At 40.0% G+C, this 144,179-nt stretch overlaps 2 protein-coding genes across 2 annotated transcripts; both read left to right on the top strand.

The window, feature by feature from the left end:
- The first annotated feature begins 15,685 nt into the window (after positions 1-15,685).
- Nhlh2 (nescient helix-loop-helix 2) lies at positions 15,686-20,259 on the top strand. The gene is made up of 3 exons (XM_003479262.5): positions 15,686-15,883; positions 16,276-16,594; positions 18,242-20,259. The coding sequence occupies exon 3, from the start codon at positions 18,250-18,252 to the stop codon at positions 18,655-18,657; it is 408 nt and encodes a 135-aa protein (XP_003479310.1). The 5' UTR covers positions 15,686-15,883; positions 16,276-16,594; positions 18,242-18,249; the 3' UTR covers positions 18,658-20,259.
- A 57,747-nt stretch (positions 20,260-78,006) lies between these two features.
- Casq2 (calsequestrin 2) lies at positions 78,007-141,309 on the top strand. Its single transcript, XM_003479261.4, has 11 exons — positions 78,007-78,454; positions 96,294-96,378; positions 99,250-99,350; positions 101,369-101,480; positions 107,044-107,117; positions 113,484-113,614; positions 114,618-114,663; positions 120,788-120,842; positions 137,072-137,172; positions 138,921-138,995; positions 140,036-141,309. The coding sequence occupies exons 1-11, from the start codon at positions 78,212-78,214 to the stop codon at positions 140,237-140,239; spliced, it is 1,227 nt and encodes a 408-aa protein (XP_003479309.2). The 5' UTR covers positions 78,007-78,211; the 3' UTR covers positions 140,240-141,309.
- The last annotated feature ends 2,870 nt before the right edge of the window (positions 141,310-144,179 follow it).

Genomic DNA, 144,179 nt, shown 5'->3' with positions numbered 1-144,179 from the left:
TGCTCTAATTCCAAAACTCTGGGATGGAGAGGCAGGATGATTACAGGGCTGAGCCCAACCTGGGCAACTAAAAACTTACTGATGCTGACTTGAAATTGAAAGGAATGGAGGATATCACTTAATGAGAAGGCCCTTGAACTTTGACCTTGCTAAATCCAAGGAACATTTTTCACTGTTTCTTTTACTGGAAGTCTCCATTGCGCTTGATGCCAGGATCACTCCTTCCTTCTTAAAATGCTTTTCTTCCTTTTGACTTCTATGATCCCACCCTCTTCCATTCTTGTTTGCACTTTTTTGAACCATTCTTTAGTGGCCTCTTTTTAAATTTCTCTCCCCTATGCCTGTTTGAAACGGCTCAGCCCTTAGGGATTTACTGTTGGCTTTTGGGAGGATCTGTGGATTTTTCACTGGAATGTGGTCCCTGGCTCAGTTTTTCAGTTCCCTGATTGTGTCCTTACCATGTGGTAAGTACAGTGATCATTCCTTTTATCTTTCCTTCTTGTATTTATGTTCCCAGTTGTTGATATTCTGAAGAACTCTGTTCCTGCCTCACTGTTCCGTAGTCTTGCACACCATTCTTTTGGTCATCTCATCCACAGTTCAGGGCTCAACAATCGCATGTGTGCTGAGGACTACCACCAGCCCACCTTGCTACCTTGACGTCCTCGCTCTGCAGTTCAACTGCCTGACGGATGCACCACCTGTTTCTCAAACTTGTCACCTACTTCTATTTCATTTTTTCTCCTAAGTGTCTCCCCTATTTCAGTATAGAGATTGTGAATGCATCTGTGGCTATACAGCTAATGAATCAAATCCTGCTGTCACCAATTGCTCTATTCTTTGAATCTATTCCATTCTAACTCAATTAAGTATCATTTCTCAATCAGATCACTGTAATTGTTTCTGAATAGGTCTTTCTTCTACTCTGCTTTAGTATTGACAACATAAATGACATATTATTTCTATCCTGTCACCTACTTAATATGTGTTTTTACGTGTTGTTTAGGATTCTGAATGAACAGTTTCCTGCATAAATCTCTAGACAAATCTCCTTGTACAACCTATCTATACAAGCCAGCTTTTATTACTATAATGAAATAACTAAGACAAAATGTTTATGAAGAAAACAAATGTAGTTAGCTTACCATTTTGGAGACCAAAAATCCAAACAATATCTCTCAGGCTATGACCAGAGCACCATCACTGGTTACCTCACCTTACGGTATACAGATATGGTGGAGCACATGCTCAGGGAGAAATCACCTCTTAATGGAAAACTGTAGGTGTGTGGTGGGGAGAGACTTGCTGCTTCTACAATCACCTCTCCTGAGAGCTACCAAGGAGTCTCAGGAAGACTACTTTAATCCTTTCAAAGTAATTTGGCTTTTGGTGACCTTGCCTACAAAGAAACCTCCCATTGTATCCAACCTCTTAGAACTCTAACATTTCCCACAAGTTTCACCCTGGGGACAAGATATTAACTTGTGAGTTCTTGGAGAACACTCAAACCTTACCCAAGTTATCATATTGCCTTATGCTTTTCAATGTAGGAGCATTTGTTCTTCTGACGCATGAATTAACTTCTTTATTCTCTCATACTTAAGTAACTTCCACTCGTCAAGACTCCATTACGATGTCCCTTTCTCTAAGAAGCTATCTCTGTCACACACCATTCGTCTTCACCCTATTTTAGACAAGAACTGGATGACCTGTGCCTCCTCTAATTTCCAATGCCTTGTACAAAATTCATATTAGTTCTTAGTAAGTGACATTTAAAATACTTGCCTAAATGTCTATCTCTCCCAAAAGTCTATGCTCCTCAAGGTCAGGAGTTATATATTACTCTTCTTTTACTCAGACACTTTGTATGGAACTGGCCTTATTTCAATCACTAAATAGTTGTCTTTGAAATTAGGTGAGTCAAGCAAGAACAAATTCATGTACTATGGAGTAGCACAGAGGGAGAAGAGACCATAATGATGCATATTTACTTTGCTTCTATGCTTCAGGGGCTGCCACTGCACTGATTTCTGTTGAATTAACTGCTTCTAAGACTTTGGAGGCTATAAATGACAATCACACTTAGAAGCAATAGCACAATCTTTAACCTTTTTCTCATTGTGCATGTTACCGCTGTGGTTAGAGTGTAGGGACCATGGTTCATATGCACACCGGGAGTCTACAAATGCTCTACCTTGTCTGTGTTGCTCTTGTTGATGGAAAATGCCTTTTTGTGGTTGTTGTTATTGTACCGGAGATCAAACTCATGACTTCATGCTTACCAGGCAAATGTTCAAACTGCTGTGCTAAATCCCCAGCCCCTGAAAATGGCATTTTTATCTCTGTTTTCTGTAAAAGTTAAGACTCAGCTGGCATGGACTTCCTCCATGAACCTTACTCTAAGACTCCAATTTGTGTTTAATACTTTTTCTCTAAAATTAAATAAAGTTTGTGATCAGTATGATACAAATAGTTATTATCTATCATCTTACATATGTTTCTGTTTTTCTTACCTGGGAGCTATGGCTGACCCAGTCCATTTGGTGAGTGACAGGACTTCTTAATGTCAGATACTACAAGTGTATTAATCCAAAAAATAAATATATGTCACCTACATAAAGTCCTATGCGAGGCTTTGGGGGAAACAATGAATATCAGAGCCACAAAGTCTGCCATCAGGGAATTAGAGTCTAGGGCAAGTGTCAGATAAGGTGAGGTTAGGCAAGCCAAGGACTATGCAAAGTGTCTACTGAATTCTATGCAGGATGTGTTGGAGTTTCTGAATTCTAATGTTTCTAATATTGTAGCAAACATTTGTGGAGTGATACTAATTCCCTAGGCTGCTGTCCACATCACGTAGTCTTATGTTATGTACAATATAAAAAGATTCTCAGAGCACAGAGGGAGTTCACAAATGTATGGGCGTTGACAACAGAAATCCCTATCATTTAGTCACATCCATTGAGCATGCTGTGATGTATCTCAATGAATGTATTCAGTTAAGGACATCTTCAACCTTGTGTGGTGGTGCACATCTGTAATCTCATCTGAGGCTGAGATTGGGACGCTGAGGCAGGAGGATCACCACAAGTTTGACACCAGCCTAGGCTATATAGGGAGTTCAGTGCCAGCCTGCATTACATAGTGAGACCTGTCTCAAAAAAAAGTTTCAGTTTTGTTATGTAGTTTTAAGTCAATTACCCTCACAAACAGACTAATGACCTAAAAATAATTTATCATCACTTAATTCTAATAGTAATAGTGCAAGTACAAGCAAACACAACAAGAAAATGACAGTACAAATTATTTCCATTTCTAATATAAGCCCTTCAAAAGCCATATTTAAATTTCTAAAAGTTGGGCTAAGTAAACCTAATAAGAATTTGTCCAGGGCTTGGGATGTAGCCCAGAGGCATAGTGCCTGTCTGGAAAGCTCAAGGCCCTGAGCTCAATTCCTGGTACCAAAAGAGAAAATAGTAAAAAAAAAATACCCCCCCCCAAAAGAAAACCAGGAAAAAAAGACCAAGAAAGAACCTAAAAAACTTGTTCAAAAATTTAAAATTATCAAAAATAATTGTTTAACAATATAATCTTACTTAAGTGTATCTTTTATCTTGAGATATATCTAGTAATGATTTAATATCATAATATTAAAGCTTTTAACAATTAACCATGAGTTTTCACTTAGGATATAGAAAGCTGCAAAGAATATCACTCCCATTCTAATAATTGGAAAAATCCAGATAAATTCATAACTTCTATTGCAGACAACTGAGGCCAGTGGAATAACCTGAATTCCACAGAGAGACAGCTCTTCTAAAGGGAAATGGAGAATATAAACTCTCACCAATGGTGGCCCACTTGAGAGGAATGCACAGACCACAATATAAGTAGGGAAGAAATCAGCTACATTTTTAATAAAGTGCCATGGGCTGAGTGGGTTAGTGTGTTGGTTCAGAAGAGTGAGGTTCCTAAGCAAGGAAGTTCATCGTCTTACACAAACTCTCATCCATGGCCTGCCACTGAGTGCTCATGGAAAGAACTGGATAGAGAAGGGAGATAGGAGGTAACTGGAAGGCCCTGGAGCTCACACCAAAATATCATGTATTTCCCTAGACCTTTCTTCCACGGGAAGTAAAAGTTCTACGTTTCTCTGGGAGAGGCAGCAACAACTGTTTCCCAAACCACAGAAAAACATCCGTGATGAGAAGGGGGGAAAGCTGTAAGAGAAGCCCCCCTAAGGTGAGTTACAAAGCCATCCTAGGTCTACCATGCTGCAATTTCCTGTAAGAGGAGCAGGGGAAGAAAACTCCTGCACAAGATCAACTATTTACAAGGTAGAATTTGGCTTCCACAAAGAGAAGCATGAATGCAAAGAGAGAGAGAGAGAGATAGATAGATAGATAGATAGATAGACAGAGACAGAGAGAGAGAGACCTGAGTTCATGAGCTCTCATTTATTGAGAGGAAAATAACAAAGAATCCCTTTATGTCCATCACAGAGAAATAGCAATGGCAGGCTGAAGCTGAGAAGTGGATAAGCCCCTGGAGAGAGCACTTCTTTGTGGTACAGGCTTGCAGGAAAGCTGAAAGCTAAAGGCAAGGCAGTAAACCTGAGGAAGGCCTCTGGCATACTAGCTCTGGCATCCCTACTTAGGTATTAGGCAAAAGCAGCCCACCAATAGAATTGGAAAGTTGTGGTGCATTGTTGTTTAACCACAGCAGCAACAAAACTGGAAGCCAAGTCAACTCCTGATTAAAGTGAGTAAATTCTCTACCTTAGCCGCCGTATACAAGAAAGGTTATGCTCATTTCCCAGTGTTAATAATATTTATTTTAGTCTCTAATGGCTATGGTTTGGTGTGGTTGTAGTATCCACCACCAAGAATTTATTGTGATTAAAAGATTTATCCACAGAGTGCTACTGTTGGGGAAGTGGGGTGCAATAAGACATCTTTACGTCATTAAGGGTAAGCTCTTGGAAAGAACCGTGGCACCTAAGTCTTTTTCTATGCTTCTGGTAACAATGCAACCATTTGTTCCTGTACATGACATGCTGCCACCTGCCACCCTTGCCAGAGACCAAATTAAGGGAGGTGCCTAATCTTGGGCATTCAGTCTCTAAGACCATGAGCTACATAAACCTCACCTTTATAAGTTAGTTTCCACAGACATTTTATTATAGTGAGGGAAAGCTGACTAATACATTACTGTTCTACATGTAATGTCTATTATTCATCAGAAAATTACATCACACACACACACATGTACAATCTTCTGTTAAGAGACAAATCAATCAGGAGAAGTAAATTCATCTAATACTTGGATGTTGGAAGAGGCAGCCAGCAACTTTACAATAATGGGGCATAGTTTGTGAAAAAGATCTAGTAGAAAAGGTAGACAACCTGCATGCATGCGTAAATAAACAAGAAATTTTGGGAGAAAGATGCAAGTGGTAGAAATAACCTGATGAAATTGAAGGCTGTCCATAGAAATTATTCAAATAAAAATAAAAGAATAAGGGATTAAAACAAGAGCAGGTCATCCAAGAAATGTGTGACAGTATCAAACATAAGGACATACATGCAAACAGAGGGCCAAAAGGATAAGAGGAGGAGAATGGGACAGAACAGACATTTGAAGAAATAATTTTCAAGAATTTTCAAAACTAATGAATGACATCAACCCCCAGACCTAAACTCAAACAAACCCAAGAAGATGCACTAATTCAACAAAGAAAAACTTTATGCGTAACCTGCTGAAAATCTAAAATTAAAAATTTTAAAGTAGCTAGGAGAGAAGGGAGAGGAACATATTATGCATAGAAGAACACAGATAAGAATTACAGCAGATTTCTCACCAAAAACTATATGTACCAAAAAGAAATGAAGCAATATTTTTTAAGAATTGGAATAAAATATTTTTTAAAAAGTCCATCAACACAGAATTCCATACCCAGAGCAAATCTTTTTAAAAATGAAAGCAAAGATATTTTCAGAACAATAACAGATAATAAAATTCAATGAAAGCTAAGTTATTCTGTAATCGTTATCAAAAGAAGTGTTTCAGGCAGAGGGAAAGCCTGAAGACACTTGAATATGCAAAATAAAATGAGCAACTCTGGAAAGAAAAAATAATTCCCAGAAAGAAAAATTAACAGGCTGCTGTTAAATAACAATATAAATGAGTCTCAAAATTATGACTGATTAAAAGGAGGCAGACCAAGAATAAAAGGAATATGAATCTATCTATAGACAATTCTAAAAGCAAAAATAGTTCCCAGTGTCAGAAAGTAGACCAGGCATTGCTGTGAGGAGAGGAAGAAATGAGAAATGAGAGGGATGGATTGTAGAGTATTGTGATATATTTATCATCTTGTATGTGGCGATGATCAGAAGACTATATGCATATGTCAAAGCTCATAATGTTTTGTACTTTAAATACTGTCATTTTGTACCTGGAAAAGGGAGTTTAAAAAATCCAATGAAATGCCACTAAACACGTATTAATATTGTTTAAAATAATTCTTTAAGGCTGTCAGTAACAACTTCTGGTCATGTAGGAAATTCAGGGTTGTAGGTGGGAATGAAAAATGGTACAGCTACTTTATAAAATAATCTGGCTGTCTCATAAATTTAAACAAACACTATACAACCCAGAAACCTCATTCTGTTATTTACTTAAGAGAAGTGAACACATATGCATTTTTACGTACTTGAATGTACATAGTCACACCAGATTTATTATCTGTATTCTTAATAACTATAAATCATCTGAATACTAACTTGTGAATGGATAAAATGCACTAGATTTATGCAAGGGAATACTACTTGGTAATAAAAATGAGCTAGTGATATATACAACAAAATGGATGAACTTTATGATAAGTACAATAACCTAGACTCAGAAGTCTATATGTTAGATGATTCTATTTTTATGGCATTCTGAAAAAGTCAACATTAAAACAGAAATCAGATCAGTGGTTTTCTGACATGGGTTGTAGATAAAGGATTGGCTACCAAAAGATAAAGGAAACTTGTCCAGACTATATAAATGTTCTAGATTTTGACTTTGCTGATTACATAAATGTGTCCATTTGTCAAATTTTAGAGCTGAATATATCTAAAAGGTGAATTATACTGAATATAAACGTTAATGAACTGATTTTAAAAATTAAGTATCCAAAATATAAAGGAATTTTTCTTTTTTTCAGTGATGTTTAAAATCACACTACACTCAGTCCAATATTTTAAACATTTCTCTAAGTGTAAAGGCAAATGTTTAGGACTTTTGGGAGACATCTTCCTTATAAAAAGCCAGACTCTTGGGGAAATAACTGAAGTACACAGAATTAATAAGATAGCAAGCTAAATTATTGTCCCATATTAGCAAATTTTCATAGATATATACTAGGGAAACATTGCCAAATATTTAAATAAATAAATGTTAAACTCACTTACGTAGCATTGGGTCATGTATATTTGTTATTTGGATGAAACAATAGTAGCTATTTGTCATATGTTTCTGCTCATAACTTTATTGATTTTGTTTCAGTAATGAAATACACAAATCATTTCTTTCATGAGAGCTTTAATGAGAAAATGTACGGGAAGAAGATATAGTTACAATCAAAATTATCTTTAAGGAAAATGAATTATGAAAACTTGAGGTATAACTACTGAGGAAATGGCTGCATTAGTTCAAATAAATATAAAACAGTCTTTGGTCATAGATACCATTAAGAACAAAATTTATTCACTAAATAATTCCTGTCAAGAACTTTTATAAAGAATTTGGGAGACATGTTTGGTTGTTGTTCAGCTTTGGTGCCTGGGAAGACCACATTTTTGGAGCTCATTGCCAAAAGCCATTGAAAAGGTCAAAAGATAGTTGTTCAGAAGAAATGAATGAAGTTAAGTAATTGATGTTCCAGTCTACAGCAATCTTCTAGAAAATATTGACTATTTTATAAGAGAGTTCATTACCCAGGTGGACTTAATGTAAAACAAGTGGTGTGGCCACTTAAAGAAATCACATGAGAAAAGTCAGTTACAAAATAAAATTCCTGGAGTAAATGTAAAAAGAGAAATTCTCAGAATGCAGAGGAAAACGCTAAAGAAATTAAGATGAGTAAAAGAGAGATATACAGGACCTGTCCAGCAGATACAACCCATGTGTAATAGGACGACCTGAAACAGAGGCCAGAGCAAATGAAGCTGAAGCAATACTTACAGAAATAATCGAAGAAAACTTTCTGGAATTGAAGAACTAAGTAGAACGGCAAATGAAGAAGTTTCACAGAGTACCTTTAAAATTTAATGAGAAGAAAGAAACTCCTACACATATCCTTGGGATTTTTTTTAATACCAAGAATAAAGAAAAAAATTTTGCAAGTCTCTAGACAAAGAAAGCAAGTTACCTATAAAGGGTCAAAAATTAGACTGACTTCAGATTTTTCTCTTACAGTTCTAAGTGCCAGAAGACAATAGAATAACACCTGTAGAGTTTTAAGAGAAAATAATTTTGAATCAAGAACTATATACCCAGTCAAGTTAGTGTTTGTGTATGAAGACAACTGGAAGACATTATCAGATACTCCAGAGTTAAAAGGTTTTTCAATCAAAAGCTTTCTCTGGATATTTTGCCAAATGATTCACTGCAGCCAACAGAAAAAAATAGAGTAGAGAGATTGTTGTATGAAAGATTTCATCATTAAAACTGGTTAAGAACAGGTACTGTTAGGGTACTAACTACCCTAACTAAAGCTGTTAGGATAATAAACCTAAATGCAAAATTGATTTGTAAGCTAGATCTAAAATTTTCAGTTTATGTCTTTTTTTTTTTTTTTTTTTTTGAGGCAGGACTTCACTACACAGTTCAAACTGGCCTTGTACTTTGTAGTCACTTTGTAGTCCAGGCTGGTTTTGAACTTGTAATAATCACCCTACTTCTGCCTCCTGAGTGCTGGGATTATATGCGTGTGCCAGCATGCCCGGTTTTAGTTTATGTAATTTTAAACTGTCAAATTGTCAAAGTGCACACCAAATATTTCATGTAAATAAATACTGTTTACTTTTGCCATGTAACATTATAAAAATAGATATTTTAAAGCCAATGTATGCTAGATACAAGCGCTTTGTCACTGTAGGCAACACAAATACAGAAGAGACATTCTAAATTTTTATCTGAAAAAACTGGAAAACAAACTGGACATGGTGGTGCATACCTGTAATTGAGGCAGGAGGATCACCATGAGTTCCATCCCAGCCTGGGCTGCATAGTGAGCTCAAGGCCAACATGAATTACATAGTGAGACCTTGTCTCAGGAAAATGAACAAACAAAAAAACCCCAAAACCAAAACCAAAGCCAAATGAACAAAAACAAAAAAAAAAAAGGGTACAATTTCAAGTTTTAAGTTTTAACTTCTTTAGAAAAAAACTAACACGTTCATTATGTTAATACTAATAATACTGGGGCTGTGGATTTAGCTCAGCGGCATAAGCACCTTCCTGGCAAGTGCAAGGTTGTGATCTTGGGTACCACCAAAAAACAAAACCAAACCAAACCAAACCAAAACAAAAAAAACCCCAAAAACAAAAACAATAACAACAAAAAACTAATAATGTTAGGAGAAAATTTCCAAAGCTTTGGTAGGAGAGAGGTGGATATGTTTGAAATACTGATTGGGAAAACCAGTAATTACTTCATCAGATGATGGTTCATAAAAGTCAATTTGTCACTGAATTGTGTTAACAATTTTTTTTTTTTTGTACTGAGGATTGAACTCATGACCTTGTGCTTGAAGGACAGGTACTTCCGCTGCTGAGCTAAACCCCCAGCCCCAGTCACTGAACTGTAGGCAAAAAATATTAAGGAAGTGTTACAATTTGCATAAAACATACTGATAGACATAGAGGTAGATTATACTCACAATTAAATTTAAATTGTTAAATTTTCAATTAAAAAGATCCAAATGTAGTAATAAAGCTCTGATTTCAGATTTGTATAAGACAAAGTTTCAAGATGTTTAAAGATAATAGAAATTCTTTAGGTCATAGACACGGAGAGTAATTTTTTTTAGGTAAAAAGGATCTTACAAAAAATTTCACATTTGAGAGATTATGTGGCACTCATATGCAAGATTTTTATTCCGTATCTTAATGTGGATGTTAGTTTTATTGTTTTAAATTGCTACAGATACATATATTTTAAGACACTCAAAATTAGTGATTTTATGTACTTCAAATACTTGAGTAGCCCTTCAATTAAAGAGAATACTTATAGAAAATAAAGGAATTTGAAATGGAAATGTCAGGCTGTAGTTGTATAATTGATTTTAGAAAAATAAGTCTTTTAAACTAAAATATACTGTTTGTAATAAACTAAATGAGATATACCATCTCACAAAGAAAAATGTTGGTTACCAATTAGGACACTACTTAAAGAGCTGTTCAACTGTAAGTGTTTCAAATTTTTTGTTATTTGCTGATGATGTCAACACCAGTAGATTTTCTGAAAAATGAGCACACACTGAATGTGTGTACTTAAGCATATTTTTAGATTAAATGAAAACTTTGTAAAAAGAAATTTGTGCTATAGTAAAGGCATTTTGAAAAGAGATATTTAGAAATTATTGTATGGTTACTTGACTTTTACTATCCCAAATAATGGAAATGTGTCATGTATTAACATCTCCTATATCTGAACACTTAAAACACTTGGAAACATAAATTTTTAAATTGTTAAAACAAAACAGAAGTTTGTCAGCTGGCTGTGACGATAACAACCAAGCATGGTGGTGTATAGCACTTTGGGTGGCTGAGGCAGGGGGATGACAAGTGAAGCTTAGCTTGGGCAACTTAGCAATTTAGGGAGAACTCACCTCAACATTTAAAAAATAAAAAAGATCTGGGACTGCAGCACAGTGGGAAGACCTGGATTCAATTTCCAGTATTAAAAAAAAGTTTCCAAATCAGGTTTCAGTATTTTTATAACTGCTTGTGGAAAAATAAATTGTTATAATAGAAGGAAATTTGCTAGCCAAATTCAACAAAAGCTTGGCATATTTGGTAGGTAAGCTAAGAAAAAATGAGAACCATGACGTAGTTAACATAATCAATAATATACTTCTATTGGGACCTTTGAACTTTTGGCTGATATAAAATAAATTGGAATTTTTCTGCGACTTTTTAAAAACTGGGATTGATTATCTACCTGTAGATTAACCCGCCTGCACAAAATGTAGACCACAGAGCAGTATAGAATGAACTAAGAGACTGCAGTGTGCCTTCGCACTCTACACTCGTCAGTTTACATGGACAGATAGTTTTCAGAGTTATCCTAATAGTAATCAACTTGTTTAAAGAAAGCAAACCTAAAGAAGGAAAGAATCAAGCAAATAAGAAACAAAATATAAAGCTCCCCACCATTTAAAATCAAGTACAATAAAAGAAAATAGTTAATAGGCAACAATGTAGAGTAGCATAGAAAAATATGTTGTAATGTAAATATGATATGCTTAATCTTCTGGACTTTTCTAACAGATTTACTGAGACATAATAATACAACATAGTTAAAGTATAAGGTTTTTGTAAGTGTGTTTAAAGAGTTATGACATAACCAAAATCCAATTTCAGGATATATCATTTGTGATAGCATTTAAATTTTTGTAATAGCTCTTTTTCTCCTATCTTAGCCATAAAAATCACATTCTAAATAAACTGGACTTAAAACCAGACCATCAAATCACATTATTACAATGAATTAAACCATAACTAACAAAATGATATGTATGGTCAAAAAATATACATTACCAATAATGTCCCGTGCTGGTAATAAATTGTTATCCTATTAATAAAGAAAATTAATTATTTTATAAATAGTAGTTTTGTGCTTATCATCACTTTAAAATAGCTGTGTTTATAATTATATAATAGGTAAGCATAGTAGTACACGCATAAAGTTTATTAATAGCTAATATACATCTACAGGATATGAATACTCAGACCTTGCACTGATGGGGTGGAAAATTTAAGAAAATAGATTGGAAATAACTGCCTAAGGGAACTATCTATAATTATAAAGACTTAACAGTCCAACAGTCTGGCGCACTATTAGATGCATAGTAACTATTTAAAACTCACTGATTACCCCTGAACACAAGAAAGTTATCTATGTTTTGTGTGTGTATACATTTTTCCCTCCAAATTACTGCTTGGCAAATAATTCTTCTGCATGAATATAATTGCATAAACCACAATGATCATAGAAGCAGAGCATAGTGGTTGAGCGTACAGTTTCAGAATTTAGATCATCTAAGACTAAATCTTAGCTAGGGATTTGGCTCAGCAGCATAAGCACCTGTCTGGCAAGCACTAGGTAGTGAGTTCTATCCCTGGTACCAAAGGAAAAAAAAATAAAAAGAAAGAAAGAAAGAAAGAAAGAAAGAAAGAAAGAAAGAAAGAAAGAAAGATTGATTAAATCTTGGCCTTGTGATTTATTAGCTTTGCCACTTTCAATCAAATACCATCTTTTCCATGCCCCAATTTTCTCATATGCAAAATAGGGTCAACAGCAGAACCTACCTCTGTAGGTTTTTGATAAAGAGTAAATGAATTCATAGGTGAAAAGCCCCCACACTTATTGTCTAGTACATGTACAGTGCTCACTGTAGGATAGTTACCAACACTGTTGGATACCCACACACAAAATCTAGGTGGGTTGATAGGCATATTTGGATATGTTTATACATCTTTGTAAGTACATATCAGCTTCTCAGTATCATTTATATTGAATAATAATATTTGTAGTCAATATTTATAAATTCTAGGCATTTGTTATATGTATTACATCATGCCACCCTTATATATATATATATATATGTATTACATCATATATATATATATATATGTATGTATATATATATTAGTCTTCATTCATTTTTGGTAAATCATTTAGTATACCATACTTTCATTATTCTCATTTTACAGATTAGAAAATTGAGGTCCAAGGGGCTGGGGATTTAGCTCAGTGGCATAAGCTCCTGCCTTGCAAGCGCTTTTTCGATAAAAACGAAAAAGACAAAAAAAAAAAAAAAAGAAAAAAAAAGAAAAAGAAAAGAAAATAAAATTGAGGTCCAAAAAAGCTAAGTAATATAGCAATTCTAAGTTCATAGAGACAGCAAGTGAGAGAGCCAGGAAAACTAGCTTTTTAAATTACTGCTTATCACCACTGCATTGATTTAATAATATTATTTAACATTACTTCTATATTTCATGATACCTTATTTTGTATGATGCTTAGTATTTTAAGCTTGCAATGAGAGGTCAATGTTATTATCATCACTTTTATAGGAGAGAAAACTCATCCAAATATAACTAAGGTTGTCATTTGTTGAAGTATTTCTTTATTACAAATATTCTGGTTACCTCTGATGTAGAGTCACTCATCATAAATGAACCGAGTACCTATACGTCAAACTCAGATGTCAGAACTGTGGCTAAAAGCTATAGACTTATCCTACAAATACCACAGCCTAATGAGAGAGACAGATATGGAAACCAAGAATCACAGATGACAGTATTGTCTTGAAGGCAGATGAGAGAGGGCTGCTTATAGAGGGGCATCTGTGCTAGGGAGGTCTTGGAAAAGGCAAGGGTGGCAGGAGAAAGGGAAGCTCTTCTGGAAGAAAGAACATGTGCGTGAATCCAGGTTTGTGCCTAGGATGGTGTGTCTAGGCATGGCTGTGTATGCTTCTAAACAAGTACCAATACAGACGTACTCACAGAACATGTCAACAGTCGGTATGGATTGTGTAAGTCTGACAGAAAACATAGTTTGCCTGGATTCACAGACACCGTAGCAAAATTGGACTGGCCCCAATATGCCTATTCCCCATCACTGGTTCCTTCCTGTCATAACTGCCCCTCTAGAGTTAAGATGATGACATCTACCCAGGCTTTCAGTCCGTCAGTCTGCATGTGTAGCAGTTTGCTAGAGCCAGCCAGCTTCTGCGAGAACTGAAGGGGAAGGAGGTGCAGGTGTCTGTGGGTGTGCATCCGTGTGCACATTTCCGGTCAAGTGTAAATGCTGCCTGCTGGCTGCTCCTAGGCACACCAGGAAACCTCCCTTCTCCTTTCATCTTCCCCACCTTAGGGAGTTTATCTTCTCCCCCGTTCCAACTGCCACCAGTGTAAGTATGGCTTCTACCTCCACTTAACTGTCCTGGGATATCTAAAATATCTTTTCATGTTGGGCACTATAGGGGTGAGGCTAAGCAATTTTGGTACTCTTATTCCTTGGAGGCACTCTCTCCCCTCTCTCCCCTCTGCCCCAGCTGGTCTACAAATCTCCTGGAGGAGGAAAATTGTGTGCAACGCTAGTGCTTTTAGCAGCCATGAGGATCATAGAGGGCCAGTCTCAGGGTGGACAAAATTCATAAAGCAGGGAAAGTGAAAACTTTTCTATAAAGGTATTTTTAGGAATAGGAAAGGTGGAGAGTAAGGCTACAATATTTATTTCATTTAAGGTTGACCAATGAATAAAGCTAAGATGTTCACAATCTGATAAAGCAATGAAAGGCAAAACTCATCTGTAGGTGTTCTTTGAGGGGTTGGAAAGGTGGGGAATAAGGTTGCCGAAGTCTTATTTTACTTATGCTTGATCAATGAAAAAAGCTAATACGATCACAAATAACAAGTGGTGGTATAATTGATGATATGTAATTGACAGCAGATACTATGTAATTGATGGTAACCAATAGTATTTCTATTAAGTGGCAAAATAAACAAATTCAAGTTTGCTTTATGTTACAAAACATATAAATTCAGGGGGCTGTTCCTAATCTTATGTGCCAGAATACACTGGAGATTTGTGTGTGTTAAGTGTGTAACATCTTAGGCCAGTGCTCTGTCACATAACCTCATGTATTCACATGTTAAGATGGGCAAGAGTGAAGTACAGTAATTAACACATGTAGTCTGTCAGATTTTAAGTTGAATGAATGAATCATGAAGAGAAAAACAAACATAATCAGAAAAGTAAAACTGTTTCATTTAATGGTCCCTGAATACCTGGGTTCTGTTCCTGGTTCCACTAATGACTTTAATTATTCTTTTGAAAGGTGTCTTTTTAAAAATGATCTATTGATGTTAGACTCAGGGCAGAATATTTCTCAAAAATATCAGCATGATCAATCAATCTTGGTGAAGTATATTTTAAAATGTAAATGATCGCTAAGAATGTTGCATATCTAAATACTTTATATTGTAGCATCTGTCCAATATATATTTTCACATGCTGGACACAAATATTTTCCTAAATATTAAGGAAAGATGCTGATTTTGTAATACACTAGAGAATTTTTTCCATAGACAGTATCTTGTTTATTTGCATTTAAATATTGCATCAATAAGCTGAAAACAAGCAATAGCCTGATTATGGCTACAGACTGTTTAAAAGCTATGATTTCTATCAGGGACTGCTTTCAACTATTATATTTTATGGCACAGATTCAGTGGGAATCTGATCTACTAAAATATTTGGGCTGTGAAAACTCCCACACTGTGACAGATGTCAAGTCCAATTAAGTGACTCATGTCCAGGTTTCTGTCCAATAGGATTTCCCATTAAATATCAATTTAGAAGGAAAAAATTCCATCCCCCTTCTTAAGCCTTTATCTCTTCCACCATCTCCAGGCTGAATCAATTGGTACCAGGAGAGCCAAGAAGTCACACACACAGCTCTGCATCTATGCTCTGGCTCCCGACCCTCTTCCAGTCTTTCTCTGCTTCCCTGTCACTGTTACTCCAGGAGACGTGCACTTTTCACCAACCTTTCTCCAAGCATCTCCAAGCCACTGACTGTATATATTTTGCTACAAGGTAAAGAGAGAGGGAAGGGGTGGGAGGTGTGATCAGACCTTTGAAGCTGGAAAACAGGTGCCTGTTTATAAAACATACATAAATGAGGGACCAAGAAGCAGCAACCTTAGCTCCGAGTTACAGTATTGTGTTCCTGGGAGCTGGGGAGACATCAGCGGAACAAAGCCTTATCTCAGAAGAAAAAAAAAAAAATCACTTCTGAGCAAGATCACATCTCTCTGTCCTGCACTTCTCAGTTTCTGTTCAGCCCTAATAAGGGAGGAAAGGAGTCCTCCAGGAGCTGAATCTTATCTTAACCATCTTTCTTATTGATTATTCCGCTATTAGAAAGTGGAGGAATCAGCTCTTTGATGTGATTGTGTTTATCTCTGCATCTCTTTTGTTATTTATAGAGCCATAGGAGGGGGAAAAGCAGGAGACTTTTCAACACATCGTTTTTTTAAAAAAACGAATTTTGCGAAATGTCTGAGAACAATTAAAAGGAAAAGGCGTTTTTGATCTACCAGCTAAGTGAACAATCACTCACAGCATCCTCATCCTGAGATACCGTCCCTCTCTGTGGGCACCGGCGAGATGACAGCTGCTTTTTCATTTTTGAATGTAATAAACAATTGCTGCTTTTAATATTTTTCCGGGATTTCTCCCTCGCTATTCCCTGGAATTTTAACTCTAAAAGATTGGAGAAAAGATTATCGAAAGGGTTTTTGCAAGGTAAGATTCCTTTAAATCATTTGTTCAGCTTGAAACTAAGTTCATTCATGTTACATTTATAGATTCATTTCAGCCTATAGTTAAAGAAATAATACACATATATAACACGCTATTTATGAATATTTTTAAAGACATCTGGAAGAGAATTTAGCATGCTTGGAGGGGAACCCAGGAAGTTTTGTGCGAACTGTAACTGTGTCATGGCTTTTTGTGATTTTCCATTCCTCTTCTGTGTAACTCTTCCCTTTCAAGCCGGTTGCAAGTTGGTTTACTTTTAAGCGTACCAGAGAAAGCCCACAGGGAGTCACATGTAGTTTACCTGAAGCGTTTGTTTTTATTTCGCCTTAGAGGATCTATTTTCCTTGCACGAACGAAGAGCTGTTTTGCAGCCCAATTTGCTCAGAAGCGATGCTTGGGACCTGATCGCACTCGTCCCTGGCTTTTGTTTCTCTAGAAACAAACCCATCTACAAAACAAATCTACATGGGTTTCTCCCTTGCCGGGCGTCGCTAGAGAGAGACCCGCCAGGGCCAAGGGTTCGCACCCCGGTGGTCCCCCCCGGGGATTGCAGCCCGGTCGGTGCCTGTGGTCTCCTCCTGGCTCCTTTCGTGAAGCCCGGCGGTCCCAGAGGCGCCCTCCCAGAAGGCGCGCAATAGCGGACAGGGAAGAGGCTGCGGTGCGGCCTTTCCAGGAGGGAACGGCCAGAAGAAAGCTAGGCATAGAGCTGGCCTTGGCGAGGCCTCCCAGGGACAAGGTGCGCACTGGAGAGCCCGGGACCTGGGAGCGCCCAAACTTTGCTGGGGGGCCCGCAGCTTGCGTCTGGGCCTCCTGCAAGGCTCCCGCTCCTCTGCCTTCTCTTCCCTCTACTCCCGCGGCGACCCAGCCGCCAGCAATATCTTGTGAGCGGTGGGCAGGCTGCGGGGCATTGTGTATTCCACGTTTCCGCGTCCCTAGGTCCCCAAGGCGTGTGGCTCTGTGCGTGACAGATGGTGCTCCGGGAGCGTGCGAGGGCACAGGAGTCAATTTTCTTTTGAAAAGAGTATGCACGTTTGTTCAGTCATTATTTCGGAGAACAGTGAGGGGGACAAGGAAGCCTTCCGCGCCTGGCCGCCTTCGCCCCAGGATGGGCCAGTCTGTCTGCACCCCAGCACAGGGAAGCCCCAGCGCAGCCCCAGGCCCTTGGGCACCCGGATTCCCCAACTGCTCTGCCCCAGGCCCTGGGCCCGGAAACACACACGGAATCTCCCTGAGCCAGTAGAACTCTGCTGCATTCATCCCTTGGATTCATTCATCTGTCTAGGAAAGGGATCAAAGGAGGGAAGCAGAATAGCGTACTTGATGCTTGGTTAGACGAAGCACAAACATCAGCAGGCCTAAGATGGTGTCCCAGACCCAGGGACACCGGCCAGTCTGGTTCCCTTGCAGGCTGAGGCTTAGGCGACCTCCCAGCTCCTGGGCCGTAGGGAGCCCCGGGCTTGGCGCTCTACCTCGAGGCGCGCTGGGCTGGGCCGGGCTGGGCCGGGCTGGGAGAGGGCGCCGGGCGCACTCCTGGGACTGGGAGCCGCGCGGGAGGCCCTCGCCTAGCAGCCTCGCAGGAAAAGAAGACCCTTATGCTTTTTAGTGACTGACTTTCTGATTCCCTCTCAGCCTCCAAAATGATGCTGAGTCCGGACCAAGCCGCGGACTCAGACCACCCCAGCTCGGCGCACTCGGACCCGGAGTCGCTGGGCGGCGCGGACGCCAAGGTTCTGGGCAGCGTGTCGGACCTGGAGCCAGTGGAGGAAGCCGAGGGCGACGGCAAAGGCGGCAGCCGCGCCGCGCTCTACCCGCACCCGCAGCAGCTGAGCCGCGAGGAGAAGCGGCGCCGCCGGCGCGCCACCGCCAAGTACCGCTCGGCCCACGCCACCCGCGAGCGCATCCGAGTGGAGGCCTTCAACCTGGCCTTCGCCGAGCTCCGCAAACTGCTGCCCACGCTGCCCCCCGACAAGAAGCTCTCCAAGATCGAGATCCTGCGCCTGGCCATCTGCTACATCTCCTATCTCAACCACGTCCTGGACGTGTAGGCGGGGCGGGGCGGGGCGCCGGGCCGGTGTCTGGGCAGCGGCCTCGGAGGTGGCCGAGGCGGCGGCGGCCAGCGGGACGGCAGCCGGGGGACCCTGCGATCAGGACAGAGCTCGCAGCCTGTTCTCTCTGGTCAGCGGGGCCACAGGCAAAGGTTTCGGAGGAGGCCCGGAGATGGGGCTGGCTGGGAGCCCGGGGGCTCAAGGAGGGGTGTTGTCCAGGCCAGATGGGGGCATTCATGGAGAGCAGACCTGGGGTGACCCCTGGGTGTAATAGTATCCCGGCAAGGGTTGTTGCTTTAACCCACTGGAGACTGAGTTCTCCAATCTTTATCTCCCACAAATCTTCATTTTTAAAAGGATGAGGGCAGAAGCTTCAGAGTACAGACTCATAACTTCAGACTATCTGGAATTTTCTAATTGACAGATCACTGAACACTGGGAAGGGGGAGAACAACTCTCTTCCAGAGATTAAGGCACAGAATGGCAGAAAGGAAACTTTCTGTTTCTTTGTCAAAAAAAAAAAGAGATTATATATTAAACACCAAACAAAACACACCCTGAATATTTGGTAAGGTTTTAAAGACACGCTGAGACTGGACACACTGGGAAGACTGGAGAGGGGTCAGATTTTAACCCCAAGATAGGACACTGACCTAGACAGAAAGAAATGTATTTAAGTGGAAAATTTAATATCTGATCGCTCTTTCAGGTGAAGTGCCCCTTTATATATCCAAAAACATCTATTTGTGACCTTAAACATGTGGATCCATAGGTGCAGTTAGAAGAAGACGACCTATTTTTATTTACGTTAGAAGGAGTAGAGTATTTTTTTCAAGACATTTATTTTTCAGAGTGGTGATAATTTTACTTTAGATACTCTGTGCCAATTTATTTATAGTCAAGTGTTTACACCTTTTCCTGTGGAATAATCACGTATAAATTTTTATGTGTTTGTTGAGATTATACTGTGGTCTTTCTTTTTGCTCTAATTATATTGCACTTGTATAAGAAATTCCCCACTTCTCCATTTCTAAACATATTTTATATATTAAGATGTTTGTTCTTGAAAGGTTCTTTTGTTGTGAGATCAGCAACACTAGCACTTCACTATTATAGTTTTATAAAAGAAAGTGTTGTTATTCTTATCTGTAGTTATGTCTGAAAAGTACTTTACAAATTGTTTATAAGGAGAGTAGCTTCTTTGTGTGTGTGTGATGTTTGTACGTGAGATGATTTTAGAAAATTAAGTTATTTTCCTAAAAAAAGAATTCAGAACTACTTTCCTCTGTGACAACCAAAAAGAAAAGTCTATAACCTGAAAACGCTTCATGTTCTCAGCTATGAAACTCTTAAAGCAAGGAGTGTATTTTAGAGAGAAGAAAAAAAAAAAAAAGAGAGAGAGAGAGAGAGAAATCACATCTCCTATCCAAAGATTTTAGTCTTTTTCAGGGTTTTTTTGTGTCTCTGTTGCTTTATATAATGCAATATTTTGTAGTGAAAATAGATATAACCTGGTTTCTACCTAACAAGTTTTTCATATCTCATGAATGGTACGCTGTTTTGCATATAAATAAAGGTATCAAATAAAGTCCTCTCTAAGTATCTGTCTAAAAGTTATGAACATTTGGCTGAGCATGAAATATCTTACTGGACTAAATTCCTTAAAAGGTAACAAGTAAAACAAAAACAAACTTTAACACAGACATATTCTTCTATCGAGATGCTTGACATTCTTTTCCACCTGGACATGAATCAGTGTATAAATACATGCCCCAGATATGCCGATGACACATGTCATGCTATCCCTAATGAGGAAAAGCAATATAATGCTTATGTTATGAAACTTACTCAAATCCTTTGCTTTAAAAGAAAACTTTATAACTCCCTAACCATCCTCTTCAAATCAAAGTTAAAAGTCATGCCCAAGGGCTGGGGATTTAGCTCAGCGGCATAAGTGCCTGCCTTGCAAGCAGGCAGTTAGTTGTGAGTTCGATCCCTGGTACCGAAAAAGACAAAAAAAAAAAAAAAAAAAAAAAAAAAAGTCATGCCCAAAAGGAGACTTGTGTTAAGTCACATAGCTACTTTACTAGCAGTGTGAAGACTTGTTATGACAGCTCTCCCTCAGGCACTTATTAAGAACAAGGTATATTTTATGCATGTAACACTCAAGCATCTACTCAGTGCACAGATTCGGGATGTGACACCCACATACAACAATAAACAAAAAGACCCGGACTATCCTGGAGATACAGAGAACTTATCTACAAAAACCTACAGTTGGTGTAAAAATACAAGATACTCTATCTACAAGAATATAACATGAATAACTAAAAAACTATGTGTCTCTATGCACACACATAAGTATAGTATATTATGAACTATTAGTCCACATCATACCAAATGCCTGGTTTCAGTGTAAAAATATAATCATGTGGATGTTTGAGTTTCTAAGCAATCTGTGAAATTATGAACACTTCAGTTTTCTCTCAGGCTTCTTGTCAGATTCCAGATACCTAGAAAGTGGAACTTAATTCCTTTTTTTATATGGAGATGCTTAGGAGGAAAGCATTCCCTTACTGATATGTGAAAAAGAACAGTACATTGTATTTGGACCATGCCTTGGCAACCACAGCCAAAGTTTCTCTCTGACCTGCAAAGACCCATGCTACTTGTAACCCAGAATATCTGTAGGTCAGCTCACCTTTAGATGGTAGAGGGAGATGGCCACTTTCAGGCCTTAGAGCATCTACTGAATGACGAAAACTTACTCCTGCTCCTGTTACAAGGAAGTGAAATAAACATCTAATTCTGGAAACCTTCTGAGGGCCTTTTTTTTCCCTGAGTGAGGAGCCCAATTTCACCTGACCAATGCACTCTTCCTATTCACCTCACTGGATAAAAGTCCCTTGCCCAAGGAGCTAGACAGCTTCCCTTCCCAGCTGCACACTCCATGACCTCTGAGGAGATGACCTTTGTCATGCCATTTCAAACCCAAAGCTGCTGAACTCTTTGCAGAGAGAAATGAAGCCCTGTGATACTCTGCTACACCAGAAAGTGACTGATTTATCCCTTAAAGGTATCATAGACTCTGTCATTGTTCAACCATAGGTGAGAGCGGAACAGCTCTCTGAATAATGGTGGTACCATTGATGCTTATATTTAACTGTTTTGTTTTTCCAAGATCTACCTACTGTGTGCCAAGCAATATCCCAGATGCTAGAAACAAGATAACAAAAGAATGTCACACTTGTAGACCAAAGTCATTGACACAAGTCAGCAGTATTTAATTTTAGAGAATGATTGGTTGTATGAGGAGAAATGAAGGAGAGTAAGGAAATAGAGACTGGCAAAGTGGTCTGGAGGTGAAGAGTATTTTAGGTAGGGCTGGGAGAGAAGGCCTGTCTGGGAGGGAGCCTAGCAAACATCCACAATTGCTCCCCCTGGCATTGCTTTTTCTGCTCATAGTCTTTCATCAGATCCTGAGGCTCCTACCTCAAAGACAATCCCTACAGACCACCCACTTTTCCCAACTGGCTCAGCCTTGTTCTTTACCTGCCTGGCCTTTCCCTGGACAGACCTAGAACTATGGTTCCTTCTGCAGCTCCTTACACCCTCTCCTCCTCTTGGTGTCCTGAAATTTTCCCCAAATACTGCTGCTTTCCAGAAAGCCTAGTGGACAAAGCCACCTGGTCCAATGGACAGAGCCACTTGTGCTGACCAGTTCTCTGCCCAGAAGGTCTTCTCTCAACTTCAAGCACTGCCCAGAGACTTTCAGGGCTCACAGGACAAAAGTGCAGGGACAAGGCAAAGATAGCAGGGGTGCAGGGCAGCATGGTGTTGGACAGAGTAGGAAAGGAAGAGCTGACTGAGAAGAGAGGAAGAAGCTATGGAAAGGATCCAGACTGGATGGGGCTGGGAGATTGAGGGAGAGCCCAGTCTGGAGCAGTGCCTGGCCAATGATGGCGAGAGACCTGTTGAGTGGTAGGAGGGAGCAGTGCAGGGTGCCACTTGGCAGTGAGACACACGCCTCTGTGCAGTGCTGAGCCTTTTGGATCCTGGGTGGAGAGAAAAATCAAGCACCATAAATTTAAAACATGAACAAAGTCAAGTCAATAGTAAAGTGGGTTCCAATCTATCCGAAATGCACCTTCACTAAGTACATTCCATTTATAGTCTTAGTCTCCCTCTTGCTACTCTTTTGGACTTTTAAATTTTATTTGCATGTAAATATTAAAATACAAAGAATGTAGAGATATGAATGTTCAATTAATAAACCTGTTCGACCTTATTTTTTTTTTAGAATTTTTTGTATATTGCTTAAATCACAAACATGTTCAGTTTTAGAAAAAAAGATTTTTGAATGGCTATGAAGATGATAATTAGAAAATAGTTTTCAACTCCTTCATTGTCTGTTTCTTTTAATGTTAATAAAAAACAAAAATCAAAGACCAGTGTCATCAAGTCACTGTTTCACTCTTAATATTTTACTTATTTATTTACTTATTTCTTGCTATACTGGGATGGAACCTAGGGCCTTGCTAATGAGCTACATTTCCACCCAAGCCCAGTTTTTTTGGAGACAGGATCTTTCTAAGTTGTTCAGGCTTGCCTGGAACTTCGAATTTTCCTGCTTCAGCCTCTCAAAGGGCTGGCATTACAACTGTGTCCGACCACATCTAGCTTCAGTCTTAATAGTTTGAAGAGCAATCTATTAGTATATACTAAACCTACTAATAGCACAAAAATATTTTATATGGACAATTTCCCTTCAAAGACTTAAAAGTGTTTTTTTAAAATAAAGGTGTCATAACAAATGGTCATTTCTGACTTAAGACCAAAACAATTCTGAATATAGGAACTAAAAAAGCTAATACTCAACCAAACAAATGTACACTAAACACAAGTGTAATGCAAATTTCTAAAACATACATACATACCCATTTACATTAAATTTAGCTGTCATAATAAATTGATTATAAGAGACAGTAATGTGTCCTAAGTCTTTTCTTCTTGAAAGTCATATTTTTGGGAACTCATTTATTATCTAGTAAGAATGTGTCCACCACCACCAACCACAAGGGTTAAAGGTGTGAGTCTCTATGCCTTTGGAGAGTCTCTATTCAACGTTTTTTGTGTAAGATTATAAGGCATAAATAATGGTATGATAAAACCCTTTTGCTTTTTTAAGCAAATCCAAACACAACATCATTTCACTCATTGAAACAATATGTGTCTCTAAAGATAAGTTTTACCTGTAACATAACAAAACATCATCACAGTGAAACAAATTAACGCCATTTCCTGATTATCTTCTGTGAGCATTTCTGCAGGGAATTTTGCAGCTCCTATAATCTACCTTTGTGACTGGTTTGCAGCCATTTGGACCCTTTCTCTAGCTGGTGTACTTTTCTGGTCAGGTGGTCAGATTGTTCTCTGACTGCTAGCTTTGTCACCTTCTCTCACACTCACGTGGAGCTTGAGCCCCTGGCCCCCACCGCCACCCTCCTGCCTGGCCAGGTCAGGGGTGATGTACCTGAAATCCAGGATCTCAGCACATGGGCCACATGATGGTCCACAGCTACCCTGCAGGGCAGCTGATGGGTCAGTGCCTCACTAAGGACAGCAGGGCGAAGCGGAAAGGGTCATGGATCACTACAGCATGTTGGAGCAAACACACTGCCAGGCCTACTTGAAATAGCTGTTAGTGACTTAAAAGCAACAACCCTCAGGTGGTATTCTTAGGCATTGGTCACTGGGCAGCCACTGGGGTGACCTGGAGTAGAAGGCTCTCTGGAGAGGGAGGCCTGCCTGCCTTCCTGGATAGCACCAGCCTGTAGATGTGGATGCCTGAGTGTCATGAACAGCAGCCTCTCCTGCATGGGTCTTGTGGCTCATGGCTCCTCAGTCACACTTGCTCTCTCTGTGAGTTACCCAGGGGCCTTGCTCAGAGGGGACCACGGACACTAAGGGGCTCTGTGACTCTGCCAGGATCCCACACACTGCAGGGCAGTCCCATCTAGAAGTCCTTTGACACCAATCCTATGCTCAGTCCACATGTAGACCCCAAACTTTATCCTAGGGACTAAAAATCTCTATAAAAACAGACATAACTGCCACCCTGTGCAGGCACCCTCAGTTACGAACTCACTTCCTCCTCTCAACACTCAGTGAGGTAAGATGAATGAATTCCTAAATCATGGGCAAAGACATCGACAAAGAGAGGCTCAATGACACACCCAAGGTCACATTGTTAGTGAGAATTTATTTAAGTGAAAAGATGAAAATAAAGAGCAGTAAAATTCAAAAGCTTATATTTTGAGAAAAATGAAAGGAGAAACTTCTTTTTAAATTTTGTGGGAACAAAACAAGCAAGAACCTGCATTAATTAAAAGACACAACAGTGTCCTCTGAAGCAGCCTAAAACCTGGTCTAGGCTTTAGTCTGGCCCTTGGACTTGTCTTCTCTTGCCACCTGGAGAGACCTCAGGAAGCTAAGAAATGGTGCAGATACCCTCATCGAAGTAACATGGAAGACTTCCTGCCTGCCTTCCTTGATATTTGAATCAAGTTCCAGAAGCTCTAGAATGAGTGACCTTTCCTGGTTGCCCCTGACAACACTTAGACTTTAGGAAACACACAGACAGCTTAGTGGTTAGTGCCATGAGTGCTTTTACTTAAATAGAAACACAAATGAGTGTTGCTAAGGGTAGAGAGGTCATGTGTGGGCATCCAAGGCCTCATGCCCAGCAGTGACAACCCCATCCCTCTTTGTGCATCTATTGTGTGTTGCCAACAAGGAAATATTGCTTTCTGCAAGAATATCTAGTTGATTTGTTTTTAACAGTGAAAACTTAAAAATCAAAGTGCACTGCACAGTGTTCTGCAGATGAACTTGAGGAGTGGCTGGCCTTTCTGAGCTGCAGCGGTGAGGCGCGCTGCAGGCCTGCTCTCCATCCCCATCCTATTTGCCCGTGGGCCCGGATTTGGCTTTGGCTTCTTGTATGGTTTGGGATGAGACCCTGGAGTCCCAGGGGAGGGGGGCAGGTGTTGCTCCAGTCGAGCGAATGGAACCAAATTACAGGCCCGTCTGTCACCTCCTCTGGGAGAAGGAGGAGGGAGGGAGGAAGCCAGGGAGAGAGGGGGACGGGAGCCGGGGGCGGGAGGAAGGGGGAGGTGGAGGCCGGTCGGGGACGGGACCCGGCCCGCTGCCCGCTCTGCCTTGCCCTCCTCGCCAGCCGCCGACCCCAGGCCCGCGGGCACCGCAGGGCGACCTCGAATCGTCCGTGACCCGCAGCGTCTGCGCGGCGCCGGCCGGCGAGTCACGCTGGAATAGGCTTTCACTAAATTGACCGCGATGTCTCCTGACTGCGCGGACTTGGGGCCTGCGTCTCTCTCCTGCGGATAGCAGAGGCATTGATAGATCGTCCCCCTTGTCCTGTGGTCTGCATAGCTGCTGGGCGGCACACACTCGCCGCGGCGCGCCCGGGGGACTCCCTGCACCCTGGCGATGGCCAGGCCAGCATCCCCCCGCGGGCATCGCCCTTAACCCGGTACTCTGGGAAGTCACTTTGAGGGGGCAGCTACAAGGTAAAACAGAGGAACACTTTGCTATCTGGGCGGTCTCCCGGGACTGTCTTTCCCCTCAAGGTCCCAGTGGGGCAGGACAATGTTATTCTAAGCTGCTCAAGAAAAATACAAACAGCTAATGCAGTCCTCTGCGGGAAACGGTGGACAGGAATAATAAATTGGCATCGTTTCGCTTTCTCTGGTAGATGGAGCGGTACAAAGTATAGAGCAGAGGGGTGGGGTGAGGTGTCTCACACCAGACAGAGAGCTTGTCTAATAAGAAGCAAGATCTCTTCTGCCTCTGGGGTGGGAAAGGTTAAAGAAATTGTCAGTTCCTAGTAGCTCTTTCAATAAGAAAAGAGCTGAGGAATAGAGTGATGATGTACTGTAGTCCAAGAAGAGGCACATTTCTTCCCCCTTTCTTTGACAATAGAATGATTGACAGAGATAATTCCCCGTGTGAGAGGAAAGAAAGAATTGCCAGCAGATAATGGGCCCTCTAAGATTGTGGCTGATAGGACTCTGTCCATCTGATGTCAAATGACGACTGAGAAGTGAAAAATTAATTCCATTATCCAGCTGTTATTGCTGTGAGATGCCCAAACACCCAGATGTTTCCAAACATCTGTGTATTTGACAGCATGTTTTTGCTCATGTATCCAGATGTCTGGTATTGTGTAGACAAAGACCAAACCTAGGCATGGCAAAGCAAAATCACGAACTGAAAAGAGGAATGCCAAGAGCTGTTAATAATGACAGCAAAAAGGAGAATTGAGAAGAGGAGGGATGAAAAGGAGAAATTAAATAAAAATATATGAAGAGAGGTAAACAATGGCAATAGCAAATGTTTTCTCTTAATCGTCAATAGCTTGGCTGGATTTTTGCCTGTATCCATGAGAGTAATTTTGCTCAACTAGGTGTGGGTAACAGAAGAAGGGGTATAAGAGTGTACCCAGGAGGAGAAACCCAGGAGGAAAACTGCAGAAACATCCTTGGCCTAGTCAGTAACTTCCATATGTGTCTTTGAAGAGCTGATATCACAAAGTAGAAAAATGATTAATACACTTGAGAAGGAGAGTCTTTACCAGATACCCACACGAAACGTCAAAACTCTCGCAAGGATATCTGCATTAAACAAGGCACTGAAATGTCTTGATTCGTCAATTTTGTTTTCAGTTATTTATCAGGATATGGAGCATGGAATAGACAGAGCCAAGGATGGCATAACTTTCAGAAGGAAAAGGGTAATGGAGTGGGGGGGGGGGAGTCGTGCAGTTCAGGGACAGATTTAGGGGAGGGGACATGACCTGATTGAGGTGATGGTGGGAGTAAGTGTTAGGCTTTCAGAACAGCTCACAAAAGCTCCTGTAATTCCCAATCTGTCTGTTATCTATGAAATGCAAATCAGGAGGGGAGTGACATCATGTCGCATTATGGCCACAGGGAGTAATTATTTAGACATTAAAAGCTACTGAAGGGAGTGGTTGACAATAGTAATGATGTCCAGATGGACAGAGTGTGATGATAAAATTATTTTTTAGTATAAAGAACAAGTGAATTTTTATCAGGTTTATCTCACTATGGGACAGTTTATCTCTTGGTGGTTTGCTCCAGAAAGAGATAGTGACACTGAGAGATGGTGTCTGGAATCAAAGGGCGAGGTTGGCAGGCAGAAGCAGTGACATTCGCCAGCTCCTCTGAGGTAAGGCACAATCAATATGCAAAACATGCACAAAATAATTAGGATGATAAAAACATGAAATCATCACAGGAAGGTGCATGTAACAAGCTCATGATTGGAAACCCTTTTCCAATAATTCCTCAGCCCATTTTGCCTTTCTTACACCAACACGGCAGCACATAGCCTCACACAGCAACTTGTTGCTTTTTCGACCTTTCTCTCCTCTTTGCCCTTGTTCTACAAAGACTAAGGCAGACCTTGGCCCTTAATGATAGCATAGGCTGAGGTCCCTCAGGTAACAGCATTCTCAGCCATGATAAACACAGTCTACACCAAAAGAAATATAGGCTGGCTAAGAACACGGTCTGAACAATGAAAGAAGGGAGCCCCATCCTAAAGGGATCCAGATGGAAAAGATTCTCAGGCAATGGCAGATAATGGAAAAGCAGTTTCAGGATGAGAATCCGGAGGCCAGCTGTGCTAATGTGGAGTGTCCACTTGACAGTGCGGCCGCGGCTCTGCTGTCCTCACAGAGAAGGACCCAGGATTCAGGTGGGAATTCACTGAGCTTTTAGATCTACTGCTGATCGCTCTTACCTGCTTGAGAGTGCGATACAGCAAGAAGAAACTAAAATGTTTCTCTGGCATCTATGTGGACTTCCTGCATAACATGAAAGGGATCAGGGGCACAAGTAATAATTTCCGCTTTTTACACTTGCAAGTCACTAAATTGCAAAGAAAGGATGATCCAGACAGTAAATAAGTAACTCCAAATAGTTATAGTAACTCTGAATAAATAGTTTTGGAAATTCCCCACCTCTGCTTTTCTAAGGTTATGGCTTATAATACCAATATGCAAGACTCAAGGTCAGGATTATTTTAATAGACTGTTATTTCCCTGGACTAGGAAGTTTCTATGTGTTCCCATAACACTATACGAACTTCTATCACAGCACTAATAACACTGCATGATACTTTCCTGTTTATTTTGCTGACTTTTCTCTAAGCCATCAAATTATCAGCACCTTTGTATAATGAATCTGCACTTAGTATTTAAACAATGAGCTGGAAGAACATCGTGCCAAACTTTGCAAACTGTTCAACGTGATTTAACATGGAAATCTGACGGGAAAAGACAAATGTGGATGAAGTCATTAAATCTATTATTATGGAAGACAATAGCTATGGCATATAAAGAACAATCACAGCAGAAAAGGTTTTTTTTTCGTTACGAAGAGAAAAGAGTTGGCAAATGCTAAAGAAATAGAATGTATCATTTTGTCCAAATGTCAGTTCAAGTCATTTATTTGAATTCTATTCAACATCTATTTATCTAGAACCATTGTATATTGTGTATAACATGAGTAACTATAAAAGAAGCATGCAATGTTGTTTAAGTCAATAACTACAGGAACCATTTAAAACTTTGGTGTTTGGAAACATGAGTGGAAATTGTAAATAATTCATATAGAGAGCGGTACAGAATAATTCATATAGAGAGCGGTGGGTTAGGTTAAAGGTTGACAGTACTTATGATAAGAAAACTATACAAACTTCAATGCACATAAAGTTTATTTGAATATAGTCACGTGCACTTATCTTTTGTGTTGTTTTTCATTGTTCTTGAGTTATAGTTGCAGAGTTGTGGTCCACAAAACTTAAAATTGTTACTATCTAACCCCTTACAGGAAGTATCCCAAACCTGACTCAGAGCAAGAGCTCTAAAACCAGAGTGCTGCAACTAGACTAAAATCCTAGGGTTATTACAACTTGCCTGCTGTAAGACTTTAAGTTATTTACCTATTTTGTACCTTGATTTCATCATCTATAAAATGGGTATAGAAACAGTACCTTCTTCAAGGGATCTTTGAAAGAAAAATGTACAGAACATTGTTTAGAAAGTATTTAGAAAAAGCATCCCCAACTCCTGGGCCATGGGCCTGTGACCTGCTAGGAACCAGCTGCACAGCGGGAGATAACCAAGGGCTCCAGAGCTGAACTTCTGTGTTTACACTCCTCTGTACGGCTTGCATTACTGCCTGAGCTCTGCCTTCTGCCGATCAGTGGCAGCACTAGAGGCTCCAGCCCTCCCTACTTGCTCTTGATGAAACCGTGCCACAAGCACAAAAATCAAAGTGCCAGGAGTCTAGGTTGCCAGCTTTACTGAATCACCCTAGATCTCCTACCTTTAACTTCTGCCCCATCAACGCTGTCTTTGAAAACACTGTCTTCTAGGCATTGGTCCCCCGTACCAAAAAGGTTAAGGACTGATGATCTAGAGTATGCCAAGTCACCACAACTCACTGCAATGTGCAATCCAATTAGAAACCAAACAAAAAGGTTAAACAGCCATTTCACTAAAGAGACAAGGACAAGAAGCAGCACATACAGTGCTCCTTACTACTTACTACTGGTTACTAGAAAAATGCAAAGTAAATCTATGATGAAATATTGCTACACAGCTTCAGAATACTTAAAATCTAAAAACATACTTTATGAAGCGCTGCTCTGGGCACTGAACAACTGGAGCTCTCCCACACTGCTGGTAGGCATTGAGATTTGTATGGCTCTCTGGAAAGCAGTTTGGCAGGATCCTTCCTACCTCCTTCAGTGTGTCTGCTTTCTGTCTCCACCTGGTGCTATGACCACTCACCTGCATTCGGCAGGTCTTAGGAAGATGCTCCAGGGCATGGATGGTTGCTTCAATGGATAGTTTTGTGAGGGTGAGTACAGGAAAGTCTTATTCTGTTACCATGCTGATACCACTTACAAGATAAGCAGAACATAATATGGAGATTCAGTCATATGAAGGTTTGTGTCAGGAGACAAAAACTAAAATTCTTAAAAGAGAAAATGAAATAATGGAAGCAATAACATTATAAAAAAGTAATACAATAAAAATTTCCATAAATAAAAAGGTATTTGGGTGAGATAGATAAGATACTGCTATTATCTTCCCTCTGCTTTGATTTCCTCGCCCGTAAAGAAGGAGAAATAATTACTTCACAAGTTTGTTTTGTGTAGTAATACTTATAAAATACTTTGAACAATATATGATCTATAAGCTTAATTTTATTTTATTTTTGTTACTGTGTAACTGTTTCATCAAGAGCAAGATGAATGCAGAAGCAGCATCACGTAACCGCATTACTGGAAAAGTTTAGATGTTCAAGAATAAAAAGAAAATTTTAAAAGTGGAGGAAAAGAACCTGTAAAAGAACATGATTTGTATTGGTTTTTGTGCCAGATTAGAGCAAAAGAAAAGTACCTTCAAAGGCTTGAATGGGAAATGATTTTGATTGGGAATTAATTAATTGATTAATTAATTTATACTGAAGATTGGGGTTCTGCCATTGCATTCTTAGGCCTTTAACATTTTTTTCTTTTTTAAATTTTGATACAGGGTCTCCTTAAGATACCTGAGCTGACCTTGAACTCGAGACCCTCAGCATCCTGAGTAGCTGAGACTGCAGAAGTACAGCACCGCGCCCTGCTGAAACTGGAATTTTGATAGCTATCAAAATCATTGATCAAATGTGAAAGCAAAACCAAAAACTTTTAAAAGCTGCAAGGCCTCAAAAACTGCCTTTCACCCGCCCTTTCTTTGTGAACTATTTGAATGTATACTGCTGAGAAAATAAGGGTTCAAACAAAACACCAAAAGAACAGCAAAGGCAAAAGAAAAAAGAAAAAAAAAATACCACAGAATATATTTAAGAGAAAAAAGAAGCAAGACTCAGTATAACAATGACACAATCAATTAGAAAGTGTATAGTTCAGTTTGGAGGAGAAAGGAATTAGGATTAAAGTTTCTAATTTTAAGAGGGAGTCTATATATTGGAGATCTAGAGGAAAATAAAGTTGCAGATATGTTAAAGCAATTAGAAAAGTCATCAGGAAAAGTACAAAGTCTTCTTTCTTTCTTTCATTTTTTAAAATCAAACTTCAAATGTGTAGCAGCCAGTTTATATGGAGGATAAAATGAGGTTAGTGAGCTTCCAGAAGGTAACTCTAATCTGTTCTGAAAGGTAAAATGTATTTTTTAAAAAATTACGGCTCAGCTATGAAACATTAAACTGTAACAAAAGATTTTAAAATTAGTATAGTGACAAAAGGGGTGTCTGCTTATTTTTGCTGTTAGGAACATTTCTTTTGACAGGTAGGAAGACTTTTGGAAGCATAGTATACTACTCAACTTTGTAGCAATATGTGCGTGGTTTTGAAATATGTGTTGCTTTTATTTTTTATTTTGAAAAATTTGAAATACTTACAAAAGTACTGTACAGTGCAGTGACCTCTGTGTTCCTATCAGCTCTTCTCAACTGCAAAGGATTCCACGGCCAATTTGTTTCACTTCTACTTTCTACTTACTTGCTCTACTTTCTGTGTTATTTGGAAATGTTTTGAAGTCATTATTATTGTTACATTTATAAACAGTTCAGTGTTTAGCCCTGACAGTCCTTCAAATACACTCTGCACATTAGTTGGTGTGTGCTATGTAAGGAGTATTCCCACAGGCCCCTGTGCGAAAACTTTTGTCACTAGCCTCTGGCTATATTGGAAGACTTGGAACCTTTGGTGGGTGCGACCTATTGGAAGGAAGTTAGGTCTTGGGGGCATGTCCTTGAAGGAATTTCAGATCTCCTCCTCTCTCTCTCTCTCTCTCTCTCTCTCTCTCTCTCTCTGTCTCTCTCTCTCTCTCTCTCTGTCTCTGTCTCTCTCTCTCTCTGTCTCTCTCTCTCTCTCCCTCTCCCTCCCCTTGCCTCCTTCTCACTCTCCTCTTTAACACTTTGAGATGAACAGCCTTCCTCCACCATATGCTCCACCATGATATAATTATATAATGCGCTGCCACAGTCACAAAGCAAGGAGCCAAGCAGCTATGGACTGAGACCTCTGAAACTGTGAGCCAAAATAAACTTGGCTTCTTTTTAAGTTATCGCAGGTATTTTGTCATAGCAATTGAAAACTGTCTAACAGAGGATGGCACTTAAGTCTCTTAATCTATAAGAACATCCTCCACAGTTGTACTTTATTTGATTTTTTAAATTTATTTTTGTAGAACTCACATTGTTGGTCCCATTAAATTTCTCATAGTCTGAATTTTTTTAACTAAGTCTTCATTGCTGTTCTTTGTTCTTTGAAATATTTTTAAATTGGTAAACAGATGTAAAAGCTTGACCAGATTCCAAATTTGAATTTTTGGCAAGTCAGCTTCATAGGCCGTTCTACTTACTACTTTCTGGAGGCTTATAAGGCCAAACTGGTTCTCTTTTTTTATTTTGATAATAGTGACTGTAATATAGTCACTATGTAAATGACCATTACATAGGTTCATTAATCCACTGGCAATTAAAACTTTTTTTCTAATTCTATCATTTATTTTTCATGTATTATATGAGACACTTCTATAAACATTTTGTCACCACCAACTTTGTTATCCTTAGGTACAACTCAGATGAAAACAAGATAAATTATTGCTTCTGTCCTTATATTACCAGCTTTAAAGAGTTGATACTCCAGCATCCTCCAAAAGAGACTTTTAATGTTGTTTTTATAGGTTCATAAAATCATACATACAAATTGGTATGTTTCCAGTTAGTGTAGATATTATTTTTATTAATGCTCATATTGTCCCGCCCTTGGCCAGTGAAAGTCTTTAAATTGGCTTCTAGATCTCTTTGACATGATTCTAATAGTATTTCATAATATTTTTGCTTTTGATATGACAAGATGTTCCGAGATCATCTTGTACGCTTCCTTCCCCAGATCTAAAATTAGCCATCTCTCTGAGTTATTCTGGTTCTTTTTAGTGCACAGTGGTGCTTCGTGACTGCAGTCTGGGCAGAGGTCTGCTTTGCTACAGGCTTGACAACTGTTACTGAGGGATTCTCACCATTAACTGTTGACCATTATTACTAAATCTTCTAAATGTAAAGAGTTAGGAAATATTTTTGTTTGCATGTTTTGCTTTAGGATAAATCATTACTTCCAATTTAAATTCAAGACTCAGGACTTTTCCTTGGTTCTTTTTGATAAGTGTCTCTGCCTCCTTTCTTCCACGCTGAATGTGCCAGTTCTCAGCAACACCAATTTAATTATGCATCTGTCTTATCCTAGATAAAAACACAATATAACTTTAAGAGTAATGAAATCAAAATTACTGTGGAAAAATATAATAACTAGTCTAAGATTTTTCTTCCAGTTCTCCTCTGGAGTTACACAGTCATATTTATTGTACTGTGAAGTTACCTGAAATAGCCTCTCTCTGTGCATGGTAATGTCACTGACTGGAGTATAGTTAGGATTATTTCCTTTTGTTTTCAAGTTTTTTGTGTTGCCTTTCTAAATTTAACTTTGCTTTGGAATTGTGTGGGCTGTCAACATACTTCAAAAGCTGTTATCTATAAAGTTACTTAAAGAATTTATTGTGTATTCCTATCATCATTTCCACTCTATTTCCTCCCTCTCCCTACAGAAGCTTAGCTTGTTTTTATAGTTTGCACTTCATATTTTTATATAAGCAAGTATATGTGTACATATAAGTACAGTGCTCTTCACATATAGAATATTTTTTACAAATTAAAGGCTTCTGGTGATCCTCTGTCAATCAATCTACCAGGGCCACTTTCTAACAACCCAGGTCACCATTAGCTTTCTCAGTAATAAAATATTTTTAATTAAGGTATGTGTGTTACTTTTCAGACATAATACTATTGCACACTTTGTACACTGAAGTACTGTATAAGCATAACTTTTTTGGTGGCACTAGGGATTGAATCCAGGGCCTTTACACTGAGCTATACACCCAGGCCTTTTTATTTATTTATTATTTATTTTGAGACAGAGTCTCACTAATTTGTTAAACTGCCCAGGCTGAGGTTGCACGTTCAATCTTACTGACTTAACTTCCCATAAACACAACTTTTACATGTACTACAAAGTCAAAACTTCATGTGAGTCAATTATTGTGATATTTGATTTATTGTAGTAGTCTGGACCCAAACCTACAATATTCCAATGTATGTCCATATATGTACCTACACATATAAATGTATTTGTTGTGTGACATGCAACATATGGGTATTTGTATGTCTCATTTTCTTAGATAAATGGTGGCATATTGTGTGCATTTCTCTTCCTACTATTTTTATTTGTATGTCCTGAAATCATTTCATAACAACATATAAAAATATTCACCATACTCTTCATAATATTTTCCTCATGTCTAATGAAATGTACAACTGAAAAACAAAAATAAAATATTTAAAATATACAATTTGATTCATTTTGTTATGTATTTAAACCACAACTAAGATAAAAATATCTATATTCCTCCCAGAAATTTTTTGTGCTTCTTTTTAATTATCCCTCTAGCTCCTCTGTCCCCAAACAATCTCTGGTCTACAATCTGTCACTAATAATTAAATTTCATTTTCCAAAACTATATGATCACTTAGCACAGTAAAATTATGATTTACTCATGTGCTGGTTGTTTATACTTGTTTATTGCTGAGTAGTAGTCCATTGAATGAATCAATCACAGTTACACATTAATTGATGGATTTGTTTATTTATTTTTGGTGTTGAGAATCAAACTCAGGACCTCACACTTCCCAGGTGGGCGCTATGCCCCTGAGCTATATCCTTGGCCCAGTTTGATGGATATTTAGATTGTCTCTGGTTTTTGACTCATACACATAAAGCCACTATGAATATTCATGTGTTAGTATTTGTGTGGAGGCATCTTGTCTGTTTGTTCAAACATTAAACATACACTTAAAAAAACTTATCATTCCATTCCTAAGTAGTCACTGTTTTGTAGCAGTGAGGTGATGTGTAGATATACTATATTTCAAAGGACAAATATCCTAATAGTTGAGATTGAGGTTTTTAGTAGTCTTCTATTACAATATATGGCACTGTAATATATAATCCAGTGAATACAGATTTTAGTATATTAGTTATAAAGTGAGTTGTTATCTAAAGAGCAAGTAGGCTCTTGAATCTCTCTGGTTTTTAGTCTCCCTTTCTCACATATTCCTACCATGATGCTCTTTTCTGTAATAAATGCCTATCATTATACAATTTGTTGTAGCATCAGAAAACAGACTAAGACACTTTAAACTTAAACTCTCAATACATTAAAAGAATGTATTGAGAGTTTAAGTTTAAACTTAAAAAAATGTAAAAGTAAAAAAATGCAAGCAATAATCATAGGTACAATTATGATAACCTCATAACCTTATGAAGTATGAAGTTGACAAAATATGAAAGAGAGGTTTATGCATTTTTATGGAAGTTAAAGAAAATAAAAATCACTTTTGTTACTCTATTGTGAGAAGCAAGAAGGGTTGGGAAGGCATACAGAGCTAAAGCATAGTCTACTTTAACAGTGGTTAATAGGTGATGTCCAATAGTGATAAGCCCATACTGATATTAGAGATATTGAAGGAAGCACTGTGGGAATCAAATTCAGAAACAAAGGTGGTTGCCCCTTAGTGTAGGGATGACAGTTGGCTGGACATGCCTGTTGTCTTTTACTTTCTTTGTTGCTAGTACAAAATTCCAAATTTAAAGGAAAGGAACTTTATTTTAGTTCATATTTCAGTCTTTGATTGGCTGGCTCCAAGGCAGCATGAAGAGGAGAATGATGGGAGAAAGGAAGTAAAGGGAATGAAAGGAGAGATTGGTAGGGAGATTTGTCCTTGCAGGTCATGACCCCAAGTGACCCACCTCTTCCAGCCAGACCTCACCTTCTAACAAGTCAGTTGCATCACTCCCATAATCCAATCATCTTTCACAAAACTGGTCTCTGAGCCCCACAAAGATATAAACTCTAACACCTACAATCCCAGCACTCTGGGAGCCTGAGGCAGGAGGACTGCAATTTCAAACCCAGCCTGGACAACTTAGTGATTTAGAGAGACCCAGTGTCAGAAAAAAAAAAAAAAAAAAAAAAAAAAAAGGCTCAATGCAAGGCCCTCTGTTCAATCCTCAGAGCAACAAAGAAAAAGCAGATGTGGGTAGAGGAGGGGTAAGGTTTATGGTATTTAATTATAGAGATTTTTTGGCACTATTTTATCTCTAAATGACATGTAAATGTTATCTAGGCAGAAGAAAATTTAATTATTTTAATACATCATAAGTAATAAGGTAGCTTTATGAACTACAAGTATTTTGTTTTATTTTTACTTATGTTGTGGTTTGGCTATGGATTAAATGTGTTGCCCCCAGGGTTCCTATGCTGGAAGTTGAGTCCCCATGGTGGTATGAACCTGTCACAGGAGCAGACTGGAGCTTGTAGGAGTTAGCTGGGTCACCGAGATTGAGGTGGCACTCCCTGGGGTCCTCAGTTCTTATAAGAATTCTTCCCTACTCTGGTTTCCAGTCTCACTCTGTGATCTCTCTGGAACATACCTCTGCTATTACAAAACCATTGACATGAAGTCCTTGAGAGATCTGAGCTGATGCCAGTGCCACACCCTTGAACCTCTACATCTAGGAGCTAAATAAACCTCTTCTTTATTGTGACCCAGTCTCAGGTATTTTATTATAGAAACAGAAAACAGACTAACAGAACTTATTACCTTAAGTAGGAGAAAGCAGTGGAGTCATTAGGAATTAGACATCAGACTAAGATCGTTAGACCTTACTCTACTTTGGAAGAATTTTCTACTGAATAGCAAAGATGGAAAGTTGCTGACCAATTCATGTGCAATGATTGTGGGAGCATGCCTCAAATGGGGCAAATAAAGTGCAGCAAAAACTAGGGAGTGGGTGTCTTTTTGCCTTTTCTATCTTTGTACCTGGAGAAGGACTTTTATTAATTAAGTTTCAGGAGTTAATTTGGTTACTCATGCATACTAAAGAAAAGCAGGGAGGCTATAAATTACTCAAATGAGTTTACTGAATTCAGTCTATAATTGCAGGCAGTAATTTGCGGAAATAGAAAATAGTGTAACAGGATCAAACTGCTTCAGTGAGGCCCAAGACTCAATTACACAGACAGTCCCTAAATCTTTCCCTAACCCTTCAGCAAGCTCTCTCCCCATTTCCCCGCACCCACATCCTTTGCCTTAGCCAGGACTTCTATGCCTTTTATTTATATCTGTTAGGAGTATCCATTGATTCATCTATTTAAGCAAATGTGTAGCAGTACATAGAGGGGACTTGTAGAAGAGAAGAGAGTGCTATCTGTTTTCAGCCTCAATGCCTCTTCCCTTTTTTTCTACCAAGTCACACTTCAAGTTTTAATCTTATCATGAAAAAGATGATTATTAAGTAGCCCAGATTCTCAAGTTGTGGACTACCAGATATTCTCTCTGGAGCAATCTGCAGAATGAATAAATTATAATCTGAAAAATTCTTAGTGATCATGAAATAAAATCAAAGAAAACTGGAAAGTGCGGAATGGTAAACTCCTCCACAAACAGACAAAAGGTGCACTGACAATCACCTTCATTGCTTCCGCCCCTACCCCATCCTCCTGGAGGATCTAAGGTGGGAGCTTTCCAAGAGCTTTATCCACAAAGGCTAATTAAATGAAATGGGGGAGGGGGTGCTTGTTTCTTTTAAAGGGTGTTCAAAATCAAACTAGTAAGGTGGTAAATGTCTACATATCTCCCCTGCCCATGAAGGTTGGATATAGAAGTGGTCAGCACAGGGCACTGAGGCCAGCAGCCCTTATTCCTGAATCCTGTGCACTGGGAAGCACTCTACCCTACTTGATTTTCCTGACATTTGTCACTGAGAAGGACTACATACTGATTCTGGGGAAATAAACTGTGTTTGTAAAAATTATCCTGGAACAAGGAAGCTGTTGGTCTGGACATTCAAACAGTTATAAAGATAAGATGAACCAAGGTGACCCAGATGTGGATGGGAAGGGAAAAGAAGGAAAGGAGAAAAAAAAAAAAAAACAGAAAAAGGAAGAAAAATGCCCAGTTAGAATGAAGGAAAATCTAGGTAGTTTTGTGTCTAAGGAGGAATCGTGGCAGAATGTTAATTGGATGGCGCACTTGCCTTTGGCCTGAACCTATACTTTCTTGTCCTTCCTTGGCCAAAGGGGTAGGAGTATACTAGCAGCCACCTGCCAAGGAATCCGGTCACCTCCACCCCAACTGGGTGCACATGACTAGGAGGCTCCCTTCTAACCTCTTTTACTCAACGCAGAACAATGCAGGAATCTGGAGCCTGTGCTCAGGTCTACTAACTACAGTGAGAGGGCAGAGAGGCACAGGTAGAAACTGCTTCCACTACTCACCTCCTTGAGGCAGCTGCCTCATCAAGTGCTGAAAACAGTTCATGTGAAAATAGTCTGTACTCAAAGTCCACACCCTGTCTGAAGAACATTCACCTTCCCTGAACTATCGACTACTAGAAATCTCTACTTCTTAGCAGCTGGTCACCCTGACTCTGATAAACTTCTCTTCACCAGTGCCCTCACAAACCTATTTCTACTCTCAGGACCTTTCCTTTTCTGCTCTGTCTTGCAGGTTGGTTAGCCCCACCTACATATTTTGCACTGCTGACACCAACATCCCCAGACTCAGCTAACTTTGTTTGCACTGAGGGATTATTTTCTAGTTGGAGGGAAGTAGGAAGTCAGATAAGAGAATTAGCTAATACAAACAAGCTAAAAGAAGTAGAATGGAAATATAAATTAAACCTGATGGGAGCCCAAGAGAAAAGGTGATTAATTATGATTAAGTGAATCAGGAAATGCTTCATGGAAATTGTATTTGTGCTGGGCCTCAGTGGGCAGGTTTTAACAGGCAATGTGGGGAAAAGGTATTTCAAGGAAGAAGAGTGATAGAAGATGAAAGGGTTTTGGCCCAGGCCGGATACAGTAGCCAGAACCAAAGAGCTCCTATCTCCCCCGCCCTTAGGAATCTACCTCTGGCGCCAAACTAAGACCAATGGGCTACCTGTGCATCCCTAATGCCCCCCTTAGGTTCCACCCCAAGCTGAGGCTACTTATGTGCCTCACTCCACATGTTCCGTGGAGAGATCGCTGGCCCCGGGATGGAGATGCCATGCCCCAGGGAGTCGGGGGTGTCTCTCCCCATATTCTCAAAATAAAGGTCATTTATATTTCATACTTCTTATCTTTTCAGCCGCCGCTGGTCCTCCCCCTACAGTTAGTTCTATCAGAAGACAAGAACAGAGTTGGAAAATTTGGAGCAGGTGGATTGTTGATCTTCAAGGGCCTTGAATGCTACACTCAGTAATCTGGACTTTATTCTGTAAACAGAGGTGACCAGTGAAAGCTATGAGGTAGAAGAATAATGTCACCTTGGACAATGATGAACATTTGTTTAGTACTTATTATGATCCGGGCATCAAGTTAAGTATTTCACAGGCATTCACTTAAGGCTTCACACTGACCCCAGGAAAGTCGGGTGAAGTTGGGCAGTAGATTGAGGATGGATAAAGGCAGAAATGTAGAGGGTGGGGCAGGATAAGAGGCAGTGATATCAATGATTTAGGGCCTGTTTCTGTGACCTAGAGTCTATTGCAATGGCAGTAAAAGCCCGAGTTAGAATTCTGAGGAAGGACATGGTAGCCAGGTATCTCCTGGAGCCAAAGGGAACAAATGTTATGGTGATCTAGAAAAAGTCCTTCAAATAAACTATGCCAGTAGGCCCCAGATGTGGGCTCAACTTCGTACCTCCTCCTCCAAAGTCCCAATCTCAAGGGAATGGAGCATTCTAGCATCAGCTGAATGTGACTTGGAGATTCTATTGAGTTATAATAGAGTTTTTCAGTTTGATCCAGGTGAGGGATTCATACAGATCATAGAAACAAATGAATTCTGGGTAAGAAAAGTTCCCCGTGTGAAACACTAAATGTGTGCCAGGCACCGTGCTAGGCACTTCACAGATCTCACCTTGCTCAGTCCTAGCAACAACCCCATCCCTGATTTACTCTGAAAAAGCTGAGATCCAAGGGGATTAGGTATTTTTCAAAAGCAGGGAAGAGGAGACTGGCTCAAGTTGGATTCATTTTCATATCTGGTCATGCATTTGATTTCCTCATTCCTTCATATACGCTAAGCAATGCTGAGCGCCTATCACATGGCAGCAGTTGTGCTAGGTGTCTGTAACAAAACAGGGAAGGACACAGTCTCTGTTCTCTTTGAGAATATTCTAGCGGTGGAGGCAGACAAGTGAGCAGATAATAATGATGCATGGAAGAGAGGAGCTAACCTGGCTGTGGGGTGAGGAGAGGGCGGAAGGCTTTCGGAGGCGGCACGGGGGCTCTGACCAGGCTTGGAGGTGGCCAACTGTGGTGAGGGGTAAGAGGAGAGAAGGTTCCAGGCAGGAGGGTTGAGCAAAGCCACAAGCTCTGCACTGAGCTTTGCAAGAAATCTGGGCCGAGACAAAGGAGGTAGAGGCAGGAATAGGGGCACCGAAGATTCCCATTCAGGGCCATGGATTTCATCCTGCAGGCCACAGGGAGCCCCCTGAGGGCAGGCATGCACTGAGTGAAGCTCACTGTCGCAGCTGGAGCAGGGAAGCAGGAGCCCAGGAGACCAGGGAGGACACTGCTGCAGTGGCTCAGGTAAAAACTGACAAAGACTGCTGCATGGCAGCAGCCAGCCAGAGGAGAAGAATATCTGAGAAGTGTGTAAGGGTCAGTGTACAACTCTTAGTGAGTGATCCTGAAGGAGCAAGGGGGCTGAGATCCCCTGGACGAAGACTCTTGGCCTCAGACACATCTCCTGCAGGTTCCTACACTCAGCAGCTCTGAGTCACAGACCTTTGGACACAGAGAGATCCTTAGGCCCTGTACAGGCTCTGATTGAATGTCTGTGACTACAAAGACACTTCTGGGGTGGGGTGTGGAGCCTTTACTTATTCACACTTCGTCATCTTACTTATAGAACGTGAGATACATGTAACAAGTGGTGTATAACTCCATTCATATTTATCTGGAAAAGGATGTGATTGGTTTGTATTTCTGCCCCCAATGGAGTCTAAGCCCACCTTGTTTTCAACACCAAGCCTAGACACAAGGAATCTTTTATGATCTTTCAGTTCAACTGACAACTTTTAAAAACACATCCTTGCACATATTTGAGAAGCTTTTTGGAAGTCTCCCCCAATTTGAGTTGGACAGCACAACCTGTGCACTGGCTCTGCCCTATCCCGATTTAGTGTCTTTTCATGTTTTTATTGTTTTCACACTCTGTACCCTGTCAGCTCTCACTTCTGTACTTACACTGATGGCAAGTAAGATAGGGCTTTCTTCATTGTTTACAACTCTCTATGAGGTGAGATTCAATACAGCAAACAGAAATTTGCTTATTTTTAACAGAAAATAGTTTAACATGGGAAATGAAGTAGTGGAAACTTATTAAAAGAGTTAGAGAACTGGTTCTCAGCTGAACCTCCAGAAAGCCACCACTGAAAGGGTAGAGCTCAGTTACACACTGCTGTACCTGTGATCTACCAAGAATCTGCACCCTCAGCTGCCTTCACCTCTATGGCTTCTTGACACCAGGAAGCCAGAGGCAGATGCTGCTCCAGGATGTGCCCTTGGTCCTGACTTTACACACCAGCAACAACAGCCAATAAAATAAGAAAACAGCCCTTATCGCACTGCCAGTACTCAAATCTTGCTTGGTTATATGACAGAAAAAATTGCATACAAGGCCATGGTTACCAGTAAAGCATGGGGAATGAAATGTTGACCTCTCAGTGCCCACAGCACTAACAGCACACCAGAAAGTGAGGGTGGAGCTGGAGTCAGGCACGTTGCTGCATCAAGATTGACATTCTGTGTATATCAGGCTTCTTGACTACGAAAGGCATCAATTTCTAGGAAGGATATTGAACAGGGAGATATGCCTTCTGCTGTGCTCTCCTAGAGAAGTCATAGCGAAGCTCAAAGACTTGAATCTGATTTCTGAAAACCGCTTTGCCTTAGTCTGAAGGCCCTCATGGAATGGGTACACAGATTTTAAAATTATAACTGTAAGGAATTTTATGTTTTAGAAGAAGTGGGCACAGAATACACAATATGTAACCTTTAATCTTGGAAATGTGCTAGAATAGACATTTAGATGTGTAAATAAGGCAGAGCCTACAATCAGGAACTGAGAAGCTCAAAACACCTTAACTGGAAAGAGAGAAACATAAGAATGGAAAAAAAGATCCAGGTTTCGAACAGAAACCTGCATCTCTGCCTTCTCTACTTATTTTGGAAAAAATATCTACTTCCCCAAAAGAGATTTAGACTTTGCTCTCACTAGTTTACATAAGATTGGTGGGGGGAGGGAGAAAGAGAGAGTTTTCCTGGTCTATTGGCTGCATCAGAAGCAGGCATTGCTTTCCTGAAGCACAGAAGGAGATACATGTGCGTATATATATTTGAAGATGAGGCCCAGGATAGGAGTCAAATGGAAAGAAGAGAAACTACTGAAATAGAAAAAAGCTAGTCCTATGTCCTTGAGTGGTCAAAGAGAGGGACCTGACGGTCGTCGGCTGCTGACAAACCCAATCTCACTGCCAGATAAGTCACACAAACATAGATTCTGTGCGGTGAGTTTCCTGCCCTTCAGTGTTTTCTACGTCCTTTAAAATTATACAAAGTCTAAATGTTCCACTTTGTCATTAGGGGGTATACACAAAATTATAATACTATCAGTCTAGGATAACTCTGAAGGAAGAGTCTAAGAAGCTTGGGAGTGGGATTTTAGAGATTCAGATGGATCTCAGGACACATCACTGTCTCTAGTAGTTAGATAAATGAAATTATGATATACGTATTAACCAAAGTATATTCCAAAGTAAACATGAACTTGGGAATTGTACAGGAGAATAAATCATTTTCCCTTTTCATTTGCTAATACTACTTGCTCTGCATTTAAACTGTAAAATTTCCTTTAATATTTGCCCTGTGGTTATGCTACTTGGAGTATATAAATTCTCTGAAGCAGAGTAAAAATTCAAAAGTAAATGTTTATTGTCCTTTTGTAATGATTATTGAAAAATATCAAATTGTTCTTGCTAATGGATTTGAGTCTTCAATACAGTAAATAAATATATGCTTAAATATTTAAAAAAATCAGATGGACGAGCCAAGGGTCAGTTTGTACGACTGAGTGACTGTAATGGTGAATGGACAGAAGATTGTCGTGAGGTATGCTTTTACCCTCAGAGGTATTGACATTTGGAACAGATGATTTTATTCGTCGCCGGGGAGGGAGTGTTTGTCCTGCTCACGGCTTGTGTGTAGTAGAGGCCCTGGCCTTGTCCACTCTGTGCATGTCACAACACCCCTCTTTCCTGTCCTGATCACCAGAATCGACACCACATATTGGTAAACATCAGGAGGGGTGGGGCTGGGGGGGGGTGACAAATTGTCCCCAGTTGAGAACCACTCTTGAAGTGTAAGCTCCTTGGCAGAGGAAATAAAGGGAAAAGAATGAGGCTTCTAGCATTTGAAATCTGGAAAGTCAGCAATTCCTTGAGTCAGCAATCTCATGTATTTGTTTTCAGGACCTGAGCAAAGACACCTCCTGAGCGTCTTCATTCTAGCCTGCCACAGGCTTCTTCATTGGTAAGGGCTCCCCCTACTGGACATGCTATCTTTAACCTCTCAGTTCACAAAAACTCTTTCTCCTTGAACTAAGATAAGCTGTTCCTGCAAAGCTCAAGTGACCTTTCTTCTCCATCATTGATGTATTGAGTAAGTTCAAAGGTCGTCTACCAGCCGGTGAGTGAAAGGGTTCTACATGAAGGATGGTCCAGGCTTCTTGAAAAAAAGTACTCAGTGCAAGCATCAGTGAACCATCCTTTTTTTTTTGTACAGGAGATCAAACTGACTCACAACCTTGTGCTTGCCAGGCTGGCACTTATGCCGCTGAGCTAAATCTCTGGCCCTAAGCCATCCATTTTTAAGTGTCTCCTTGAGTCAAATATTGAGAAATGTTCTTCTACAACAGCATCTCTTTTCTCTCCTCTCCACTTCTCTTCTTTAGCACCATACAACTTGGCAGCTGTAGGCATAGGTAAAATACCTTGTCTCTCTGGTCCGTACTAAACCCAATAGGGGCAGAATTTCTAGAAAGAGTGCCTTTCCTATTAAAAAGCCCTTACTCCTACATAGAAGGTAACCTATAGCAGGCAGGCACTGGCCTTAGGAGATGTTAAGGCAGAGTTCATTCACTGTATAACAGCTGAGTTATCTTCCCCAGACACTGGGTAAAGTATGGAAGACAGAGAGAGGCTCCGGATCTTTCCTTGAAGGAATTCATCATCAAACAGAGAAAGTTGAATAGTGTCATAACAGAGAAGCACACATGCCACAGCAACATTTTTAGGAATGAAACGAGGGTTCTCCAGGATATCTAAAGCCTCTGAGTGCAAGGTAGATGGAAAACTATAAGAGATGGCTGAGGTTAAGGTCATCTCAATCCGGTGATCGATCCCAGTATCTCTGAAAACAAAATAACCACCCTTTATAGTCTTCCCAGGGTGATGATACAGAAAGCACACTGCACTATTGGCAGAATATTAGTGCAAAAAAACAAGGGCTAAGTTTAATTAATTCTCTGGATTTAGTTACCCATTTTCAGGAAAAACAGGAGATTAAGGGAACATGTTAAGTGATACTGCAAAAAGGGACTTGAACACATTCAGAATAAGGGAAATTTCAGATAGGTAACTTAGTTCCTTCAACAGATAAATTGAATTAGCAGCAGAAAAATAATAATAAGACGAAGTGTTAGAGAGTAAATGTATTGTTAACAGATATGGTTTAGATTTGGAGTCAAATGAATCAGCCATAAAAAGACATTTTGGAGAAAATTACGAAAATTGAACATGGATTAGGATATTAGATGAATTATTAACTTTGCTAGAAAAATAATGAGTAGATGAAGAGGAGTTCAAGATTAAATAATATGATGCTAAGTTTAGCTAAAATTCTCTAAATGTTATTGTTTGTATCATTAAATACTAAGTAAAAAGAAAAAGAAAAAAATATAAGGACCAGGCTCTTCTTATTCATCATTAGGGTAAATTAACATATAAGAGAGAAATCATTTAGTCTAAAATGCTGAAATAGAAGACAGGGCTATCGAAACCAGGTTTTAATGAACCAAACTATTGCAGGTGAGATCTTTAGAGAAGCAACAGAAACTAAGTGGGATGTATTCTAAGGTCTTGTATCAAACAGTGATCCATGGCCCAGCACCACTGCCGTGTCCTGGGTTATAATGAATGCAAAATCTCAGATCTGTTCAGATCCACTAAAACCAAACTGCATTTTAACAAGATTCCTAGGTGATTCATATATGTGCATATGAAAGTTTGAGAAACATTATTCTTAAGGCATGCACATGTTTTAATCAAGTTGCTTCACTTTCCACTTTTGAAAGCTCCTGGTAACCAAATCTAAGATTTCACTCGGAGTCCCCTGAGAGCAAAGATTTGTGCTTTAATCTGTTGAAACACCTATACTGGTTCCCTTTCTAAGGCTGATCCAACATGTATTCCTGGCCCCCAGCCACACAACATCCTCCCTGCCATGCTTCCTAATTGGTAATCTGCCACCCATGACCTTGACCAGATGGTATACTGCCTTGGGACCTCTGGTCTCATCAGCTGATTCCATAGTCAGACAGAACCATATTACAAAGGAAAGCAAGTTCCTGGAGAATCCACGGAGATGGATGGGTGCCCCAAAATTGTGGCATGCAATTAAAGGAAAAGAACTCTATTAAATATTTTTATGAGAGGCCAAGGCCCTTTACAGATAGAGGTCACCAGCTCTGCCATTAATCTAGTCTTGGTCTGTCCTCCAAACGGACAATACTTTACATATGAAGAGATACGGGGAGGCCACAGGGGCAGCTGTGGAGTACTTCAAATCCATTCAGATAAGTGGGACTTTCTCCCACCCTCCCTCTTTCCAAGACAGGAAGGAAGGTTTGTCTCCATTAGTGTTATCTTCCCCTTTGAGCAGAGCCAAATTGGGAGCAGCATCTATATCTTCTTTGTGATTAACTTTTGTTCATGCATGAGACTGTTTAATAAATATTGATTCTGGTGATTGCTTTGATTAATAGGGTCTGAGGGATTTCACACTTAATATCTGAGTTGAGATGAGGCAGGTGGTGTCATTTCAATTCTCAGGGAACTGGCAACCACATCACAGCCTCTTTTATGAAGTGCCTTGGAAGAAATATTTTCTGTATTTCACAGTATTCGCTACAGGCATACCCTCCCCGTAGCTTTAGTTTGACTCTAAGTTTTGCTTCAGGTGCTTGAGGATCAAGAAGACAAGCTGAGTAGCGGGACTGGTAGGTGTGGTGGTTTAGGATATAGACTCAAGTCAAATTGCTTGCGTCCAAATCCCAATTTTGCCAGCTGCATAATATGGAAACCAATCTATCTGGAAACAGTATACCTCTGTTTTCTATATGTAAAATAGGGATGACAATGACAGAGCCCACAAGTCAAGGACAGGGCCCCAATAAAACCGTCCTTATGTCAAACACCAGCGAATGTGCTGTCCCCAAGGCAGCTACACTTTTATCCAACTTTGTTATGAATTTTGGGGGTTCTATGTTCACATTCAGGTACCATTACTTGATAAAATGACTCACAGAACTAAATGAAATTATACTTACAATTAAAGCATTATTATGCTAAATAAAATTTACAGGGGGCCATTGTTTAGAACCATCATCCTGCACTAGGTCCCAACAGATCAGAGTACAATCAGACCCTAAAGGGGCACATTGTCAGCAGGCTGAAATTAAGCTATTTATCTGGCTTTCAAAAGAAATCAGTGTTATGGAGAGAGCAGGTAAATTTTCCAAAAAGACCAGTTTCAATTACCATGATAATGAAGTTGCTTCTGCCTAAACCTCTCTAGACATACACACGCACACATAGACACACACAGATACACACACACACACAGAGATACACACACACAGATACACACACACACACGTACACACACAACCACCACCACCACAAAACTGGAAGAAATCTGAGATTAATTTATCAGTTACTTTTCTACTATTCTGTCTCTCTGTCCTGCTTTACCAGTATAGTAACTGAGATGACCAATCTGTTTGTTCTTTTCAGTTTTTCTCTGCTCATAAAACCAATCTCTTCTGCTCAGTCCATTGGAATACTTACTGTATTTTATGAAATCAAGTGCTACCTGATTCTGAAATTGAAATTAAAGCAAATTAGGATCTTTAAATTGTTGTAGCTCTGTCCTTTGACAGTTACAAATGTTTCAACTCACAAATAGCTGAATGGAAGAGACATGCAGGATCCAGGGCTGCTTCTTCACCCTGCAGGGTCCCATTCTTAACATATCAGTCTGAACCAACCGGCTAGCTTCTCTGGACTTCCACGTCCATAACTTTTATCCAGTCTTCCATTACAGAGGTATGATTGACTGAATCATTGGCCACATGATTGAACTCTATATCCAGACCCCTGGCCCTCCTTGAAGGTCAGGACATAAGACTGGAAATTTTAAGGGTTTTTCAACTCTTCCAGGAACCAAGTGCAAAGACTAGTGATACTTTTGATTAGTATGCTCAACAAATATTTAAATAACTTATCTTGAACTAAATATTATGATACACATAAGACATACAAGAATAATCTATATTTCTCAAAAGTTTTCTTTAAATCCTTTTAAGATTCTCATTCTGGAAAGTATCCTGCTGTAAAAAGTAATAAGAACTGTGGGAGTAATAAAACCCAAAATGTGTAATTGTACTTGTAAAAAAGAAAGGAAAAGAAAGTGCTCTAAAGGACACAACTGCCAGTGTGTTTAGGTGTGTAAGATAGATGACCATATTACTAAGTTTTTGTTGGATCATTGAACACAACTGTTTGCAGTCTCACTGTTTGAATGTCCACTTCGTATGTTTTAATTTTGTAACTTGAAAAACTATTTCTAAGATGATAATATCTAATCTATTAACTAGTGATTTCTTACTGTTTATTTTTTTGAAATTCTGCCTTTTACTGTTTTGTTTTTTTCTCTTTAAATAAAAAAAGAAAGAAAGAAAGTATCCTGCTGTAAGCTTGGGAGGAAGGAATGTTACAGAGTCAGGACTTTGTTGGATTTTGTCCATTCCCACTAGGTTATACCCATGTTATCAATCATCTTCTATACAACTATCCATTATTCATAGAATCTAAGCATAAAAATTGCTTTCCCTGCTTCTATATGTCTTTCATTTGAAGGTTGTCATATAAAACTATGACCTAATAAATTTGCTCTGTGTTTCTCTTGTTAACCTGTCTTTCATTTTAGGTGTGTTTTCCATGACCCTTATCTGAGCCCATACCACACCTTTCTGCCCCTATAGCAGGAAACTTTTCACGCAGTATGAGACTAGTTTTGAGAGGAACATTCATAGCAAAACATAATTTTGTTAACCAAAAGTTTCTTTTGTTGCCAACCCTCTGAGATCTCACCTCTCTGTAAACTCAGTGTATTTACATTCCTAATTTCCTTCAGGGATAAAGGAGGGAAATGGAGAAGGCAAATGCATCCTACTCACCAGTTATTAATGTTGTGGATTACATTCCCAGGAGATCATCAGGGGTGTGTTTTTCATTCTGGGCCAATACTGACCAATGTACCAGGGGAATAAAAACTCATTTTAAAATTAGCCGAAGCAAAAATAAATAATGAGAAAAGAAAATGCTTTGAAAAAAAAATAATATGATTCAGGTGAACCAGTTTCACAGTTTGCTCAATCACAGTGTTAGGCTATCTTGCTTAAGGTTGTTTTCTATTTGCATAAATCATCTAAATCTAACAACACAAAGAAAATAAACACTTGGGAGAAAATGTTCTACCAAGATGGTCAAGCTGTGTTGAACTTGTGTTTTCCTCAACTTCCAAGTTCCCTCTCTTAATTCAGAGTGTTTCTCCACTGCTCAGAGGTTGCGCCTCTCTGGATTTAAGCGCTGGTTCACCTTTCTCACACAGCTGAAGAGGGAAATGCCTCTCTCTGCCTCCACATGGTATGGGTGCTCCATCAACATTTCTTTATGGACTTTTCCAGTTTCCAGCAGATCTCGATGCCATTTATTAAAGTTCACCTTTTCTTTTTAATGTTCCTTTCCTTTCTTTTTTTCATCCTTTGTGAAATAGTCCCAAAAGGTGGTCTCTTTCCCTTTCCCAAATATATAGTGACCATCATAACTCCTTAGCAATCTCCACCGATGAAGTTCTTCCCTTTCTTATCTTTCTTGTCACAGAAATGATAGCATCAGAGTTGATTCAAAGGGTGGGCACAATTCATTTAGCACATTTTCCAAAAAATGATATGTGTGTGATGGCAACACATCTATCATCATGACTGATTTAAAATATAAATTTTACGATACAGATAAAAGAAAATTAATTATTTGATGATAAATTAATTTTTCCTTTTTTGGAGTATTTAATAGCTCCAACTTAAATTTAGTGCAATCATACCCAGGAATCATACCCAGGAAACCATTATGAAATATAAAACAAACCCTTGGGGGTATACACTGGGATTCTAGGAGTCATCTCTAGGAGACAGTGAACTGCCCCAGGGAGTTATTCTGAACTGACTGGCCAGCAGCATTTCTGAGCACAAGTCACTGAGCCTGAAGGACAGAAAGCAACCGGTTTTCTTGTCCATCCCTGTGAATGACAGCATTTTCATGGGCTCTCGTTAGAAAACAAGACAAGGATCTTCTCTTGCTCCTTTGTACTGGTAGTGTTAAATTACCTGTTTCTTGAATTTCATGTAAAGGAAATTAGTCTTCTGCCTACACAGGTGAGTTACTCAGCATATTTCACTACAGTCAAATTGCTTTTTTACTTCCCTTTCATAGTTTCCATTTTTCGATCTAGACTTACAAGTGCAGTCGTTGAAAAAACAAAACAAAACTAAGCCTTTGAGCCTAATGTATTCTTTAAATAATTATTTAAAAATGGAAACTACATTGGCCCGACTTCCTTTGTCTGAATAAAAGCTTAAGCGCAGTATAAAAGGGTTACATGTGCTGAAATGCTGCCCAAGGATATGTGTTATTATTCCTCCCCCCTTGGCCAGCAGGGTCTCCCTTCTCTTTCCCTTTCAGTCTTTTGTTTGAACAGATGGGGTAGGGGAAGCAGGGAAAGATAGCCATTCTGTTCTCATTAACTCTCCCTATACACAAACACAACCTGGGCTGGGGACTTGAAGCAGGACAGCTCCCACTCCACTCCCATTGAGACCTGATGTGCTGAGATACAAAGAAAGCAAAGCTCAGGGCCCGCATCACCATATCAATGAGGCCAGACCGCTAACTAGCAAAATTACATTTGGATATAGTTTTAAAATACATTCGCAAAAATATGTATGTAATAAGTAACACCAGAAAACAGTGCAGGTATAGGAAATAAATCAGCTCTATGCACTGTATTCAAATTACATTTTTAGGAATTCCTTCATTATATATAGTAATATTTTAAGAGTACAAATGTATATTTGTGGTGAAACATGAAGGTATCCTTTCTACTTTTATTTATCTTTTTTTCTATAAGACAGTTTAGAAGATGTTGAGAACAGTGGAGTTCCTATTATTTCAAGCTCTTTTGTTTGGTTGTAATAGGAAAATTATGATTAGGTGTCTAGTGTGAATGATCTTATTTGATATACAGCATTCTTGACCAAGAAAAAGTCACAGAAAATTAAAAATATACATCATATATTGAAGTTTTCTCTTTACAGTCCTTCTGAAAGTATAGGGTTTTTTGGATATTTTAGGAGAAAGGAAGATATATTCAGAATGAGATGGGGGTTCTCCCCCTCGGTGAGTTTATCTGGAGGAAAAAACAGCCCTTTGACTGACAAGGCTCCCTTTCATGCAGGCTGTGGATTGGATGTGTCCTATTTGTTAGATTATATTGCTTTTCCATCTCTGTCCATCCTCATTAGTATGATGAGGGTACTGAGACAAATATAAACAGTGTAAAAAAAAGTAAATAAAAGGTCTTGGCTAGGTGCACCTCAACTTTTGGTATCATGAACTTCTGTATCAGGAGGGCAAGAGAGAAAAAACAATCAATTCCGGAAGCAGAAGGCGCTCCTATTTCACAGCACAACTCAACATTGATTCAGAATGTGGTCCGTAAGGAGCAAGGTGCTCCTTGTACTCCTCAAGGCTTTCAGAAGACTGGAAGATCCTCAGTAGCAACAAAGGGGTCAGTCTGGCCTCTCTTTGTGATCTCTAAGTCTGGGGGGGGGGCAGTGCTTATGTCAAAGAAGAAAGCATTTCTGAAGGATAAACAGTCCTCTGTATCTCTATGGGACATGTCTTGGAGTTCACTGTAATACACACTTTAGGTTACTTTATTTATATGTGAACAACTGAGCCATAAAATGTCCAAGTTTGTCCCAGCAATCTAAAAAGAGAGACTGACTAAAATATTTACTCTTTGTTAGTGATTATTAACTCTAGTGATTATTAACTCATGAAACACACTATTTCAAAGACCTTGTTGAAAACGAACTATCCAGGTGACCTCAGATGAAACAGATACATATGGTACTATTCACTTTTTATTCCACTGCTTTCTGATGAAGAGAAAAGGATATAAATTTGCATTTTCACGGAAAAGCTTGGGTAGATCTCAACATTTTTATTTTCAGGATGAGTTCAGATTGACTAGCAAGAACAGGCAGATGATTATAAATTGGACAAACAACTACAAGGAAAAAAAGCCTGTGATAAAAGGCAGCTTGTCCGGAGGGTGGCTGCCAGCAGGGTGCAGCAGGGGTCAGAACTGGGCTTAGTCCTGTTTAATATTTTTATTACCAATCTGAAGGGGGAGGGGAACTGCATAAAAATGAATCTGCAGATGGCTATTCATTATGGAGGATTTGTGGACCCCAGGAAGAGCCCAGATGAAATCCTAAGGTTTGCTTGGAAAGGTAGTCTGGAAAGAACAAAGAATTTGCAGGCTAGAAAGCTCAGATGCAGTGAACCCAGGGTGACTCCTCCAGCTCCGTGTGAAAAGGCACTTCCTGCTGCAGGAATGCTGAAAATGCCCTGCAGTGTCATTAGCTCCAGCAGGGTCCCCCCTGCTTGTTGAGAAACATGCACATCATTTTAGGTGTTAGGACTGGCTTGGTAAAGGTTTTTTTCCATCTAAGGTTTATGAGATTGTCCTTACATTGCTCAGATTAGGGCATTTAAATCAGAATCTCTGAATTCACTATTACAGGTTTTCTGCTGTGGATGAGTTAAAGCACACGGAAGATAGGCAGGTCCAGTATGTACCCAGGGTCAGTGTTACAGGGACCTGTGGAAGAGCATTTGCTGTCCCTGTTGCCATGGGAATCTAAGGAAGTCATGTATCCTCAGAGTCAGTCACTCCATGCCCTGTGGCTTCTTCTGTGCATCTGTACCAGTCTTTCTCATTCATCAGCTGGACCTCCCCAGGACTCCAGTTTCTCAGCAGCTGACTCTGGCCACTATTCCAAGCACTGCCCTGAAAGTCTGCAGCTATGTCTTTAGTCTTTCTTACTGACTTCAGGAAGAGTGATCATCAGCAACAGATTTGATCTCCCCTGTGTTCAAATCTTCTGGGGCTCCCCACTGCCTGCAGGAAATCAACACTCCTTAATGTAGGATTCTGTTTCCCAAATACAGTACCATAAAGGTAACTGCATGGTTCTTACACTCAGACTATCAGCTTCAGATTGAACTACTTACTGAAGAACCATCATTTTAGGTACTTCTAAAATCACCAACTAGGGGTGACAAAAATAGCATCTGTTTTCGCAGGCTGTTCTGAGTCACACAAGCCAAATACATGTTAAGCACTTCCAAGAGTCTAGCACACTGAAAGTGCTCAGTGGGTTTCAGTCACAGCTTTGCACTGGCAGTGAATCACAATCTAGTCCCAATAGCCTTTGTAAAAACATCTTTTCTAAGCAATTTCATTTGGTTACTTTGATATGTATTTTATTTTCCAGGAAATTTTTTGAGGGGGGTACCGGAGATAGAACTCATAACCTTGCACTTGCCACGACTGAGCTAAATCTCCAGCCCTTAACTTTTTTTGTTCAGGAAAAATATTCAGTGTATCTCATAAATGCAACATTTTCCCATAAAACAGGAGTTCAAATAAGTGCTGATGCTTACAATTGATCTTTGTCATTCTGCCTGCATTATAAGGGACTCACTTGTCATATGACATATTTTATTCTCTGATCTCCCCTCAACTTCCCAGCCTCATTTTTATTCTTCCCTGTCGTTGTCCTTTGACAACGTGTCTTCCATATGTTTCTGGTCACTTGCCATTCTCTACTTACCAGAAACACAATTACTCATGCTATTCCCTGAAACCCACACACCTTGGGCTTTCATGTCTCTGCATGTTAAATTTCCATAATGAAAAATACCATTTATTCTCTTTAAGATCCAACCAAGATTGCACATTTACTGTGCAGCTTTCCAGAAAAATCCCTCTCCCTTTTTCTGGAATCCTACTGTTAGAACTGTTGCTTATCTCTCTCTACACACAACATGTGTGTCTCTATTTTTATTCTGAGAGTTCCTGGGGTCAAAGCTGCATCTTACTCCACCTATGTCTAAAGCTGCACACATGTTTTAATTAAGCTTGTTAAATTCTTGAATTGAAGTTGATCTTTTCAGAGATAGTCAAAAACAGAAAAAACTCTAATAAATCCAAGAATCACTATGAAAGAGCAAAGCTGAGATCTGAAGAGAGACAGCATGATTTATTCACTAGGCTTCCCTGCTGGAAAGTAGTATTCAAGCTGAGTTTGAGGCTGGGTTGCTGGTGGCTTGGTTGCTGTGGGAACTGCAGTAGAGATTTCCACAAGGAACTGAAAGGGAGTCTCTAAGAGGCAGAGGCACAGTTGGAGCAGCTCCTGCAGCACAGCAGCAGCACATCTGTCCTGGGACAGGCACACAGACTGTGTAATCAGGCTCAGCTGGCAATCAGGGAGCTGCCAAACAGATGCGAGACTAAATTATCTCCCTGTCCCAGACAAGGTGGCCTCCTAGATGAGGGTTAAAACCAGTGCTGGTTGGAAAAACAAAGGAAGAGAAGCGGCATCTGCTACCAACCACCCGGTCAGTGGACGGCTCCCAAGATTCCCTATTCACTCACAGACCTCTACAGTCAGGGCTGCCTTACAAAGCAAGAGATTTCAGACCAATGGCATTTGGTGCCAAAGTCATCCTTAGAAGAGGAAAACGATTTATGCCACATGACAACAAAAAGGAGCTGAACCAACTTCTTGTCAACAGCTCTAGTACCTGCCAACAGCCAGCTGAGTAAACAAGGGTGAGAATGTGCCTCAGTCTCCCTCTCTGTTAATTGAGGGAGATCAGCCCTTACATCCAAAATGCAAATACGAGGTATTTTAGAGATAAGTTTCAAATATAAGATATTTTATAGGTCAGACTTCATTTCTATTTCTGCACTCATGACCTTGGAGTCTCCAGAAGAAACTTTGCCATTGTGGTCAGAACTTAAGACTTCATGAGCTGGGGAATGGAAAGGGCTAGAGAGGCAAGAAGCTCCAGGGCATGAAATGGTGGAAAGGGGTAACTGAGGCATGGAGAGAGACTGAAGCCGCGTCCGTCTGACAGATGTCTGTTAAGGACTAGCTGTATGTTCCAGAATGAACTTGAAGCATGTTATTGCTTTCATGGAGCGTGCAGTCTTCCAGAAAAACACACTTGGACAAATATTCCTGTGACCAAATGTGAAACTGTACCTCTATGTGCTGCAAAGAAGCCAAAGTTATGGGAGTGACTAGTGGAGGACCTGATTTGGTTTGGGAACACTAGTGAGAATATAGCTACTGAGTTAAGAGCTAACAGCAAAAAGGGAAAGGTGAGCACTCTGAGCTGCTGGGAAATCATGGATAGCTGCAGGGAGGCCTGGCCTTGGTCCTCACTGTATTAATCATGGTTTGCTTCAGAACTGTACTGTATGAAATGATCAATCCAATATAATACACATGATATTGTGTTATATAGTTTACTACTGTACTATTTATAATGAGGCAAATTTTTCTCTGTGTAGGACAGAGAACTTCCTCTTCATCAGGGTGCTGGAACCAGACCCCAGGCTCCACTCAGCTGTCTGATCAGTAGAAATAAGGGCAAGCATCCTAATATAGCACCTGAGCAGCAGGAAGGATAGGGAGAGCTTTCTCCAAGGAAGGGATTTTGGACAGGACCTATGACACTACACTGTAACCACCAGCTTTTACCATAATAATGCTGAGAAACAAGTCAGCTAGTTCCCAGTGGTGGCCACAACCAACTTTGAACCACCACACTCAGGTCTTCAGGTTCCCCAAAGTTCAGCCAACCAAGGATGAACTGGTTGGGTGCAAGTGTTTTAGGGTGAGGGCTTGGCTAGTGGCAACTGGCTTTGGGTTGAGTTTTGTTCTGTCACACATATCATGCTAAGTTCAGGCTTCAGGGGAAGTGTTACCCATGTTCTCACTGGCAGATCACCAGATGTAAAAGTCAAGCTATGCAAAGATATTTAAGGCCTCTGCCCTTTAAATCCACTGGACAAATAAAGTCACATGGGTAGGCTCAGCAACAACATATCAGTGAGAATGGGTAGGACATGAATATTTGCAGAAACAGTACCCCACATTGCAATACCATCCTTAAGACACCTGTATGGTTACCTTAGGATCAGAAACCAACACTCTGGAAACTTGCTATTTGTATTTCCTGCTATTATTTCCTTTTTGTTCTCCCTTAGTATTCAGCTAAATTTTTTCTGAAAATGTCAGGTTGTCTCAGCTGCACTATGAAGAACCTACAGAGTCAATTTTGTCCACTGTTAAGCCTACTTTTAAGCAGGGGTGAGAATCCCAAGAGAGAGAGGAAACCCAGGGAACCAGTTTCCAAGAATTCTTCTTTAGTCTCCCTTCCTCCTAAGGTGGATTTTCCTCCTAGTATTCTCTGCTGTGTTTTGGGGAGTGGTGGTGGTGTGGATTCTGGGATTTTATATAATAATAGTTTCCTTGCAGTGTGCACAATGAGTCAGATGATAGCATAAATAAACGTGATACGCTAGCCACACTCTGCCAAGATGACTTCAGGTGTCTTGCTGCTGACAGCTGCACTGCCATCCTAGAGGTGGAGAGTCTGGAGAACCTGGACATCCCTCTAGGCCCTCAGCACTCCTGGAGACACTGCTGTGTGAGCCAATAGCCCAGAAGCCCAGTTTACAAACTTTGGGCACAGATAAATTCAGAGCTCCCTCCAGTTCCAAGGACCAGTGAACATCTCATCTGCAAGAGTGTCCCCTACGAGATAAAAGTCCAGAATTTAACCTCTCTCAAGAGCAGGACACCTTGTTGTAAGAGGCTCGAGTTCCTTCCTTTGTGCTCTTTCACACACAAAGCCAGCTTTCAAGGATAAAGAATTGTTAAAATCCTGAGCATAGTACCCTGTTCACAAATCTTTGGTGGGATGGGAGAGAAAAAAGCTTGCTCCAGTTTAAACAGAGACAGAATTAATTGGATCACACATCAATTTCAGCAAGGACATGGGTTGCTGACCTGAAGTCAGCTGAAACTAAGAACTCAGAATCCCCCTCTTCCTTCTCTGACCTCTGCTTCTGATTTGTGTGGATGCCGTTACCTCCCCTACAGTCAGCACTGGACAGTCATTTTCTTCAAGCTTAGTTATTAGAGAAGGGAAAATCTCTCTTGATATACCATATCCAGTCGAAAATCTCCAAGGGGAGACTTTGGGCCATCCCAGGCTGTGTCTCTCTTTGGATCTGTCACTATAGATAAGGGCCAAGAACGCTCTGTGCTGGGCAGAATCCCCCGGAGTAATGTGCCTGGAGCTAGAAGACTATTAGAAAAGGGGGAAGAGGGCAAAGGGAAACAGCAGCTGTCTGTGATACCTGCCATTCTGAGCTTCTCTCTGGCCGAGTCCAGTTTACCACCACAGCATCTCTGCTCACTAAGCTACACACAGCATTCACTCTAACTGCACTGTCCTGCTTTCCTTGCTTCATGTGTGCCATTTTCTGCGTCTAAATTCTGGTGTTTTTGTTGTTGTTGTTGTTTTTTCATACCAGGAATTGAACTCAGGACCTTGAACTTGCCAGGCAGGTGCTTGTGCCACTGAGCTCTTTCCCCAGCCCCCTAAATTCTATTTTTAAAGATCAATTCAAATTCAACTTTCTCCAGAAAGTTTTCCTCATCTCTCCTGTCCCATACATTATCTTTTCTCTTTGAAGATTCATCTCCCTTCTAAATAAAATCTTCTATGTACATATTAAATGGTATGTTGGCAAATGCTTAGCAAATATCTGCTAGAAAATAAACAAAAACTTAGTTTATCATTTGCCTATTTTTATGGTATAAATATTTATGCCATGATTGATTTCATGCTATCAACATATCACTAACTATATAAGAGGTGTGCAGTAATGTACCATTATGCAGGACTTCCAAAATATAGAAAATATGGTAGTCTTAAATCACTTCAAGAGCATATATAACAATAATTAGGAAAATAATTAGAAACTATGATTAGTTTTGTTTATTAATTTTCTTTTAATATAATGTATTTAATCATGCATTTATACCATTTGATTTTTATTATTTACAGTGTAAATAACCAATTAATTCTTCCAAAATTAATAGCTATAATTTGTCTTTTTTTAGAATTTTACTTACATAGACTCACATAATACACAGTTCTTTGCACCTAGTTCCTTTCACTAAGCATAATGCTTTCTGGATTTATTCAACGTTCTTGCATTTTTCAGTAGTTTTTAAAAATTTTCTTTATTATATGGATATATCACAAAGAGTTCATATTCGTAATTGGGTTTATTTCTACTTTTTGGCTGTTATATATAAGGCTGCCACAAAGGCCCATTTACAGATCATTGTGTGGACATGAGATTTCATTTGTTTTACTTAAATACATATTTAGGTCATTGTTCAGTTGGATAGTCAGTGTATGCTTTGTGGATGAAACCATAAAAATGCTTTTCAAATGTGCATTTGTTTTACCTTTCTCTCAGAAAAGGGTGAGAATTTCAATTGTTTCTCACATTCTCTCTCTCTCTCTTTTTGTACTGGTCATTGAACTCAGGGCCTCATCCTTGTCAGGAAGCCACTCTGTGCTGAATTATATCCCCGGCCCATCCACATATCTGCTAACACTCACTGGGTTTAGTCTTCAGATTTAGCTGGTATAGTGAGTAATGTCAAGAGCCTTTAGTTTTAACATGCATTTCTCTAGTGACCAGTGATGCTTAGCATCTTTCTATAGGTTATTTGTCACTCCTGTTATCTTCTTTAGCTAATGGCTATTCAAATCTTTCTAACACTATTCTTTGAAATGACTATCTTTAACCTTATTGAATTAGCTTAGCAACATTGCTAAAAACCAATTGATCGTATGTATATTTTATTTATTTACTTATTTTGAGGTGTCTGTGATTGAACTCGGGTCTTCACACACTCAAAGCAAGAACAATACTGCTGAACCAAATCATATTTATCCCGAGCTGAGCCATATTTATGTAATTCTAGTTTTCAACTTTCCCATATCTTCTGGTGCTATAAAAATGACTCCTGAAATTTTCATTAGGATTAAATGGAATTTATAGCACAAGGTACAGGAATGTAAAACTTTAATACTACTTAATTTCTAGTCAGTAAGCACAGTATGTCTTTTCATTTGTCTAGATATTCTTTCATTTTTCTTAGCAATATTTTTAGTGTTTAGTGTGAAGGCCTGTATATCAGTTATTCTCTGAAAATGCTGCTATGGTAAATCCTGTTTTAAAAATGACAGTACTTAACTAATTTTCCATTACTAGTATACAAATAAAATTGAGTTTTTATATTGACATTTTATCTTGCAACCTTGTTAAAATCATTGATGAGCTCTAAAACTTTTATTATAAGTTTCTTAGAATTTTCTGCATAGATTATTATGTCATCTACAAATGGGGGCAGTTTTATTTTTTGTTTTCTAATCTGTGTACGCTGTATCCTTTTTCTTGCCTTCTTGCATTGGCCAAACCTTGACTACAGCATTAACTAAAGTGGTGAGAGCGGACTGATATTCCTGTTTAATTTTAGGGAGAGTAATATATCCTTAGAGCTTTACTATGAAGTATGAGATTATTTTTTTTCATTTTTTTGAAATTGCTCTTTTTCAAAAGTTGAAATTCCTATTTCTCAGTTGCCAAGACATCATGAATGAATGTTGCGTTTTATCAACATTATCAAATTTTATTTCTCATCATTGAAATGATCACCTGGGTTTTTTTTTATTAATACGTATTTTCCAACATAATTATCACAATTTGTACCTGCATATAATATATCTTACTTCTTTTTTGCTCATTTCCCTTCCCTCCGTTCAACCTGTCTTCCTTTCCATATTTACAAAAATGTCATTTCCATTGTTTCCCTTCATTTCTCTTTTTTCAATCCCCTTTCTTTTCCTGCCCTTTCCCCGCCTCCTCACTTGTTCTCTTTCGTATTATTTGAACAAGTCCTGTTTGCTTTTTGATGTCTACCCTCCATTTTGCTTCTTACTTACCCTTTAAAGTTCTCACACAAGACACCCATATTTAAACCTGCAGTTCTGACTTACTTCACTTAACATTATGGTTTTGAGGTACATCTGTGTACCTAAAAATGACTCAAGATTATTCTGCTCTGTGGCAGAGTAGTATTTTATTGCATATAAATATTGTGTTTTCTTTAACCATTAACCTGTTGATGGTTATATGGGCTGTTTCCAAAATTTAAGCTATTATAAATTGTGCTGCTATATAAATTGTGCTGCTATAAATGTGAGTATGTACATATCACTGTGGTGTGATTTTTTAAAATTTTATTTTGAAAATAGTAAAAATACAGCAGAAGAAGACAGAACAAAACCAATCGAGACAATGCAGTGAAATTGGTGCAGAACTTCACAGTAGGATACTGGGATGGTAGTAATAGGTACTATGGCATATCTCATTAACTTCACAATAGTTGTCCAGTCAATTAGGTATAGTGAAATCTAACCAAAAACAGAACATTATAAAACCAATTGAGAATACTGAATAGAGCAAAAGAAACATAACAAAACAAAACAGTGAAAACAACCTTTGCCTTCAAACAGAAGATAGAAGGAAATCTCCCATATTTGCTATACTGCATATGATCATCCTCCCAAGAGATGCTGAGACATCTATCCCCAGTAGCTCGTGTGTATGTGAGTGTGTGTGTGTGTGTGTGTGTGTGTGTGTGTACGTGTGTGTGTGTGTTAGATTCTCAGCCTGCGCACTCGTAGGCTCACAGGAGCCCCTGGTTTTCCTCCTGGCCCAGGCCGGGTGCGCTAACCAAGAGGGCGGAAGAATAAGCTGCCCAAGTTCCACCATGGGCGGATCTCAGGAGTGCTAGTTCTCTTCCTGGCCCACACCGGACACTTACGTGATGTGATTTTTTTTTAACAATTTCAGGAAGACACAAGAAGGGGAAATGAAACTTCCAGTTCCATTAATCAAACAGAACCTCTGGTTTTAGTCTTTTGAGTAATCTCCATACTGATTTCCATCATGGTTGTACTAATTTGCAACCCACCAACAGTGGAGAAAGGCTCCTTTTCCTCTACAACCTTGCCAGCATTTGTTATTGGTAATTTCTTGATGATAGCCATTCTTTCCGGAGTGAGATGGAATCTCAGTGATGTTTTAATTTGTGTTTCTCAAATGATGGGTTGATGCTGAACATTTTTCCATGTATTTATTTGCTGATTGTACTTCTTTTTTTTTTTTTTTTTTTTTTTTCGTGGTGGTACTAGGGATTGAACTCAGGACCTCAGGCTTGCTAGGTAGGCACTTAGGCCACTGAGCTAAATTCCCAGCCCCATGATTGTACTTCTTCATCTGAGAAGGATCACATGTTTTTTTCCCCAGTTTATATGGTAGATTACATTGATTGGTTTTCAAAGCCATTTCTGCTTTTTTGAGATAAATCTCACTTTTTCTTAATGTATATACTGTTTGATTTGAGTTGCTAAAATGATTTAAAGAAGTTTTATGTCATATATTCAGAAATAATGCTGATCTACAGTTTTCTTTCTTGTAATATCTTTTACTTTTTTTGTTGTTGGCTTAATAAAAATGAGTGGGGGAAGAATTTTTCCCTTTTGGTTTTCTGATGAGTTTGAGTAAGGTTAAAGATCATTTCTTCCTTAAACATGCAACCATATGGGCCTGCTGTATTCCTTGTGGGAAGATTTTTAACAACAAATTCAAATGCCGTAATAAATACAAGATTATTCAAGTTACTCATCTCTACCAAACAACATTGGTAGTTTGTATTTTTCAATTGTAAGATCTTCAACAAAGTTCCTATTTTCTTCTTTCTTTTCTTTTATTTTGTTTTTTCTTTCTCCCTCCTTCCTTCCTTCCTTCCTTCCTTCTTTCCTTCCGTCCTTCCTTCCTTCCGTCCTTCCTTCCTTCCTTGTTTTTATTCTAGGAATCAAACTCAGGGCCTCATTCATGTAAAGCACACTCTCTTCCTTTCCTCCCATCCCAAATCTGTGTTTTATTTTCTAAATAGTATTGGTAAAGTTTTATACATTTTAAGGGCATTTTTAAAGACTCATGTTCATTACACTATTTTTCTCTATTGTTTTCCATTTCATTGATTTCTGCCTTTATTATTTCTTTCCTTCTGTTTATTTGAGATTAAGTTGTGTTTGTTTCTAGTTTCTTTTCATGGAAAGTGGAAGTCATTGATATGAAACATCTCTTCATTTCTCACGTAAGTGTTTGATGCTATAAAATTATCTCTAAGCATTACTTTAGTAATATTTCACAGTGTTTGATGCTATAAAATTATCTCTAAGCATTACTTTAGTAATATTTCACAAAATTTGACATACTGTGTTTTCATGTTCACTCAGTTCAAAATATCTATTTTCTCTTGTAATTTTACCTTTGACACACTGTGCTACTTAGAAATGTCATACTTCATTTCTAAACATTTGGAGATTTTCAATATTTTTCTAACTTTTGTCTGTAACTTAATTGGATTAAAGTGAGAGAACACACTACATGATTTCAATCTTGTAGAGACTTATTTGATGGCATGTAATATGAACATTCTTGACATATTTGTACTTAAAAAGTATATACATTTTGCTGTATTAGGTGAAATAATTTATATATTTTAAATAGGTCAAGATGACTGATAGCATTATTCAAGACTACTATATTTTTCAATATACATGCTCTATCACTGAGGCAGGAATACTAAAATATCATACTATAAGTGTACTTATCTATTTATCTCTTCAGTTCTATCAGATTTTTACAGTTTCTATTAGCCTTTCCATGGCTGGACACCATATGAATGCTTACAATTTAAAGGAGGAGATTGATTTGACTCATATTTTTAAAGGATTCAGTTCATGGCCATCTCTGGCTCCAAAGCAGAAATATGGTGGAAGGGCATGAAGGAGCAAAGACACTTAGTTCACAGTGGCTCAGAAACAGAGTAAGAAAACAGTATCAGAGGGAAGCAGAGGGGCCAGGGATAGACCCCAATGTCATGTCTGCATGACCCACCAAGACACACTTAGAAGTGTGGCTTACCAACCCAGTCCATATTCCATCCTAACTGCCACAAAGCTTTTATGTATATTTCTCAATTGACTAATTTATCATTATGATATATATGTTTCTTATTTCTTCTGGTTGTAGACTTTGTTCTGAAGGTAAAATAGACACACCAACTTTCCTTTGATTAGTCTTACAGTGTGTTTGTTTGTTCCATCCTTTAACATATAGTTATGTGACACATAACAACATTCTGGTTAGTGATGGACAGCACACATGACAGTGGTCCCAGGTTGTAATCATTAATATAGCTGTCATCATAGTGCAATGCATTACTTATGTGTTGGTGGAATTGCTGGTATAAGCAAATGTGCTTTACTTCTAATCATAGGAAAATATAGCCCATACAATTACATATACTTGATCCAAATACAAGATACCAATGAAAATGAATGACCATATTACTGATTTATGTATTTATACCTTATATGTTTTAATGTTTATTAGAATGTAATCCTTCTACTTACTAAAAAATACTATAAAACAATATGCCACATTACTCCAGCATCAGCCTCATAAATCTTGTGTTTACTGTGTCTCTTGGTTGCATCAAAGGGCCATATCAAGTGATTGATGTATACTACACAGACTTGTGTAAGTGCACTGTATGATGTTTACACAGAGACAAAATCATTTAATGATGCATTTTAGAAGCTATCCCAGTCATTAAGCATTGTGGGACTATCAGTATATATTTTTATATACTGATATTTTTCATATAATGTAAGACGCTACAACAGTAAACTTTAATTTCTCCCATCTTGTCCTTTGCACTATTTGTATCTTATTTTTATTTATGTTCTATTTACAATGAACTTGTGTGTGTCTTGCTTAAAACATTCATGTATACTAGATGCTTCAGGAAATCCTAATATCTTGATTACATTTCAACTCTTCATTTGGTATCATTTTTCTTTATATTGGAAAATTTCCTTTCACATTTCTTACGATGCAAATCTAAGGATGATAAATTTGTCAGCTTTTGTTTGTCTGAAAAGGCTTAATTTCTCCTTTTAACCAATAATTTGTTTTGCATATAGGCATATAGGCAATAAACCTATGGTAAAATACATATAAAGTACAATGTCCTTGAGTGTATATGTGTATGTTCTCCTTTATCAAAATCAAGATGATAAACATTTGCCCCCTACAAGTTTATTCATGATTCATTTTAATCTGCTTTTTCTCTTATTTTTCACTTTTGAAAGCTATTTTCTCTTAGAATAAAAGTTTAGGTTGATAGATTATTTAATTTTAAAATGAAAAAAAGAATAAAAATAATGATGCAGAATTTCAAAAACAAAATAATAGGAGATTACAGTGGTTAATATGTTATGTATTATTATCTTCAAAGTATTTGTTCAGATCATGGGATACAAACATAAAAAATGACTGAACAATCAATGACAGCACAAACCATTTTTTGATGAATTAACAGACAGTAGCATAATTATCTATCTTCTATATATGATGTTATTTTTTAGATCCCCTTTTTACCTATAGTTTTGTTGATTGCATAATTTCTAGCAAGATGCAGTCATATATATTTTCCTCTGTACATGAAACATGTTGTCTGGCTTATTTTGACTTTTTTTTCAAAATATTGCTATTATTTTCCTTGCTGGTTTTCTTTTTAGCCTTTGTCTGGTAGGGGTTTGTTAAACTTCTTCCATGTGTGGATTCATAGGTTTTTCTGTTTTTTTGTTGTTTTTTTTTTTACCAAATTTGGAAATTGTTTAGCCATTTATTCAGATACTCTTGCTGACCCTCTTTCCTCACTTCTTCGGAGATTCCAGTCATATGTATGGTAGGCTACTTGATATTGTCTCACACATCGTTGGAGCTCACTTGATTATTTTTTGTCTATTTTAGATCATTTAATTGCTGTTTCCGCTGGTTCACTGGGCTGTTCTTCTTCAATGTCTAATCTACTTTTAATTCCAACTATTTTATTTTTCATGTTAGAAGTTCCACTTTGGCTTGTTTGTTATGCAAACGTATAGATAATTTGACTTCCCCAGTACTTAACATTGTCAAGGAATTTCTTGGAAATAACCGGCAAAGGATAGGGAATTTGAAATATATAGACACAGATCATCTAACTTGTTAGTTGTGTCAGCCAGAAGAGTCACTTACCTTCCCTGAGTTTAAGTGTTCTCATCTATAAAAGTGAAGTGACAGTCAGACTAACTGAATGTGTAGGAATGTCTTGGCACAGCAAACAGGTGGAGAAGGATTTAAGGCTAGGAGGCCCCTCTCCCGAGTCTTGAGACCTCATCACATTGGAAGCTGACTTTAGTTATGAGTCAGAGGAAGGATTAGCTGTCCCTTTGCCTCGGAAAGTAGCAGCGAAAGGGTGTTTCTGGATATTATAAACCCGGACTACACATTGTGAGATACAGTGGCCATTCCTGTATCATTGCAGTCTGAGGTCTCAGAGGCCACTGCACCAACACCAAAAGGACCCACCTCATGCTTTCCTGTGTCACATGTCCGTATTCTCTGAGCATTTGAGAACACTGCCCACAGGAGAGCGTCTCACAGAAGCCTCAGGGAATTTTGACAGTGAATGGTTTCTACTAACTGAGATTCAGCAAATAGGACAGCCAGAAATAGAAACCAGAGGTCTAGAAAGGATAACTCAATAAAGATAAAAGAATCGGGCAAGTTTTAAATACTTGTCTTAGAATAGCTAAGGATAGAGTGCTCCTCCCAGTCTAAACTTATCCCATAACTTGTGAAGCAAAGAGACAGAGCTATTAAGAGCAACAGACTCCATGACTGGGGATAGAGACACAAGCTCCTGTACCAAACAAGAAAGAAGACGTGTCATGTATTCTTCAGGTTTTGAGCTTAAGATTGGAATTGCCACGACTCAAGTCACAGGAGTTCACCAAAACCCTGGACGGTGTCTGAGAGGAGTCTCAGTGAGCACAACATGAGCTGTTTCAGGTTAGTCCAGAAGTTTTTACCCTCAGCATAACTGACATCTTCGTTTTGAATAATTCCTTCTTGTTTGGAAGCTGTCTTGTATATTGCAGAATGTTTAGTGAATTGCTGTTCCTGATCCCCTAGGCACCAAGTAAAACCCAATCAACCCCTCCTGAGTGATGAGCAACAAAAATGTTACCAAGTTTAGCTAGGAAGGTAAGATTATCCCTGACTGAGATCCACTGATCTAGTCATCTTCTTAAGCCTTAGCATTCTAAGTGATAGTATTTATAAGAGTCTTTCCCAAGACTAAATTTTGGTATGAAACATAGAGACCCATGGTAAAATCCAACACTTGGATTGGTTTATTTATAGCTTTGAAGCCAAGAGTCATTATTCACATAAGAACTTTCCCCCTGAGTACTTCACAGAGGCATGCAACACAGTGGTTAATTACACACACTCTGAAGCCAGCATCTCAGCTGCTCAAATCCCAGTTTTATCCCTTATTAAATGTGGCATGGGGGAAGGAAAGTCTGCCTCTGCTGCCCAGCTCCTTTATCTATAAACTGTGGATGACGACAGCGACTGCCTCACCGGGCATCTGTGAAGATGCACGCTCCTGGTTGCTTGTGGAGTGCTCAGCACAGCACTTGGCACGGGGTGAGTGCTGTGATCTATCCCAGCACCTCAAATTACTGATACCAGCACTCAGCTGTGCAGTTCAGTCGACTGTGTTCTGAGGGTTCATAACAATAGTAGCACCAAGGAGTCTTTCTCTATTTTGTTTTTTAATAAGTACCTAAAATACTACTTAAATATCTTGTCACTTAAAGCCACTGAGCGCTTCCAATTAAATAAAAGTCCAGGTGGCTCTTAGGGGCTCATCTGGACCAGCTCTTGACTTGGGCACTCAGACTGTCGCTCAGCTGCTGCAGTGGCTCTGATTGCAGAGATTGCAGTTGTTTGTATTCTCAGTCATCACGTTGTCTGATTTGTTCCTATTACACATTGTCTTAGGAAGGCAAGAAATACAAGGACCATTGGTGCTGAAATACGAGAAGAAGCATACTAACATTAATTTCGAAGATTCATTTGGCACTGATCTTCATAACCTTACTGATTTAACTTACCTGACCCAAATTTTAGTTTACACATTCAAATCTCTCCAAAATATCCGAAGTCAGAGTTCAAAAATGCTATCATAAGTTTGATAAATTTGGCTTCTCATTCATTAGGAATGAAAGGATCATTCACATCTATGTTGTATTATTTGTCACAAAGTGCTTACAAAAAGCATACTGTCCACCCAAGTGGACATTGCCGTTGATTTGCCATTACTCTAAGTTGAGTGTCCTGTGAGTGTTCCAAAGTGCCAACTTCCTAGCAGCACAGATCTTTGGGAGAGTTGACCAAACTCTGAATAATTCCGTGAATAAGTGTGTTGTTTTCACACTTGGTCATGTGACTCAGTTTTAGTTTATGTGATTGGAGAAGATGATTACTGTGGTTTTTGGGAAATGGATGAAACACTACACTAGAAATAGAAGAGAAAATATGGAGCCAAGGAGGTGTTTGCACTCATTTTTCAACAATCAGTCGATAATATGATGAAAGTTTAAGACAAGAGAAGGCAGAGCAGACAGTAGAAACAGGAAAAATTCCGATAGAATTGTTGAGGTGTACCATACCAATGTATCTCCTGCTATAATAGGTGAAGCTACCTTACACTGGACTGTTACTTGAAATCTGATTTATATACCTCTAGCTTTTCTAATTATTTAGAATGGACAAATGTTTTTTTTAAAAAAACTAAGCCATATAAGTTGCAAGAATGACTGATTTCAGCTCATAAAATGATTTTGCCTGTATATGCTTACATAATCCAGAACTAAATGCTATAGCTTGAATGTTTATATGTCCCTATGTTCCCCACTAAATTCATATACTGATATCCTAATCTCCAAAGTAATGATATCAGGAAGTGGAACTTTGGAGAAATGAGTCGATTAAACAGTATAGCTCTCATGAATAGGATAGTCCCTCCAAGATGTACCTGAGAGAGGTTCCTCAGCCCTTCCTGGACATTACAGCGAAAAGGCACCGCCTATGAAGCAGACCTTCAACAAACTCTACATCTCTTGACATCCTACTCTTGGAATTTCGATTCTCCAAAGAATAAATTTCTGCTGCTTATAAGGCATTTTGTTTATGGAATTCTGCTGGGGTAGTCAGAATGGATTAAGACACTAAATGTCAATTTTATAAGACTTTTACTTCTAGTTAAAATGGAGAAACAGAACAAAATTTATCCTTTCATCTGAAACAAACAAAAATAAATAAAAGCAAAATATTTGACATGACAGTTTTAAGACACTACATTACACAACGAAAGAGTATGATTCCTGAGAGGCAGAAAGCACATGATTTATACCCTACAGCGGGCCCTGCTTAGAGCCAGGAGGGAGCTCCTGGGACGTGGCACAGGGATGAAGACCAAGGCAGAGTTGGGGTTGTGCTGAGGGATGAAAATAACGTGGTTGAAGTTCAAAGGCCAGAGCAACAGAGAGGAAAATTATACGGGCAGACAACTTTGAAGATCTTCAGAGGATCACCTTCAAGTACTGAACAAATTATTGATATCAGTGCGTATGTTTTAAGGAAACTACAAGTGACTGGGAAAAGAACGATCCAAGGGCTTAGACAAGAGGAATATTGCTGAGCTCCTCACACAGTGCCATTAGTGTTACCATCCTTCTTTAACCAGACTGGAGAATATCAATTCATAGGACGCTGGACAGTTTCAGAAGAGCCTTCCCTCAACAGCAGAGAATAAATGGTCTTAGGCTACGTGCTGCTCTGGTTGGTCCTCCACCCACCAAAAAACAAAACAAAACAAACAAAAACAAGGGTAAGACCTGGATGAATCAAAATATTTCAAAGAACTGCATCTCAGAATAAAGGTCAAGAAGAGTTACAAAAATTTTAAAAATTAAACACAAATAAGATAAAGTTCACAAGGTCTGGCATCCAATAAATATTTTCAAACACTAATGGAAGCAGGAAAATATGACCTATAATGATGAGAATAATAGTAAATAATAGTAAAATAGTGTAAATAATGTTAGAATTAGCAAAGACATTAAAACAGATATTGTATTTGTATTCCTTGTGTTCAAAAATTTAAAAAGATGAAAAAGGTGTAAAAAAATAAAAACAAACAAAAAAAAATCTCAAATTAGACTCTGAGAGACAAAATCCGTAAAACCCAAGATGAAAAGTACACATAATAATCCAATTGTTCAAAACTATTGAAAAAAGAAAATCTTGAAAATAGAGGGAGAAAAACAGTTACATACAGTGGAACAAATATCCAAGATCACAGCAATTGTTTGTAGAAAATAGTATGAGCAAGATGACAGACAGCAGAGCAATAACTTTAAGGTAATGAAAAGAAAAGAAGAAGAAACCTATCAGCCCGAGACTTTTACCAGTTTACCCAGGCAAAACATTTTCAAAAACAAAAGTGAAATAAACAGTTTTAAACAAAGAAATCTCCAAACACATTCCTGATTAAAAAAAAAACCCAGCTGACTAGGAAAAGAAGTGAGCGCCTTCAACCAAATGAAGGACATCTATTAAAAACAGCTCTCTCCTACTTAACAGTGAAGAGACTGGATTGTTTTCTCCTGGTTATCAGAGACCAGGCAAGGGTGTCTTCTCTCGCTCACCATGTCTGTTCAACCTTGTCCCAGAGGTTCTCTGCAGTGCAGCAAGAGAGCAAAACAAACGGTATCTGAGTTTCAAGAGAGGAAATAATAGTTTCATTATTTGCAAATGACATGACTGTCTATGGTGAAAATCCATCGGAATCTTCAGAAAAAGCTTCTACAACTAATAAGTGAGTTAATTTACAGGATATAAGATCAATATATAAAGATAAATTACACTTCTATATATTGTCAACAAACAAATGGAAATCAACATTTAATGAATTCATTATATTTAATAGCATAAAAATATGAAATACAGATAAATATGACAAAAGATGTACAGAACCTCTATAGTGATATCTATGAAGCATTACTGAAGGAAATTCAAGAAGACTTAAATCAGAGAGATATCAGCTTGCTCATGTTTCAGAAGACTCAGTATTGTGGGGTCATGAGTTCTCTCAAACTGACTGATAGCTTCCACGGCATGCCAATCATAATCCTAACAGATCAGCTTTTAGAATGGCTGATTCTGAAGCTGTCAGGGACTTAATGATGGCTGGAGGAACTTGAAGAAGAAAAGCAAACTGGGAGGGCTGACAACGCCTGATTTCATGACTTTCAAAGCTACAGTACTCAAGTCTATGTGGTATTGACATTTTAAAAAGTAAATGGATCATAGCTACAAAATAACTCTGAAATAGACAATCACATACACTGACAACCCTCTCTGTGCAGAGAGTATAGGACAGACAGACCTTCATTTCAAGAAATGCTGAAAAGTTGGGTAGCCATATGCAAAATAAGGATAGTCAGGAGGATGATAATAACTTTGATCCTTAATATTATACAAACTAAAATGAACAACATATAAATTTATTGTTCATAGCAGCTTTATTTAAGAAAACACAAGTCTTCACCCATGCGGAATGGGTAAATAAATCGTGGATGTTGACACAGTGTAATTCTAGTTAGCAATAAAATGCTACACTAGCAATATATGCAGCAACATGACTGAATCTCACAGTAATTATGGTGAGTAAAAGAAGTCTAACAAAAGTAGATAATGTACAATTCCATTTACACAAAATTTTAGAAAATGAAAACTAACAAAAGCAGAGCTGAGAGGTGGCTTAGAGACTGGGGTCGGAGGAGACAGAAAGGAAAGGGAGGAGGATTACAAATGAACTCACGAAATTCATAGGCACAGTTATATTCACAATTTTGAAAGTTTTGTGGGTGTACGCAGATGTCAAAATGTACCAAATATTATAATATTAAATATAAATATGCATGATTCATTTGTAGATCAGTTACACCAGAATTTCAAAAATAAATTTCCAGGGGCTGGGGATTTAGCTCAGCGGCATAAGCGCCTGCCTTGCAAGCAGCCAGTCATGAGTTCGATCCCTGGTACCAATAAAAACGAAAAAGACCAAAAAAAAAAACCAAAAATAAATTTCTAAAACACAGAATCTTTATTTCGTAGATATGCAAGTGTTTCCCAAATCCAATATGCTGTTTAATTATTTGTTGCCATCTTTTACTTAATTACTTTAGTTACTTTAACCAGAATGAATCATTTATAAATTTTCAAGTTGAAATTTATCTTTATTCCATGTACAATGATTATTATTAGGAATGATATTAAAATAAACATCAAAACAATCTGGAATAATATCAATCTAAAAATTTGAATATCATTTTCTCTTAAATATGTCATGCAAGAATGATAATTTCTTTCTTTAAGTCCTAAGGGAGCAACCTTGAGAGACTGAGTATTACCATAGAAGAAAAAGAAAGTCCAGAGGGCCCGGCTGCTGACCAGCTGGTCTCCCACTTGGGGTGGCGGGAGGAGCCTGGCCTGGACATCCCCTCTTGGCTCCCTGAGAGGGGCCAAGGGACCGCAAGTGTGAAAGGGCCTGGTCTCCTGCACTGTGCAGGGTTTACCTTCATGTCTCATCCACAGAGTGGGAACATGGGGCTGGAGGCAGACGCTGAGGATTTTCACGGGTAAAACAGCAGAGCCACGGAAAGGCAAGTTTTTTTCCTTGCAGGAGTCAGTTCACTGTCTTAGCCCCTGCCTATTGTTTTGTAACCAATTCCCACACTTAGCGATTAAAGCAACACACATATAGGACTGTACAGTTAAGACAATTAAGTTGAAAATAGGTGGGCAGTCCTAGGCCATCCTTGCACTGCCCTTTTCTTCTTAGAGGCTGGGCTCATTTTTGGCCGTCCCTGATTCCATTCTCGCATCCTTCTTTCACGCTGCCCCTCCCAGATAGGTCTTAAGTACCCTGTGATTACCTTGGGCCCACTAGGATAACCCACGCTAATCTCCCCGTCTCCAGATCCCTAATTTACTTCCACCTGTGAGGTCTCTCTCCATATAGAGATTTATAGATTTTGAGGATTCACAGCTGCACCTCTGGGAGAGAGCCTGAGCATTGCTCTGCAGGCCAGGCCCTCCACTTGGACACTTTGTCCTTGTCTCTGCACTAAAGCGTCTCAGTTTTTTTTATTGCAACACGATCGCATTACATAATGAATACACTTATTATGGGGAGATGGCACATGTGTGCAACATATCGTAATTCTTTTTGCATCCTTTCCTCTCTCCCCATCATTTTCCCTCCAACTCGGCTCTTTTTCCTGTTCTGCAATCCTCAAGAAGTCTTTCTTTTTTTCTTTAGTTCCAGGATGAGCTAACCTTAATCATTTCCATTTGTTCTGGTCTATCATTTGTTTGGAGCTAAATTTCTAATTTTTGCATCTTCCTTCCCTCTCTTTTTCTCCCTTCTTTTTTCTCTCTCTTCCTCTCTAATTTTCCATGAAAATAACTGGTTTCCTTTGTTTTCTTGTCCTGTAACTTCCATGTAACCTAAGTTTTTCTTTTCTTTTCCTTTTTTTTTTTTTTGTCTTGGAAGGAGACAAGGCAGGCTGACATTTGGGCTCATAACATGCCAGACACACCCAGGTCTAAATTTGATCACTAATACTTGCCAATTGTATGACATGGGTGAATTATTTGATCCTACAGAACCTCAGTTTCCTTATCTGTAAAATGGAAAGAATAAGACCCCATTTGATGAAATTGAGATGAAATGATGGAGACTGCATGGTGGTGGATTCAGAGTAAGCACTAAAAATCATTATTTTTCTCTCCCTTTGGGAGACACAGAAAACCCCAGAAGTTATCTAGTTCTGGCTGAAAAGCCAAGACCACTCCCCAGAAGCAACTGCAGTGCTAGGCAGCCTGCCCTGTTCTGCCTTATTCCCCAGGTTGCTCAAGTGACATCAACTCCCTATAGCCTTGGAGCTGGAGCTTACTCGTGGTGGGGAGCAGACACAGATGCTCATCTGCTGGTTCAAATCCCAATTCTGCTGCTACTACCGTTGGGGCCTCACCGACCCCAGGCAACATTCTTAACCTCTCCAAGCCTCGGTTTGCCTGTCCATTAAATGGGGATACTAAAAGTAGCAGCCTCAAGGAGTTTGCTAGAAGGAAAAAAATTATTTAAATTTAATGATGATGATGATGATGATGATGATGATGATGATGATGATTGTACAGGGGATCGAACTCATGACTTTGCGCTTACCAGACAAGTGCTTGAGCCACTGAGCTAAATCCTTGGCATGATTTAAATTTTAAAATATGTTTTTGAAATGCCTAGCACAAAGCAAAGTTACAAATTTATGTAATAAATATTTCCTGAGTACTGCTGGGGGCCGCAGACTGGTTATGAGGACCATTCATAAATGTCCCTGGTCTGAGGACGCACAGGCTTCACTAAGGGACCAGAAGTCCCCAGAGAGACGCACGCAGGGTGTAGGGAGATAGGACAGCAGCGGCTGTCTACACCGAGGCCTTGCCAGGCGGGGACACGTGTCGGAGCCTGGGCTCCTGCTGGGTCCTGGAGGTCAGGGGCTTGCCGCGTAGCAGCTTCCTGCTGCTGGGGAGGCAGGAAGGCTCTGAGGCCCCCGAGAGGAAAAGAGGCTCGGGCGCCACCAACAACCCTGGACGACCTGAGCTCCGAAGCCCAAGGTCGGAAGCACAGGGCTCTGGGCGCCCGCTTACGGGTCTCTTCCACCTGCCTGCAGGGCGCAGCACCGGAGACCGGTGGGAACAGAACAAAGAAAGATGCCGTGTTCTGTTTTGCCCACTGGGTGGAGTATGTTAGCCAGGGAAGGGCGCGGGGGAGGCAGTCACCCGGGAGGTCTCTGCAGCGGACGTCAAAACCCTGCCCCGCGGGAGCTGTGCTCTGCGCCTCCACCTGGCTGCGGGTGCCCAGGCCAGTCCTGCTCAGAGGAAACCTCTGAGCCAGAAAGGGGCTGTGGAGGGTTAGCGGGCAGACTCTTTCAGTACTTGGAATCCGGAGAGTTGAGGGGACAGGCACGGGACAGCTGCCCCGGGTCACAGGGGCGGGCAGAGCCCAGGCTTCCTGGCTTCCTGGCTTCCTGGCCATGGAAACTTTTGCATATGGATGTGACCCACAAATGCAGTGTGGACATGTAGTTTTTTATTAAAATGGTCTGAAGGGGAAAACTAATGTTGACATGGAGCCCCAGAGCTGAAGAGATACCCTAGGGTCCCCAGAACCTGCTTCTCTGGGGCTCCACTTCTTTACCGGTGGGCAGCCGCCACTCACACTCCATCCTCCCCTTCAGCTTCGTGCTCTGGGTTCCGACCCCTGGGCCACCTTGGCCCACGTCTGGCCTCCTCCTTCACTGGGGTTTCCCACACTTTTCCCCGGTGTTTTTCAGCACTTGGGCCTCATGTTGTACACACACGCGCGCGCACACGCATGCACGCAGGGCAGGAATGATTTGTTTTTGAATACTGTTTGTTTCTCCTCTAGGATATAAATTCTTTGGTTTGGGTTTACAAGTTGCCTATCCTCTGTGTCCACAAGAGTGGCTGATACGTAGCAGATGCTTCATAAGAATTTGTTTAATTGACAAGTAAATGAAAGATCATGGGTTTGGAATCCTATTTGCCTGCAAAATAGATAGTGGTGAAGATCAGATTAAACAATGTATGCCAAATCATCCTGCCACCTGTTAAGAATAAACACAGGAAAGGACCAAGGTTAGAGGAAAGGATTCTAGATAGTGCCTACTTATAGCATGAATGGGAATTGTTAGAAAAATAGGGAGTCAATGTCATATATTGTGATAACAATTAACTTCTCGTATCAATTTATTCCTTTTATTTAACTATTTTGCTAAAAAAAAAAAAACAACCCACAAAATGCCTGTTTTTACTTGGAGCACAAAAATACACACTTTTCAGCAGGGTCACATAAACTAGGTGGCAACTCACTAAAATGAAACAGCTGATTTTCGGAATGTAAGGCTGACCCAGAGATGTAGGATGCCTACCTTGTTTACAAAAATAAAATTGGTGAGCAAAAGGGTAAAGGAAAACAAAAACAGGAGAATAAAGGACAAGCAGAAAATAAGGCCAGTACAGAAACTGTGAACTATGAAAACCTGCTTCTTCGTAGGAGAGAGACATCTCTTTCCTATCTACAAGGAATTCACAGGGGAACCTGGCAACCACAGCAAGTGTCAGTGGCTCTGTGTGCCAAGACTGGGTTTGGAGTTCCAAATAGGGTCCATGGTGTGGGGACAGAACTTTCCACAATGGGGCTTTAGGTTGGGAGCCAGACTTGAGGGCTAAACTAAAATCTTTTAAAATTTCCCTCTGCCCTGGTGGTTTTGGCAGCTGCCAGTCAGTAGGAAACTGAATGACAATGCCTCCAAATATCTCTGTCTTTCCGTTATAGGAAAAAAAAAAAAAAAAACATGTTAAGAAAAGTGAGCCAGGTGTGGTTGTGCACCCCTGTAATACCAGCGCTCCGGAGGCTGAGATAGGAGGATTGTTTCAAGTTCAAAATCAGCCTGGGCTACAAAGTGAGCTCAAGGCTAGCCTGAAAAGTAGAGCGAGACCCTGTCTCAAAAAGATAACAACAACAACAATAAAATTCTAAATAAAGATAACTCAATGAGATTGAGACAACTGGGCAGAGTTTTGGGAAGCTGACCGCAAAAAACAAGACATATATTGTTTCTCTCAGAAGTGCCTTTCCCCGCTAATTTGCCAAAGGAATCAGAGATCTCACGTACTTGCTCATGACCTGGAAAGAGAAGCATGCCTCAGAATAGTTATTCTTGACTTTGTCTTTAGAAAGTGCAGAAACTCTACTATGGGACAGAACTGAATGCAGCTGGGTGATCAGCGAGGGGTTTCCCAGGCCCTGGCTTCCCTGATATGCAAGCTTTAGTCCCACTCAGAATCATGCCCCCTCCCAGGGACCGCCGTGATGCCTTTTCCTTCCTGCTCCTGTTAAAGGTGCCGGTGTTGTCCAGCCACAAGGAGGCAAAAGCTTGGCCAGAATCATTAGAACAACAGATTCCTCTAAAGTGGGGAGATCTGAGTGGACTATTGTTTAAGCAGAGGAGATTGTCAGGAAGCCACATAGGAAATAGGTGTCTGCAGGGAAAGTGCCTGAGTGACAGCCAAACTCCAGGGCCCTAGTTTTCGAGGGGAGATGATTGCTCTCACTGGCTATTAGAAGCGGAGTAATCTCATATCAACTGCTGACTTCTCTGAACCTCAGTTAGCTCATCTGTACAATGAATACAAATCACTGCTGCCCCGGCTGTCTACTGGGTTAAAAGATAGGGTAGACAGAAAAGGGCTCACAAACAATTCCTATCAGAAACTGACAAGTAATTACAGTTATGACCAATATTATACCACCTCCAATTGGAATGAAGTGTAGTAGCTACAGTTTTGAGCCCCTTCTTTGTGCCATGCTTTTCCAGCTGTGTTCCAAGCCTTGTAATCTTCACTTCTTTCCATAGGGGGAAGCTGAGAACCTCAAGAGAGTGAGTAATCTTCCAAAATCCATCAGCCATGGATTTTGGCAGAGTGTGAGTTTGAATCTAGCTCTGGAGAATCTCTGTTATCAGTCTGTGTCTAATGAAGAAGAAACAGGCAAAACTGTACATTAAAAGTTAATGTAAAAACAAAAATTATAAGATTGAGAGCAGGAAATTTAAGAGATACTGTTAAATCTTTGCTTTGTTTAATTTTACACTGAAAGTGGGTTCTCACACATTGGCATTGCTCAGCTGTGGGCAGAGGCAGTAAGAAAGGAACTCAGACCAAGGCGGGCTGCAACCCTGGGGCCCTTCGTGCAGGGCCGGTGGGCAAGGGCATCCTTGTATTCCTTGCCCGAGGGCAGGCTGCCTGGGCATGGCCTCAGCACAGCCAAAGCTGGATTGCTAAGAACAGGTAGAAAGGCAGGGCAGGCTGTGCTTGCGCCTTTAGCTCCGTTTTGTCCTCATACTGCACTGGAAGGAAAGGCTGCGTATTTCCCTGGGGCAATTTGGCAATGCAATGTCTGTGTGGCATTTTCATGTCTTAACCTCTCTGTTCCCTTATTGGCACCATTGTCCCTTATTTCTCACTTTTAACTCCTTCTTCTTGAGTTTCTTTCTCTTTTTTGACCTTTTCGGCCTCCTTAGTTCTCGTGTTCAGTCTCTTCTTTTCCCTCCTGGTGGCTGCCTCCCCATTGCCCGGACACACTGTATCAGCGAATCCCTCAACAGTGTCCTATCTAACTTTTTTATTCATTGCATGATTTATTTTTAGCCTGAAACAACTGCATCCTAAAAATGGAGTCCCTAATGAGCCAGAGGCTGGGCAGAGAGCTATGTAAAGTATCTGGGGCTGGGCCACCAGCCTCTGGCTGGCTCTTACTCTGTGTGTGAACCTCCACTGTGTCCTGAGCCCAAGACTGCACAGCTTGCAGGACGCAAGGTGGTGAGGGCAGATCAGGCTCTCTCTCCTTACTTGGCTCAACAAAACCCACTAAGAGTTTTCCTGCACGCGCTATTTTGGAGAGAGGAGAGAGAGAGAGAGAGAGAGAGAGAGAGAGAGAAACTTTTCCCAAATGAAGCAAATGAAGAGAACTCATCTACTAGTTTTGGGAGTCTACTTGCTGTCCTCTTGCAGGGCAGAAGAGGGGTTGAATTTTCCCATATATGATGGGAAGGACCGAGTGGTAAGTCTTTCAGAGAAGAACTTCAAGCAGATTTTGAAGAAATATGACTTGCTTTGCCTCTACTACCATGAGCCGGTGTCTTCCGATAAGGTCGCCCAAAAGCAGTTCCAGCTGAAAGAGATTGTGCTAGAGGTGAGTGTGTCCCTGCGTACCTGAGCAAGGGGCGGTGAGCCTTTGGTCAGGGGCTGGGATGTGGAAATGAGGGCATGGGGGTAAATATTCATGTCTGCTGCATTTCAGTCTCATGTGAACTAAACTTCAAGGAGGTATGGGGCCAAACTCCATGAAAGGCACTGGACATTGTGCACAGTGGTGGGTCTACTGCTATGTCACAACTCTTTCTTCTTGGTTTCTCAAGACTCATGTCCCACATGGTTTCATTGTTTTTTTCCTGATAGAACGTTCAGACTGTTAAACTACTGGTTGAAACAAAACTCAGTTATTAGTGGGTTTTATGTGGTATGCAATTCCCCACTCTTTGCTGCTCCTATCTGTTCTCCCCTTGATTCTGGAGAAATACGTCTTTTGACCTTCCTGTCTTTCTGGGTCCGAGGGAGGGCACCCCCATATGGTTTTTATCTCCTGTGATTTGGCTTCTCAGCAGCATTAGAGTGTAGCTGATTGATCTTCTGAGCTGCATATTCATTAGCAGGGATTTTTATTCGCTCGGAAAGTTCTTAGTGTGAGCTTAGGCCAGACACTGAAGTCACTTCTTATTTTATCTGCATTGCATGGCCTGTTGGTCACCTGGCACTGGGGCCATGTCTAATCCTTGGTGAGTGCCACAGAAATGATCCCAACAGCTACTCCTAGACAGCTGGAGCCACTTACACTTCAGGAGCTCCTGGGCCGCCAAGAGCCCTAGAGGGCACCAGGGCTCCTCCTCAGTTCTCAGTCCTGGCCTGGGCACAAACCTGTGGAAGGAGCAACTTGAGATTGTGCAGTTTATTGTCAGTACAGTCACAGAACTCAAGTTAGTCAAGTAGGTTGCCCTCCAGCCCAGGTGAATTTCAATTAAAAAGGATAGACTATGATAAAATCCAGCAAATCCATCATGAATATATCAAAATATCTTAATTCAAAAAGCACTTCAGAAAGTATCTCCTGATCCTAAAAAGAGCTCTGATGTTTTAAAAATATCACCACTGCCTTTAAATTTTCCCTTGTCTCCAGAGGCTCAGGGTAGAACCTCAGTTTCCTTCTGCATTTGCAAAGAGAAAAAAAAGCAAAAGTGCTTGTTAAGTACTCATACTGTACTTAAATGGGAAACTCACTGGGTGGAAAAAAAGCAGACAGGGAGCAGAGTTGTTGCTGGCCCTGTTACATCAGCACTTATGTTATCATTTCCATCTCCATCTGCCATCCTCAATTACTAAGAGACTATGGAAAAGTTCATTGAAGGCATATGGATTCTGCTTCCTGTGTTCATCATGGTCCAGTTAGCCCAGAACTCAGAAAGAATGCCTATGTGTGGCCAGGACAAGAAATGACAGTAATTTCTGACTCCCTGTCATATTAAAGTGTGTGTGTGTGTGTGTGTGTGTGTGTGTGTGTGTGTGTAAGTTTATACTACCCTAAGTCTATACCTTTCCAGAGACTGAATTCTGTGTTCCCATGCAAAATCATGAGAAGGGACTCTGTCAGGCTCTCCAACCTTCCAGACATCTTTGCTCCAATAGTGTCCTTTCCTGCATGGCTCCTGTTCCTGCAGAATCTGTTGAAGGGAAGTTGGACACAGGAGCTAACTTGAAGGAGCTCAAGATCCCTAAGCAAGAGTGGGCATGACTAGAGCAAAGAAACACAGCATTTGCCAGAATCTCTGAATTTAAATTTTGGCTTTAAAATTTAAATTTTGCCTTTAAAAACACAGCATTTTCCAGAATCTCTGAATTTAAATTTTGGCTTTGCCTCTACAGGCTACATGATCCAGGGCAGGTTACTTAATTTCTTCAATTCTCATTTTCTTATCTATAAATATGGCAAAATGACAATTATCATACAGGCTTGTGGAAAAGTTAATAACAAATTAGCACTGATGGAATGATTACTGCTTGCAGTGTTGGTTCAGAGTACTTTGTGCATGTTTGTTCATTTAATCCTTATAACAATTCTGTAAAGTGAAGAGAGTCTCTATTCCCATTTTATGGAGCACAAAAGACAAAGTTCTCCAAAGTCACAGAATTAGAGCAAGGAAAGGCTGTTTCATCCCTATTGTGCAATTCTTGGAGTCAGTTTAAGGATCTTTAGGTACTTTGTTGAGGATCTTTTTAAGCATTTTCCTCAAACAGATTTGTGTAGCTCACGTCTGAGCCTGATGATGCTGGCTGGGTCAGCATTAGAGCCCAGGCACACAAAACCTGGAGGTGCTACTCATTCAGGAGCACAGCAGAGAGGGGCCTTGGGCACTCTCATTAGAGCAGGAGAGGGCATCACCTTTGTTGAGGTACCTGTCAGATGCAGGCTCTGCTCTTCAGAATCTAGAACAAAATGGCTTCAGAAATCCTACAAGTAAAAAGAGAGGGTTGATATGAGACTTTTCTTCCTGGTCAAAACCATCATTTTGTTCTTAATCTCAAGGATCCCAGACTTGTACTAAGAAGGAAATTTTTCTAGTTCCAAGGCTATGGTTGTCCATGACAGGAAGAGAAAAGAGGAACAGCTCCCAGGCACCAAGTCAGCGAGGGCTCAGTTATTGCACCTGGATGCCCCAGGGCGTCAGGGTGCCTTGCCTCCTGATGGTTTGTGAGGCTTTTTATTATAACTCAGAGTTATCATTAGTTACTTAGTAGCCTTCTCAGTTAGAAGAAGGCACAGTATTGGAACCACCGTGCCAGAGAGTCTTCTAACATGGCCAGTTTACAGGATGAAATGCTTGAGAGATGCTGTTCTATGACCTGGACTACCAAACCAGATAGACCTGCATCCAAATCCTTATCCATAAAATGGACACAATTGTGATATGAGGACTGAGTGAGGCCATGTGGCAATAGCGTAGCTTCTGCTACACAGGCGACACCAAATACCGACCCATGCTCAACACTTTCAACAACCTTGTCAACCCCTTTTGTTAAATTAGGCCTCTTCCTGTTCTCAGTGACATTTCTGTCTCCTTCTCTTTGAGAGGTGCTTTGAGTTGTCTTCTCACTTTCCTTCCAAATCCTACTAAACTATATCTGCCTGCAGGGGCGTGTGTGTGATGTCTCCCTTCAGATTTCTCAGCCTGTGAGAGTAAACTGAATTCAAAGCAAACTTAATAATGCAGAAGCAAAGCAATGACAACTCCAAAATCTGAATCAAGTTCACACTGAGCAAGGATGATAGAGAAACTCTTGTAAAATAAAGTGCCCTTGAATGAATGGGCTAGACATAGAAAAATATGAGTGGAATTCCAGCTGTCCACGCATAAGCAATATAGCGACCACAGAATGGGTTCCCAAGAAGTCGAAAAGTGGCATTGCCATCTAAGCCAAAGTGGGGAATCATTTACTTCTCTCTCTTCCCCTTCTACTTCTACTTCTACAGATCTTATCCTTCTCTGCAAAGCCTATATCCTTTCTCTGTACCACTCCATTGCTAGGAAAGAAGGAATAAAAAGGACATGTGATTTTTCCTCATGAGTTTCCTACTTAAACATAAAGAAATTTATGGCCACTTACACCTTCCCCTGAAGAAAAGGAGAAAAAAAGACATGTGTGGACCTGAGAGGTCAGTGTTAGGGTCTCTAGGTACTTTCCAATTCCTATTCACACATCTAAAATTTGAAGCTGATACTATTAATGGAGCACGTGTGATTGGGAGGAAGTGGAAGGTAGGGACCTGTTAAATACATCAACCTATAATACATTTATTGTATTGAGGGAAGTCATAAAGATATTTCAGTAAAGTTCATATTTTAGAACATGAAAATAAATATCATGAATTCATGAATGAATTAATCAAATATTCAACAGATACACAACAATCTTAGCACAGTTAAATGAACAAGTGAGCAAATATGTAGATGGCAAATGAGCAGCGTACTCCACATTGTGAATAGCTGAAACTGGTTCATTTGTTTAACATGAACCAGGTCCCCTGGACTGGGAGGCAACCTGGGTCTTGGCACAGATATAGCCATGAACTTTGTGGTTGAATACCAGGTTGAATACCAGGTTGACCGGTTGTTCCTCTAGCTTTTCATCAGGGTGCAGCTAGAGTTCAAAGTCTAAACCCTCTGTGGGATACCAGTTTTTTCTGCTTTAGAAGGACTCATTGTAGCTCATACTGAGAAGGTATGGGGATATTTTGCTCCCATCAATGAAACACCTGCCTAGAGTATTTTCCCTAAGCTTTATTGGGTAGTAAATGGCAGGGCCACTTCTTAAGAATTACTGGAAATATTCTATCCTTAGCAGGAAGAGTTACTGTTATGACTAACTCCTCAGTGCTGGTTACTTTCTAATATTTTAGATAAAGATTCTAGAATGATTCTTGCTCATCAGGCACTGTGGAGTGAAGGAGGGTGGTTCCAGCATCCATGGCAGAATCCAGAGTGAGAATCCTATGTAATGCAAGCCTCTGGCTTCTGCAGCTGTCAGGTTGGTCTCTTGATGACACTGCTCTCAGTTTAGGATTTATTTGGGGAAAGGGATGACACACATCTCTTTGGTTACCTGGTCACTTCATCCATTTCTCCAAAAGAGATGGCAAATCCAAGAACCTCGAAAGTATGTGGATGTATAACCCTAAAATGTTATGATGTTTAAGGGGCCCTACAGGAAAGCTCAGAGAGAAAGGGTAAGTGTTGCGCAGTGTAAAGCTCAGTCTTGTGAATACCAAACTAGGTATATTCATCCTTTCATTCATTCATGAAATACTCATCTTACAAAGATGCAGATGGTGTGAGCCTTGGCATCCAAGATGTTCCTCTGCTGTTGACGATAACCTGTCACTTTCTTTAGGTCTATGCTTAAAAGTCATCTTATCAAAGAATTTTTCTCTCTGATCGCTTGTATGTCATACTCTCCAAGATTTCTGCTTCCTCTATTTTCCTTGGTAGTACTGAGGTGACATATCACACATTTTCTGACATGCCCCCCAAATTTAAAATCTGCAAAGGTAAGGACTTTGTTCTATTTACTGCTGTACCCCAGCAGCTGGAGCAAGATCTAACTGGTGGGTATTCAACAGTTTTTGTTGAATGAAAGTTGAATGAACAGAAGGGATGGAGAAGAAATAACGCTTATTATAAACTTATAAGCTAAGCTCAATGAACCTACTTTACACAATCTGTTTTGTTGATTCTTACAACATACTATCATATTACAGAGAAACAAGCCAGAGAGTTAAGTGCAGTTAACAGTTAAGTGCAGATGGTTCCAATTCACAAAGCTATCAAAATGGCATAGCATGAAGCAAGATTTGAACCAGTAACTTGTAAATGTCATGTTCTTTCCCCTGCACCAGGGAACAGCTGAGAGAATATCTATCTTTATAAATTTATAAATTATCCAATTTATAAAGAATAAGAGTCTTTATTTTAAACCACAATTATCAATTCTAAATTATACAGTTGAACTATGTGTGTACCCTAAATGACTAACATGATTAAATGAGTTAATGCTTAGTCCTTACTTAGAATTTAATAAATGACGGATGGACAGCAAAGGGTGGAGAATAGAAAAAAGAAAAAGCAAGGAATTATAAATGCATTAATTATTTTGGAAACATATTTTCCTTGACCTCTTTTAAAAATCAAGTTAAAATAAAAACTTTAAGAATTGAGTAGAATAGTAAACAGGTTGAATTTCTCAGATTCAAAGAACTGTGTACTACCCTCACTTAATCCCACTGAAATACAGGCGTGTTAATCAAACTTTCTGTTGCTGGAACAAAATAGTTGATAAAAACAACTTCAAAGAAGGAAAGATTTGTTTTAGCTCATGGCTTCAATGGTTGGAGTTCCTGGTCACTTGGTCCAGTCACTTCAGGCCTGTGGTAAAGCAGAACGTCATGGTGGGGAAGGTGGATGCCCACATCAGGTGGCCAAGAAGCAAAGAGAGAGGAAGGGACTGGAGTCCCCTATGCCCTTAGAGGGCATACCCCCAATAATTTCATTTTCTTCCACTAGGCCTCTGCTCAATAGTGACTTAGGCTGGTGAACAAGCTTTTGGTCCAGATTCAAACAATAACAATGATTATAGCAATAGGTAAAGCTGGTTTTTTAAACTATGAAACTCAGCCTATCTCTATTTATATCTTTCTTTCCTTCTTTCTGTCTGCCTGTCTTAAGGCTCTATAAAGTTGAGCCTCCATTCTAAACCTACTTAGCACTGGCAAATATCCCAGTAATTGCTTTTCCAAACCCCAAGGCAAAATGAAATGTCTGGAGTCAAGTAATTCCACAGATGGAGGGATGTGGGAATACTGGGCAGAGAACAGTGGTGCACACAGGATTTGGGTATTTTTTCCAAGAGTTCACTGCCCAAAGATGGCTCTCACCAAACTTGCACCTGCTGCACTCTGAAAAATCAGATGAGGTCAGGCTTATTTTGGTTTGGCTTTGAGAATGAATCCTCATATGGAACCCAATCTGTCCCAAGAGATGCCCACTCATAAATGGCAGTGCTGGCGAAGGTCCCGTGTCCTGGGACTATTGGACAAGTGTTTCCTGGCTGCTTCTCAGTAACACAACTGATGCTTGGAGTGAGATGGGGAAAGAACAAGGAACACTAATAGTGCGGTTCAAGTTGATTATAGTTGAATTCTTCCTTTCACTATATAATTAACAATGAAATAAAGATTTTACAAAGTGGAAAATGCACTGATGATTCAAATTTTAGGAAGGGGAAACTTTTTTTTTTTTACTATCCCATCATGAAAAGCCCTTAATAATACTCAAGCTCAAACAGGATACCTACTGATTGTATTTCTTTTTTTTTTTTGTCTTTTTATCGGTACCGGGGATCGAACTCACAACTGCCTGCTTCCAAGGCCGGTGCTTATGCCGCTGAGCTAAATCCCCGGCCCCTTATTTCTGTATTTCTTTGAGAGCTCCTTTCAAAGTTATAAATTTCAAGATACCATGAAAGCTACCGTTATGGTAATATGACAAGGAATATTACAAAGTAAAAAGAAGCTGTGTACACACTGATAATCCCAGGACCCTGGGAAGATGAGGCAGAGAAATATCACATGTTCATGCCCATTTTGGTGAGACCCTGTGTCAAATTAAGAAAGGACTGGAGATGTACCTCGGTGTGGAGGTCCTGGGTTTAATTCCCAGAAGCACACAAAAAAGAAAGGAATAAAATTTGTTTCAGAGCCACAAGATTATTCTTTAAAAATAGCAGCCCTGTTTTTACAGTTTGCACTTTACTGGTTGACGCGGAATATTTTTGTGTAGTTGTCAGCTGAGACTGAAGGCACTTATAAAACGATTATTCCATTGAGAAAGCCAGTCCCCTGAAGAACTGAGTGTGTTTAAAGAACCCTCTGAGGCTTCCCTAGTTTATAAACTAGATGCAGTGGAGCAGAATTATCCGGATAAGTTGTTTCTGTTTGGACAGCCATGCAGGAAGGTGGCCAGCATGCCATCTTGCCATGTGGTGGGCTGGGCAGGCCAGAGCTGCTCCAGAGTACCCACAGTGCCTGGCTCCAGGAGCTCCCTCCTGCTGCCTGGTGCCCCAGGCCAAGCAGGCCTATCCTCCCCATCTGCTGCGTGCCTGGCTGGCTGGGTGAGCCAATAGGTCTGCCTTCTCACTCTCACCTGCGCTGGCTCACGCCACTGTGCATTCAGCCTGAGCACAGTCTCCAGTTTGTTTATGAAGGAAACAAGAGCATTCCCTGAACAGGAAAATGAGAAGCTGTCAAGCAAATGACAATCAGTAACACAATGTCTGTCAGTGTAGGAGCAGAGATTTCAGCGGTAGACCTTGCTGAATTTGAGTCCTTGGGCTGGTTGTGAGGCCACAGCCAGGTCCTTTAATTCCCTAAGTCTCAGCGCTGCTTTGTAAACTGTGAACCACGATGTGTGCCTTCCTCTTAGGACATCTTTTGAAGATAAGCACATGATACGTGTGAAGTGACCTGGATATATTTGGTGCCTGAGAAACAGTTTACTTGAGCTCATACTATAAAAACACCTGAGACCTCCTACTTTCTGTGTGAGTTAGTTTTCCATGGCATTTGTTATCATTTGTTGATGCTATGAAAATAAATACTAACATCTCATAAAATTCAGCAAAGTGGTCTGCATTTTGACATGCACTACATTTGATGGAAGGAAGTTAGAAATTGTTTGTTTTACATTTAAGAGGGCTCTCCATGGGCCGAAGCACTCCTTACTGCCCTTGGAATAAATGAAGAGTGTACCTTGTGATACTTATTTTAAAAAGCAATGAAGTCTTGGGCTCCAGAAAGGTCCTGGGTGCTATGGGGCACTTGTTCCCAGGGAGGGCTGCAGAGGGCCTACTGGAGCATGCTGGGCTGAGGGCTGCCAGATTCTTTTTCACAAGCTCTTAGGCACAGAACCATGCTGAGAGAAATTAGAAAGGAGCATAGCCTACCCTCATGTGAGTTGAATCCATTTTTTTCCTTATTTATTTAGTTTAGTTTTTTGCCCTGCTGGGAAGAGAACTCAGAGCCTTCCCCATGTGCAACAAGCGTTCTATCACTAAGCTACACCCCTCTGCCCCAAATAAGATCTTTTTTTAATTTTCTATTTCCCATGGTGATGGAGATCAACTCCAGTTTTTAAAAAATCCCATGCAGTGATCTTGTTAGCATAAAATGAAAAAAGAAAAACCAGGTTAAAAATACTGGCCTTCAGGGACAAGCTCTGTAAGTCTGAACTTCTCAACATGCTACTCAAGAAAAGCTTGTGGCTGCATGTTAAAGTCCGCATAGGTCTTCAGTTTATAGGCCCTGGGCCAGCTGCATCATATCACCTAGGCCTGGCTAGAAATGCAGATTATTTCATTCCCTCCCAGAGCTGCAGGGTCAGAAACTCTTAGGTGGACCCTGTTGTCACCATCCTTAGCCCCAGAAAATGCTTTGAGATCTGTAGACTTGGCATAGTGGAGTTCTCCCTGCAGTGAGTGAACTTACAGGGCATAAACATTCACTAAGAACTTCTGTACATGTGACTCCTATAAAAATTCTCAGCCTCTCTCTCTCTCTCTCTCTCTCTCTCTCTCTCTCTCTCTCTCTCTCTGTATGTGTGTGTGTGTGTGTGTGTGTGTGTGCACGCACATGTGTGTCTAAAAACTGCAGAGCAGTGATGCTGACACCTGATCAGACTCACAGTTGATAAGTAGCCGAGCCACGATTTAGGCCCACTGGGCCTCTGAGACTGTTGGCAAGAGTAGAATGTAATGCATGAGAGCTGGAGGGTCAGGGCTGGACTCAGCAAGGTGGCTTAGTTTACTTGGCTTTGGAGAAGTTGGCTAATCTTTGTGTGGTTCTATTGCTCACCTGTAAACATTCAATTCAGGAGAATGTTGTGAAAATTCAAAAATTCATGTAGTGCAATTGGAGCAGTACTCAATGCAGTTAACACCGAACAAATGCTATTTCTGCTGTTGTTACTTTACGAATTCTCTGTTAGAAAGAGGAACAGTGCACAGTATCAGCCCTTGGGTCTCTTTTTTGGCACTGACCAAGTAGTAGGAAAAAACCAACAGCCTCACTCTCCCTAATGCTCTCTCAAGAGCTACTCATTCCAGCCCCAAGAGGCACCGGTATTTATTTGATTCTCATAAAATAGCTCTTCCCCTCCCTCAACCACCTCTTCCACAGACACATCATGCGTCCACCGCCCAGCTATACATAGCTCAGGCCCAATTTGAGGGCAGCCAAAAGTGACAGGAGATTACCGGACATAAACGTCAGTTCTCCAGTTGCAGGCGAGGACCCACAGTTGTTGAATAGTTTGACATGTTGCCAGATGGTATCAGGAACAGCGGGTAGAAGCAGCCGTTTGGCTCTTGGCTTTCACGGAGAAGGCAGGATTACAGCCAGGGTATTTTTAATGGCTGGCTGAGGGACATTCACTTTGGATAGAGATTTCTTCCCAGGATCCTCAGTTCTTGATTTTTTCCCAGATTCTTGCTGAAATTAACCCCACTATCTCTATTTAAAAAGTAGCCCCCTTTTTTCTTTACTTCTCCACTCATCTACCACTTTCTCTCTACCCAGAAAGGAAATTCATCTGTCTCCTCCAAAAACAATTCTTGGAAGTCATACAAATGCCGCTTTCTTTCTGTCTTTTCTCCTGGATCAGCCCCGATACATCTCAGGAAGGGACTAGATTTGAAACACATATATGGGCGTACTGGCTGCGCTGTCCTCTGAAGCTCAGAGACATTCTCTGAGCCCAGGGAGTGTGTCTTGCCTTTCACAGGCAAACTTCTTGAACAGTGAGTCACACCTGCTCAGTTCATCCTTGCCACCCACTTAACTGTTTAACGTCCCAAACTTTGACTTCTGTCCCAGCTTTTTCTCTGTAAGGTCAACTACGATTTACCAGCCCTGAAAGGAGAGATCTCTTGGGGCTCCCACCCAACCTTGACTTCCGGTACATTTGGCCTGACTACCCAGTCCTGGAGTCCTGGCTCAGTGATACTTTCCCTCCTCCTGCACCCCCAATAGCTCCTCTCTGCTTCCAGGATGGGCTTATCTTTAGCATTTGTCAACAAGATAGCTAGTTCCTGACTTGGTAAGTTTCTCATGCACTAACCTAAAGATGTCACTCACTCTAGATGCCATCATAGCTCTGTTTGGGACCTTTACCCTGCATGTAGGCTGTGAACTCTGGATCTGTATTTGTGCTAAGAAGCTCACCTCCATTTCTGACATGGTCTCTTGATGTCACTGTTCTGTGCTCCATTCTGTGCTGGAAACCCTGGATTATCTTGTTTTCACCTTCTCTCCTCACTGCAGAGTCAAAAAAGAGCTACAACTTTGAACTGGTTCCCAATCAGACCGCCACCTATAGAAGCAACTTCTTACTGCTCTGCCTTCATCTGAGACCAGAGCCATCTCTGTTCAGACCACAGCCTCAGCCTCCTCAGTGGCTTTCCTTCTCTCCCACTCTCCTTTCTCTCTTTCTGGTCTGTGCCTTCAAATCCACACTCCCTAAATGCTAATTTGTTTTCATATTTTTCTTCTTCTCAGACGACTCTCCAATCAGAACTTTCAGTCCTAGTGCTCAAAGCATTTTTCACTCTACTGTGCATTAAACAAAAGACTCCTTTCTGTCCCCCAAATAGAGTCTGTTCCAGTTGAGTTATACTGCTAAAATCAGCCAATCTGTTCTCCTACACTCCACACTCCTACCTCCAAACCTCTGTCCCATTTCTACTTCCTGGGATGCCCTTGTCATTCCACTCCACTCATCCACATACTCCTCTTTTTAGGTCTTGCTGGCCCTGGCCTCTTCTCTCCTAAGCAGCCTCCTCATTCATTCATTCAAGACATTAATTGTTTTGAGATCTACTTGTCTGCTCAAGTTCTACACTGGGTTCTAGAGAGAGCATGAGAAGAAAGTCAGACTCAGAACTGGAGCTCAGTCTGTCATATGTTTGGTTAATAGACAACCATCATGGAAGTCTGTGGGTGCTTACAAACTGAGAAAAGGCTGCAGAGGAAAAGTGCAGAGCACCGAGATGAGAACAGGAGTCTGGGAGCACCTTTTGGGGAGTTGAAGTTTTAGTGTGAATGTCAGGGATGGTAGGAACTGGTGATGAATGTGGAGAAGTCTTCTGGATAAATCCAAGGAGTATCTGGGCGCAGTGTATGTTATCGTGCCTTTGTGTGAATTTAGAACAAGATACCTCCTGTGAGGAGGAGAGCCTGTGCCAGCCCCAGGGCTTTGGGACTGTGGGAGGAGACTGTGTAAAGATCTGAGGCAGGAAAGAGTTAGATGTTCTGAAAGGCCAAAGGAGAATACACAACAGGAGATGCCCTGAATAAAGCCCAGCTGGCCAAATCATTCACAGCTTGTTGGTCATTCTCAAGGGTTTTAGTTTTATTCTAAAATGCACACAAAAAGTTAAATCTGTGGTATTCACCGCAGCCTGCTTAGCATGTGTGATCTGACCCCCTCTGCCCACAAGCTCTCTCAAAGTCTCTGTGGCCCTTGTTTTCATTCTAGGTGCTTTAGTTTTCCCTTGCAATAAGTCAGAATGTCTCTAAAGCTGGCATGTGTCTTTCTTACACATCTTTGTTTTCATACTTCCTGAAACATAGTAGATCCACAGGTAACTATTATTGTTTTCTCCGCTTTCTAATGCTTTAGGCTTCAATTTTTTTTTTTTTTGTCTTTTTCTTTTTTACCAGTACCAGGGATTGAACTCACAACCACACACTTGCAAGGCATGTGCTTATGGTTCTGAGCTAAATCCCCAGCCCCTGGGCTTCAATATTTTTGAATTGGCACAAGATCCGGCTGCCTTAATATCAAGAAGAAAATCTAACATTTATTAAGCCTGTCTTCGTGTCAAGAACCATGCCAAATGCATCATACCTTTATTTCAGTTAATCTTTAAAACAGCGCTGTGAAATAGATATTATTACTGTCCACGTTTTTCAAGTGCAGTCATAGTACAGGCTTGTGACCAAGTCAGGAACTCAGGTCTCTGAGATCAAGCTCATGCTCTTAATCACTTGGATCTACTATCCATGAGTTATTTAAAGATGACATCTATTTGGACCATATCAATATAGAGGTAGCAGTGTAGCAACAAATACATACAAAATACAATACTTAAAAAGAGAAGAAAAGATACATACTATAATTATTCATTTCTTTACTATTGAATTATACTTCTTATTAAATAGAACATTTTTTGGGGGTGGAAGATTGAGACAGGGTCTTGCTATGAGGTCCAAACTGGCGTTGAGCCCACTACATAGCCCAGGCTCGCCTTGAACTTGTGGCAATTCTGCCTTGGCTTCCCAAGTGCTAAGATTACAGACATGCACCACCATTCCAGGTTCTTATTATGTAGAATATTTTAAAAGTACTTTTTGTACACCAAAGAATCAGTAACAAGTCAAAACAAACCCTAGTATTTCTGGAAGGAGTGAGCACTGTGCCAGTACCCAGGCATTTCACATAATCAATTAATAGACAGCACCATTCTGCAGAATGGACTAAAAATAGGCAAGACTGAGAAATAACCAACTGAACCAAATCAGCAGGTGAATGGTTGCAAATTTCAAGAAAGAATTGCAATTGCATCTCACGAGTATTACAGGTTTTTGGACATTCAGGAAACATTGACTGTACCTTTTCCTCATAGACAAGGAGTAACCCTAAGTCAGTGTATTAGGTGACAATTTCTTCTTGTCCTCTTGTCTTACAAACCTCTTGAATTTGGGAAGTACTTGGGCCAGTTCATCCATTCATTCCCAAGTGTCTCCAAGGAACTGTACAAGATACAAAAGAAGCACAGACTTTCTCTTTCGGGAGGGAGGAATCACAAGATAGAACAGACTTATACTTAACCCTAATGATTACAGTACATCCCCATGTGGTGTCCATGTGATGTGCTACTGGCATTGCAGAAAGGAGGCCAAGATGAAAGATGGGCCTAGAATCACGCTCCATAGTAATGGGTGGCCACAGATAATGGTGACCTGAGAAAGCACATGAGACTGGGATGAGGCAGAGAAGAGAGCAGGTGAGCTGGAGATTTAGAGCTGGAGGAAGGTCGAGGGAGACAAGGCTGAACTGAAGCATGGGGTGGACAGAGTCCTGCCTGCCCTGCCGGCCCAGCAGAGCCTCCTGGACTGCAGAATTCTCATCAGGAGTTGCTCTAGGAGGTCCCAGGCTCTCACAATAGCTATTCTCCCCACTCAGTAGCAAAGTGACCTTGTTACATGGGTTTTTGCCAGTCTTGGCCACCCATGAGCCACCCATGAAAGTGCTTGCTAGGGCTGAATGCTCGGATGGACAGACAATGGGCCTAATCTGGATGGTGGGGAGAGGAATGGAGGGCAGGCTGCTGCAAGCATTGTGCATTAGGGTGGTGAGGAAGAGGCACTCTTGGCTCAGTGTGGCTTCTTGGTCCACTTACTATTACCTACTCAGTCTACATAGATAGAACGTGTAAACGGTTGTGCTTGGTTAACCAGGAAATCAGAAAAACAGAGTTGATTTCAGGTGAGGTAGCATCTCCCACCCATATGTCTTCAAAAGTCACATCTAAGTTTCAGGTGATACCTAGGAAGCTGTACTCTGTGCACCCCGGGGAGTCACATACCTGCATTATCTAAAAACATACAAATGTGGTGCATGTCTAGGGAATGTTGGAGTTAAATTCTCCCTTTAAATCTTCTGGAAGGAATGAGCAGATAAATCTCAGATGAATTTATTTTTCTTTCTTCTATTCTCACTGTTATTAGCACTTCTACACCAAGGGCAGAGAGGTCAAAAGAGCCTCTAGTTATGGTCTTTAAACTTCAGTGTACATAAGAGCCACCTAGTGCTTTGGTTAAAATGGAGTTTTGTTTTAATTTGCATTTTTCAAATGACCAGTGATGGTGAACATTTCTGCATGCATTTATTTGCCATTTGTATATCTTCATCTGAGAACTGTATGTTCATCTCCGATGCCCATTTTTGGAAAGAGCCTTTGAATTTGGGGGTTCATCTCACCCTGGAAAGAATGGTTATCATCAAGGAAACAACTGATAGGGGCTGGGGATTTAGCTCAGTGGCATAAGCACCTGCTTGGCAAGCAGACGGTTATGAGTTCGATCCCCAGTATCAATAAAAAGTTAAAAAAAAAACTGATAGCAAATGTTGACAAGGATGCGGGAAAAAGAAACACTTCTCCACTGTTGGTGGGAGTGTAGACTGGTGCAACCACTGTGAAATTAGTATTGAGATTCCTCAAAAAACTAGGATTGGAGGTTCCATTCAATCCATAGTCAATCTACCAATCTGAAAAAAACAACAGAACTGCAAAAATACGTCATAGAAGTAAAACAGGAAAATGAATAAATCTTTAAAATTAAGAAACAAAGAAAAAACAAGGTAAGAGAACAAGGTATTCTCATTTAAAATAGTTCTGGAAGTTCTCATCAGTATAAGGAAACAAAAAAGTCATACAAATCAGAAAGGAAGAAATTATTTGCAGATACCAAGATTATTTACATAGAAAATTTCAAGAAACCTACAAACAGAACAAGATAAGCAATCTTTAAAATTTTTTTAGAACTAATAAGTTTACAAAGTTGCAAGATGTAAGATAAATATTTTAAAAATTGTATATTTATATGTCATCAGTAAACATATGTATATTAAAATTTTAAATGTAATACTTTTAAGATAGTCAAAATATTAAGTCTTTTGGTACTAGTCTAATAAAACCTGTCTTTATATACTGAAAACTTGGCAATGGTGAAGAGAGAAATCAAGAAAGATCAAATAGGTATGTCATGTCCATGAATAGAAGAGTCAACTTGGGTAAATATATTCTCTCAAGGCTGATATATAGTTTTAATTCCTTAAGATTTCTTTGTAGATATAAACATGTTTATTTCAAAATGTTATGTAAAACAAATGAACTAGAATAGTTAAAGCAATTTGGAAAAAGAAAAGATAGGAAGACACGGTCTACTTTCAAGGCTTGTTGTATAACTATTGGAATCTGAACTGCGTAATATTGGCAGACAGGCAGACATACAAATCAATGGACCAGAATAGAAAGATCAAAAATAGAGAACTCATAAATGTTCCACTGAATTTTTTTATAAAGGTGCAAACCCAGTCCAACAGATGAAAGATAGCTTTCAGCAAAAGGTACTGCAGCAGTTGGATATCTATTGAAAAAAAGAAGAGCATTGGCCTCACTCATATTTAACACAAAATACATCATGGACTTAAACATAAAATATAAAACTTATAGAAAAAACAGGGTGCAAAGCAGGATGGGGAGCTAAGCCAAGAGTGGACAACATCAAAAGCTCAATAAATAATTGAAAAAATTGTTACATTAGACTTTCTAAATATTTTAAACTTCTGTGAAAGACCTTGGTTTAAAATATGAAAACACAAATTACATTGTTGGAGAAAAATTTATAAAGTACATTTTTTATAAAGTTGCCATTAAAGATTTCTAAAATCTGAACAATGATAAAACAACTCAAGTAGAAAATGGACAAAAGGAATGAATAGGTATTTAATAATAAGCATGCATATAGCAAAATAAGCACATTGAAAAGTATGTTCAAAACCATAAGCCATTGGGAACATGCAAATTAAAATCACAATAAGACATTACATACCTATCAGACTGAGTAAAAATTTTAAAAAATGACCAGTGACACTGTAAACCACTGCCAAGGATGTGGAGAAAATGGATCACATGGACATTGCTCATGAGAATATAAAACAGTGCAACTTCTTTGGGAAAGAATTGGGAAGTTTCAGGAAATATTAAACACAAACTACCATACAACATTGTGAGTATAGCAAGACTGTGTTAAAACTAATATTTAACTCAAAAACCTATACAGATATCTTTGCACTGCTCTGGTCCTAATAGTCAATAACTAGAAATAATCCAGATGCCCTTCAGAGGGTGAATGATTATATACCCTGCCTTACATACATGCCAAGGAATTGTACTTTGCAAGGAAAAGGAGCCTGTAATGCATGCGACAGTTTGAATGACTTGTTGGGGCTAATTATGATGGATGAAAAGATTCAATGTCTAAAGGTTATAATTCCATTTACAAAACATTTTTGAAATGGCAAAATTATAGAAATGCAGAACGGAAAATTAATGCTTTCCTAGGGCGAAGGAGTGGGATGGGGCGGGAACCAGTGGCTGTGGCTATAGGGACAACAGATGGATTGTAGCGGTGACAGCAGTGTCAATGTCAGTGCTACTTTGGGATGCTGTATCTCAGTTTTACAAGATCTTATTAGTGGAGGAAACTTGATTAGATAAGAGTATAAGAGGTCTCTCTGTGTAATTTCTTAAAATTGTATTTTAACTAATAATATTGTATGCAGTTTAATTTTTTATTTTTTTAAAAAATTTTACTTAAAGAGAAAAAAGCAAAACAGAAAAAAGGGCAGAAATAATGCAGAATTTCAAAAAAAAATAAACAGTAAGAAATCACTAGTTGATAAATTACGTACTGTCATCTTAGAAATAGTCATTCAAGTTACAAAATTAAAACATACAAAGTGGAAATATGCAGTTTAATTTTTAAAAAGTAGTGTTTGGGTAGGTTGCAGCTCAGTGGTAAAGCACTTGCTTCGCATGCACAAGGTCCTGAATTTGATCCTCAGCACTGAAAAAAACCGCAGTATTAGTATTTCACAGTCTCTTTGGTAACTTCCTATTTCTATTTCCAGCCTGCATTCAGCCAGGTGATGATAATTAGATCTCTGTCAATGGCGAGTTTCCCTTCTTGCTCATGCGTAAATTTCAGGAAAGTCAGCACAATGCCAGCTTTGCACTTGGTGTCACCTTATGTGCTGCCATCCACCAAGAGTAGTTTTCAGCCATCTCTCCACCTAGGATAGTGCTGCACCCTCCTCGCCTGTCAGCCAGCTTGAAATTGAAGCACAGGCCTCTTTTATTCCTGGGTCCCCACCTCAGGTTTACTTGGCAGCTGCGAGAGGGGCTCAGGGTGACAAGGGTGTCAGATATCCATAGGTGTTAGAGTATTCTGCTTCCCTTCTCCTTCCCCTCTCTCCTTCCCTGGGGCAGAGACGGTGGTACGATCTTCCAAACCTTACTTCTTAATTCTGTTCCTTGGATGTTCTACCTTCGGTTCTTGGCACTTCACTGCCTTATTCTTCTCCTGAGGGACAAGTATAGGCTCCCGTTGCTGCTGCTTTAAATGCTCACAGAGCAGCAGGAAGTTTGGAGGAAAACCCTTCTGCTAGTACATGCGAGCACTGTCTTGTGATGTCTCTGCTGTCTGTCTGCTGTTACCCCACTTATCCACCTATTTGTCCCTACAGCTTGTGGCCCAGGTCCTGGAACATAAAGATATAGGTTTTGTGATGGTGGATGCCAAGAAAGAAGCCAAGCTTGCCAAGAAACTGGGTACGTGTGATGTTTGAGATTTTTCAGGAAGAAACAAATGTATATTGCAAAAAAAAAAAAAAAAAAAGTGCAGTTGTCCTTACTCTTGTATGATAATTGGGTTACATTTTGAATATAGATGAAATGATCTCATCTATCTTGGATTGGGAAAGAGTTTTATAAAAGTATATCTAGGCCTGAATTTAATGGTTTAACATCCACCATTTAATAAATCTTTGTGTTAGTGCCATGAAGAGGATCTCCCAGAAAAACCAATACTAAAGACCTAGGCTTTGATTTCTAGTTCCTAAAGTAAACTGAAATACCATCTCCTCTGTCTCAGCATACAGAGATCTTGCTAAGAGAGTTAAATTCTCTCCTTCCATCTCCTGATTTTCTCATCTCTTGGCAGAAGCAACTGACAAAAGATAACACTAGAAGAAGTAATTCCAGGGTCTCAGGGTTTCTCATTTAAGAATGAACTCCAGCTGGACATTATCACCCAAAATGAGAGGGAGGCTTTAGGTGAGATATGGTTAAGCCACTACATGATGGCACTTGTAATCTCTTGTGTCAATATGTCATGCTTAAGTGCAAATGCTCTTTAAGATTCTTAACCTGTAATCCCAAGGAGGAGGGATATAGGTAATCCCCCATTTCCAAACACCCTTGCTCATGTGCTGGATATTTGGGTTTTTCTGCATGACTAGTGAAGGATGGCTATTTAAAAATAGCAGGAGGTTATAAAACAGAACCTTTGAAGAGAGGTTAACTGGATTTGCAGTGGTAAGCACAGAAAAAAAATAAATTCAGTGGTACTTCAATAAATACTTTCAAGTATATGAAAGTTTATTATCCTAGAAATCTACAAACAACTATTTTCTATTTTATTTTCTAAGAGATCAGCCTTTTAAAAATATTTAAATTGTGGCAGAAAAGTTAGACATAGGAAGAAATCAGGGCTCTAAAATGACAATGACTTATTAAGAATGCCTGGGGTGTCTCTGCCCCTGAAGACATAATAAGGAAGATTGTTTTTCCTCCTTGAGCATGGGAACAACATACAGTAAACTCTTTTCCTAGAGTCAAAAACAAGTGAATGAGTTCCCTCTCCTGTGCAACAGTTGACTGACACCTATTCATCTCTCTTTCCATTATTTAAATGAGTATGTTGTATTCTGGAGAATGTTTAGTAAGCTTAGAAAAAAATAGTGTTCTGGCAATATATAAATCTAAGGAGGACACATTGTGGAAGAATTGATAAAAATAAATTAGCGGGCTGGGGATTTAGCTCAGTGGCATAAGCGCCTGCCTTGCAAGCAGGCAGTCCATCCCTGGTACCAATAAAAAGGAAAAAGACAAAAATAAATAAATAAATAAATAAAATAAATTAGCAAAGTAATGACAGGCTTTAACATACATAAAATTCTCTCCAAATTCAGCCTAGAAGGGTGGAGCACTTGGTTAGAATTGGAAAGCCCTGGGCTCAGTCCCCAGTATTGAACAAACAAGCTGAGTGTGGAGGGACTGAGGGAAGCTCCTCAGGCTGCTCAGTCCTTGGGGTTTACAGGACATAGTTTTACTTGTGAATCTGCCCCTTGATCTTCATGCCCTCTTCTGTTTGCCTTAATAATTCAGCTTCCATCAGGCTGTGCCTGAGCTACTTTAGTAGCTTCCAAACTGGTTATGCTCCGTACAAAATCTAGCAGCAGTACACTGGCTGATGTTCCTTCCTTCCAGTACATTTTGAGATCAGTCATCACCAGCTATTCAAAAATACGTCATGTTGTTCTCTTGAGTAACCAACAGTGTGCCAGGGGCTCCTCAGATGAGCCTTGAGACAGACAGCAAGCTGAAGTCCAACTTCTTGTCCCTGGAGAGGCTGCAGATGAGTTTATTTGGAAAAAAGCATTCTCTTGCTAGTAGAGAAAACAATTTAAGGAATTAAGATGCTGTGCAGTTGAAATAAGTGGAAGCCTCAGCTGTTTCCCTGAGGAAAATGCAGTTTTCCAGCAAATATTTGTTAAAATATGCAACATTTCACCAAGAGTGCTGCAGGGCAGCAGAGGAAAAGATGAGGCCTTGCCTTGCAGTACCTATCAGCTCACAGGGTAAAGAGGGTGAGTGTGATTGTGCTAGAACAAGAATATGAGGCATTCAGTGCAGCCACGTACATTTATGGTTCATTGGTCATTGTGTCCAGGCTCCGTGCGAGGTTCTGGGGTACAAACAAGACAATGATCAGACCCTTACGGGATGCACCATTAAATGAGTACTTGCAGACTGATAATGGCATGAGCTCTTTGGGACTGGGTTAACCTTAGGAAAAATGTCATAAGCTGAGTTCCCAAAGAACTAACCAAGATGAGATGAGATGGAAATCACTCCAGTTTTGTATAACAAGAATATGATTAAAGTAACACACACACACACACACACACACACACACTCACACACACACACACACATGATACACTCTTTTGTCAGTATGTGAGCAAGAAGCAAAGAGCATTATACAAGGGACTAGGATTAGTTCCCAAAAGGACCACAGGTCAAGCCACAGGAATGGAAATAACAGAGTTGGCCCTAGATGTTGGAGGGACTTGAATGGTTGGCTAAGGAGTCAGATGCGCAGTAGATATTTTGATAAAGAGAATAACATGAGTTCAGCAGTATTTTTGGAAAATTTTTGGAGTGGAAAATAAATTTTTCTTTTAAATTAAAATCCAGGTGAAATTTTTAGTTCTTATTTCAATTTAAATGTCTATTTGCAGAGCCCCTCAGAAGTATTGTTCTGACAGAGCTTGTGCTTAGGTTAACTCTACTTCCACTAATCCTGACCCCGTGGTCACTCAAAGTGATTTTGTCCTTGGTCTTTTTCATTTCTTCCAGGTTTTGCTGAAGAAGGAAGCCTCTATATTCTTAAGGGTGATCGCACAATTGAGTTTGATGGCGAGTTTGCAGCTGATGTCTTGGTGGAGTTTCTCTTGGATGTAAGCATTTTATACAGTGGCCCTGTAAGGACATATCTGGACTCGTATATAGGGAGAGGTAAAGCTCCACAATAAGAACATAGATGCTGGATATTCTGACGTGGTCTAAGACAGGTTTCCCATCCTTTACAGAAGACTGAACAATGCCCATATCACAGTGCTATCTACCTTTTCTGGGAAGCTGACTTCTAAGTCACCCAAAAAACATGATTATTAGTGACCTGTGAGTCACAAATCTGGACCATGCAGTAGTTAAGTGTTAATTATTTTACAAGATCTACCCGACTATCCACTGAAATTCCCTTAACTAGCTCCAGGAGCTAGTTGCTGAGGAGGAGCTATGCAGTGGAGAGACAAAGAAGGCAACCAGTCACCCACAGAGAGAAAAGGAGTCATCCTGAGGTACCTTCAGTGCAGCATGAACAGGCTGAGCTAAAGTGTACCCCTAAATTACAGTAACTTTTAGTCATGAATACACCACACTCAGATCCATATGTTCAGACAAACAGAGGAAACACTAAAAAAATTTTATTCCTAGGTAAATTACAGTTTCAATAATATCTACGAAGTTAAATGCTGTGGAACACAGGCTCTGTACAAAGAACTTGCTGCTGAACATCCATACTGACCATTCCTTGTCTATCAGTTGGTATCCAGTGACTTATTGCTTTCTTTATACAACCTCAAAAACCATAGAGAAGGTCAGAAGTGAGCTGAGGACCACCTTCTACCAAAAATCCAAAAATGTGTCTGTAGTCTCTATCTAGCAATCTCATTGGCCTACTCTGACAAGACCTAAAAATGTTGGGAGACACAATGTCCTAACTCCAGGCCAACATGGCACTGCCTCAACTCCACCTGCTAGGAGGCCTTGGGAAATGATACTCTAGCTACTTTAAACAATGAACAGTGATTGACCCACATAAACAGTAAACTAGGGTTAAGATTCTGACTTGAACAAATCATGACTCTTGCAATGTGAATCACAGATGATTCTATTTTCAGTTTGTGGCGTTTGTCCTCGAGCTGGCTCTTCCCAAGTTAGTTTTATGATGGTCAGAAGCAAGTGATGCACCACACTTCCTCATTCATATCCCATGAGAGAGTAAAAAAACACCCCAAATCTGGCTTCAAACCACTGATCTTTTAAGAGTCAAGAAGAACATTTGCTTCGGCAAATTTAACCGCATTGGACTAGAGTTGGACGACCTGCCTATTCCTAAATTAGTAAGTGGGAATTAGTAAGTGGCAATATAGGTTATGAAATCAGGCCATTTGTTCAACAACTGATAAATGAAAGTTAGTACATATACACAATAAAATATTATCCAACTTCTAAAAAAAGGAATTTTGTAATTTATGGCAATATTAATGGAATTGGAGAACATCAATGTTTCTACCTATATGTGGAACCTAAACTAAAACAATTGAGCTCCAAACCAAGCAAAACATAGAGTGTTGGGTAGCAGAGAATGGGGTAAGGTAGGGAATGGGGAGATGGTGATCAAATGATATAAACTTGTAATCAGACAGAAGGAATATAGGGTTTTTGATTTAGATTTTTTTGTTTGAGATACATTGAATAGTGTGGAAAATACAGTAATTAATATATTATATACCTGTGAAATTGCTAAGAGAGTAAATTTCAATGTTCCCATTCCAAAGTCTATATTTAATTTGAGGTAATGTATATTTTGTTGACTTTACGGTTCTACACTATATTTATAATTCATAACATCATTTTGTAACCCATTAATCAATTTACAACTAAAATAAAGAAAAAATCTAGAAAGAGGAAAAAATTTCCTTCAAAGCAATCATCCCATTGCTTGAGTTAAAAATCAATTCTTCCAAAAATATAGCTGCTGTGCTGCCCAGGGCAGAGTGAGATGAATGGTCAAGGTCTGAATCACGAAGTCTACAGTAATTTCCCTCCAGAGAGCCTACTTCCCAACTAGGGAATATGAAAAGTTGTATTTCTTGAACATATTTGTGAGCATGTGTGTGTGGCATTTCAGTTAATTGAAGACCCAGTGGAGATAATCAACAGCAAACTGGAGGTCCAGGCCTTTGAACGCATTGAGGACCAGATCAAACTCCTTGGCTATTTCAAGAGTGAGGACTCAGAACGTAAGTTGTCTGTTAATCCTGCCTGGCAGTGGATGGCTGGGTTCCCAAGAAGCACTGTTGGATTATCCCAATAGAAGATGGATCTTCCATATTCCATTTTCTGGGGGGAACAGAGGCTGGAATTTTTTCTTTACAATGAGGCACATGTAGAAACACATGCAGGTCACTGGGGCTGAAAAATGTTAAATTTGGGTCAGGTGCTCAGGCCTCAAAACGGGTGGATGTGAGTGTGTGTGTGTGTGTGTGTGTGTGTGTGTGTGTGTGTGTGTTGCATGTGTGTAAGAGCCTCTCTTCTACTTTCTCACCTGCTCACATCCGCGATGCAGTCTCCTCTACCAGGGACCCACAGTAGGCTGTCCAAAATGCATCAGCACCTCCTCAGTCACGCACTAGAGAACTTCTCTGTCGATTGGAAAACAGCAGCAGAGAATTCGGGAAGGGATAGGCTTGGCCGCTAAGGACAGGGAACACTGCTGGCTCAGACCATCCCTGGCTGCCAGGCTGCCTGCCATGACCAACCACACTCTTAGGCATATTCCCTCTGCCAGCTTTGCAGCCAGGGTTTGTGTGGGCACAGACCCATCTTAGCATCACCACAGCTGTGCAGAGATGGGAGGGGCTGAGTAGATGTCAGGAAGAGGAGGAAGAGGGACGGGAAAGACAACTACTGGAGTACATTTTTAAAAAAGGAAATGGCTTTGGTGGCCTGGGCCCAGTGAGTTAAGCCTGGTTCTTGCATGTCAGCTTTGAAGAGAGGGAAAGGCGCAGAAGGGGTGGGTGTCAGAGGATCTGGTAGAATTGGTAGAACCAAGAGGTGCAAATATGGGCTGCATATGACTATTTCTAGAAATCCCAAACTACTTTGAAATTTTGTCAAACTCTTTCTCTCTTCCCACTAACATCCTTAATCAATTAACAGCCGCTTGTTTGCTCTCACGCACGCTCCAATTAACTCTCTTCTCGTTTGCTTCCCTAAAACCTCCATTCCCAGTGCTTAAAATGAATGTATTGGGGGTGTGCAGCCAGGAGTTCTGCCCCATTTCTGTCTGTGCCCATGTTACTATTTCAGGGAGCTTCTCCTGCCCTGCCCCACTTTATCCTTTCCATATGGAGAATTTCATGCTCACAACAAGCTCTTGACGTAGTTATCACTGTTGCCTATAATTTAATGATGATGAAAGGATACAACACACACAGTTAACTAACTCACCTATTAGCATACAGCTAGCAAACGGTGGAGTCACCATTTAAATTCCAGGAATCTGACTTCAGAGGTCACACATGTAACTGTCACAGCACACGTGAAATGTGGTAATGCTTGTAGGCATAAAGTGAATCTAAATTGGAAGAGAATTGGGCTTAGTGATTTTTTTTTTACTTTGTACTACATAATAATAATAAAATACAAAAATAGGAAATATATCACATGTTACTTTTTATTTTAAAGAGAAAAAACAGAAAAGTCAAGAAGCAAAAAATTAAAAACAACAACATAAGCAAAATGACCACAACAACAACAACAACAAAAAAATGGTGATATAGGATTTCAAAACAAGATGACAGGAATTTAACGATGATTCCTATATTGCATAAATTATTCTCACAGTAATTTCTCAGGCTACAAGGTACAGGCATAGAAGATGTATCAAATAATACATTTTCCCTTTGAGCAATTTCTTTCCCTTTTACAATATCTATTATAGCTTTTCCATCTTATTTACTCTTTCAGTTTTTTACACTAGCAAGACAATGCAGTATTTAAACATGCAAGTCTAATGTATTTCACTTATGAGTATGGTTTCTGGTTGTACCCATTTACCATAAAAGACTTGAGTTCATTGTTTTTTATGGCTGAGTAGTACTCCATTATATAAAAATAACACATCTTTTTTATTCCTTCCTGAATTGATGGGCACTTGGGTTGTTTCCAAGATTTAGGTATTACAAATTGTGCTGCTAGGAGCTCCAGTGGCTCAACTGATAGCACATGGCTCAACTGATAGCACATGGTACTTATACAAACTGTGCTGCTATAAACATGGGCACACATATATCACTGTAATCTGACGTTTTCAGTTCTTCTGGGAAAATACACAGAAGGCAAATAACTGAGTCAAATGCAACCTCTAATCGTACTTTTTTTGAGGAATCTCTGTATTAATTTACATAGTAGTGTTGGAAAAAGTGTCCCCTCCAAATTTAAAGACTCAATTTGAAAATGCGCATCTGAGATGAATGCACAATTCTCAGATAAAGAAATACAAAAGGCAAATAAATATATGAAAAAATGTTCATCATCACTGATCATTCAAGAAATGTAACTTAAAACAACACTGAAATATCATCGCACTCCAGAAAGAATGGCTAATATCAAGGAATCAACAAATAGCAAATGCTGGTGGAGCTGTGGGGAAAAAGGAACCCTTCTCCATTGTTGGTGGGAATCACATATTACTTTGTAAAAATTCAAGTAAAATATTTGTAGGTTTGAATGAGAATCTTGACCCTGCTCCCAAGAGCATGGCATTTTGATATTAGGAGTTACACCTGAGCTTCTTGATATTAGGAATGATTCAGTTCCTGAGCAAGGTATTAAGTGATAATCTCTTTACAATCTTGTCAGTTGTCATTAACCACATGTATATATGGATAGTGATAGGTAATAGAGAATTTTTCTTTTGTGGATTGAACCTAGGGCCTCACACTTGTTAGGGAAGCTCTCTACCAGTGAAGTGCATTCACAGCTCCTCGGTGCTTTGCGTTTGATGGATGAATATTCTTTTCTTGCCACTGAAAATAACTCAGATAATCCAATCTCTAAATTTTCCTTCAAAGGCATGAAAATACCTTAACTTCACCACTATGATTTTTCCTTGACAAACACAATGCTCAGATGTCTTATAATAATTTGATTGGATTGAAAATTATTGAGGCATTTTTATATTTATTATACTTAAAATGAGGCTCTCTTTAGAGATGAACAGGTATTACTCTACTAATCTGAATAATTATTCTTAAAATCTGAAATAATAAGATTACTTGTGAACCATTTTATTTTATTGTACTGTATTTTACTTTATCTTTTTGCAGTCCAGGCTAGTCTTGAGCTCACTTTGTAGCTCAAGATGGTCTCAAACTTACAATGATCCTCCTGCCTCAGCCTCCCAAATCCTGGGATTACAGGCATGTTCCACCATGCCTAGCCTACTTGTGAACCATTTGAATTTTCTTTTGAAGAGTGAACTTCCTTGCTTTTAAATTAAGAAAACATTAAATTGGGGCTGGGGATTTAGCTCAGTGGCATAAGTGCCTGCCTTGCAAGCACGCAGTCGTGAGTTTGATTCCTGGTACCAATAAAAAACAAAAAAAGAAAACATTAAATTAAGAAAATTAAGAATACATTATATACTTCACATTGTTCTTTCAACATTCAGTGAAGTGTATTTAGATGCTCAACAAAGCATCGTATTTGGGGAGGCAATGATTATCTGCAAAAAGAATATAATTCACAGTTTATTTTTTGATCCACTTCTTAGTTGATAAACTGCTTATAAAACTGTCATAGAACAGGGGAAGGGCCTCTAAATCTGCTTCTTCACTGAGAGCTAAAGGAAAGAGGTGATGCACACTGACATGTTGTTGGAGTCACCTTTTTATGACAACCTTTCATGTGGAATTCAGATTCATTTGCAAAACTTCATATGGCAGAGATTTCGATAAATACTTGAATAAACACCAATAGATCTCAGTATTTTCATAAAGAATTTGATGTAAAGTCTTTAGACCTTCCTGTTGCAACCACACCACCAATATACAAATCAGGCAGTTTCCTCATGATCCATCATAATGTGTTCACCTGCTTCTTGGATGGTTTTATCCCCAACTTGGTTTGGTTCTTTTTTGTAAGACAAATATTACTTTAAGCATTTCTCTTCAGGGTTTCTAAGTGGTGCTATTAACCACTTAAGTCTAATATACTGAATCCAGTCTGGAAAATCCCGAGGGATAGGAAGGGAGGTGACGAAAAGCTAATCTTTGTAAGGTAAAAGACAGAGGTTGATTGTTGAGGATTACTCAACATACTGGAGCAGAGGACAAGACCAGACAGATAACCTGGAAGGCAACTGCTGTTATGGTGAGGCTAAAGATTCAACCACATTGCAAACTACCAACCCAGAGAGTCACCTTGCTCCATCCTCCATCTTAAAAATGATGCAGATTAGACCTCTGGGTGAAGATGGAGGCTCTGATCCAGGACTAGGCTGTTCTTCTGTCTGGGCAGGAAGTCATAGAGGCAATGAAAAATTCATCAGGAACACTGAGAGTGGGTGGTGGTGCTCACTGCTGCCTGGACACAGCCCCAGACATTTCACTGCCTCATCTTCTCTTGCCTGGTCCTTCAAGTGCCCTCACCTGTCTTTTTTCTATCTGTCTGGCCTGTACCCCAACTATCAAGCTACCTGATATTTTTCCTGACATTTGATTACTTCCATGGTACGAGTTGGGATTAGGGTATATGATCAGTAGGCACCAGTGTTCTTGTAAATGTTCAACCCCTCTCTCATACGCTTGTTGCTGTGACTTCTTTTAGAGCAACTATCACACTGCATTGTGATATTGTAAGAGACCATAGCCTTCTCTAGGCTGAGCACATTCTGAGATCTGTATCTTTGTCTTACTGATCTTGTATCTCCTGAGGCAGCATTGTTCTAAAATAACTTTTTATGGAACTCTAAAAAGATTCTTCATAGTCCCAGAATTCTAGCAAAACCTTATACTTCTGATAGTAGAATGTGGAAATAAAGTTGATCTTATTAGACTAAATTATAGGCTCATTAACCCTCGGGAACTTAGAATTTATGCAGAATTGCCACAGTCATCACCATTACCATCACTCAGGCTTGAATATAACTATTTTTACCAAGTACACTACTTGCTTACAGGTAACAAAGTGCAACATTCCCACAGTCACGCAGTTTCATGCCTACCTTGGTAGTTTGGGCTAGAGTTTGGGACTAGAAACAAAGCACAGGCTTGACTGAATTCAAATGTTTCCCCAAAAATCAGGGGAAAAAGGAAAGAAAACTAGGATTCATCAACAGGGGTTTTCATGATAAGAGGCTTAAAAATTTTTGTGATGTCAACTTTGGTTGAAGTTCCTTTATATGGAGGAATTTTTTTAACTTAGGCTTATTTATACAGCAAACTACACTCCAGAGGTTACATTTATAAGAAGCAGTAAGTTGAGTAGAAAATCTGCTGTTGTGGAGTTTCACATGCCTTTGTTTTCTTCCTTGTTCTTTTCCACTTCTCTTGTTTTCTGCTTTCCAACTTCATAAAAATGTGTTGAACATGCCTCTTGGATGACTCAGTGCTAATTAATTCAAATTCCTTGGTGGAAACTATGGGTTTAAATAGTACTAAGCAGTTAGCTATCTAAATAATGCCTGCTAAATACTTATTCAATCAGGATTAATTGGCTTTCGACTCTTGCATATCATTTAAAAAGAGAAGTCTGTAGTGTACCTCTTAAAAATATTTTTATTGTTTTTCTTCCTGCTAGATTATAAAGCTTTTGAAGAGGCAGCTGAACACTTCCAGCCTTACATCAAGTTTTTTGCCACCTTTGACAAAGGTGTAAGTACCTATGAAATCCCAGTGTAAATACTGTCATTGGCAGAAGGGATTAAAGTCTGAACTTTCTACCTCTGTTCTTTTCTTTTAACAGCAGTGACCCTCTTTTGCCTCTTTCTCTGGTAGTATTAGAATGAGAGCTGAATGAAAATATGCTTAAAAGGATATATGCAAATCTCTAAAAATATCCAAAGTGACGGCCCAACTTTATCTTCCCATATCCCAAGAACAAGAAGCCTGTGTTCCCTGAGTATGGTGGTAGACGGTTCCCTTGTTCCTCTTCCTTTTCTGGGGATGCACCCTTCCCTGTCCTCTGCACCCTCTTCAGTGGGGGGAGGGGGATGGAACAGAGAGGGACACTGACTGTCTGAAGCCCTAGTGCTTTGAAAGTTACTTTTGGGAGATGTCATTGGTGTATTTTTATGTAATCCAGTTGTTGGTCTTCTTATCTGAGTCTGACAAGTGACTTTATATACCAAAGAAGAGCAGATACCAAGAGGCCTTGAGCCAATGGGTAATTTTATTTAGGGTTTACAGAGCAGAGTACTTTTCTCTAGTTTCTGTTACTACTAATATGACCACTACTTATCAAGTGCTTTGTATGTGTTGAGCACAATTGTATATAAGGCAATTCTCCATATCTGTGGAGCTCTATAACCAATGATTGAATAACTTGAGAGAAAAAAAAATTTTTAAAATTACATTAGTACTAAACAGATTCAATTTTTTCTTGCAATTTATTCCCTAAATAGTTTAATAACTATTTACATAATATTTATATCATATGGGGTATTGTAACAGAAATAACGTAAAGCATATGTAGGAGATATGGAGCTTATACACAAATACTACATCATTTTAAGGTGAGATTTAAGTATTAATGGGGCATTCTGGAACCAATCTCCCATGAATACTGCAGGATGGCTTTATTGTGTCTATATTATTCCCACTTCTTGCAAGCAATTTTGAAAGGTAAAAACTCCCAATTATCATATAACAAAGCAAGATTACAAATGTTAAATCATATACAAGGTCTCCAGTGAATTAACAGTGGCCTTGAGGTACCAGTTTAGGATAGTCTATGCCCCATAGCTTGCCTTCATAGTATAACATTAGCTAGAAGACCCTATGCCTGCCAGTGAGAGTCAGAGGGTACAAATACACATCGCAAATAACACATACAACCACATATACCACATACACACATCACAGTACAGATAACACACATCCCCAACTGAGACACAAAATTATTATATTTGATAGAATCAATAGATGTCAGACAAATTCTTTAATCAAATACAAGTCAAAGTTCACCAGAAAGTGGCCTCCTGAAGATCAAGGCAGTAAGTGAGCTGTGCTTGTGGCATTTCTGCTGGGATGGGTTCAGATATTTTGGAAAAATAATAGAGGTCAACAGATGTAGGAATAGGAAAGGGCCTGATGAAAATAAATCACATTTGATTTATACATACACTGCACCATTTCTGTGGCTCTGGGTTCTCTCCTCAAGTCTATCACCTAGAAACAAGGTCTACAATCTAATTAACTAGGTCTAGAAATAAGATCTATAATCTAATTGCCCTAATTTGCTGGATTTTAGAGTTCAGAGAGATCTTGAGCAAGAACACAAGAACACTAATAAGTATCATTTATTAAGTACTTATGTGCCAGACTCTGTCCTGAGGGCGTTAGATAGATTTTTCTCATTCCATCCTTTCAACAGACTCACAGGAGAATAATTAGACTCTTGTTTCCTGGGTGAAGTCGAGGCACTGAGAGATCAAGTGATTTATTTGCTCATGATCACAGAGCAATAGTAAAGCTGAGTGTAGTCTCAGGGTGGTGTAATTTCAAAGCCCATGCTGGGTGCTACCAGGCCCCAGAGAAAGGAGCAAAACAGATGAAATTTTTAGTTGATGTTTGACATATAGCACCCATTCAGAAAATATCAGCTAGCTATAGGAACTCTTGCTACTAAGAAAAGAGTCATCTAGGCTCAAGATGATGGGAGGTTGGAACAGGATATTAGGGGAGGAAGAGTCTACATTGAAGCCTATACTGAATTCATCACTGGCATTTGGTTCCCCTGGGCTAGGTGTGGCTTGCTGGTTTGAAAGGAAGAGAGTGAAACCAAAGAGTTTGGCCAAGCAACAAAGCCTTAGTTTTCAGATGAGTGGTTTGACTCTGAGTTCAGGGTAGTATTTGTTCTCAGAAGTGCCTTAAAATTCAACTGGATGGTTTCATGTCTGCGGCCTGTGAAAAAGGTGAGGTCAGGCTATAATTAAAACCTTTGGAAGCTGCTTTACGAAACACTCTGAAAGACACTGAGTCATAAGAACCACCGTTCATTTAGACTTGTGGGATTTCATGACATTTAAAAAAAGCGCTGCATTCTCTCTAACTTCATATGGATCATGAAGGCTGCTGCTCTCGGAGCACTCAGGTGCCAGCTGGGACTTGAACTCACCCTAGTGTGTGGGAAGGGGTTGTCCAATGCCCCGCAGGGGAAAGTGAGGTCCAGAAGGCGTTCCTGCAGCTTCAATATTATCCAGCAGATGGCGCTAGAGCAGAAAGACAGAGTAATGAAAATCATCAGGTGGCTGAAAGGCCCTGTTGTGCAACACAGCCTAGAGAACCTCCAAGGGACCCAGAGGTGGCTGGTGGAGGTTGGAAAGAGGAGAAGGAAAGGCTAAGGAAGCAACCACACAGTGACAGAGATGAAAACACCAAATGGTAGAAGTTGGTGTCACAGGAGGAGTCGGTCATTGATAAGATGGAGAAAAATAAGACCCCCAAATAAGATTAAGATTGAAAAAATTCTGATTCAAGACAGCAAAGACTGAGAAGCTGCTGCAAACATTAAGAAATCTAGGAAGCGGAGACTATTGAAGAATACCAGAGGGAGTTATGAATACTTCTTTTCTACAAATTAAGAAAACATTCAACTAAAGCTGTCTTCCATCCACCCATTTATTCACTCACTCACTTGTTCACTCAGCAGGTATTTGCTGAGTGCTTCTAATGTGCCAGGCACTCTTCCAGGTGTCAGGGACACAATCAACATTGAACAAAATGGATTCTTACCTTTGTAAAATTTAGAGTTAGTTTAGGGGAGAAGACAGTGCAGAGAACGTAAAGAAGTAAAAAATCCAATAAATACATTGGCATTGGAGAAGTGTAAAAAGGGTCGATGGCAAAGCTGCGGAAGTAGATTGAAAAATTGGTAATTGCCAACCACTTCCAATATTGGTATCTTCAAGGAGCTTTTAAAAGCGTTTTCTGTGGGTTTGCGTTTAGAAATTGGGATTTTTTTAAAGTATTTTTTTAAAGGTCTAATGAACTCCATTTTCAAAAAATTCCCAGGAAATTTCATAGAGTAAACAGATTTGGGACCTGATCTACCGATCCTGACCCTAAATCAAGCCACACGAAGGCTCAATCCTTCTGAGAAACAGCTAGGACAACACAGGGCTGGAGCCGAGGAAGGCACCCACTCTGTCACACCTGGCAGCCTGAAAACACAGTTCTAATGATCCCACATCACTTCGGGCTGGGGCTCCTTTCTCTGCCTGGGACCAGGGAAATGAAAAATTGTCTCTTTTTCCTTTCACTGCAGCCCAGAGGAAGCTGCAATATGCTAAGAAAAAGTTGCAGAGTAATGTCCAGAAGGGCTAAATTCATTCTGAGCTACTTTGCACTAGTGATATCTGAACCAGCTTGCTAACTTGTAGAAAAACCACCTGTATAAAACTTTGTGCATATGAACATTTTAAGAAAAAGCCATTGCACTTGTAGTTTATTGATCTTTGCCCAAATCTATCCTAACTAGTTAAAGAACAAGAAAGCATAGACAAGCTCATTTTTATGGGCTGTCCAGCTTTTAGTAATACATTCTTATTTAATTTCAGTGTCCACAAAGCACGAGTGCTCCTAGAACAGTGCCTTATATTCAGAAGGCCCCAGTAACTACTTATTGATGAAATGAATGAATAAGTATTCCAGATGGTCAAACTTCCTGCAGTTTTTACCAGTTATTGCCATCCAAGACACAATTCAAGACTTCAAGAAAGGCATCCTCAGATACAAGGAGAGGACATTCCAGAAGGGTGGTGGAGAGAAAGTAGAGAACCTCTGAGCAAGTTTAGTCAGGTTTTCCAAGACTTACATTTTAGGACACGACAATCCAAGTCACTATTTATAACCTTAACACTCAGACTCAGACACTGGGATTCAGGGACCACCACCACCATATGCATATGTATGCACACACACATGTGCACATACATGTACACACACAAGAACAGGCATACCAGTGCTGCTTGCCTTGTAGTAGTTCTGATCAGCTCTCTTTTAGGACATCTTAGTTATAGCAGAAGAATAAATGAGAGCATATTACAAGAAGGATAAGGAAGCATCTCACTAAAACATACACCTCAGATCATAGGGACACGCATATTTTCCTTTCTCTGCACTGTTAAGAAGAAGGTAATCTTCAAATCGAAAGAACATGGGCATACAGACAAACTGGAGCATTTCACTGACTACTGATTCTGCCCCTCCAGGTGTAGATCTTGATGAATTGCTTGGTCCAGTGGAGCCTCAGTAAAATAAATATAGTAACAGTTCTTACTTCATACAACCAAAATGAGAAGTAAATAATTCACCCAAAACATTTTGCAGTAGCAAGGTCCCCATGTTTTCATTATTCTTTCTGTTTTTATTCATGTAGACACTTCCCACTTTGTAGCAGCACAGGTTCTTTGTTCTTAGAAGAGTAAATGAGCTCGAAGAGGCCAGTGGCCAATGCCATTTTCAAGCCTATCTTCCTTATAACCAGCGTTGGAAAGATTCGTGCGCAGATCTAGATGCTTGTTGTAGGTTTGCTTCTCTCCACCTCTCCCCACTCCTTGCCTCCTCACCCTACAATCCGCAGAGTAGCCCTCTAATAGAAAGGGAGAAGCAGTAGGAAAACCCCACACTCCCCTTCTTAAAATCAACATGACAGTAATGTCTCCTTTGATGGATGACAGCTCTTAACAGGCCTGTTTTCTTCAGCTCTGATGCAGGGTGCTGGAATTTCTTTTTCCCTAGTACTGTAAGAAATGTCTTTTGGAATATACTGACCTGGAATTAATAGCAACTGATGACAAAAGCCATCTGGACCTAAGGGTTTCCTAAGAATGGACCTCATTGTGTAAGGTCTTATGTAACACGCAGCTCCCCCCTCCCCCCAACCCCAATTAGTCACAGTCCCTGGGTCACTGGGTCGCTGCACTGTAGTTACAACCACAGGGCCTGGGTCCTAGGCAGTGCCCCTGCCATGTCAAGGGAACCGCTGTTCATCCCTGTGCTTTCTTGAACTACAGCTCCAAGCAAGAGAAGAATGCCATTTGGTTTTCTACTGAGCACTGCACATTCCAGACTTCTCAAATTATGTCACAAAAGGAGGTTCTGAGTTCAGTGGCTTTGCAGGCAAACACAGCAACCATTCTGCCTTGACAGCAGACTGATATGTGGCCACTTTAGTCACGAGAGAAAATGTCTTCCAGGCTATGGGCTGGTTCTCTGAGGTTTTATCTGTTATTTGGTTTTATCTGTTTTTATCTACTTTAATCAAGAGAAAAAATGTTTTCTAGGCTATGAACTGGTTCCTCAAAGATTTTTATCTGTTGTGCAGTGAGCCACCCATCCTGGCTCACTGGGAACTATCCAAATTTTAACACTGTAAGTTCAGCATCCCAGGAAACACCTCTGCCCTGAGCAAAGCAGAATAGCTGGCCACCTTATGATTGTTAACAATTGGGGCAGTTCTCAGAACCTGACAAACCACCAAGCAAGGCTGGAACTGACAGATTGAACCTTGGGGCCTGCACTTCAACCTAAACAGCAATTTGGATTTATGAGCTGATCAAGTGCAGATTAATGGATTCACTTCCAATTCTGCGTACCTGTATGTTTTAAATGTTTGCAGCAAGAGCTTGTTCTGTCAAAATAGCTCAATGAAATCCACACAACATGTTCCACTGGCATTTACTTCCTCCTCCAGCTCCCACAAATATGGCGGAGTGATAATGAGGGTAGAATGATAGACCCCTCCTGTCTATTCTAGCTGTTCCCTGCATCTACTTGCCCATCATTTGTCAGATAAATCTTTCCTTTCTGTTTCTTTTTGTCTGTCTCTCCCCTTTCATCACAGAAATAGATTGGTCTAATTGAGGTTATAGATGATGAATTCTTATTATTTTAATATTATGTAAAAATATTCACATACTTGGACTCTTTGCCAGATAGCACACACAGTTCTGGTGGATGTCCAGCATGCAACCTCTCTAGACTAGCACTCAACCTATTGTCTCATTTCTATTTCAGGTTGCAAAGAAATTTTCTTTGAAGATAAATGAAGTTGACTTCTATGAGCCATTTATGGATGAGCCCACTGCCATCCCCAACAAACCCTACTCGGAAGAGGAGCTCGTGGAGTTTGTGAAGGAACACCAAAGGTGCCTAAGACAGCATATGGGGAAAGGAATCTGGGGCATGGAGAATGGGAAAGAGCCTCTTGGTGCTAATAACCCAGATCCACCAAGAGCAACAACCTAAAGTACCCCAGGCAGAATATTGGTCATGATAAATGGCAGCTATTGCTTGCAAATAGGGTTAGACTCAGCAAATCTCCTCAAAATCAGAGTGAGAAGTAAGTAAGATTCTATTCTAGTAATGAAGCAATTTAGTAGAAAGTTTCCTGTATGTCAAACACTATGCTGGGTGCTTTATGGGAGCCACTTTATTTCATCTGCAATCTTATGAGCTCACTGACTTATCCTCTTTCTTTCTATGCACAAGTGTAGTCACTGAACTTAGAACACTGTGGTCTCTGTGTTCAGACAGTGCTCGTTCCTGAATGGAAACAGTATAAGAACGAACAAACATTAACATGTCTCACCAACTGAGTGGCAGAGTACTTACCTAGTATGTGCAAAGCCCTATGGTCAATGCCGAATACCACGAACGAAAGAGACAAAAGCTTCACAGTTTGCAAAAATTCAGAAATACTTGAAATTATGAGCAATATATAGGTCCTTCTTGTCCCTCTCTCAAAGATTCCTAAAGGGATTTTGACAGATGACCTCTATGATAAAACAATGACTGTTTGGTCTGGAACCAGTTTCCTCCTTTGGGACTTACTCTAGGCTCTTCGGAATGCTACCTGTCTATGAAAAGAGAAATGTTTTTTGCCTAGGAATGAACCAACCCTATATCTCTGACCCACTGTTTATAATGGACTTGATCTGCCCTGGATCAAATGAGTCTAGAGACAGATTCAGTGGTTTCGGTTCTCAACATAACAAAGCAAAGCAGCTTTACTTCCTTAGAGCAGAAGTGGGTTTGGGGGCTCTTCAAGCTCTTGGAAGGGAGCCAGTAGCTTGTTTACATTTCCCAGGGCAGAGGCTCAGTCTCTGCCATTGGTGATCCTTACTCAAGGAAGTGCCTCCTGTTTTTCAGACCCACTCTCCGTCGCCTGCGGCCACAAGACATGTTTGAAACATGGGTAAGACTGTAGTGAATTCTTTCTTCCTTACAGGACTAATGTATCCCCAAGAGAAGTCCCCTTTTAACTAAACTCCAAGTCTCAGACTAAGTCTTAGGGGTATGAGCATTTTGCTTATTTAAATTCAGTTCTCCATGGATCCAGTTTAAGCCCCTTTCTTGCCTGTTTATTCCCTCAGGAACTGCTAGCTTCTCTTCACAGGCCATCAGAGATCTAGGGTGACGTGCTAGAAGGAGCTCAGGTCACAAATTCATAGTTCAGGGTACAAAGTCATGGAGTCCAGAATCTGCCACCTAGATAGCAACTTCCTGACATACATCAAGTCATATACTCTTTCTGAGCTTTAGTTCCCCATCTAAAATCAGGACTTTTTGTGAGGATAAATGAGATGAGGAGTTCTGAATGTGGTAGGTTCTACATGGTAGCTCTTTAAAACAAATTCAACTCAAGGCACTGGAAAGTGATCAAGACAGCTTATGCAGCAGGTGGCTCAGACAGTGTTAGAAAGAGGCCCTTAGAGACATCTTCACTCCCACCTTAGATTTATACAGAATTCCACAAACCATAATAACCAGTCTCTGGAGCATCTTCTGTGAATGCATTTCATGGATCCTTTTACTTTAAGCTGATTATAGTGCTGCACAGAAATGTAGAACAAGTATCATTTTAGCCCATTTAACATATGGAGAAACTTAAGATGGTGCAGATTATTACTCAGGGACATATAGCTGGTAAATATTAGTTCTCAGGACTTAGATTAAGGCCATCTGTAGCCAAATCTCTTGTTCTCTCTAGTGTATTTCTCTCAAAGGATCATGTCCTAACAGGGTGTCATTTTGGTGATGGGTGAGGGCGAAAAGATCTAAAATGGAACAATTTATTTATGCAGTTCTTTAATTCATAATCTGGATTGATGGATGATCAGAACCAGGGAGCAATTTGATGCTGGTTTGCTGGTGTGTAGCTTATCTGGATTTCTGAAGGAGAGCAAACATTTCACAAGACTCTATAGGACAAATAGTGGAAGCCAAGGGTGTACATTCTTTAAGAACAACCAGCACAATAGAAACGTATTTCTCTAATATTTAAGCCTTTTAAAAAATTAACCTCGGAAAGGTCTTTCACTAAATTTACACATTAATAACAAAAGGGACCAGCAATACTTTAACATATTTTTTTCTTAAAATGCTCTAAAAAAATTTTGACTTACAAAAATAGTGTAAACAATTCCACTATTTCTTCACAGATTTCCCAAATGTTAACATTTGATCACCTTGACTTCCCTTCCTCTATGCATATTTTTCTGAACTCTTTGTGAAGAGTACATATACTTTCCTTTTATCGCTAAATACCTCGTGTTTCCCAAAACAAGATTTTTCTATCATTACCACAGTATTATGATCAAAATCTGGAAATTAACACTAATATGCCTCAATTCTCTAATTTAGAGACTTTACCACATTGCCAGTTATCTCACTAATGTCCATTATTGCAAAAGAAAAACTTTTTTCCTCAGCCTGCCATACATACAGGATCTCACATTTGTATTTGGTCATTACTAGGTTTTTGTTTTTGTTTTTCTGGTTTCCTTTAATCTTAAATAGGTTTTTGGTCTTTCTGTTTCTCAAGACAGAAAATATCATTTTTAATTGAGAGCAATTCCTTCCTTCCTTCCTTCCTTCCTTCCTTCCTTTTCTTCCTTCCTTTCTTCCTTCCTTTGTTCCTTCTTTCCTTCCTCCCTCCCTCCCTTATTTTTTTCTTTATCCCTAAGAGACAACTCTGTTATCTAGGCTCTGGAAAGGCAGAGATGTGAAAAATACAAACCATTATTGTCATTTTATATTATTGCAAAAGACTGTAATTTATCTTATTAGGAAAAAAGCAGACTACGTGTATAGAAACCTCCCTTTCTCCCTCCTTTCTTTAAAGACATCTCAGTGTCACACCCAAGACCATGATCTCTGTGACCTGACAGCCCATGTCCTCTGAATATACCCCAGACCTGCTACAGAAATCCTCTCCTCACATCAGAGTCAGATGGCAAGAGGGATCTTTGCTCTCTGCCTTCACTGTCTGCTTTCTTTTCACCTAATAAGATAAATTAGTCTTTTGCAATAATATAAAATGATAATGATGGCTTGTATTTTCCACATTATTTTATATTCATTTGTTTTCTAACTGGGAAAAGTAGCACATTAAGTTTAGTCAAGTAGAGAACATGACAACCAGAATGGCTTTTCTCTACAATACTCGACTCTGCATTGGCTACCTGATTTTCCCAGCAGCCCTAACCAGGCCACCCAAGCCTTTATCCACATCTCTAAGTAGGGAGGTGGGCAAGAAAGTCTTCTCTAGGGCCATTATTGCATCCCTAAGAGTTGAGAGGGATTCCCAAGGAGCCATTCCCCAGTTTCCCTTCCCATCCACCATGCCCACCTTGGAACCACTGCCCCAAACCACTGCTGCAGGAACCTAAACCACAGATTTGTAGAAAGTAACAAATGATTGAACTTAAAAGTCTTTAACAATTGCTTTTTCAGACACTGCAAAATATTTAAGATAGGAAAACTAGCTAGGCCAAAGCCACTGTTTATATTTTTCTCTCCCCTAATTGTGCAGATTTTTAAATTAGTACATCATAATGAAAACATATCACATATTATTATTTTTAAAAATTGGTGCCTAGCAGTATTTGCTGCCTGTAAGTTCTAGAGCATTTATCTATTTATAATTTTCAAAGAATATCAAAGTGAGGAAGGTGATAGAGTGCCAGTCTGTCACTCTCCTGAGATAGTCTGAATGGTTAGTCCTTAGCAACTGCTCCAAAGATATGGGAGTCCACAATCTGTTCTAAAAGAATCTTCCCTCTGTTGCAATAGCAATGGTACTTTCAAGATGGGACCAAAGATTCCTAGACAAACCTCTAGGCCACTCCATTGCACCTTAGTTAGGGAGCCTGCTAGTCTAAACTGTTTGTTTTTTTTACATCTCTGCATTCAGTATGAGAACATTCAATAGAGATGAAAAAGTACAAGAAGATATTGACAATGGTAACATTGGTTGGTAGGTAGCTGATGATACTAGTTTGTCTTAGGGCTCATAGTTTCTAATTTTTCCCAGCGATGAGGATGTAAGATTTTTATGGCTACACTCTTCTTTTGAGCCAACAGACATTAATAAGAACCTATTACATTATGCTGCTCATGGAGTTATCAAAGTAAATGTTGCTAATTTGTTCTTAAGATCCTGGGCTTGAGTAGATGAAGTGGTTTCAAAACAAAACACCAGTTCATTGTGCTCACCACTGCTACAGAATGGCACACAAAGAGCTGAGGAGGCAGGGATCCAGAGGAGGGAGTTCAACAAAGTAATCCAAATCTTCAGGTCTTTTGGGGATGCAGTGCATGCTCACTCACTTATGTACGACTATTTTCAGGGTTTTTTTCAATTTAAAAGTCACTGATTCAAGCTTACATTTTTAAAAAAGTCTTTCCAAAGGACAATCATTTCCAGATGCTATTGTCTACATATCTGTAGCTCCCCCAAATCCCTATTTTGAAATCCTAGCATTCAAGGTATGTATTAGGAGGTGAGGATGCTGAGAGGCACTCATGGTCATGAGGGCAGAGCCCTGGTGACTGGAATTAGTACCCTTATAAAAGAAGCTCCATAGGGCCAGCTAGGTCCTTTCTCCTGGGAGGACACACAAGAGGACACCTTGCATGAAGCCGAAAGCAGCGGCCTGCCCTCACCAACACTAAATCTCCCAGTGCCTTCAGCTTTGATTTCCCAGGTTCTGCAAGTGGGAGAAACTAGCTTTGTCAGTTTCTCTTGCTTACACACTGACCAGCTTATGGTATTTTTTATGGCAGCCAGAATGGACTAAGCCACTGGGCTTCAGGACCAGACAAAGCTAGCTTGAATCCCACTTATGTTACTACTAGTTTTGGGGCCCTAGGTAAATCACTTTGAATCTTTAAGATTTAAATATATCTTTCATTAGAGATTTAGAGCAAAGATATTTGCAAAATACTTAATCAAAAAGTGGCAGTTGGCTGATATAGTTACCATACTAATCGTCATCACTTGAAAGCATAATCTCTTCTTTCAGAGCTCGCCATCTAGTTGATGAGGGAAGAGTCATGATATTAAAGAGAGAATTTTAAGAGAATTCCAAGGCAGTGTGTTCCAAAGGTAAAATGGGAGATCTGGGTAGCAAAGATGTCAAGTAATAGAGAAAGCCCCATGACTTGACCCTCGGCTCACTAGATCCTGTGGTCAGCTCCCTTCTCGTCCTCATTCGCACCGAGTTCTCACCAAGCAGCCCCTCTTGCAGGCTTGCCACCCATGGACTCTTGCTCTCTGGGCTTATTACTGGCACCTAGCATGCACCAGTTTCTTTCCAGGTGCTCAATACAGGTTCGTGCGCTGAATCTGTGAGATGCATGCAGAGAGCTGCTGGGTCCCTTGGTTACAGCTCTCCTCCATCCAGGGACTGCACAGGCCTGGGGAATGATGGGCCTATTACGAGCAGTCTCTTAGCAAACGAATATGGATTCTTCATTCTAAAGCCAATTTCCAAGTGCGTTCTAGAAGGGCAGACAGAAATGAAGCCTGTTTCACAGAGTTAACAGCACTCACTGCCAACTGATGGCAGGTGACAGAGACACAGGGCTGCCTAATGAGAACTGATGGGTATATTCTGTCTGGTGATAATAGCAAATGTAAAACAGTGAAACCTCAGACTCCCCTTCTGGTTGCTGTCGGATTTGTGTAATAAACTGGCATGCGCACACGTATATATTTGTAAAATTCTATTCCCCAGAGAATCTGACCGAGGCAGCGTCCACTCTCTTGCTCTTAATAATATTTTCTATTTAATCTCGTACAGAATTTTTGGAGGTTTTATCCATTCTAAAAGCAAAGGAAAAAATTAGCATTTAGATAGGATTGCACCAGCATTAAAATCAATTGAAATGGAAATGGAGATCAGAGGAGGGTTGAGACTCTGAGATTTTTGTTCTCCCATAGGATGATTCTGACACTCAAGGTGCCCAATAAACACCTCTCAGTATCGACCATAGTCAGTACTCACTTGGCTCTGCCCCCTAGTGCCTCAATCTCACACATATTCCTGTTCAGATCTCCTGAGGATCATGTTTCTTGTCAGACAGGCCCCTCTGGACTCCTGCTCTTCCTTCTCTGAGAATAATGAATGCAAAAACAGCAACAACAACAACAACAAAAAATCCACCACAGGCAGGTGGTTGTTCCTTTCTAAAATGCAGACACACGACATGCCCCTTGCTGGCCCTAGAATCTGAAATACTCTCTCCAGTTTCTTTTTCTCACCTTGACTGCACAGCTACATAGACTGTTCTCAGTCTGCAGGGCTGAATTCCAGACTCTGTTTCCCTATTCAGGAAATTACTGATACTGATTCAGCAAACTTTAGGTTCAGAGCAGAAAGGACCACAAGGAATGCACCAGGAACTCACAGTTATGGAGGTGTTCCTTACTTAGTCTGTGGGTCCCATTGACTCAATCAAGCAGTGTTGTGGGGGCCAGACATATGCATGATTCTTGTGTGGACAGCAATAGCCACATCCTGATTGACTTGCAGGAGTCCTGTCTGCTGCCCATTTGAGGATAACTTTAGGATCTGTCAGCAGCTCCAGAATCTGGTCCATCACTGATGATCTCTCTTGATGGGGAAGTGAATCCCTGCAACAGACTGCCATCAGGGAAAGAACTCCAGAGTGCTATTTGCCCTTGGAATGCTGATAAACCAAAATCATATCCTTCTTCATTTTGCTTTTGTCTGCCATTTTTCTGGAATCACCAAACCACAAGAGTGAGACCCACTTAGTGCTATGGCTTTGTGTATAGTTGCTATTTCCTGTCTTGCAAACCCATATATCTGAATACCTAATCAAAATTCCATGCATTCCTGCAAGCTGCTTATGAGTGTTCCCTTCCTTAGCATGCACCTTGCCTGTTTCTCTCTGCCTCTGTGGCATTCCCTTCCTCCCCACAACATTTCCATCCCCTCCTCTTGACCATGCCTCTGGTACTTTCTGTCTCTCCACCTGAGAGTATAACCTCTGATTCTTCTTTCCTACAGGAAGATGATTTGAATGGAATCCACATTGTGGCCTTTGCAGAAAGGAGTGACCCAGGTAGGAACCACCAACCTGTGTAGCCTTAGCGAGAATAGACTTCTGGTCTTCCTCAGCCATTCCTCCCCTCCACCCATAAAGCTACTATAAGATATTGGGCCCCCCCTGGTGGTCAACTACTCATAGTCTGTCTGCAGTTTTGCACACAAAGGGAAAAGAAGGTGTGGACAGATGAGAATGTGAAACATCCTGCTTAGAGGCTCGAACTGGGAAGCAGCGCTGGGCACTGAGAAGGGCAGCCAAAGCATCCCTGCCTTACAGTATGCATGTGTATGAGTGTATGGGTATGCATCTGCTCACATTAAATGTTTATTTTCCATGTTTGTGATCACCTCCCTATATATATTAGCCTGATAATAAATGTGATCTTTAACACTATAAAAATATTTCTTTAAATAGTAAGAAAATGACAAAGCCAAGTAGCTTCAGTGCAAAATGACCCTATAAGTGGATGAATAACTTTGTTTTACTTATTTATTTTTAATTTTAAAAGCAAAACAGAAAAAGGATAGAAATGACACAGAATTTTAAAAAATAGGAGAAAGTAAAAGCAGTTAATACATTGCATATTGTTATCTTAGAAGTACTTATTCAGATTACAAGATTTAGGCATAAAAATGGTCAAACAATCAATGAAAGCACAAACTGTTCTTTATATGAACTTACAAAGACTAGTAACATAGTTATCTACCTTGAGTATGCATGTATATATACACACACACATATATGTATATCTATATACTTGTAATCTTTTCTTCCTTTTCTCCTTTCCCCTGTCCCAGATGTTTTTTCATTTTGAGCACTTTCTTTCACAATATCTATTGTACATTTTGGATCTTATTACTCTTTCAGATTTAAAAAAAAATTTTTTAAGGAGAAAAAACATAGAAAAGAAAGATTAAAAACAAGAGCCGTGCAAACAACTACAAGAACAACAAGACCCCCAAATAATAACAATACACATTTTCAAAGTAAGATGATCGGAATTTAACAGTGGTTGTAATATTGCATATGGTTATCTTCAAAAGAGTTGCTTAGGGGGCTGGGGATTTAGCTCAGTGGCATAAGCACTTGCCTTGCAAACAGGTGGTCGTGAGTTCGATCCCTGGTACCAATAAAAATGAAAAAGACAAAAAAAAAAAAAAGAGTTGCTTAGATTACCAAATATAGACATGCAAAATGATCTAATCATATGAGTATTAACTGTTCTTTTCCAAGAACTAATAGAATTAGTAGTATAAACATCTTAGCTATTTTATGTATATATAATCAAATTTATGTCTTTTTCCTTTTCCTTTGCTTGTCTCCTTTCCCTTATCCTAGTTATTTTTCCCCTTGGAGCAGTTTCTTACCCATTTACAATATCTATTGTAGATTTTGGATCTTATTTACACTTTACGCCTCTTACACTAGGCAAACAATATGATATGTATACTTGTGAGCCTGATTTACTTCACTTGTAAGTATGGTCTCAAGTCTCATCCATAAAATACTCAGTGCAATCCTTTATACCTGAGTGGTACTCCATCATATAAAAATGTCATATTTTTTTTATACATTCCTCAGTTAATGGGCATTTTAGTTGTTTCTAAGATTTGATTATTACAAATTGTGCTACTATAAATATGGATGAAACACTGTGGTATGATATTTTCAATTCTTCTGGGAAAATGCCTAGAAGTGGGATGATGGGTTGAACGGGACCTCTAATCCTAGCTTTTTGAGGAAACTTCACACTGATTTCCACAGTGATTGCACCAGCCTACACTCCTACCAACAGTGGAGAAGAGTTTCTTTTTCCCCACAGCCTTCTCAGCATTTATTATTGATTGGTATCTTGATGTTGGCTATTCTTTCTGGAGTGACATGGAATCTCAGCACTGTTTTAGTTTGCATTTCTTTAATGAACAATGATGCTAGATATTTTTCTTTTCTTTCGGGTTTTTTTTTTTTTTTTTTTTTTTTTTTTGTCTTTTTCCTTTTTATCGGTACCAGGGATCGAACTCACGGCTGCCTGCTTGCAAGGCAGGCGCTTATGCCGCTGAGCTAAATCCCCAACCCCCATTTATATTTCTTTATCAGAGAAGTGTATGTTCATCTCAGATGCCCATTTTTGGATTAGGTCTTTGAATTTTGGGAGCCTGGTCTTTTAAAATTCTTTATATGTTCTAGACAGAAGGCCTTTGTCTGAGTGACAGTTGACTAAGAATTTTTTCCCCAGCTAGTGGGTTTTCTTTTCACTCTGTTAAAATTTTCTTATAACACGCAAAAACTTTTTAATAAGATGAGATATCAGGGGTTGATCCTGGGAAGTATTTCTCATGCAGTTTTATTTTTGTTCGTGAACTATCTACTTCTATGTCTTCAAGAATTCTACCCACTTTGTCTTCCAGCAGATTTAGTGTTTGTTTTAATATTTAGATCTTTCTTCCATTTTGACTTTAGTTGAGTGCATGGTGATAGACATGGATCTAGTTTTAGTGTTTAGCATATGGAAAGCCAGTATTTCCAGCAATATTTATTTAAAAGGTTGTCTTTCCTCCAGTGAAATTATTTGGCTCCTTTGCCAAAGATAAGGTGGCTGAGTATGTTTGCTGTTGTACCTGTATCTTCTAATCTATTCCATTGATCTTCAGGCCTATTGTTTTGCAAGTACTATGCTGATTTTTATCACAGTAGCTTTGTAGTATAACTTTGAGTTGGGGGTTATGATGCCTCCTGTCTTGTCTTTTTTGCTCAGAATTGCCTTTGCTATTCTAGGTCTCTTCTGGTTCCATATGACTTTTAGGAATGCTTTCTTTAGGTCTGAGAGGTATGCTACTGGTATTTTGATTGGAATTGTATTAAATCTGGATAATAATTTTGGGAGAATGGCCATTTTTACAATGTTTGTTCTTCCTCTCCGTGAACAAGGAATTCCTTTCCATTTTCTGAAATCCTCTTCAATTTCTTTTTACATAGTAATGTAATTTTCAATGCTAGAACCTTTACTCCTGTTGTTAAATTGATTCTCGTGCACTTCACTTTTGTGGATGCTATTGTGAAGGGTGTGGTTTCCCTTATTTCTTGCTTGGTGAGTTCGTTGTTTGTGTATAGGGATGTTTTGATTTTTGAGTGTTGACTTTATATTCAGCTACATTACTGAATTAGATCTTTCAGTAGAATTTTGGGAATCTTCTATGTAGAGTATCATGTTTTCTGCAAGTAATGATAATTTAGCTTCTCCCTTTCCTATCTCTATTCTTTTTGTTTGTCTCTCATGTCTAATTGCTATGGCTAACTTTCCCAGAGATATACTGAATAGAAGCAGTGATAGTGGACATCCTTGTCTTGTTCCTGATTTTAGGTTGAAAGCTTACAGCTTTTGTTCGTTTAGTATGATGTTGGCTGTTGGTTTATTGTATATGGCTTATATTAGATTGAAGTAAAGACCATCTATTTCAATTTTCTGTAAGATTTTTTTTAAATCATGAGTGAGTATTGGGTTGTATCAAAAGTTATTTCTGCATCTATTGAGATGATAGCATGATTCTTGTCTTTGGCTCTATTGATATGGTGTATTCCATTTATTGATTTGCAAATGCTGAATTATCCCTGTATTCCTGGGATGAATCCCACTTAGTTGTGGTGTATAATCTTCTTAATGATTTGCTGCATGCTATTTGCTAGTATTTTATTGAGGATTTTTGCATTTATGTTCATTATGGAGATTGGCCTGCAGTTCTCTTTTTCGGTTGGGTCATTCTCTGGTTTTGGTATTAGGATATTGCTTGCTTCCAGGAATAAGTTAGGGTTAATTTCTTCCTTTTTCAATTTGACACTAAGTCTTCCTTAAATTTCTTTTAGGGTTCAGCAATGAATCCATCAGGGCCTGGGCTTTTCTTTGTTGATAGGATTATCATTGCATTTTCAATTTCATTAATTGAAATTGGGTTATTCGGCAGTTTTATATCTTCTTGATTCAGCTTTGGTATGCTTCTAGGAATCTGCCCATTTCTTCTGTGTTATCAAACCTATGAGAGTAAGGGTTTTCTAAGTAGATATTGATGATATTCTGTATTTCTCCAGGGTCTGTATGATTTTACCATTTTCATTCCTTATTGTATGAATTTGAGTTTTTTCTTTCCTTTTTAAAATAAGGTTGGCTAGGGTCTTATCAACTTTTTATTCTTTCAAAGAACCAATTCTTTAATTCGTTAATTCTTTGTATTGTTTTCTTAGTCTCAACTGCATTAATTTCTGCTCTGATCTTTACAATTTCCGCTTTTTTTGGGGGCTTTGAGATGGACTTATTTTTCTTTTTCTAGATATTAAGGCATAGAATCAGGTTGTTTATTTGTGCTCATTCTCTTTTCTTGATGTGAGAATTTACCGTGATAAATTTCCCCCTGAGGACTGCTTTCATTGTGTCCCACTGGTTCCAGTAATTTGTATTTACATTTTACTTTGCTTGTAGATATTGTTTAATTTCTTCTTTAATTTACATGTTGTATGGGCTAGTGTATGATCTATTTTAGAGAATGTTCTATGTGATGTTGAAAAGAATGTATATTCTGATGCTGTTGGGTAGAATACTCTGTACCTATCTACTAAGTCCGTTGCTTATACATTTGATTGAATTCTATTTTTTTTTTTTTTTTTTTTTTTTGCTGATTTTTTGTCTAGTTGAACTGTCTTTGTGACAGTGGAGTTGGGGTTATATTACTTATTTGATTTTTTCATGTTTATTAATATTCGTCTTACATAGCTGACTGTTCTCATACTTGGTGCATATATATTTATGATTGTTATCTGTTTCACCTGAAGTTTTCTCCTAGCAAGTGTATAATAACATTATTTATCTCTTTTGATCATTTTTGGTTTGGAGTTCACATTGTGTGCTAACAGAATTGCTGCCCTTGCTTTTTTTCTGGGTTCTTGGCACATGGAATATTATTTTCCATCCTTTGACTTTTAGTCCATGAATTTCCTTTCGAGTTAAATATTTCTTGTATACAGTATATTGTTGGATTTTGTTTCTTAATCCACTCTACCAGTCTGTTTCTTTTGATTGGTGAATTAAGACTATTTACATTAATAGTTTTAGCTGATATGTATTGGCTTATCTTTGTCATGTTATCCTTCTGTTGTTGATTCCCTACTTTACCTCTTTGTTTAATTGCTTCTCCTACTTGTTGGCTGCTTGTTTTTGCCATTGTTTTTCTTGCAATTGTGATCATTTCTACTCTTTCAAGAATATCTTGCAGTACTCTTTGTAGAGTTGATTGAGTTGCCATGAATTTCTTCAATTATTCTTTGTCATGGAAGTCTCTTATTTCTCCATTGGTTTTGAAAGATAGTTTTGCAAAGTATGTCAACCTGGGTTGGAAGTTGTTTTCTTTCAGTACTTGAAAAACTTGACTCCATGCTCTCCTTGACTTGATATTTTGTGTTAAGGATTCTGCTGAGATTCTGATAGAATTTCTTTTATAGGTGATCCGTATTTTTTTCTCTATTGGCTTTTAATATTCTGTTCTTGTGCTGAATTTCTGGAATCTTGATTATTGTATGTTCAAATGTAGATTTATTTTGGTTATGGATAACTGGAGTGTTATATGCCTCACTTATCTGTATGTCAGGTTGATTTTTTCTCCATGTTGGGAAATTATCTGCTGTTTTGTTTGTAGTCTTTTTATGTCATTTGCATTGTCTCTTTTTTCAACACCCATCAGCCTTATATTATTTCCTTTTATTTTTTTTGTACTGAGGATCATGACCTCATGCCTACCAGGCAGGTGCTTAAGCCACTGATTTAAATCCCCAGTCCTAAATGGTTATTTCCTAATTCCTTGTTATTTTTAAGAGATGCTTCTTTTCATGATCACTAGTTGCAATGATGTCTTTGAGATCTAAGTGTCTATCTTCAGTTTCATTCATGTGGTTTTGCAAGCTTTCAATGGAATTTTTCATTTCCTAAATATCTCCTTGAATCTGTTTCATGTATTCTGATTGTTTCCTGTGTTCACTCAAGGTTTTCATCACTTTCCTATGCTCTTCTATTTTTTTTAATCTATGTCTTCTTGGGATATTTTCACCAATTCTTTAATTTCATTTTTACTTTTACCTGAGCATTTATTTCTGACCTTGTTTCTTTTGCAGCTTCCTGGAGTTGTTTCTTTACCTCCCTTGCTATCATTTCAGAGATTTCAGGTGTGAGATTTCCAAACTCATTGATGTCTACGTCTCTTGGACTAGATCTGGATGGAGTGGAAATTTGAAGTTGTGTTTTGTTCTTTTGCTTTAGCATTTTCCTGAGTTCCTCTGAATCAGCCAGATACCAAGTCCCACACGCCTCCCATTCTGGTGGGCTGTCAGTCACCAGGGCTCACTGAGGGATGCTATTGGTTCTGGGTCACTGGACACAGACAGGTGGTTCCCGAAGGCTTCACTGAGGATTCCTGAATGATTGCAGGTTGCTAGGTGCAGGTTCCTAGTCCCTGTGGGCCTCAGGGGTGGTTTCTAGATGTGGATGGTTCATTTAGTGCAGACTCTCATTCCTAGCAGACCTCACCAAGGGTTTCCAGATGACTTCAAGTCCCTGGGCACAGGCTTCTGAAGGTTTCTAGATGACTGTGAGTTGTTAGGCTCAGACTCCTAGTCTCCCTGGGCCTCAGAGATGGTTTTCAGGTCACTGGGAACAGCTTCCCAATCACCAAGGGCCTCACTGAGGGTTCCTGGTTGAGTACAGGTTACTGGGCACAGACTCCTGGTCCCTGTAGGCCTCAGAGATGCTTTTCAGATGTGGGTGGACCTGTGGGTACAGCTTCCCAGTCTCCAGGAGCCTCACTGAGGGTTCTTTTATTTTGCACTATGGAGACAATACAATATGTATACATGCGAGTTTGATTTATTTCTCTTATGGGTATGGTCTCAAAGTTCTGATTTCCCTTTCCCTCTTTCAAATCCTATAGAAAAGAAAGTGCAGAAAAATTTAATTTGACAGGGGTAATCATCCCTATGGTGATGCTCAGTGAGACATAGAGGCTCCAAAGTGTAAGTGAAGATTCTGAGATATCTTTTGGGAAACTTGTAATGATTCAGATTGCAACCAGGGAAGGCAAGGAGTTTCATTGGTAATGGCCCAGCAGCCAGACCTTAGTCAGGAGATAGTTGCTGGGGACATTAAGACCTGACAATGCCCACACTGCAAGCACCAAGGCTACCTGGGCTGAGGAGACAGCACTGTCATAAATGTGTGGTTTTATGGGGCTCTAAGGCAAATTGTGATGTGCCAATAGGCTTGGGAACCACTGTTTGAGGTAATGTGGGATTACATGTGTTTGTCAGGGACCTCAGTTTTCTTCCTCGGGAAAGCCTAGAGACAGCTACCAATAGAGATGAGAAAACAGAGGTTCAGGGTTTAACAGACTGCCCAAGAGGACACAGTGGTGCACCGTGAAGGAGGTACATACTGTCTCATCTATCTCTGTACACCTTATCCCTCACAGTGCCTAAACCCGTGGTAAGGTGCCCAGGAAATACTGCAGGACAGGTAAATAGATGATCAGTGGACTGTCTTATGGACTGAAACCCACTTATTTGTGATACAATTTTTAAAATGAAAATATAATACACATACCATAATAGTCATCCTTTACAAAGTGGGTAGATTGGTGGGTTTTGTTATATTCAGAAGTTTTGGGCTAAGGATATAGCTCAGCAGCACAGCTCATGCCTGGGAAGCATGAAGACATAAGTTCAATCCCTAATATAAAAAAAAAAAAGTGTGCAAACATCAGCACTAATTTCAGAACATTTTTGCACACTTCAAATTGTGATGAAAAACCCCATTAGCAGTCATTCCCAGTCTTCCCTTCTGTATCTCTGATAACCACTAATTTTTTACTGCCTCTGTAGATGTGACTAGCTTAGAAGTTTCCTATAAACAGAATTATGTAGTATATGATCTTTCGTATCTGACGTCCTTTGCTTAGTGTGATGGTTTAAGGTGTATCCTTCTAAGGTCATCCATAGCATGTTAGAGTATTTCATGCCTTTTTAAGGTTGAATGGTATTCCATGTAGCCAAACCAAATTTATGCTCCAAGGTATCTGACAGTTTCTTCCATCTTTTTTACTAAATTGCTTGAATGTCCACTGATGTGCCAGATTTTGCATAATAGAGTTGCAATGTTGGAAAGCCACAAGGAAATCTAGACCTTAAAAAAAAAAAAAAAGTAAGCAGCGCAGTTTTGACTTCTTTTCATGACGTTGCCTCCCCCCCCCCCACCTCTGGAGGAGAAATAGCTAAGAAATTCAGCTGCCTAAGGTTTAACAAGCTGCAATCAAACAGAATCAGATCCCTAGTATTGTGTGGACAGAGATGACTGCTGCCACTGGCAGTTGCCTGCTGGCCGGACTCCAGGGGGCTTCCACCCTGCCTCCCCCCACTCACCCTCCACTCTAGGATTATGGAGAGGCCTGTCTGGCGCTCCATAACAATAGAACAAAGAGGCCTCCCTGAAGGTGCCGAAACCTGTTTGACAGAGATTGCTGCTGTAATGAATCAAGCTCCTGAAACCACTTCCACCTCCTCCCTACACAAATATCCCTGGGCCTGAAGCTCTGCCTTTCCCAAAGAGTCCAAGCTGGAACTTGTCCCTGGGAAGCTGAAGCTGTGCACCAGGGGTGGGGGTAGGGACTGCTCCAGAAACATGGGCTTTCTGCAGGGTTTCAGGAGCTTGCTCCAAAAAGGAAAAGTTTTCCATGAAATTCTCTAAGTTAGTGTAGTCGCTGTAGTTAGTGATTTACGTGCAGGGCACTAATGTGTAGCCTGGAACCAGAGGACTGGCTACAAGTCTGGGGATTTCACTCCTGCATAGGTAGCTCCTGGCATTGCTTTGCTCTTGCTAAATTATACACTATTGCTTAATCAGACCGCTACCCACGTACCAAAGAGGAAGATTATATAACCAGGAAAACTTACAGCTCTTCTACAATAGAAAGCAGAGTAGAGGAAATGTGTTAGGGATTTTCTGTAAATGATCTCCTTTGGTCCTAACGTAGTTCTGTGTGATGTGTGTAATCATGATTCCAGGGTCACATCAGGAGAGTCTTAGAGGCTAAATAACTTGCTCACATCACTCTCAGTATCCCAGCCAAGATTCACATTCCAGCAGGCTTGCTGGATTTCTAAATGCATCTGAGTATGATGAAAGTGGTAGTGATGGTCACTTACAGTACGCGTGTTATGACATAGCAATCCCAGAAGGGAGGTTCGATTTTTATTCTCATTTTATAGATGAGGTCAACTTACTGGGAAAGAAGAGGTTAAACTACTGCAGTGAAGCAGTGAAATTAAACTGCGGGCAGTTTGGCTTCCCAACCCTCACCCTCACCTACAAAGTCTTCCTGCAGACCAACTCGCACATCACTGAGTTCCTACCCTACAGTCCCCATTCAGTGCACCTTTCTTTCTCTGCTATCTTTCACTTCTACCTCCAGCATTCTAACTATGAGAGAAGGGAGAATCAGACTAGTTCAGTAACATGCTCCGGATCCCAGGGGTATAGGCACAGTTTAGATTTCCCGAGGACTCCTGGCCGCTGTCTACTATGTCATCTCTCAGGGCAGCTGCAGGTTCTGAGCACGTGCAGTGCTGCTGCAGTGAAAGGAACAGGGGGAGGTCAGCAAGAATCAGAGAGGTTTGCATGGAAATGAGACGAGATCTGAGCCACCGAAAAGCTTGAGCTCCCAACTAGTGAAGACAAGTCTGCCTTCCTCCCACTTTCCACTGATCTTGTCAGATTTAGAATCTGACATTCTGAAGCAACAAGGATACACACCTATCCGAGTGACCTGACCCCTAAGGGACTCCTGTTGCAATCCCGTGCTTCATGGTCCTAGTTTGTATTCACCTTTGCAGAAAACTGAGGATTTCAGTGCTCAGGGAGAAGGCAATATCTACTTGCAGGCCCTGGAGCACAATCTCTGGATCTCCCACCATGTAAGGTCCTGTTCAGTGCCATAGTTAGGCTAACTGGGAAGGGTGTTTCCTGGGCTCTCTCCTCATGCTGGTTGCCTGCTGCAGCCAGTGTCTTTTGTCTGGAAATTTCTTTCCAGCTGCTGCGCTCAGAGCACCAGTCAGAGCCGCTTGTTTGACAGGTTTGAAAGTAAACAACTCTCTTCCTTGCCACCCCCAGATGTGTGTGTGTCAGGCTGACATCTTCTTCATATCACTTGATGAAAGGTTTGCAAAGCAGCGTTTCTACATGAGTGGGCGCTGGATGGATATCCTCCAAGGGCACCGGGAATATCAGCGCTAACAAGCTGGAGATGCAAGGACAGGCTCTTGTCTGCAAGGAGTGGAACGGAATTAGTGATGGGCTCTGGAAGGAATTCTCCAAGCCCTGTTGCAACTGAAATTCCAGTCTTGCATTCTTATAAAAAATGCTTTTGAGACCAACTGTTAATGGCTTAGCGAGCTCAATATGCGATAAATACAAACTACTGAACATCATACCGAGTCCTAACAAATGACAATGCATTTAATCTTCACAACACCTCTTTGGGTAGGGACTATAAGATTATCTTCCTAGTGTTCAGGTGGCCTGAGAACCCCAACCCTAACCCTAACCCTAATCTTGGCCCTGGCCCTGGCCCTAACACTAATCCTAGTTCTAATCTCCAAGAGAGAATGCAAGGGTTTTACCTGCCTTGTATACTTTTGTGTCTCACCATCTGATCTGGGCCCCAAACATTGTGGGCACTAAAAATATATCTACCTGAGGCAAAAATGAACCTTTTTCATCAATGAAGGATGAAAATAGTAGGACATAAAACTTAAAAAAAATAATGAAAATTTGATGGGGGAGGGGAAGGAACAAAACAGAAAATACAGACCCTTTTTCATTGTCCTGCTCTCTTTCCATAAAGATAATAGTGTCTCCTTATTGTCAGGAAACTCAGAAGGGAAACAGGTAGTTATTTTCTATATTTTCAGAGGAGGAAATAGAGATGCCAGAGAGGCTAAGGGACCTTTGTGAAGTCTTCAAATTTCAAACCCAATGTCGTCTCCAGACATAACCTCCAAGCTGCATGGTGCTAGCCTCTACATACCACATGGCTGGTGGTAGGACCCCATGCTGGGTGGTGGCTGCCCAAGCCTAGGCATCTGGGTGCTGAGGACCATCATTTCTTGTGGCATGGAGTCAGGGAGATTTCTTCTAGTGCCCTGGTGGACTGGGCACAGCATGAGCAACAAGGGCAGGGTGGGCAGTGTAGTGGGCTTATACTGTTTACTGTTGGGCCATGGCTTGGTCTGAGACACATGTACCTCTGCCAAACAGTGCGTTGGCCCCCAGTGTGGCTGTGCTTGGCTTGGATCCCCCAGGACTTGGTGTAAACTCGTTCCCACTAATCTTTGCAGGGACGCAGGAAATGATAATCACTGGTTTCTCTTCCCACAAAGATATGATTCCCAGAGGCCACTCACTAGCTGTGGGAAACCTACTGGTCCAATGTGCATCCCTAAGCTCTCGCCCAGAACCCAACACCATGTGGCCCAGAAGAAAATAGAGTTCCCCCTGCTGTCTTCTTTATTCAGTCCAGTCTCTGAAACTCGTTTCTCTAGGTTAACCTGCCCACTGCCTCTTTGGGAAGGACAGGGCTAGAGAGTGCCATGGGTAGAAGGAGGCATTCCCTTCAGCCCAATCCATGGTAAAGGCTGAAGCAGTATCCAGGCTGCTTCCCCCATGACCCAGGCCCCTGTCTCCCTGTGTCAAAGCCTTCACATAAGGCTTTGGGATCTTAGGCACAAACTTGAGGAAGGAAGATGACAGCAATATTGTTAGGAGCACAGAGCCTGTAAAGAGCTTACGGATGGTGGAAATGGCTCTCAACATAACTGAAGACCTGGGCTCTCAACTCTGGCTTTCAACTCTGGCTCTTGCTCACATGTGATGTGGGTAAGTCACTTTCTCTCCCTATGTGTCAATTCCATCCTCTGTAGAATGGGGTTAATGAAATCTTCCTAACCATCAAGACTAGATGTAAAGATTCCATGCAGAAATGCTCACTCACTACCCACTAAGTACTCAAGAATACTCAAAATAAAGGTTGGGCCTACATGATTACATACTTTACATAAAGAACAACATCCTGTTCATAAAGAAAGAAACTAGCAAATGAACTTGTGGAAAAGGAGGTTTTACAAGAGGCAGTATGTAGAGTAGATTCTTGCTGTTAAGGATTATTAGCTCTATAGTAGGACTTTATGAGGGTCAAAGAGTCTTAGTGTTAGATACATTTACCAAAAGAGATAAATTTGGGGGGTTATTCATCTGCATGCACTTGTAGGGTGTTTGAAAGATTTCTTCTGATTTTGGGAATTGGTGCTTCTCTAAGAACCTGAGAAACAGTCTTCTAATGTTATATCTAAATAGCTTTTAGTGTACAAGTCTTGACTAGTATTTCTCCTTTTCTTCCACCTCCTTATTTTAAAAATTATGGGCTATTCTTTTTGAAATGTAGATGGTCACAATCTAAGACGGTATGCAAACTGGATCCATCACCAATAAAGGACACTTTTATTCACTTTACGCTCACTCATTCACTGCTATGATTGCATGTGTTTTCTAGTCCTATGCTTAATACTGAACTACAAAAATAAATGTAAGCATCCTATACCTGCCTTCCTATCAGAAAAGGAGGATCCACAGTGACTGTTCTCTGGCACCTTCCAGTTTTATAAAGAAAACAAGCTCTCTGTAGGAAGAAGTGGAATTTAAGGCTTACAGTTTAGCAGTTAATTACATGTGACACCAGGTTGCTTGCTTTAAATCAGGTTTCCCTGCTGGGTGGAAGGCCATGAGAGATTTGCTCAAGGTTAGAGGCTGAAGGGGGATCTTCAGACACTTGCACAGCTTGCATCAAGAATACTCAAGTGAGGTAATACCTTCAAATGAAGGAATTAAACCTGGCTGTAACCTAGTTCTGAAAACAATGTTTTCATAGTCCCACCAGTGGACACAGCTGGCCCTGAGGGCCTGGTGCAGAATCAGCAACAGGAGTCAGATGCAGTCACCTCATGATATGTTGTCTTGTGGGATGGGCTTCTGTAAACGTCTTCTCTATCACGTGGATCCGAGATTGTATCTAACCTTCTCCTGGCACTCAGAACATGACATTTAATACGCATGTGCTCAATATAGCGATGAATGGCCAGATTTAGAGGCTTCACTTAGATATGGGATGGCTGAGCCTCACTGGGGAGCCAGGCAACTCTTCAGAGACTCTGCACATGCAAGCATCCTGTGAAGTAGCTCTCACCATCACCATACCTACTTTGCACGCTAGGAAACAATGCATTACATAACTTACCCTGAGTCATACACTTTGAGTGATTTGGATTAAGGTCATTTAGCCAAGGTCAAAACCTTGTGTTTAAGGGTTGTACTGGGCTCCATCCCTGAAGAATGAACTCTGTTCTATTACTGAAATCAGCCAGGGCCGCAATTGGCTGCTCTTTATAGAATCCATCACCCTGCAATTCAAAAGCTTTCCACTTCTCTGGCTTTAATGTCAATCTCACTTTCTTTTTTTTTTTTTTTTTTTTTTTTTATTCTGTGAATGAGTTTTGAGCTTTCCTTGCTTTTCTGTAGACACAAGAGCATTCTCTACACAAAACTCTTTCATACTCTTAAAAACTGGCATTAAGTCATGCTTTTGAATTGTATTGTTTGCATAAAAATTCCTACCCATTTGACTGTTTCATGAGGAACACAATTTTTATTTTTCCTTCTTTCCCTTTTTCTTTCTAAACCTGTTGTGGAATGTAAAGTAGGAATGTAGTGTATGTTCTTGTATTTAACTTTCCTTTTCATAAGTTTCAACACTATGTGAGTATTTTTTCCCATTACAAATGACTGTGCTGTGTGGGGTTCTGAATACAGACACACACATACACCCCTGAGTGTAGCCAGTCTCTGCTTTTTCTTTGTATAAATCAGTTCCAAACTGCACCTCAAGTTTACTCTTTACTAAAATTTGGGTCTATGATGTTGAATTCCACAATATTTGTAGATTTTATTTTATTTTTTTTCTTTTTGGTACCAGGGATCGAACTCACAACCTTGCACTTGCCAGGTGAGCGCTTATACTGCTGAGCTAAATCCCCAGCCCTATTTGTGGATTTTAGATTTCTCAAAATCACTTTAATATTTAATCACATCTTCCAGAGAATCATCAATGTCAATTATTCCCTTTTTTCTTTCTGCTGCTGAAAGCAGTAAGTGCAGGTGTTTTGAAGGAATTTCTCCTTGTGGTTTGTGCATTATGATCCATAAATCCATAGATAACTGTTTGTGGATTTCCAGACTTTTCTCTCCTGTGACATGGCCATATGCCCAGAGGAGGAGCTATAGTGTCTACACATTGCACCACTGATACTCTGGAAGGGTTTAACCATCTAACTATACCTACAGGCAGCAAGAGCAGTACCTTCACGCTGCCTCCATCCCTATCCCTTGAATGACAGTTGTAAGAATTCTCGGGCCCCGGGGTTACTGTCAGGTAATCTCACTTGCAATATAGATATGAGCATAGATTGAACAACCATGTAGGCCCACCTACCAGCACTGCAGAAGGCTGAAGACCATAAAGAGACTGTCTTCTCCCTGTAAAATCCTTCTGCTTTCTTGGTCATAATGCCTGAGAGGTCTTGCAGGAACTGACATGATGAATTTATTAGAGAAGAGAAAGTGTAAGGGACACCTTTACCAAGAGGCTGAACTAGACAAACAGCATGATTGGAGAGGGGAGGCTTGTTTAACTGAAGTCAGAAAGGACTCAAACTCACCGGAAACCCAGAAAAAGAAAATTTTTTTAAAGGGCGGTCATCACATTGAATTGCCAAGAAATCAGTGAGCTGCTTGTCTAGAGCATACACATTTCAGGCCACAAATTCTGCTGTGCAAGAAATGGAAATTGATTTCAGAACTAGACCTAGATTTCTGTTGAGTTATACACCACTGGGTGGAGAATTGTCTGACAATTAATGGTCTCCCAGCTCCCTTCAGCTATTCTGAGGGACAAAGACCTTGTTGGTTCCCTGGCATAGTGAAGTAGGTCCTCATCATCTGTTTGTACTGGTATCTGCAGAGCAGCCTCTCATTCTGTCTTCTGGTCATTGTTCCCACCAGGTTCTCTCACCTGCAGGAAGTTATCAGAAGTTTACTGTCTCAACATGTTATACATGTTCCTCAGAATTGCAGACAACTGGATAGACTTTTCTGATCTAGTACTAAGAGATTTTGCAGAGGATTCTGGGACCTTTCCATTTTCTTGAGTTTCATTCTGAAACAAAGCACGGATCCTAAATGCTGTGAGATTCCTTGAACTTATAGAGACTGTATTTGTGGACACATAAGCACCCATGGTTTGTGTTCTTCACAGGGACATGTACACACGAACAAGAGCTTACGTTTTCTGGAACCTGCCAAAATCTAAACTCTTGTCTCTGTTCTTGCTGGCTAGTGGTGTTGAAGGCTGAGTTCTGAATTTCTTACTAATTTTTCTTCTTAATTTTTTTTTATGGCAAAACTTGTGTGCCCCTAGTCCTCCACAGTTTAATCTTGAAGCTTAGAAGTTTTGTCTCTGCTTTTCCTATGAATCATCCCTCCTCGGGGCCTTTGAAAGCTGTGGACTGAACAGAGGAGGCCACAGTAACCTGGACTGGTGAGGGAGGGATTTGGAGTCCCATTTATCTTCTCAAGGCCAGCAGATGACGGTGGATCAGATGTGTCCTTAGTTGAAGATTTTAGGAATTTCAAGTTGCAAAGAACCAAAGGGTCAGACTCAAATGCTCTTGATCTATACAGCAGAGGCTGTGGAGGACTCAGGGATAGTACACACTCTAAGAAACTATAAATGGCCATCAGGACAGACAGTCTTCTGATGTGGGACTGATCTTTGTCACTGAGGCATTCTAGATGAACAAATGTACCTTGGCTTCCACTTAGAAACCAGCCAGTTCCTCCTTTTAATTTCTTTATTCATTTTTTTTTATTGTTTCCTTTACATGAACTGCTTTGTGGTTGGAGCTGTCCTCTGACTCACTTTATAGACTAATCCTGTAATTGAGGGTATACATCAAATAGCCTAAGAAATCTTGTGGAAAAACCACACTCTCACTCTGCACATGAAAAGCCATGTATGTTCAGGAGTTGCTCAACCTCTTAAATCCTACTTCAGATGGCTATGAGTTCCTGGAGATCCTGAAACAGGTGGCCCGAGACAACACCAACAATCCTGACCTGAGCATCGTGTGGATTGACCCTGATGACTTTCCTCTGGTGAGTGGATCTGGACAGCATCCACCTCTGCTCCCTTTATAGTCCATGGTCATGTTTAGCATGAGGCTCTCAACAGGAAAGAGGTGATAACTAGGCAAAGGCACTTGAAGAAACCCAGGGACCACCCCATGCAGTATAGCCCTAATCGTATTGAACTTGGCCTGGGACAGTCATTGAAATGCTTAGATTCACTACTGTTCTCACTCCTGAGAGACCAAATACTGGAGACTCTCCTAGGGGCCCACCCAAGTGAGCTGTGGAGTCTTCCTACCAGATGCTCCATAGCTGCCTCTCATGCGGCCACCAACCCTCTCTGCTCTTCTTTCACTTACAGATGGGGACCTTAATTCTGAGGCAACCTAAATTACTGATAATAAAAACCAGAGAGAAACATTTTGCATAGAACCAAGAACTTGGCAGAGAGAAGGAGGAGCCTCTTGGAGAGCAAAAACCATACCTTTCCTATTCATACTGTGCTCCCCAGGATGTGGATTAACACTTAGCATATGTTTAAGATATAAAAACTTTTACAGTCCAAACATAGCCAGGGTTGATGATCAATAGCTAGAAGACTCTGATTGTACTTAGTTGTATGAAAGAAAAATTTGTACGACCTCAGTAATAATGACAATCCTCCACTGTATGTCTGGAACTACAATAAGTTGTTTATATGCATCATCATAGGCAAATTCATCAAAGTCCTATGATGCAGGCACTATTATAATCCCTATCAGATAGATTAAAATAATGACAACTGGAGGGACTAAAGATAGTAAGTGGTATATATGATATTACAAGCTAGATCTATGTTCACATCAGACCTTGGCTTATTGCTTGTTTTTGGCAGAGCTAACTGCTAGTAATTAATACAAATTTAGGTATTATTAGCTTATAAATGACAATTTTATCATTCAGAAATTATTTTTAGTTCCTGGGTCATGACTGATGATGCTATGATCAAGCAGGGAAAACTGAGAGGGTGTAGTGATCTCAAGGGTCCTGATGCCCAGTGCTACAGAAAGAACAGATAAAACAAAGGCAGAGATTTCCATGACACTGGAGGCCAATGTCATAATTCAAGGTAGTTACGGTAATTATAAGAAAGTCGTGGTCATGTAAAGCCATATATGAGACTTCTTTTTAAAAAATTTATCTCTTGCCAGGCTGTATTTCCAGTTTATTAATACTATTTTGTTACACAAGTTTGCAGTTAGTCTGCGTTTCTTTTGGCTAGTTCTATATGTTTGCCTTGGTCTTTGCAAAATAAATAAATAAAGAATCTTCAGACTCTGCTATTTCCAGATTCTTGACTATCCCAGTCCCCACCAGGCCCCATTTTTCCTGACAGACTTTCTCCTATATCATTACTTTTCTAGTCATCTCATGCAGTAGAGCAGAAGATGGGACATTAAAAAAGAAGTGAAAGAAAATCGCTCTTTCACCATCCATAAACTATAAAAGAGCCGCAAGTAATTTGGGAATCAACACTGTTCACCTTACAGCTGAACAAACTTTTCATATTACATGTTTTCATAGTTCTTGTGATGACATCTTTTATTTAATGCTTAAAGTGCTTGAGGGTGGGCCAAGTTGGCCATTTCTTAAGAGCCTACAGCTGTTTCAAAGAATTTTTACCAGTGGTGACCTAGTTACTGTGGTAGAATGGCAGGTGAGCCCAGCCACAAAAATGTAGCTTTAACCGAGAATGCCCTTTGCCTGCTGTCTAATGTGATTTTGTGTTGCCACAGCTTGTTGCCTACTGGGAGAAGACCTTCAAGATTGACCTATTCAAGCCACAGATTGGGGTGGTGAATGTGACAGATGTGAGTACCCACCATGCAAGCTTGCTCAGGCCCCTTTAGCCGGTCCTGTTATCTGTTCTTCAGTCCCCACTGCTATATCTTCTTTAGGAGTCCAGCTCCTTCAGAAACAAGTAGAACTTCTGGCCTTGTTTGAGCACATTCTGCATGCCAGCATGGCCCAGTCATGGTCTCCGAGCCAGGCCTAATCTGTGTTTCTATGCCTTTCTTCCATGGGTTTGTTTCCTTGCTTATGGGGCAAGCCTGATCCAATTCACCCATCTATAACTTTTTACCTGAGACAATTCTCCTGTATCCTTCTCTAAAAACCCAAGAACAAGGTCCTTTTATATAAGGAACTGTCACTGCATAATACGTGCAGTTGTGGCTCAGAAGCCCTTGCAGGCAAACATCAAGCCCACAGGAGGGAAAGATCAAAGGCATGCACAAGAAAGGGGCTTCCACCCGGTTCAAGCACTGTCCACATGAGTGTGGGAAAGGCTAAGAAGATGGACTGGCAGAGTGCAAAGAATTTGAACTCAGTCCAGGCATCTGATGCAAATCCACTGAAACGAAACAGAAGTGGGCACAGATACAACCAAGCAAACAGTGAATAAAAAGAGATGCCCACAAAGGACCCATTAGAGCCAGAATTAATTATGGTTGATTGTCTTATGAACAGCAGCCAATTAGTAATGTCTTTTTGCCCTGTTGTTGAGTGTTCGATCATGTGGGCAACTCCATATTTATTTGTTTTGTAAATAACTTTAAAAAATAATAATTTAAAAAATAGGTTTCAAATTAAAACATTTAAAAATAAAATAGAACAGTATAAGTGAAAAGGAAAAACTGTAGCCTATATATGGGTAGTGGAAGACATATTTCCTCTGTGTAACCAGATATACATATCACTCTGCAATTTGGCAATTTCATTTAACAATGTACACATACTCTGTGAAGTTGTAGGAAACTGGAGACTCACTCAGCACAGCTCAGAACCCTGTGGTGAGACTCAGCCTTTATTCATTGATTCATTCATGCATTCACTCTGTCCCTCATTGTAGGCTGACAGTGTCTGGATGGAGATTTCGGATGATGATGATTTGCCTACAGCGGAGGAGCTGGAAGACTGGATTGAGGATGTACTTTCTGGAAAGATCAACACTGAAGATGATGACAATGAAGATGAAGATGATGATGACGATAATGACGACGATAATTCTGATGAAGAGGATAATGAAGACACTGATGATGATGATGATGAATAGCTCCAATTCCAAATGATTATTCCGAAAACAAAATCACAGCTTCCCACCCTCACAGAGACAGACCATGGTGGCAGCAAGCAGCCCTGCCCCCTACACAGCTCCTTTCTTCTTTCCAACATCTTTTCTCACCCCCTTTTCATCATGAGCAAATGCTTTTCCAAACCCAGCAGTCCCACTTAGCAGGGACAGGAGAGGAATGGGTACCATGCTGTCTTGATTATCATGGAACACTTTTCTTGTTCTTCACTAGATCATCATGGAGTCACAGCAGTGCCAGAATCTGACAGAATTGGGACAAACCCTTAACACCTCTATCAAGTTTACTTGTCTTTGACTGTGATGGTGACAGAGCCAAATATTTGTTAATTCATGGAGTGACCTTGTAGTCAGAGCCCTGGAAAGACAGATGGTTAGTTAATTTAGCCCCCATATCTAGAACATCAATGAACTCATCTCTAAATTTTTTGATGTCTATTGAGAAGCCTTGTGTAGGTGACCCTAATATTTCTAGTGTATTAGTACCCTGAGATGGGTGGTTGATTTGTTCTCCAAACTTCTGGTTTATGACAATTCTCATATTCACCTGCAGTGGGGTACAAGGAGACTGAAGCATTAAAGGCTCTTAATTTTTTGGATGGGGATGGGTTTACATCTTTATATAAGTCAGCTGGCCTCTTGTGTTGAGCTGGGAACTGAATACCCCTTCTCTGTTACTGCTGGTAAACTTCACTTAAATTTTTTCTTTATCTAGAAGTTAATAACTCTCCATTTATCAGCACTCCCACAGTTTACTAGAGCTATAATAATTGGAGTCCATAATGATAGCCTGAAACACTAAAAACAAACAAACAAACAAACAAACAAACAAAAAACTCCTATGTGCCTTCTGAGCTGCCTAAAAGTTACATTGTGCTTGGTAGTGCTAGCATTGAGTGTGTAGTATAATGTTCTAATTTATTTTTTCAATCTGTTAACACATGAAACTGTACAAATGTTTTTGAAACTGTGTCAATCCTTTTGTAGAATAATAGCTAACTAACTGTCATTAAATTCATATTCTGAAAATTTGAGATTATCTTGAAAATTCTATCGGTTTTTCTGGTCTTTGGTTTCTCATTCTCATAAGACTCTAGTGCTACCTCTCTATTCCTTCTGTTTCCTTTTCGGGCTGCTCTTCACCTGGCTGCCCTCCAAATGTTGATGTTTTGCAGTGTCTCTTAACTTCACACACTCCTCTAAGGCAATATTATCTGTTTCTGTTAGCTGCTACCTGTATACAAATGACTCCAAATGTGGGTCCCTAACCTGACCTCTTGTCTTGGTTTTAGACCCATTCAACTGCCTCTCCATGTCTTGGCTTGTATGCTACAAGTGTTTCTAACTCAATACCACAAAACCTGGACTCTTACCTTCCCCCCTAAACTTCTCCTATCTATGAAGTTCCAGGTTGGATGAGTGATACCACCCTCTGTGTAATTATCTGGGTGCTGTGAAAGTACCGCATTCCGCTCTGTTCCCTTGGCATTTCACGTATGTTTTGGGTCATGGCCTTTGTCAGTTAAATTATAACACATCTGCCCTTCCAGAGTTACAAGCTCCTTCAAAGCAAAAAATGCACTTATTTTTGTATTTCCAGAACTTACTACTTTGCCTATCACAAAGTACTAAATTGAGACATGAATAATTGCTTAATCAGAACAGTTATAATTCCCTAGCATTATTTGTTGGCCAACATAGCTGATGGGGTATATTAGTATGCTTGAGCTGAATATCACAGACTGAGGGGCTTATGAGCAGTGAAAGCTTGTTTACTCACAGCTGCCAGCTATGTGGGTTCCTGATGAGGAGGCTCTTCCTGATTTCTCACCAGGTTCTCCCATGAGTCTTCCCGGGGTGAGGGGCGGTGCACACAGGCATGCTCTGGTGACTCCCTTCTCTTCCAAGGACACCCATCCAATCAGTGAAATCAGTCATCCCATGACTTCATTTAACCTTATAGGCGCTAGCTCCACATGCTGACATGTGACATTGTAGGTTAAGAGCCTGACCTAGGACATCTAGCTGCTCCTATTGCACAGGAGCAGCTAGAAATTAGTATTTTTCTCCTCAATAAGCCAGGCAGCTGCTTTTCAAGCTATGTTACGTTGCCACCCACCTGGGCCCAGAAGCACTTCTGATAAGCTCTTGGAGAAGCATCCTTCCAAAGGAGTGCATGATGCTAACCTTTCAGGTAGCCTAAGAGTGCAGTCCATCAAGCAACTAGTCTGTTTCCAAGTTCAGGAAAACTTCCTTGTTCTCAGGGGTCTGAGAAATATCCACTAAGTTAAACTTTTATGGTGTGCTAGAGTGAAGTGAATTGTACCTGTAAGCACTAGTACTACTTATTTATTAGTTTCAACTTCTTTTTGTTTTTAATCAGTACCAGGGATCGAACTCATGACTGCCTGGTTGCAAGGCAGGCGCTTATGCTGCTGAGCTAAATCCCCAGCCCAGTTTCAACTTCTTAAACTGGTAACTATTGAACATGTGTTATGTGCCTGGAACACTATGCTGAGTGCTTTACATATGTTATCTCATTGAATCCTCACAAAGGCTTGCAGGATGTATCTTGTTATTGTCTTCTTTACAGATGAGGAAATGGGGTGAAAACACAGGGCTCCAGGAATTTTCCCAGGATCACACAATCACTTTGAAGAAGTCTAAATATCACATAACTCGATTTGTATATTTACAAAGATTTAAATTCCTTGAATTAAGGAACAAAGAATTGCATTTTAAAAAATAGTGTCCAAAGATGGTTTCAAGTAAATTTTCCATGATCTTTTTTATTGTTTGAACCAAATACCATTTATCCTTTCTTCTGAGACTCTATTAAAAAACAATATAAAAAAAGATGACTAATTAGAAGTGCAAAGTCTGGCCATTCCATTTTTTTTAAAGCGAGATTGTTTTATAGAACACACCATCATTTTCTATATATTTCTATTAAAGATCATCACAGAACTTGAAATGAGCTTGTCTTTTCCAGAACACATTTGTGCACTAGTCAAGCCCTGTTTGTATCACTCCTGAAGCCAATCCTGTTAATAGTATCCTGCTGCTAATATTATAGGTCATTATCAAAAGATCTTTGTTCAATGGTGCCTGATGACCCAGATGCACAAATCCCTCAAAAACGTTGATCCCCAAGGCTCTGCCTGAAAACTTAACACTTTCAACAGGTTTTCTGGTTAGTGAGTGACAGGCTCAATCCCTAACTTACTTTAGAAAATCCAGACACCTGTACCAGCTGAGTGCCACTGATGTGCCAGCTCTACAACTGGGAGCTGACCATGTCCAGAGTTGCTGTGGACTGACCCGAGAGCTAGGACTAGGGATCTCTGTTCTTCCTACTCCCTCCAGTCCTTTCATCTAGTCTGTGGCTTCCCTAACAACTCCGCTAGCCTAGTCCAAAATGCTGCACGCTTACTGTGAGTTTTCTCCTAAGAAAAATGCACAAATGATGATTTCTTCCAGTCAGGTAAGGAATCAGGGCTGAATGAAAGCCCAGGAATGTTTTGGAAAAGGTCCTCTTCATAGACACGGGGGACAGAAATGTGACATCTCCTTCCAGCAGATTTAAGCCAGAATTCTAGGAAACTTTAACCTTTTCATTTTTTTTTTTAAATTTTAAAGAGATTGAAAGGAAACAAAACAATAAAAACAAAACAGCAGAAATGATACAGGATTTCAAAACAAGCTGATAGGAAATTAACAATAGTCACTATATTGCATATGCTTGTCTCCAAAATAGTTGCTCAGATTACAAGATATGGGCATGTGAAAGATCAAACAATATGAGCAAACAATACGGGCAATCATGGTTTCTTTCCATGAGCTAATAGGATCAATAGGACAATTATCTTAGTTAACGTGTGTGTGTGTGTGTGTGTGTGTGTGT

The sequence above is a fragment of the Cavia porcellus genome, unplaced genomic scaffold, assembly GCF_034190915.1.
Source record: "Cavia porcellus strain 051 isolate PalLab524CR breed Dunkin Hartley unplaced genomic scaffold, mCavPor4.1 scaffold_1, whole genome shotgun sequence".
Taxonomy (NCBI): Eukaryota; Metazoa; Chordata; class Mammalia; order Rodentia; family Caviidae; genus Cavia; species Cavia porcellus.
Note: the sequence above shows the minus strand (reverse complement) of the source record. Positions and strands in the feature narration are given on the sequence as shown.

What these genes read in the sequence shown, in the direction of transcription:
- Nhlh2 (XM_003479262.5), top strand. Translation starts at nt 18,250, where the DNA reads ATGATGCTGAGTCCGGACCAAGCCGCGGACTCAGACCACCCCAGCTCG.
- Casq2 (XM_003479261.4), top strand. Translation starts at nt 78,212, where the DNA reads ATGAAGCAAATGAAGAGAACTCATCTACTAGTTTTGGGAGTCTACTTG. An exon ending in TTGCCACCTTTGACAAAGGT is followed by an intron (nt 107,118 to 113,483) that starts GTAAGTACCTAT and finishes TTTCTATTTCAG; the next exon opens with GTTGCAAAGAAATTTTCTTT. An exon ending in TGCAGAAAGGAGTGACCCAG is followed by an intron (nt 120,843 to 137,071) that starts GTAGGAACCACC and finishes ATCCTACTTCAG; the next exon opens with ATGGCTATGAGTTCCTGGAG.